The 134,788-nt window shown below is 36.7% G+C and overlaps 3 protein-coding genes and 1 long non-coding RNA gene across 7 annotated transcripts; 1 reads left to right on the top strand and 3 right to left on the bottom strand.

Annotated features, from left to right (window-relative positions):
- The first annotated feature begins 23,138 nt into the window (after window positions 1-23,138).
- Window positions 23,139-79,422, top strand: LOC129256835 (large ribosomal subunit protein bL9m-like). Of its 4 annotated transcripts, XM_064097542.1 has the most exons (9): window positions 23,139-23,264; window positions 24,046-24,080; window positions 53,329-53,431; window positions 65,994-66,153; window positions 69,651-69,775; window positions 70,163-70,216; window positions 72,190-72,294; window positions 72,774-72,857; window positions 75,999-79,422. In XM_064097542.1, exons 3-9 carry the CDS (start codon window positions 53,333-53,335, stop codon window positions 76,098-76,100), a joined length of 729 nt encoding a protein of 242 aa, XP_063953612.1. In that variant the 5' UTR covers window positions 23,139-23,264; window positions 24,046-24,080; window positions 53,329-53,332; the 3' UTR covers window positions 76,101-79,422. The 4 variants fall into 4 exon arrangements, with proteins under 4 accessions (XP_063953612.1, XP_063953610.1, XP_063953611.1 ...); XM_064097540.1 differs by lacking the exons at window positions 23,139-23,264; window positions 24,046-24,080 and adding an exon at window positions 43,773-43,948; XM_064097541.1 differs by lacking the exons at window positions 23,139-23,264; window positions 24,046-24,080 and adding an exon at window positions 44,357-44,433.
- On the bottom strand, window positions 59,707-64,664 carry LOC135153772 (uncharacterized). The gene is made up of 5 exons (XR_010293278.1): window positions 64,560-64,664; window positions 62,470-62,572; window positions 61,570-61,704; window positions 60,455-60,561; window positions 59,707-59,951 (listed from the first exon to the last, which is right to left on the bottom strand). It is a non-coding gene; the product is annotated as an uncharacterized LOC135153772 (long non-coding RNA).
- A 4,602-nt stretch (window positions 79,423-84,024) lies between the features above and the next one.
- LOC129255428 (metaxin-2-like) lies at window positions 84,025-93,836 on the bottom strand. The gene is made up of 6 exons (XM_054893781.2): window positions 93,764-93,836; window positions 93,215-93,334; window positions 91,716-91,792; window positions 88,014-88,274; window positions 87,294-87,370; window positions 84,025-86,162 (listed from the first exon to the last, which is right to left on the bottom strand). The coding sequence occupies exons 2-6, from the start codon at window positions 93,273-93,275 to the stop codon at window positions 85,997-85,999; spliced, it is 642 nt and encodes a 213-aa protein (XP_054749756.2). The 5' UTR covers window positions 93,276-93,334; window positions 93,764-93,836; the 3' UTR covers window positions 84,025-85,996.
- A 17,965-nt stretch (window positions 93,837-111,801) lies between these two features.
- Window positions 111,802-131,812, bottom strand: LOC129255425 (coatomer subunit zeta-1-like). Its single transcript, XM_054893777.2, has 5 exons — window positions 131,757-131,812; window positions 130,383-130,460; window positions 124,176-124,266; window positions 121,916-121,936; window positions 111,802-114,376 (listed from the first exon to the last, which is right to left on the bottom strand). Exons 1-5 carry the CDS (start codon window positions 131,810-131,812, stop codon window positions 114,329-114,331), a joined length of 294 nt encoding a protein of 97 aa, XP_054749752.2. The 3' UTR covers window positions 111,802-114,328.
- Between the last annotated feature and the right edge of the window lie 2,976 nt (window positions 131,813-134,788).

Raw genomic sequence — 134,788 nt, 5'->3', positions numbered from 1 at the left:
TTATCTAAATGAAATTGATGTAGATAATCTGCAAGAATATGTAACTCCAGCTGATTTTGTAAGTGACCACGGTCCTCTACATGCAGAAGCTTATTACACTCCTTCTGAATTCAATAATTTTTTGTCAAATACTTACTTTTCTGAAACAGTTGCTAGCAAGTTATCTTGCATTCATGTCAACTGTAGAAGCTTATGTCGTAACTTTGATAATTTGTCTTTATTTATTAGTTCTCTTTCAATCCAACCGTCTGTAATTGGTATATCAGAAACATGGATTAATGATCAGTCAACTCTACCTATGTATAATCTTGATAATTATGAATTCATTAATAATAGCAGGAAGACTAGACGTGGTGGAGGTGTTGGTATTTTTATTCGATCCGACATTAGTTTTAAACGTCGATGTGATCTTGATGTAAATAATGATTTCACCGAAAGTATTTTTATTGAAATTTGTAATCATAAATATTCTGTATTGCTTGGTGTTATTTATAGGCCTCCCGGTTACCAAACAGATCATTTTTTTTCATTTCTCATAAATTTGTTTGAATTGTAAATAGAGGAAAAAATGTTTTATATATAATTGGTGACTTTAACATTAATTTACTGAATGTTGGTTAAGTACAGAGTGTAACTGATTTTGTTGATTTACTCATGCCTCACTCTATGATTCCTCTTATAAAATATCCAACTCGTGTCACTCCGCATTCTGTTTCTGTAATAGACAACATTATAACTAACGACACTTGCTCTATACGTTCAGGAATACTTATTTCTGATATTTCAGATCATTTCAGGGAGGGAGGGAGGGAGGGAGGGAAAAGTGAAAAGAAAAGGGAATTTTAGAACATAAAAAGGGAATACATAAGGAAGGTGGGAAAAAGAAGGAAAGTTAGAAGACATGTGAGAAAGAACAAATCATTCGGAATGAGTGGCTGCAGACGGGGGGGGGGGGGGGGGATTGGGAAACTTGCCCCCAAAAAATCACCACCAATAAAAAAGAATAAAGGAAAAGAAAGAAAACGAAAGATAGAAGAGCGAAATATGATATTTTATGTCAAAATCTATTACAAAATTTGATATTTTTTGCTCGGTTGCTTTGCTCCCTGGCAAATTTGTGATAAATTTGGCCCGATATGCCGCAATATCTAGCCCTTCAAAAATGTTAGCTCGTTACGCCACTAAGTGCTAATAATACATTGGCATGAGAAAGGGAAATTAAAAGACATTGAAATGGCAAGGGCAAAATGGCAGGAAAGGGAAAGAGACATCCAAAGCCACTTTCCAGGCCGAGGTATTGCGATTTTGCTCTTTTTTATGTGCTTTTTATATAAAAAATATTTAAGAAATTGAAAATGGAACGCTTCACGCTTTTCACCAGAAAAGGCCCTGGTGAGTAGCGGTATGAGTTTCGGCTAACATTATTCGCGTTATGATGCGATGTTAACCAACAACTCTAAAATCTATTGCTTAAACACGTTCGTAGTGCGAGGTTAGTATGGCACACTCACACGTATTGCGAGGTTAGTATTACTATTACTAACCTCGCACCATGAACCGCGTTTGGCAGTGGATTTCTAACTAGTGGGTCGCGCGTGCTGGGATCAGAATTCTGAAGTTCTGGGGCCTGTTGCATGACGAGATGAGCGATACGTAGAAACGTCCTAGGACCATTCTTCCGAGATAGGAGGATTGGCGACAAATCAGCGCTTTCCGTTTCACGAATGCAATTTTGTCTTTCAAGTCCGCGACATCGTTTGATATCGATAGTATCGGAAAAATATTTAGTCTTCATCGTCACCTGAACCTTTTATTTCGGAATGATGACTTTTCATAAAATCATATATTTCAATAAAAGGGAATCAAATAATGTTTTATTTATTACTGATTGAAGAATTGATGTACATGTATGGAGCGTACTTTATGAGGTAAAAAGAGAAATAACTCTCAAGATTCACAAACATAACTGTTTAAAATCAAAATTTTCATTATTTCCCTTATTTAGAACACGGTGTCCTTTTAGAGACACCTTTCATTGATATTTCAACGAAAGAGACCCTTGTCCGACATAAAAATTGATTTAACTAAGTAATTTCGACATTTTATTAGTTCAATATACTGATTTTTTATAGAATACATATACATAATGATGATTTTGCAAATTATGCGTTAATATGTTATCTGTTGAGGTAATAATAGGGTTTGAATGGAATAAACAAAATCAACAGTGTCTGATTGTATGAGACTAAAAAGGAAAATATGAGAGGCTGCCTGTGAAAAATCTAACTTATTTATTTTATTTGTCAGATATAACGCAAGAAATACAAATGTGAGTATAACCATAACTCAGTTGCATCATGAGTAACCGAAGACAAGGAAAATATGAAAATTGCTGCAAACATGCATGTCCAAGTGGATAAAGTAGTGCTTTGCAATAACAATTAAAACATAGAAAAAGGTGTGCAATCCACAATGGAAAAAATACTTTTTACAGAAATAATGCTAAATATTACAATGATCATAAACGTTGGTCATCTTTAAAGTTGATCACTTATAAGAATATAAGGTTTAAGAATATAAAAAATATATATGTTCAACATTTCAAAGTTGAGGAGTAGAGACTACATTATTGCTTTAACAATACATAGGGGCCGAAAGGGGCCTATCCTACGATTTAAAATACGCCTCTTCGTATGGACTTTCCATAATTTTTTTTCATGAACTAGCTTTTGTAATAATTGTGATGGTTTCGTAAGCCATAATCTGTATCTTAAATTCAATTAGCTATTTTGTTACTGCAAATTTTTTGTTTTGTTTCACTGTTTCACATCTCAAGTTAGCCCAAATCCGACAATTAATTTTCATTGATTAAAATTAATAATAATTTCTTTTAAAGAAATTTGTTTTCATGTTGTTTGATTATCTATAATGAGAAAGCATGAGGGGTCAGAGAGATGGTGCCGCCCATTTCGATATTTAAAAAAAAGTAATGGAAATGGTATGGGGATAGCTAGGACGGAGAATAAAAGAAAACATGTTAAAAAAATTATTTGGGCCTACATTACCCCCGGACATAATGCCCGGAGAAGTTAAAATGACATCTGTTTTTGGTCGTCTTGCCGTGCAAAAAGACGACCTGAAATTGATGACAACTAGCCCCCATATAAAAAATAACTTGGCACCATCCCAGATAAAATGCATCAGTGTGCAACCCCAAAAAATGTTTAAAGGTGATATGTCAGTGTGGCTTGCCGTAAACGCATTTTCTCTCAATGCCGACGGTGGCGGGCGGTGTGCAAAGAAGATCATGCCTACGTAGGACATGTCTGGAGGCACTCACACTAATACGAGGTTAGTATATATACTAACCTCGTACAAGGGACCGTGTTTGACCCTGGATTTCGAAGTAGTCGGCAAACATCGCTTCATTGCTGAAGTAATATTTGCCGAAACTCCTTCTCGCTACGCACCGGGGCTCTTTCCGGTAAGTAGCAATACATAAAAAAATTATACATATGATTATGAAGTAATTTCATTACAAAAAGAGCAAATTTCGCTTACCTCGGCCTAGCAAGTGACTTCGTTTGTCTCTTCTACGGAAATACAAGGAAGCCCGGTGGTGGCGCTAATAAATTTCACAACCTTGATTCAACTCCTCGGTAATTTTATAACTGTGTCTAAATTCTTTGAATGCGCAATTCTTATGATTAATTTACTAATTATGGGCACCAATAAATAAAATACCTTCAAAAACATAATTCAAGATTACTATTGGCGACGATAACACTTTTTTGCAATTAATTTAGAACGATGACTAATAAAAAAAAATTTAAAAAGTACACATGCCTGGAACAAAACCAGCAGTACAAGCTTTAACGAACGTCAATAATACGGCACTATACCAAAGTCTATACAATGAAAAGATTGGACACTTCACGGACTTCGCGTAATGCCTTGCGTCGATTTGCGTGTAAAATAGTGTAGGTGCCTAGTCGTTCCCTTGTCGTGTCTTTGATATGAATATAAATCGCGCGCCCTCTTCAGGCGAAAAGTGATATCCACGCTGACCAATTATTATCTCCGTGAAATCTTCACTAAAGATCAAGAAAATATACATATTTTTAAAAAGAAACTTCAAGGAGAAGTCACGGAAGGATCTAAATGATTCGGTAAGTGTCATAGCAGAATGTGAAATACCAGATTATGCGTGATATTTTATGTGGGCAAAAGCCCAGTATATTTTGGATGTGTTGTGTGTGTCGCGTGCATATGACTGATATTCCTTCGCACGCGAGACGATATGAACCCATGGGTGGTCTGGAGGCACCCAAGGGTTCATTACATGCCGCCGCGCACAGAAAATTCAAGCAATAGAAGTTGTGTGTTGTGGACCCAAGAAGTGAGATCCCAGCATGCGCGACCCACTAGTTAGAAATCCACTGCCAAACGCGGTTCGTGGTGCGAGGTTAATATACTAATACTAACCTCGCAATACGTGTGAGTGGTCTGGAGGTGTCTTTCCAAGAGGACCGTTGGCCGTTCTTCGTATCGCCCAAATCGGCTTTGTGAAACAGTTGAGCGATATCTCGTTCTTACGTAGAATGGTTCTACGAAAGACCCTTTCATGCAACAGGCCCCTGGTGTCCACAACACACAACTTCTATGGCTTGATTTTTCTGTGCGCGGCGGCATGTAATGAACCCTTGGCTTGGGTGAGTATGGCATACAACCTCGCAATTAACCCAGAGAGCTCCCGCCCGTGCAGCGGGCGGGAGCCCAGAAGCTTACCGTGTATTTGACCATATTCACCGGACTAGGGTGATTTATGGTCTAAATATTTCTCCAAATGAATTGTGAAAACAGAAAGTATACAATTACCACGATTATATGGATGAAGGTCTAACGAGTGGCAGTTTCCTGACATCTGGGCACAGACTGGAACCTCAAAAAATAGAAAAGTTCTCTCCTCTACCCCAGTCTCAATCGGCCATTTTGTTACGATTTTTAACAAAAATGGCCGATCGAAACGGGGGTAGAAGGAGAGAACTTTTCGTTTTTTTGAGGTTCCAGTCTGTGCCCAGATGTCAGGAAACTGCCACTCGTTTAGACCAAAAGCTTCAGTCTCTGTATTTTGGTTGTTCCGCTGAACTGCGTTGGCTCACTCACCATACATAGACTGAAGCGGAGGGGGCCCCTACCTACAGCCAACGTATAGTGAACTAGCGTTTTATAGATCGCGATTTAAAACTTTTTTTAGGCAAAATTGACATTTTCATGGTTTCCATTATCAGTGTAATATAGATAACTTAAGCTAATTGCATACCTTGGGCCGGAGTTATTGAAAAAAATCCTCTGGATGATTGAGAAATCTGTCATCTAAGACATTTTCACCTGACCTGACGGTTTTTCTTGCAAGTTGCCATCTTGAATGACGTCATTATCGTTATTAACTTTTTCATGTCTCGATTTATCGCGATTATAACTAGTATCGTTTATCTTCGTGTAGTGTATCGTATCGTATTATTTTATTCGTATATTGCCATGTATAACGTTAGGTGTGCTGATTGCTGGTGGTAATTTTATTTGATTCATTAATTCATTTTAGTAATTATGGCTGACTACTGGTGTTGTAATTGTGACCGTAATTTGAATAATCATCCTAATAAAAGAAGATCTTTGAATGCAAAATTGGATCACCGTGATTACACCACTGCTGACGCTGTCGAATCATTGGGAATTAAAGTGACACCAGATCAAAAATCAAAAAAATTCATTTGCGACAGATGTTGCAGAATAATTTCAAAATTATCTGAAAGCAATTCAAATGTAATTGAAAATAAATCCAAATTAAAGAAAATTAGTAGAATCAATGTTAACCTGGGGAGGAAAGTGAAAGTGACCAGCTATGCTTCGCCATTTCTTCGGAAGAAACGAAGAAGACTGAGCCTATATTTTGGTGAAAAATTCCTGCGCTTCCACAGAGATTCCAAGTTATGACAGCCCCTCCCCCATATTCACGAAAGTGTATATTTAAAGGATGTTTGATTCGTTTAAGGTCCATAGTTATCATCATATTTAAAAGTCATTGGAATCTTATATTAAAAAATTGAATTATTATAAACATATTCCCATTACGCAGTGGATATAAATTAACCTCTGCAATAAGCTAAACGTAGTGATTGTCAAGGCCAAATTAGATTAAGCGCGGGGCAGAGCGGCCGAGTGAGAAATTTTTCATCTTTAAAATGGAAAAACTTGGCCAATTTAAGCACCTTGACTGCATTTAAAGATAAATCCACATACTAAAAGTTATTGACCATTTGATAATTAAAGAATATTTTTTTTCTGTGTTGAAAAGTGTGGGGGGAGGGGATGCATACCCCCACCCCCCTCTGGATTTACGCTCGTGTCATGAAGAGTAGACATATCTCACCAATCAGTGGAGTGACTACGGGGGACATGGGGGCACCCCCCCCCCCCTCGGCTGGCAAAAATATTTAAAAAACGGGAAAAGGAGAAAAAGAGGGAGAAGGGAAGAGAAACGTAGCTTTTGAGATATGTACATGGATATGGATTCCTAAAATAGGCCTATTGTCCTTAAAATGTCCCTGTTTGGGGTCAATAAATACAAACATTTCAGCAGTTTTGCATTGTTTAGCGAGACGGGCACGTATCATAATTACAAAAAAATGCTTGTGTCCCTTTTTAGGTCTGAATATCAAAGATTTTCAGCTCGCGCTTGGCGCTCGCATTATTTTTTATCAGTAATATACATATCCGTTTAATGGCACTGCCCTTAAAATGCCTCTATTATTATACTCATTTTTTTTTGCTGGTCCCCCCATGCCGTGACACACGGTACGCCACTGTATGGCCAATGCACTAATGTCAACGTAAGCACGGACTGGAAATGTTTTATATTTAGACCTTAAATGCGGCAAATGTAGTAGTCATTAAAAAAAATCAATGTCACTACATACAATAATTTTGAAAAATCCGAATACAAGGAAATATATTTGGTGTATATTTATGGACTTGGAAACGGGATGATTTAGAACCATTTAATCTCCTTAAACAGGATTATTTATCTCATCAAACAGACAACGCAAGCACCAGTATAGGACTAACATTTAAGCAAATTATGTTTCATAAATAGTTCTGAAATAAAAATACACGTAATATAATTTCATATATTATAACATACTTTGTATTTTTCTCTCTGTGTTTTTCTTTCTTTCACTGCGCCTCGGGCACCCTGCCGAGTGGATTTGGCGCATTACACATCCATTATTATTATCATTATAACATAGGTCGACAATAATTCTTCTTTAACCCCACTTTCTTTCTTCCTTTCTCTTTCTCTCCTTTTTTTTCTTGCCAGCCGATTGGGTGGATCTGAATTGGCGTTCACTCTGTGTAGCATTAATTGGTCTGATTGTCTTTAAAGTTTTGCGTTTTTAGAATAGTTAGACCTAAAGGTCCTACATGAGAGTATAAAGGTCAATATGGATCTAATATTACGAGTCGTCTTAAACAAGCAGTATAGCCTCTATTGTGGTGATAATAGCGACGCAAAGGAGACACTCCCCTTTCCTTCAAATTTGAATGGTTCGATGATAAAGCCTATAATTGGAGCCCTCAAATAACACTTTGAATAGATAGCTATTGCAGAATTTTAACATCATTTCTTAGAGTTTGTTCCCCCTTTTTTTTTTTGGGGGGGGGGGTGTTTGAAGGTTTCTTAATCAGACATCTAAATATGATAGGTATAAAGATGTTGGAAATGTCTTTTCAAAATTGACTCATATCCCCCTGAGACGACAATCATAGCAACTCTGTACAGAGATTTGAACGTATAGGCCTATACGAGAAGATCCAGGACTTGACTGTGTGGATTGCAATAATCGACGTTATACTTAATTTCAGTCAGTGTTCACATAGAAAAGATTTAAAAACATTGAAATAAACAAATGCATTCAATGTGGCCAGTCATCAGAATAGCCCAACACAAAATAAATAGTGTAAAATGAAAGAAGAATAGAAAGAATAAGGTGTAAATAAACGTAATAAATTGTGTATTTGATTTAACTGGGACTGTATGTCTGGTCAGTTGGAGTAGTGGTCTATGGGAACTTCTAACCTATAAAAATATTTTCTGTTAAAATCATTTTTTCACTCATTTTATGTTCAGTGTTAGACTAGTATGCAGATATAGCATCATATAAGTGTTTTAGTGCCATTTGATATTCAATTGAAACGATTATGTAGTATAAATAGGCCATATGTTTATACTGCTTGAATTTAAGTGATCCACAAACCTAGATCTGGGTCTAAACGATGAAAGCTGCATTTTGAATGTCAAAGTTAATACTACGGTAGTTATCATTTTCCCAATATTTTATAATAAAGTAGGCCTATTAAAAAATTAATAACCTTTGATTTCCATATCGGAAAGACGGTGAAAATCGCCGACTTTCCATGTCCAGTGGGGAGCTGGACCCACAGGTCTCTCCCGTCCTCCAAACACTGTAGCGCTTCCCGCTGGTCAGGCTTGAGAGTGAAGTGTTCCCCGAATATCCCCTTGGCTACAGCATCCATCATGCAGGCCTTTCGTTTATGCTGCTTGAACTAAAGTGATCGTTTGATTGTCGTCTGCTACTTGTGATCGTAGCGGTTTCGCTCGCATAAGGAGCAGATCGTATAATATCGAAAGCAATATCGATATCACATTCGTGATTGTTGACGCCCTCTCCGTTCGTTTGTAAATATTTCACAGTTTGGCTGCCATATTGACTATTTTGATCGTGTTCAACCCAATTAAACATCGGTAAAGTATAATTTTTCATGCCTTTTAATCTATATCGTTTAAAATATTGTCTTCACTAAATATCATGGTTTAAAAGTTTGATGGCTATACATCCTTAGATTGTAAATTCGATGTGTAAAATTACATCAAACTTTGGACTGTGAATTGACAAAAGGGTGGGAATGAGAAAACATGCGAGCCCACACGTATACCCTACCGTCGGTTAATGGGGATTACAGTAAAATGTCAGAAATTGTTGAATAAATCCCCAGAAACGACGGTTATTCCTGTCTACCACTCGTTAGACCTTCATCCATATAATCGTGGTATACTTTCTGTTTTCACAATTCATTTGGAGAAATATTTAGACCATAAATCACCCTAGTCCGGTGAATATGGTCAAATACACAGTAAGCTTCTGGGCTCCCGCCCGCTGCGCGGGCGGGAGCTCTCGAGTCTGGGTTACCTCGCAATAAGTGTGAGTGGATTAGAACTTACATACTACACCAACATATATTAGTATGCATGGGACTGCCTATTCATCTACGAAGTCAACGCCCCCTTTTGGAAGAGATTTTGTTACATTACACAAAATAAAAATACCAAATCGAATAACAAAACTGTTCCAGTATTACTCAAATATGATTCAATTTACCATGTTGCTTGATAGACCCAGGAATCGTGGTGAAAATCACTTTGAAGAATGGGAGAAACGGTGTGAGAAACGTTATGGGTTGAGACTATATTGGCGTCGATCCGGCAGGTCATTAATATTCATGAGCTTGGAGATCTCGTTCAACCGATGACGTTGCTCATTAATATTAATATTACGGTAACACATTGGGAATCGCGGGTGCGCCTCACCACTTACCACTTACCACTTACAACCTATCAAGTGCAGTTATACTGGCGTAAATCCAGCAAAATCCGGCAGTTTTTTATGGAAATAACCAAAATAATGACAATGAACCCAAATTAAAGTGTTGGTTTGTCCAACTTGATGGAAAAGACAGCATGGAGCTAGTAAAGCAGAAACCATTCATGGAAAAAGATTCACAACTTGTATTTTCAATTCCCCCATCATCATGATCATGTCAATGTGCATAAAACTGGCGTCGATTCAGCATCTTTGGCGCTAATCCGGCAGTTTTTATAGAATTAACCAAAATAATGACAATGAACCCAAATCAAAGTGTTGGTTTGTCCAACTTGATGGAAAAGACAGCATGGAACTAGTAAAGCAGAAACCATTCATGGAAAAAGATTCACAACTTGTATTTTCAATTCCCCCGGCCATCATCATGATCATGTCAATGTGCATAAAACTGGCGTCGATTCAGCATCTTTGGCGCTAATCCGGCAGTTTTTATGGAATTAACCAAAATAATGACAATAAACCAAATCAAAGTGTTGGTTTGTCCAACTTGATTGAAAAGACAGCATGGAGCTAATAAAGCAGAAATCAGTAATGGAAAAAGAGTCACAACTTGTATTTTCAATTCCCCATTCATATCGATGTACATAAAACTGGCGTCGATTCAGCATCTCGGGCGCAAACCCGGCAGTTTTTATGGAATTAACCAAAATAATGACAATGAACCCAAATAAAAGTGTTGGTTCGTCCAACTTGATTGAAAGACAGCATGGAGCTAGTAAAGCAGAAATCATTAATGGAAAAAGATTCACAACTCTTATTTTCAATTCCCCTTTCATTATCGATGTGCATTAAACTGGCGTAATTCCAGTTTCTACTGGGATAAAGAAAAAAAATCAAATTACAAGGTTCAAATCGGATCTCTGAAAAAATATTTTTACTAAACAGCAGTTATTTCATAAACAAAAATTAGATAATGTAATAGTTTCATCAGTATCATTGAGTTCTAAATTGTTTTTGTCTCACCTGCATAGCAGAGTGAGACTATGGGCGCCGCTTTTCCGACGGCGTCAACACCAAATCTTAACCAAAGGTTAAGTTTTTACAATGACATCATTACTTAGAATGTATGTGGACCTAGTTCATGACACTTGGACATAAGGTTTATCAAGTATTACTGAACATCCTGCCTGAGTTTCAAGTCACATGACCAAGGTCAAAGGTCATTTAGGGTCAATTAACTTTGGCCAAGTTGGGGGTATCTGTTGAATTACCATCATAACTTTGAAAGTTTATGGATCTGATTCATGAAACTTAGATATATGAGTAAAGTATCACTGAACATCCCGTGCGAGTTTAAGGTCACATGATCAAGGTCATTTAAGGTCAATGAACTTTGGCAAAGTTGGGGGTATATGTTGAATTACCATCATAACTTTGAAAGTTTATTGGTCTTGTTCATAAAACTTGGATATATGAGTAAATAATCAAGTATCACTGAACATCCCGTGCGAGTTTAAGGTCACATGACCAATGTCAAAGTTGGTGGTAATTATTAAATTGCTGTCACAACTTTCAAAGTTTATGGATATAGTTTATGAATTGTAGACATAGGGGTAATCTAGTATCACTGACAAGTTTTAGGTTACATGATTAAGGTCAAATGTCATTTAGGGTCAATGAGCATAGTATTATATCATTATATGAATGGTGTTTTTTGTAAATAATTATTTCATAGTTTTCAAAGTCAGCACTGGTACTATATTGAATTGTGTAATGTAGGTGAGACTGCCAGAGGTGCTATCACTTGTTATGTAAGGTAGATTCCCTCATATTAGAGTAATAAAGCTAAACATATATTCTGCCCTAATAGATATGTAACCGAATGTACTTACATTTTACAAACTTTTTTGGAATACCGGTACCTTAAATTTATTACAGAAGGGAGAAATAAGTGTGAAAACTGAGCTAAAATATTATCTTGTGTTTCATGAAGATGCAAGTGATTATTAGATAAATTATGTTAAACTCTCAAGATGATGAAGAATTAAATGAATAAATGAAACATGATGTTGAATCACTGTTTCAGGTGTGTAAATACAATATATGTTTTCATTGTGTTAGTTCTGTGTTTTTAATTGTTGACAAACTCAAATTGTGTTTTGCTCCACCCCCACCCCAAAGTGTCTCAGTGATATGCATCCTGTAGTGGTGGATGAATATGTGATATGGTATTGTGAGTGTATGTGATGTGTTTTGGACCAAGTAATTTTGTTCACGCTTAGCACTGCAGTGTTAGCTTCAAATTAACAAAATTTCCACATGTTTTCTTTTCCTCTTTATTTCTCTCTCCTTCCTCTTATTACTTCTTATTATCTTTCTTCCTCTTTCATTGTATTTCTTTTTTCCCTTCTAGTCAAGCTTTCTTTTCATTTCATTTATTGGTTTTTGCAACATTTTTCATAACAAAATTCTGGACAAGAAAATACATATCTGAATTTCGACATCAAGATAGTGAACAATACCTTTTGTACATAAATCATCAAATATATCATACATAAATGAAAAAAAAATTAAGTGGTATTTTCTGTTACACAATAAATAGGATGGTTGCAAGGGTCGTAATTGCAAAAGCAAAGCTTGAAAACCAGTGGCGTACCTAGCATATTTCGTCAGGGGGGCAAGAATGAGCAAAGGGGGGGGGTAGTAGGCATGGACGTATAGGCATAATTTTTCAAGGGGGGCTGATAATCATTGCCCAAATATCAACTTCACAGTTTTTAATTTTCGAGCGAGCGAACATTTTTTTTTCCAATAATTATTTAGCCTTTTTACATGATATGAAACTTGCAGAAATTATACATTCGGTCATAGAATTACCAATACACGAGGATATTTGGGCACCTCGCAGTCCCTGTTGCCCTGCATTTTGCAGCCCACCCCCATACACGTTTGGATGTGTAGGTCTGGAAGTGGCACTGAAGATGGGAAAGGTTACCCAGGGGGTGCCCAATAAAACAGTTGGGATCTTGCTACTACTGATATTTCCTATCGGGCGATTGCACTTTATTGTCGAAATTATTTCTTTTTTTTATATCATTCCAGAAATGAAATGTATTGGATCGTGATCGATAAATTTCTAATCATGTTTATAAAAGGAAAATGAAACCCTTGAAACATATAGCTTATGCAAAAACAGAAAAATCAAAGAAACAAATAAACGAAAGTTTGAGAAAAATTTGAATTAATAATAAGAAAGTTATGAGTATTTGAAGTTTAGATCATTATTGTAATGTAGATCCTCCCATTGGCAATGCGACAAAGATGTGTGATGTCACATGTGAACAACTTTCCCATTACTTTTCTATATATTTCACTTAAAATGCCTCTTTTATCACATCTATCAGTACATCATGTATTCTTTCTATATGAGGGCATGTAATACAGATTTTCAAAGAATGCATTTTGGATAAAGAGTATGTATCACACTAACAAAGAGCAAAAATAGACATTTTCAGGGTATTTTATAGTCCATCAAAGGGAAAGTTGTTCACATGTGACATCACAAATATTGGTCGCATTGCCAATAGGAGGATCTCCATAGCATTAGTGATCACAATATTCAAATGCTCATAACTTTCTCATTATTTGTCTGATTTTTCTCAAACTTGCTTTGATCTTATTCTTTGAATTTTCTGTTTCCACAAAAGCCAACTTGTTCCAAAGATTTCATTCCCCTTTAAAATACTTCTTTAATTCCTCTTTTGAAGGTTTTTACATTATGTTCCCAATTCTGCTCATTTGGAGACGTTATAAAAGAGGTATTTGACATTGAACTCAGTTGTGTTCATGTATTGATTTGCATTTGTTTTATTTCCATACATTCACTCATAAAAAAATAAATATGAACGTGAAAATATATGCGACAGTAACATGATACATCACTAGATCACTCACTCACTAGCAGGAATGTCAGAAGGTTGAGGGAATTGAAATTGGAAAATATAGATAGGCGGGCGAAGGGATCGGGTACACAGGATAGGAAGGGGGTACTGTAATAACTAGAGGCAGCGGCGTAACAGGGGTCGGTGGCCAGGGGGGGGGGGGGACAAGAGCCAAAAAATTCCCGGTCATATCATGGTATGAACAGGCGTAATGGTGTAATGAGGCGACTATTTTGAGAAGGCCAGATATTGTGTATCGTGGAAAATTTATCTTTAAAAAAAGCTGCGAGCGAGCGAAGCGAGCGAGCAAAAATTTTGCCCTTTTTAATACCAAAATCCAATTTTGTGATAGATTTTGACATGATATCCAGATAATAATATATTTTACTCTTTTCTCTTTAGATTCCTTTTTTTGTGGTCTGTACGCCACTGTGAACAGGATTCTTTTGCGGCAGTAGCGTGAAGAGGAACAAAAAAAAATGTGAGGGGCACAGTATAGCACATGTGCTAAAAAGCTGCTTTGTATAAGTAACGAGCGAGCGAAGCGAGCGAGAAAAAGTCATCTATTCATGAGAATCGAACTTTGAGCTATTTTTTGACATTATATGTTCAGTAATTTAAATCATATCCTACACTTTTCCTTTGCTTTTCTTTCCTCTTTTTTTTTCTTGTCTGTAGAACTTTTTAGGGCCATGGCCCAACCCTTCCATACGCAGTGCTGTGCGGTTGGGGTCCGGGGCGGAGCCCCCGGAACTTCTTGATATCAAAGCCATTTAAACCTCGCAGATTGCCGCTCTTTTGAAATCGCGGGCATATACATATAGCTTTTACACAACACATTTATTTAACCCAGTTGCGTTTTGAACCAAATATTTTGAGGGGCAAAACATAGCAATGTGGGAAAAATATATAAAAAGTCGCCAGTGTGCAAAGCGAGCTGGAAAAAAATTGCCCATTGAAATTAAATTCTAATTATGTGATAGATTTTTCCATTATATTCATTTCCCGCTATTGTTTGCCATTTTGACATCTTTTAATTTATTTCCCACCGTGCTACTGCATTACATAGGCGTATTTCGGAATGATTTGTTCTTTCTCAGATGTTCTTTCGTATATTTTCCCGCTTTCCTTCTTTTTCCTTTAAAAAAAAAAAATTCTTTGTTTCTTTTCACTGTTCCCTTTACCTTTCCCTTTCCCCCTTTCCTTTTTTCCTTTCCTTCCCCTTTCCCTTTCTTTCTCCCTCCTTTTTTTTTCTTCCCGTTTTTATTTTATTTTCCCGGTGAAATCCGCCAGGGGGGGGCAACTTGCCCCCCTACCCCCCGCCTGTTACGCCACTGACTAGAGGAATGTGTTAACAGGGGTATAGCTAGGCCTTTACCGACATATATCAGTACCGATTACTGACGTCCGACGACCAATACTCATTTATATCCAACCCATGGGCAGATCCAGGATTTTCAAGGAGAAAATTTGTTTACAAAAAAATTGACAAGCCCCACCCCCCAAAAACACTTCACTTTCACTTGCACGTGCCTAACAACTTACACTAAAATTATATAAAAATAATAAATGCGAGCGCGAAGCGCGAGCTGAAATTTTCTAAAAATTTAGACCAAAAACAATCCATTTGTGTACTTAACTATATGAATAGGATGAGTATCTTCCTTAATAAATTAATAAATTATGCGAGCGCAAAGCACGAGCTACAAATTTTGATATTCCTAACTGGACACTAGACATTCTAAGCAATTTTACAAGATGGGTATCTAAACAGTCGTGCGGGCACAAAGCGCCAGCTAAAACTTTTGATATTCCGACTTAAGAACTGGATATTCTAAGCACTTTTAGTAACCATGAACAAATCGGTTTCTAACTGAATAATTAATTGATGCGAGCGCCAAGGGCGAGCTGAAAATTTGAGATATTCCCCCCTGAAAAGTGAACGTTCTAAGCACCTTTTTTAAGTATGAACAAGATGGTAGTTAAAAACAATTAATTGTGCATGTGAGCGCGAAGCGCCAGCTGAAAACTTTTGATATTTCGACCTGAAAACTTTACATTCTAAGCACTTCATTTAATTATGGACAGGATGGAACTTTATGCGAGTGCGGAGATCGAGCGGCAATTTTTTGATATTCCAACCTAAGAATTTGATATTCTAAGCAATATTTGTAACCGTGAACAAATTGGTTTCTAATTATATATTTTTGATATGTTTTATGTTTTATATTCCGACCTGAAAACCGGACATTCTAACCACTTAATTTATCTATGAACAGGATGGATATACCTAAATAGTTATATGTGAGCACGAAACGCGAGCTTAAATTTTTGATATTCCGGCCTAACTTGAGAACTGGATATTATAAGCACTTTTTGTAACCGTGAACAAATTGGTTTTCAACTAATCAATTGACGCGAGCGCGAAGTGCGAGCTGAACATTTTTGATATTTCAACCTGCAACTAAACATTTATCTTAGGTACCCAACCAAAAAATTGATGCGAGCGCAGCGCGTAGCAGGAGCGAAATTTTTATTGTTATAATATACCTAAAAGTTGTTCTCTTTTCCTGTCCCTGGTCAGCCCAGTCCATCCTCTCTCTATGGGTACAGAGAGCTATAAAAGTCTCATTGCGTAAAAATCACAATTTACCGATAAAAGTGTACAGTTTAATTTACATTTACCGACAAAGATGGTGGAACTAAAAAACCAAATCAGTTGGAACAGCCTCGAGTGCCCGACAGTTTATCATTTTTCCCGACAGTCTGCAGTCCAATTTTTGTTTTTCCCTTTTTCTTAAACTCTTTCTTCTTTTTCCCTTCCCCCTTTTTTCTCTCTTTCCTTTTTCCTCTTTTCTTTTTTCTTTCCACCTTTTCGCTTCCTTTTTTTTGTTTGTGACTCGTCAGGGGGGGCAGTCTGCCCCCTTCACCCCTTAGGTACGCTAGTGTTGAAAACGTACGTAACAGCCCTGGAAAATAGCCAAAATAATTAATATCTATTGTCGTAAGACGTGCAAGTGCACTCTTCTACTTCTTCGCTGTCCTCAACTCCTGCATGGCTTTCATGCCCCCTTCGTCTTAAAGTTGGAATGACGTTCATTGTTATTTTGCGGGAAAATGTTAGATTTTATTTTTTTCTTGTATGGGTTGTGATATTTTAAGAAAAATGTTAACCTTGTTAATTTGCAATCAGGTTGGACAAACCAACTCTTTGATTTGGGTTCATTGTCATTATTTTGGTTAATTCCATAAAAACTGCCGGATTAGCGCCAAAGATGCTGAATCGATGCCAATTTTATGCACATTGACATGATCATGATGATGGGGGAATTGAAAATACAAGTTGTGAATCTTTTTCCATAAATGATTTCTGCTTTACTAGCTCCATGCTGTCTTTTCAATCAAGTTGGATAAACCAACACTTTGATTTGGGTTCATTGTCATTATTTTGGTTAATTCCATAAAAACTGCCGGATTTGCGCCCAAGATGCTGAATCGACGCCAGTTTTATGCACATTGATATGAATGGGGAATTGAAAATACAAGTTGTGAATCTTTTTCCATGAATGATTTCTGCTTTACTAGCTCCATGCTGTCAAGTTGGACAAACCAACACTTTGATTTGGGTTCCTTGTCATTATTTTGGTTAATTCCATAAAAACTGCCGGATTAGCGCCAAAGATGTTAAATTGACGCCAGTTTTTATGCACATTGATATGAATGGGGAATTGAAAATACAAGTTGTGAATCTTTTTCCATAAATGATTTCTGCTTTACTAGCTCCATGCTGTCTTTTCCATCAAGTTGGATAAACCAACACTTTGATTTGGGTTCATTGTCATTATTTTGGTTAATTCCATAAAAACTGCCGGATTTGCGCCAAATTAGATGCTGAATCGACGCCAGTTTTATGCACATTGACATGATCATGATGATGGGGGAATTGAAAATACAAGTTGTGAATCTTTTTCCATAAATGGTTTCTGCTTTACTAGCGCCATGCTGTCTTTTCCATTAAGTTGGACAAACCAACACTTTGATTTGGGTTCATCGTCATTATTTTGGTTAATTCCATAAAAACTGCCGGGTTAGCGCCAAAGATGCTGAATCGACGCCAGTTTTATGGACATTGACATGATGATAGTGGGGGAATTGAAAATACAAGTTGTCAATCTTTTTCCATAAATGATTTCTGCTTTACTAGCTCCATGCTGTCAAGTTGGACAAACCAACACTTTGATTTGGGTTCATTGTCATTATTTTGGTTAATTCCATAAAAACTGTCGGATTTGCGCCCAAGATGCTGAATCGACGCCAGTTTTATGCACATTGATATGAATGGGGAATTGAAAATACAAGTTGTGAATCTTTTTCAATAAATGATTTCTGCTTTACTAGCGCCATGCTGTCTTTTCCATTAAGTTGGACAAACCAACACTTTGATTTGGGTTCATCGTCATTATTTTGGTTAATTCCATAAAAACTGCCGGATTAGCGCCAAAGATGCTGAATCGACGCCAGTTTTATGCACATTGACATGATCATGATGATGGGGGAATTAAAAATACAAGTTGTGAATCTTTTTCCATGAATGGTTTCTGCTTTACTAGCGCCATGCTGTCTTTTCCATTAAGTTGGACAAACCAACACTTTGATTTGGGTTCATCGTCATTATTTTGGTTAATTCCATAAAAACTGCCGGATTAGCGCCAAAGATGCTGAATCGACGCCAGTTTTATGGACATTGACATGATGATAATGGGGGAATTGAAAATACAAGTTGTCAATCTTTTTCCATAAATGATTTCTGCTTTACTAGCTCCATGCTGTCAAGTTGGATAAACCAACACTTTGATTTGGGTTCATTGTCATTATTTTGGTTAATTCCATAAAAACTGCCGGGTTTGCGCCAAAGATGCTGAATCGACGCCAGTTTTATGCACATTGATATGAATGGGGAATTGAAAATACAAGTTGTGAATCTTTTTCCATAAATGATTTCTGCTTTACTAGCTCCATGCTGTCTTTTCCATCAAGTTGGATAAACCAACACTTTGATTTGGGTTCATTTTCATTATTTTGGTCAATTCCATAAAAACTGCCGGATTTGCGCCCTAGATGCTGAATCGACGCCAGTTTTATGCACATTGATATGAATGGGGGAATTGAAAATACAAGTTGTGAATCTTTTTCCATAAATGATTTCTGCTTTACTAGCGCCATGCTGTCTTTTCCATTAAGTTGGACAAACCAACACTTTGATTTGGGTTCATCGTCATTATTTTGGTTAATTCCATAAAAACTGCCCGGCGGATTAGCGCCAAATTAGATGCTGAATCGACGCCAGTTTTATGCACATTGTTATGAATGGGGAATTGAAAATACAAGTTGTGAATCTTTTTCCATAAATGATTTCTGCTTTACTAGCTCCATGCTGTCTTTTCCATCAAGTTGGATAAACCAACACTTTGATTTGGGTTCATTGTCATTATTTTGGTTAATTCCATAAAAACTGTCGGATTTGCGCCCAAGATGCTGAATCGACGCCAGTTTTATGCACATTGATATGAATGGGGAATTGAAAATACAAGTTGTGAATCTTTTTCAATAAATGATTTCTGCTTTACTAGCGCCATGCTGTCTTTTCCATTAAGTTGGACAAACCAACACTTTGATTTGGGTTCATCGTCATTATTTTGGTTAATTCCATAAAAACTGCCGGATTAGCGCCAAAGATGCTGAATCGACGCCAGTTTTATGGACATTGACATGATGATGATGGGGGAATTGAAAATACAAGTTGTGAATCTTTTTCCATAAATGATTTCTGCTTTACTAGCTCCATGCTGTCTTTTCAATCAAGTTGGATAAACCAACACTTTGATTTGGGTTCATTGTCATTATTTTGGTTAATTCCATAAAAACTGCCGGATTTGCGCCCAAGATGCTGAATCGACGCCAGTTTTATGCACATTGATATGAATGGGGAATTGAAAATACAAGTTGTGAATCTTTTTCCATAAATGATTTCTGCTTTACTAGCTCCATGCTGTCTTTTCCATTAAGTTGGACAAACCAACACTTTGATTTGGGTTCATCGTCATTATTTTGGTTAATTCCATAAAAACTGCCGGATTTGCGCCCAAGATGCTGAATCGACGCCAGTTTTATGCACATTGATATGAATGGGGAATTGAAAATACAAGTTGTGAATCTTTTTCCATGAATGATTTCTGCTTTACTAGCTCCATGCTGTCAAGTTGGACAAACCAACACTTTGATTTGGGTTCCTTGTCATTATTTTGGTTAATTCCATAAAAACTGCCGGATTAGCGCCAAAGATGTTAAATCGACGCCAGTTTTTATGCACATTGATATGAATGGGGAATTGAAAATACAAGTTGTGAATCTTTTTCCATAAATGATTTCTGCTTTACTAGCTCCATGCTGTCTTTTCCATCAAGTTGGATAAACCAACACTTTGATTTGGGTTCATTGTCATTATTTTGGTTAATTCCATAAAAACTGCCGGAATAGCGCCAAAGATGCTGAATCGACGCCAGTTTTATGGACATTGACATGATGATGATGGGGGAATTGAAAATACAAGTTGTGAATCTTTTTCCATAAATGATTTCTGCTTTACTAGCTCCATGCTGTCAAGTTGGACAAACCAACACTTTGATTTGGGTTCATTGTCATTATTTTGGTTAATTCCATAAAAACTGCCGGGTTTGCGCCAAAGATGCTGAATCGACGCCAGTTTTATGCACATTGATATGAATGGGGAATTGAAAATACAAGTTGTGAATCTTTTTCCATAAATGATTTCTGCTTTACTAGCGCCATGCTGTCTTTTCCATTAAGTTGAACAAACCAACACTTTGATTTGGGTTCATCGTCATTATTTTTGTTAATTCCATAAAAACTGCCCGGCGGATTAGCGCCAAATTAGATGCTGAATCGACGCCAGTTTTATGCACATTGTTATGAATGGGGAATTGAAAATACAAGTTGTGAATCTTTTTCCATAAATGATTTCTGCTTTACTAGCTCCATGCTGTCTTTTCCATCAAGTTGGATAAACCAACACTTTGATTTGGGTTCATTGTCATTATTTTGGTTAATTCCATAAAAACTGTCGGATTTGCGCCCAAGATGCTGAATCGACGCCAGTTTTATGCACATTGATATGAATGGGGAATTGAAAATACAAGTTGTGAATCTTTTTCAATAAATGATTTCTGCTTTACTAGCGCCATGCTGTCTTTTCCATTAAGTTGGACAAACCAACACTTTGATTTGGGTTCATCGTCATTATTTTGGTTAATTCCATAAAAACTGCCGGGTTTGCGCCAAAGATGCTGAATCGACGCCAGTTTTATGCACATTGATATGAATGGGGAATTGAAAATACAAGTTGTGAATCTTTTTCCATGAATGGTTTCTGCTTTACTAGCTCCATGCTGTCTTTTCCATCAAGTTGGACAAACCAACACTTTGATTTGGGTTCATTGTCATTATTTTGGTTATTTCCATAAAAACTGCCGGATTTTGCTGGATTTACGCCAGTATAACTGCACTTGATAGGGTTAAGTTGTAAGTGGTGAGGCGCACCCGCGATGTGTTACCGTAATATTAATATTAATGAGCAACGTCATCGGTCGAACAAGATCTCTAAGCTCATGAATATTAATGACCTGCCGGATCGACGCCAATTTAGGGAATCCAACCCAAATAAAAACTTGTTTTTATAAGAAAAAGAAAAATCAGACAAGTTGATAGGTGAAAGTTTGAACAATATTGGACAAACAACAAGAAAGTTATGAATTTTTAAAAGTTGTAAATATTGGCAATCACTATACCCATGGAGACTTCAAATTGGCCGCATATGGGATGTCATAGTGATGTAAGGCAAGGACTACTCTTCCATGTACTCCAATACATATTACGGCTAAAATGTCATTTTCCCCAAAAGTTTTATTTCAAATTATATTTTTCTTTCATGAGGACATAAAACAATATACTACCTGGATTATAATTAGATTACTGCCCCAGGGGAATGGGTACTTAGGAGAAAACCACAAATCCCTGATAATGAAATACATATGGCTTATGGGAAAGTTGTCCTTGCCCCTTGTCATAATTTACTTACCCAGTTGCCAATTTGAAATCTACATACTATTTAGTGATCTCAATTTTAAAGCAGCCATTATTTTCTTATTGCTTGTCCGATTTCTTTCAAACTTTCGCCATTCTGTTTAATTTATTTTTCTCCTTTCCAACACAACATTTTATGGCCAAGGCTGGATTCCCCTTTAAAGTCAGCCGACAGTAACACTAACAGACAAAGACGTCCCAGAAAGAAAAAAAGATATATAAGCTGCACATTCCGGATTCCATACAAGTGTGAGAAAACAATAAATGCCTATATCATACAAAGTCCAAAATGAAGAAATCATTATCTATTATACTTTGAGATTGAAAAAGAGAAGAAAAGTGGAATATAAACTGATGAAGGTATGTTTGGCACCACTGTACTGTATGTTGATTTAGCTGTGAATTGGGGAATACTATATGCATATATATATACATGTACACTCTAAATTACAGGGATTTAAAATAAGTCTAGATGGATTGTAGTTAGGGACCAATCGATTTCTGGATTTTGTTTTAATCCTAAAGACTTAAATTTAAATCTCAAATGATTTAAATTCAAATTAAATTTAAATCTTTCGGGATTTAAAAAAGGAATCTGAAGGATTCAATTAAATCCGGAATTCGATTGGTCCCTAACTACAGTCCATGTGGACTAATTTTAAATCCCTGTAATTTAGAGTGTAAATATTATTGGTATATAGTATGTTCAACCATGGAGCTATTATACATAGCTCCTTGGTTCAACGATTAGGACTGATAATAGATCTACTTCAAGACTCTCCAAACTATCACGGATTGATCACGGATTTATCAGATTTTAGGAAGGGGTATACCCAGTTGTTGTGTGTCCGGATGGTTGTGTGTCCGGACGATCAATTTTAGAAAGTCATTTGGAAAAAATTACAAGCGAAGTGTCATCAATTTTTAGTACAAACTGTAATGAAATATTATAGAGAACAAAATATAAGATGATTACAACTATTGAATTCATATTTTTAGTGTAATCTTAAGACAAAAAAGAAGGCTTCAAAAATATAAAGTGTCCGGACACCCGATCCCCCATCCTACTAGTGAATGGGGTCACCACAGCGGAATGCACTGAAATTTCTGTCGAGAATGTATTGTAGAAACATGGATTATGCGGGAAAATACTTTTGTAGTAAAGTTTGAAATTTTATTTTTATGAAATGTTGAAGAAGAATTCAAGTGGTCGAGTTGTCCGATTCAGAGCCAACCCTGGACAACTCGACCGGGACGAGTTGTCCAGGGCAGCGGGTCGGGCTGTCCAGGGTCGGGCTGTCCGGTGGTCGGGCTGTCCCGGAACCATCTCGTCGTGCGCGCGCATTCAACAGTCCCCAGCCGGCCAGGCCGCGCCAGGGACGGACCCTTCGCTCAGCTCCACAACCACAGTTACATAGCCTCAATCATGACATATGCCTAGGTCTAGGACTGGTCTACTCGCAGTTTGAATAAAAAACAGGTAAGTTTCGTTATTTTGAAACCTTAATCTAGAGAAATTGGGCGGCTCTCCAAGTACAAGTGGCCTTTATCCTACTTTGCTTTTACGTGTATGAAGAATTCGGGAAATGTCGATTTCAGTGTATCAGGCGGTACCCTTACTGCATATCACGTTCGTGCAATCGCCGTTAAGCGTTGGCTACTGCATGCAAGTGCAAGATCGGGCGCCCGCGCTCTTTCACCGGCTAACGCTCGATCGCCATTCATCCATACACTAATTCCCGTTGATTACCATTGATAAAAACCTCTGTCAAATCTTTCCCAGTTTCTATTGATTAGCGGTGGATGTTTTTTCCATTAATTAAATATTGGGAATCATATATACGGTTTCAGAATATTTTTGTCACTTTTATTTTATTCACAATTTCAGTCCAAACTCTGGTTATTTTTTGTCTACCCACGTTGTTTGCGTAGCCGTAGGCCCACGTATAGCGATGCGCGTAATGGATGGAGTGATGTTGGGTAGATCATCATCCGTTAAAGTACAGTCCACCAGGTTGGTGAAACACAATACTAAGGCAAGCCTAGGCTAGGCAAAGAGATATGGCCTAATAGGCGAGATAAGAGAGAGAAGGAAGGGGCTATGCACTCATTCAATGAACAAGGTTATGATATTATAACCTTGTTCTCAGTTATATCTCCATGACAAGACAATAGACATGTGTGGCAAAATAAGGATGGCAATGTTTGGCTTAGTTTCTCTTTTTCTTTGGGACTAATGCTTGATTTTTTTACACTGACAGTTTCCATTACACCTATACGTCATAAAACTTGGCCCGTAAGTAAATTTGATTCTTTCAATTATTTTTTTCTAAAAAAAAGGAGTAGGCCTACGTCCCTTGCATTGCATGAGTTGTGACTCGTCAGGGGGGGGGGGGGGGGCAGTCTGCCCCCCCCCATTAGGTACGCTAGTGAATCTATTCGTTGATCAAAATTATTGAGTGATCAGCAAATCACCTCTTTAAGATATTGATGCCTATTTTCTGGAACCCTGCCTCTGAAAGGCCTGTGCTGACTTAGCCTAGAATCTAGAGGACTCCGTGATGTGAATTTTTTTTAAAGGACAAGTCCACCCCAACAAAAACTTGATTTGAATAAAAAGAGAAAAATTCAACAAGCATAACACTGAAAATTTCATCAAAATCGGATGTAAAATAAAAAAGTTATGGCATTTTAAAGTTTCGCTTATGTTCAACAAAATAGTGGAATCGTGGAATTCCATTATTTTAATATTTTGTGCTTCAGGCAAGGAGGTCCTAATCGTCAAATTCTGAAAAATTGAAAAATTGTATAATTCAAACAATAAAAAACAAAAGAAATAGTGAGTGAGTGACATCATCGACTCTCTCATTTGGATGTAACTGGCTCGTTCATATAACTATTTTGTTGAAAATAAGCGAAACTTTGAAATGTCATAACTTTCTTATTTTACATTCGATTTTGATGAAATTTTCAGCATTGTGCTTGTCTGATTTTTCTCTATTAATTCAAATCAACATTGTTCTGAGGTGGACTTGACCTTTAAAGACATCATACAATCCCATATATTTTGATTTTTTTCTTTCTCTCTTGTTATGTTTTACATTTTGTTTATTTTGTATACTGTGCATGCATCCTTCTTTCAATTTGAATTGTATGTTGTACGTTTTAATGAGAATTTAAAATAAATAAATGAAATGAAAATATATGCAAATCTCATTATCATCCAACAACCATTTTCATTATTGATGCCTATATCAATATTAATTTGTAATATTTTTGAACGGAGATTATGGAATCATGAAATATGATTAAAATTCATATGTTTGTTTATAGATTACTATGTTATCTTTCATCTTTTTTGCATTCTGTAAGATTCAATCATCGAGTATATAAATCTCTGCGGGATAAGTATAGGCCTATAATCACAAAGAATTGAATTGCTCATTATATAGGACGCATAAAGTCGCCGCGAATCTTGCTTGTCTGATTGTTTTCTTGGCATCCAAGAGGCGTTTTTTTTTCTAAAGACGTCTCGTTCTTTATCTTAATTGTTTTTACTTAAGAATTAATTAATAATAATGGTGACACTAAATCAGCTTATCTATATACTTCTACTACTGTACCACTGAAGAATTGATGCAGAAATCCAATTTTGTGATATATTTTGTCATAACATCCCAATAAAAGTTAGGGCTTTATCATGCACCTTTTCAATTTTTTCTATAACAAGTGCGTCGCAAGGAGGTGGTGGGGTGGCCTTCCCCATCCTAACGCCCCCCCCCAGGACAGTATACACGGTGAGAGCGAAGGGGAAAGCAATGGCGAAAAAGATAGCTTTGCGGGATTTTCTTTCTCATTTTCTTTCTCTCTCTAAATATTTGCTTCCGCGCAAGTTTGCGAGGAAATTATGATAATATTGTTTTTCTCCTTTATTTACCTTTCTATACTACCCCGTTTTCCCATCTCGGCTTAATGCTAGTGTGTTTCGTGGCGGCATCAAGTTTTAAAAAATAATATTTGGGAACGGAACTAGTATTAAGATTCTATGTCAAAGTAATATTTTTCTTTAAATTGTATACCAACTTTCCCGATCCTTAGGTAAGGGCGGTAAACTTTATAAAAACAATGCTGTCAATTACATACCCACAAAGGCTACTTCTTTCGCTTTTCAGCTCTTTACTTATTTATTTAGGGCCGCGGACGGCCTTATCCTGAGCATTTAAAAGGGGCAGTTATAAAAATTGTGCCGTACAATATATATGTGAAAAAAAGAAAGTACAATATTACTAGATGGAAGTTCATATGTCATCAATCTCCTTTCGCCTATTTTGCGCCATTAATTTGATATTTTGCATGTCATTTAAGTTTCTAATCATTCAAGTACACTGTTATAAATGATTGAAAAAAAAACGCTGTTTACGACATGAATCACACAATTGTTTAAACAGTTTAAACAAGTGTTTAAATTCTTAAACAACGCAGTTTAAATTCAAATATTTGATAATCAAAGCATGATTTTTAGGACTTTAAACACTTGTTTAAAATGTTTGAACTATATACTGCGCAATTCACACAATAAACAACGTTGTTAAAATTATTTTTGACAGTGTAAGCGCTTCGTATAAATGAGTTCAATTAGTGGCGGAACCATGATTTTCAAGGGGGGGGGGGCACATTTTTTCCAATGAAAACTTTGACGAGCAAAAAAAAGAAGAAAAGTTTTTCAACCAAAAATTAAGAAAATTTCGTCCCTGAAAAAATTGACTCGCCAAAAAAAAAAAGAAATAAATTTTTGTTAACAAAAAAAAAAAAAGAATAATTCGGCCCCGAAAAAAAATGACAAGAAAAAAAAAAAGATCTTCACTTTCAAAGGGGAGGGGGCACAGTTCGGTTTTAACACCATTTTTTACATCACAAATTTTCATTTTGCTTCTCAAGGGGAGGGGGGAGCACGAGCCGGCTTTGGCCTCCCCCTGGATCCAGCAGTGAATTCCATGTTTTTAATTTGAATTTGACAAGCAAAAAAAAAAAAAAGGTCTTTAACATAGAATTGGAGGTCGTTTTGTATTAATTTTCTTTAGAGGGGGGGGGGGGGGGGAGGCGGGTGACTAAAAAAACCTATGCTACTGCCATGAGGTGAATTAAACAACAAATGGTAATTAGAGATTATCAAAGCGGCAGATTCTTTTTTTTTTTATTATAATTATTCTTTACAATATCTTGATATTTCTTTTTAAAGGAGGCAACATTGTTTTTAAGTATTTCCTTTCGTTTTAAAATCATATTCAATCCTTCCTCGTTGTTATAACAAGTGAAAAAGATGTATAAAATTTATAAAATCATAATTCGTATTTAAGAAAATCGTAAATTGATTTTTCTTAATGTAAAATTAGAATCTGTAAATATTTCTTTAATATTTCGTAATCACAAAGGGAATAATCATAATACAGACTAAAAATTTCTACATGATCTAGAAATCTCTTAATATAATTATAAAACACAATCATACTGTTGATAAATTTTATTTTGTTCAGGAAGTTATATAAAAAAACACACACACACACCAAGAGAACACAGTCATGCTTTACCCCCCCCCCCATAAACAAAGCATAAACAAGATGAAAAGGAGAGAGATATAACAAATTACAAAATTAAAAAAAATATATTATAGAAACACAGAATGCAACAAAATAAAAATATCTATGAAATAAATTATTTTTTCATAAATACAGATTTTTTTAAAATGAAAATGAAAATATGGTATTTAATTATATGCCTATGGTATAAATAACGATTTAATTGAATCGAGGCGACTTGCCGAAAGTTTTGACTTTACATGCATATTCATTAAACTGTGTTGTAAAGACAGTGATGTCATCTTAGACTTATAAATATTCATATGCGCATGCGCAGAAACTTTTTTTCACGTTCTTCAAACATGGCGATCTCGCGATTGGAACAAAAGTCCGAAAATTGATGCTCTTTTGAAGGATTTCATGGAATTATATTCATTATTCTTATTTCAAAGGTAAGCTGATTTAGGAACAGTTTGTTTAGGTAAGATTGATATTACTCATTAGATTTTTAATTCATTATGATCATCGGTTTTCTAATGCCAAACATCGCGAAGTTTTGTACTCCGGTGATAATGAATGGTAGCATTCAGGACCTCGACACTGTCTTAAGACGTGTCGAGGTCCCCGGGGCAAGGGACTAGGGTGATTTATGGTCTAAATATTTCTCCAAATGAATTGTGAAAACAGAAATTATGCACTTACCACGATTATATGGATGAAGGTCTAACGAGTGGCAGTTTCCTGACATCTGGGCACAAACTGGAACCTCAAAAAAACGACAAGTTCTCTCCTTCTACCCCAGTCTCGATCGGCCATTTTGTTACAATTCATAACAAAAATGGCCGATCGAGACGGGGGTAGAAGGAGAGAACTTTTCGTTTTTTGAGGTTCCAGTCTGTGCCCAGATGTCAGGAAACTGCCACTCGTTAGACCTTCATCCATATAATCGTGGTAAGTGCATAATTTCTGTTTTCACAATTCATTTAAAGAAATATTTAGACCATAAATCACCCTAGTCCCGTGAGTATGGTAAAATACATGGTAAGCTCCTGGGCTCCGGCCCGCTGCGCGGGCCGGAGCTCCCTGGGTTAATGTGACTTGTGACTGTGAGGTTTGTATGTACGTATGCTAATAAATAGTAATACTTAGTCTTAGACAGGAATAACCGTCGTTTCTGGGGATTTATTCAACAATTTCTGACATTTTACTATCATCCCCATTCACCATGTATGGGTGAGTGGAGCCGATGCAGTTCAGCGGAACAACCAAAATACAGAGACTGAAGCTTTTGGTCTAGCTCACTCACACAACATGCGAGGTTAGTATACTAACCTCGCACAACGCATGTGATTTCATAGTGCATTTTGACGTTTTCATTCATCACACGAATGTGAGGGACTAAACTGCGCCAAACCTTTCAATATTTGTCCACTTTGTTAATCTTGATCGTATGATTTAAGTTCATTTTAAAAAGGAATTTTAAATTATTTATAAAAGTGTTTTTATCGCTTACCTCCAAATCTCAACCAGTTTACTTCGCTCGGTCCGTCCTTAGTCATCCTTCATACTGCGGTGGAAATTACGCAAACAACAATCGAAATGCGAATTTTTCCTCTCAAACATTCTCGATTCAAGTCGTCGGCGCATAAAAGGAAATTGTACCAAAAATCAACAGGTTGTATCTCATGTATATACTTAAAGAGTGTCCTATTTGGTCAAAGTCGTGAGAATTGAAATATTGTATAATTCGAACAATAAAAGTGAAATAGTGAGTGACATTATTGACTCTCTCATTTAGATATCAATGAATTGTGCATGTAACTGTTTTGTGATAAATAAGCAAAACTTTAATATGTCATAACTTTCTTATTTTACATCCGATTTTGATGAAGTTTTCAGCGATAGTCTTGTTTCATAATTCTCTATTTATTCAAACATTTTTTCTGGGGTGCACTTGAACTTAAAGAGATTTTCCAATGAAAACAAAATGTTTTCTGTTAAAGCATAAAACCAGTGGCGTACCTAGGATTTTCCACAGGGGGGGGGGCAAAATCGGCCGCCAAAAAAATTGACAAGCAAAAAAAAAAAAAAAAGGTCTTCAATCAAAAATAAAGGTTTTCGTAACAGAAAAGAAATTGACAAGCAAAAAAACAAGAAAAAAAGGTCTTCAATAAAAAATAAACGTTTTCGTACCAGAAAAAAAATTGACAAGCAAAAAAACAAAAAAAGAAGGTCTTCAATCAAAAATAAACATTTTCGTACCAGAAAAAAAAAATTGACAAGCAAAAAACCAAAAAAAAAAGGTCTTCAATCAAAAATAAACGTTTTCGTACCAGAAAATAAATTGACAAGCAAAAAAAAAAAAAAAAAAAAAAAAGGTCTTCAAGCTCGTCAGGGGGGGGGGCGATAAAGGTCTTAAAGCTCGTCAATAATAGAGTATACCGCTTGACAGCCAAAAAAAAAAAAAAAGAAAGAGGAAAATAATGCTGAGCGTCTAAAATGCAGCTAGCAGTACAAGCTCCAGAACACACACAGAACCGTAAACAAACGTCTTGTGAATAATATCGCGCGCCCTCTTTAGGCAAAAGTTTACATCCACGATGATCCTGCGGCATCTACGTGAAGATCACGAGAAAATGCTTTTTTTTTCTTTAAAAAACAGCAAAGAGAAGTCAACAAACGATCCATATGGTTCGGTAAGTGTCATAGCACAATTAGAAACTGTAGGTAATCTGTAATGGCATAGTTATTTTATTAAAAAGGGTGTGAAAGATTCGCGTGCACCATGTGCATATGAATCCTTCGCACGCGAGATGCATTGAACCCATGAGTGGGTCTAGCTAATATACTATACTAACCTCGCACAACCAACGCAACGCAGGGCTGCCAACTTTTGAGAAGAGTTTGGAGTGAGACATTGCGAGGGAGGGTCAGGGAGCTAAGTGACCGAGGGCGCGGAGCGCCCGAGGGGGGGATTGTGTGGAAGGGGGGTGTCCTCCGTTCCACGGTAGGGAGCTTTTACAATTTTGGCAGGGCATTGCAGTGACACTTGATCGCTCGTTGTGCCTCGCACAAAAACCCCGCTTCATAGTAAAATTTTGATGCACCAGCTCTCACACGCCGGATACAGTAAGCCAATAGCAACTCAATATCTTGTCTTTGCGCGGCAAACCGAAACCAATTTGCATTGATAGTGTAGCTTTGCGCTTGTGTGGTTAAAAACTTTGAAACTTTTGCCTGGCCGGGTTATGATGTTATTGAATATCCGATATATATATATATATATATAAAATGAAAATGAAAATATGGTATTTAATTATATGCCTATGGTATAAATAACGATTTAATTGAATCGAGGCGACTTGCCGAAAGTTTTGACTTTACATGCATATTCATTAAACTGTGTTGTAAAGACAGTGATGTCATCTTAGACTTATAAATATTCATATGCGCATGCGCAGAAACTTTTTTTCACGTTCTTCAAACATGGCGATCTCGCGATTGGAACAAAAGTCCGAAAATTGATGCTCTTTTGAAGGATTTCATGGAATTATATTCATTATTCTTATTTCAAAGGTAAGCTGATTTAGGAACAGTTTGTTTAGGTAAGATTGATATTACTCATTAGATTTTTAATTCATTATGATCATCGGTTTTCTAATGCCAAACATCGCGAAGTTTTGTACTCCGGTGATAATGAATGGTAGCATTCAGGACCTCGACACTGTCTTAAGACGTGTCGAGGTCCCCGGGGCAAGGGACTAGGGTGATTTATGGTCTAAATATTTCTCCAAATGAATTGTGAAAACAGAAATTATGCACTTACCACGATTATATGGATGAAGGTCTAACGAGTGGCAGTTTCCTGACATCTGGGCACAAACTGGAACCTCAAAAAAACGACAAGTTCTCTCCTTCTACCCCAGTCTCGATCGGCCATTTTGTTACAATTCATAACAAAAATGGCCGATCGAGACGGGGGTAGAAGGAGAGAACTTTTCGTTTTTTGAGGTTCCAGTCTGTGCCCAGATGTCAGGAAACTGCCACTCGTTAGACCTTCATCCATATAATCGTGGTAAGTGCATAATTTCTGTTTTCACAATTCATTTAAAGAAATATTTAGACCATAAATCACCCTAGTCCCGTGAGTATGGTAAAATACATGGTAAGCTCCTGGGCTCCGGCCCGCTGCGCGGGCCGGAGCTCCCTGGGTTAATGTGACTTGTGACTGTGAGGTTTGTATGTACGTATGCTAATAAATAGTAATACTTAGTCTTAGACAGGAATAACCGTCGTTTCTGGGGATTTATTCAACAATTTCTGACATTTTACTATCATCCCCATTCACCATGTATGGGTGAGTGGAGCCGATGCAGTTCAGCGGAACAACCAAAATACAGAGACTGAAGCTTTTGGTCTAGCTCACTCACACAACATGCGAGGTTAGTATACTAACCTCGCACAACGCATGTGATTTCATAGTGCATTTTGACGTTTTCATTCATCACACGAATGTGAGGGACTAAACTGCGCCAAACCTTTCAATATTTGTCCACTTTGTTAATCTTGATCGTATGATTTAAGTTCATTTTAAAAAGGAATTTTAAATTATTTATAAAAGTGTTTTTATCGCTTACCTCCAAATCTCAACCAGTTTACTTCGCTCGGTCCGTCCTTAGTCATCCTTCATACTGCGGTGGAAATTACGCAAACAACAATCGAAATGCGAATTTTTCCTCTCAAACATTCTCGATTCAAGTCGTCGGCGCATAAAAGGAAATTGTACCAAAAATCAACAGGTTGTATCTCATGTATATACTTAAAGAGTGTCCTATTTGGTCAAAGTCGTGAGAATTGAAATATTGTATAATTCGAACAATAAAAGTGAAATAGTGAGTGACATTATTGACTCTCTCATTTAGATATCAATGAATTGTGCATGTAACTGTTTTGTGATAAATAAGCAAAACTTTAATATGTCATAACTTTCTTATTTTACATCCGATTTTGATGAAGTTTTCAGCGATAGTCTTGTTTCATAATTCTCTATTTATTCAAACATTTTTTCTGGGGTGCACTTGAACTTAAAGAGATTTTCCAATGAAAACAAAATGTTTTCTGTTAAAGCATAAAACCAGTGGCGTACCTAGGATTTTCCACAGGGGGGGGGGCAAAATCGGCCGCCAAAAAAATTGACAAGCAAAAAAAAAAAAAAAAGGTCTTCAATCAAAAATAAAGGTTTTCGTAACAGAAAAGAAATTGACAAGCAAAAAAACAAGAAAAAAAGGTCTTCAATAAAAAATAAACGTTTTCGTACCAGAAAAAAAATTGACAAGCAAAAAAACAAAAAAAGAAGGTCTTCAATCAAAAATAAACATTTTCGTACCAGAAAAAAAAAATTGACAAGCAAAAAACCAAAAAAAAAAAGGTCTTCAATCAAAAATAAACGTTTTCGTACCAGAAAATAAATTGACAAGCAAAAAAAAAAAAAAAAAAAAAAAAGGTCTTCAAGCTCGTCAGGGGGGGGGGCGATAAAGGTCTTAAAGCTCGTCAATAATAGAGTATACCGCTTGACAGCCAAAAAAAAAAAAAAAGAAAGAGGAAAATAATGCTGAGCGTCTAAAATGCAGCTAGCAGTACAAGCTCCAGAACACACACAGAACCGTAAACAAACGTCTTGTGAATAATATCGCGCGCCCTCTTTAGGCAAAAGTTTACATCCACGATGATCCTGCGGCATCTACGTGAAGATCACGAGAAAATGCTTTTTTTTTCTTTAAAAAACAGCAAAGAGAAGTCAACAAACGATCCATATGGTTCGGTAAGTGTCATAGCACAATTAGAAACTGTAGGTAATCTGTAATGGCATAGTTATTTTATTAAAAAGGGTGTGAAAGATTCGCGTGCACCATGTGCATATGAATCCTTCGCACGCGAGATGCATTGAACCCATGAGTGGGTCTAGCTAATATACTATACTAACCTCGCACAACCAACGCAACGCAGGGCTGCCAACTTTTGAGAAGAGTTTGGAGTGAGACATTGCGAGGGAGGGTCAGGGAGCTAAGTGACCGAGGGCGCGGAGCGCCCGAGGGGGGGATTGTGTGGAAGGGGGGTGTCCTCCGTTCCACGGTAGGGAGCTTTTACAATTTTGGCAGGGCATTGCAGTGACACTTGATCGCTCGTTGTGCCTCGCACAAAAACCCCGCTTCATAGTAAAATTTTGATGCACCAGCTCTCACACGCCGGATACAGTAAGCCAATAGCAACTCAATATCTTGTCTTTGCGCGGCAAACCGAAACCAATTTGCATTGATAGTGTAGCTTTGCGCTTGTGTGGTTAAAAACTTTGAAACTTTTGCCTGGCCGGGTTATGATGTTATTGAATATCCGATATAGGCTAATAAACTTTTTTCTTCTCTATTTTCGGGGTTCAGCGTGAGAATTCCTATGATCAGCATGAGAGCGTGAGAATCGGATGAATTGTGTGAGACTCACGCAGATTGCGTGAGAGTTTTACGCAATGGATTTTAGAGTTGTCGGTTCACATCGTTTCATAACGCAAATAATGTTGGCCGAAACTCAATCCGCTACTCACCAGGGCTTTTTCTGGTGAAAAGCGTTCTACTTTCAACTTTACAAATATTTTTCTATATAAAAACCACATAAAAAAGAGCAAAATCGCTTACCTCGGCCTGAAAAGTTGCTTCGCATGTCTCTTTCACGGAAATAAAAGGAAGGTCGTTGGTGGCGCTAATACAATTCACAATCTTAATTCAGCTTCTCTATATTTTTAAAAGTAGATTCTTGAACATTATATGTGATCGGCCATACCGAAATGAGAGAGAAGTCGCAAATCAAAATACCTAGAAATTCGACGAACTAATAAAAAATTCGAAATTTTGAAGATTTTTTTTTTTTTCATTTTCTGATTCTTCCATGTTTCATGATTACTCTGTGAAAAAAATGAGTGAATTTGATGACGGGAAAGTGATAAAAAAAGAGTTTTCTGCGAGTGTTTTTTTCGGTCAGTTCGAAATTTTCTGATACTTGGCACGCTCGACTTGATCGAATTTCGCTTCATACTAAGCTCCGCCCCTAGCAACGTACGCCATTGTTGATTGGCTATTCATTTAAACTAGAGTACAGCTGGCATACCTGCCAACCATTCCGATTTTGGCGGAATTATACCGATTTTTATACTTCCATTCCGAATTCCGAATTTTAAAACCAAAATTCCGATTTTTGGGTTAATCAATATAGTGTTGAAATTATTGAAACGGCTGTATGATGCGACTAACGCATGCACGGCTCATATCAAGATGCGACTAACGCATAAACAACTGGAGCGCACGGCTACGCAAATGCGCTAGTTTTGCACAGAGCTAGAGAGCGACGTTAAACGGCGCGCAAACACTGCTAAGTGCGCAGTTCCATTGTAAATGCATGTGAAAATAACGAGCGTACACACTACGACCGCACTTAGCGTTGACTTCCGGAAAAAAATGGCGGCTGACATCGGCTCGCGAAAGTGCCAGTTTTTAGTGAGGACATGTTTTCATAATCCACGAACATCGGAAAAACCGTGAAAAATACACTTTTTTAGACCCCTTATTTCCTAACTACGATGTTAAAAATTACCGGTGGTGATATTTTTGACGCGAAATATGGTGATTTAGGTAAGAAAATTTCACCTTTTATTTGAGGTTTTGCCCATGTCGCCGGAAGATTTTGTAGTGAGGGAGTGAGTTAGTGAATGTGCAGTGTATGTCTAGTGTGTTTGGTGATTTCAGTGGTATATTTCTGAGCTTCTGCGCTGCCTGCATGCTGCAGCTGCTGCCGAACGGCTGCACACCATACCCCCGCGCCGCCCGGCCAGCCGCGCACTGACGCTACTCTAAGTTAGATCTATCCCAACGCAATTTTAACATTGATCTGTACTTTATTTTTTGAATAGTTGTCAAATTTTTGAGGAAGAAAAGAGATTATCAAATTTTGATCTCAAGTTGAGCCTTCGGAGCCGAACGCCAAATCTACTTGCTTCGCTTGCCTAAGCTCCCGGCGCCCGCCGTGTTGCTGCGCCTCAGCCTCCCCGTCTTAGCTCACCGGCGCACCGCAAGTGCGCATTGCGGGTCGGGCGCATTTTTGTCATGGCTGAAAATCGAAAATCTGCTCTCTTATACCAACAAGCACTTATCCAATTTAGGTTTTGTCCTTAGTCAGTAACCCCTTTGCGGTGAAATAACATGAATATGATTGTCAATGTTTGGCTTATTTTCTCTTGATATAGGCTGGATAAATGTTTGATTTTTTGGCACGTCAGTTTTTCATACAGTAAGTTAGGCCCAACTTAGATCTAAATTCATCATAAAAATAGGCCTATGCCTTGGCCCATAACTCAATTGAATTATTGAAATTAATTTTTTCTAATTAAAAAGAGAATCTGTGGAGATGAAGATCTGCATCAATCTCACTTTCCACCAATAGAGGGCTCTCAAAAATATATTCAAAATTAAAGTTTTTGAGAGCTCTGGTGAACATGAAATATTCATAGATTTAAATGAAAACAAATCACACCTGCATGAAACTGGGTGTTTTTTGTCACAAAAGTGATATTTAAAGACCTTCTTTTAATTGACAAATGATATTAAATTACATAAAGGTAGATTATGAGGGTATATTTGCTTTAAAAAGTGTAGGGAAATGCGCTACTCTTACATGCTGAAAATGCAAAGAGCCCCTAGGCCTACCGTTAAAACGGGCCGGACACCCACTCGGTGCCCTCGTAGTATTGATACTGATTTTTTATTATCAAAGGTTGGCAGGTATGAGCTGGCGGCGTCCGACCGGCCGCTCGATCGGTTCAATGAGCTTCAAAAGAAAGATCAAAAGCATCGCTTTCAATACGTATTCTGAAATTGAAAAGGGGGCTTCTTGACAAAAGTTTACAAACGGGATTCAACTTCTAAAGGGTTATTTTTGTGATAATGGTAGTTGGTACCTGGCGGGGGCGTTAGCGATAGATTAATAGGCCTACCTGATTTAGAGCGTATAGCTTGTCTATAATCGCGCAAAAAGTCATGCGTAAACGCAAAATTCATAACACGGTTTGTTGGCGAAGATTTATTTCATGAAACATAAAATGGACATGTTGAAGATTCTCTTTATTATTTGCAAGTGATCGGGATGTTTCGAATAGAAAACTTTATTTTCAAAAGAAATGGTTTAAAATCCATAAAAGTATTGTATGTTCGCGAATGTGGGTTAATGGATCTGCAGTATCATTAACAAAAGAAAAAAAGTTTATCATGAAAGCTTGGTGGGCTTCATTATTTCCAATTATTTTTGCCTTCAATTTTTTATCATGTTTGAATGAACGATAGAGAAAGAAATAACTGTCAGAAATAACAGGAAGTTAGAGACAGTAGAATAATTATCAACTTCGACAAGGCGCGGATCCAGGGGGGCACGTCCCCCCCTTGAGAAGAAAAATTAAAAATTTGTAATGTCAAAATGCCATTGAAGCCGAGATATACCCCGGGATGTACCCCCCTTTTGAAATTGAAGACCTATTCTTGTTTTTGCTTGTCAATTTTTTGGCGGGTACGAAATATCCTTAATTTATGCTTGAAAACCTTTTTTGGGAAAATCCTGGATCCGCCCCTGACTTTGACCAATGAAATATGGCCTGAAAGGACCATGCAGTAGGCCTGCATTTTTTATTTTTTGATAATGGTATACGGGTCTTACGATATTGATTGAAAATATTAGTCATTTAAAATACACCTATTGAAATTAACATTAACCTACAAGTCATTGTCATGTTGTCCCCTTCGACTTTGTCCAGATCTATTCTCTCTTTCCCTCTCTGTTATTCTCTTACCTTCAGTTCTTCTTTCGTCTTTCTTGTGTTTTATTTCTTCCTTTCTTCCCCTCTCCCCCTTTTCATTTGCTCTTCTCATTCAGGCCATTCGGTCTCTTCTTTCTAAATCTCCCTCTTGTTCTTCCTCAACCCCTTTCACTTCTTTAATTCTAATTCGTTAATTCCTCTTTTGTTTTCCGTTCTTGTTCCCTTTCGATCTTCTCTTTTTTCTATGTCGATTATTTTCTCCTCCTTTCCTTCTTCTCTCTCCCCTTTGTTCACCCTTTACATTTTTCAACATTTTCCCCCTTTTCGTTTCTATTTTTGCCCCGCCTGCATAGCAGAGCGAGACTATAGGCGCCGCTTTTCCGACGGCGGCGGCGGCGGCGTCAACATCAAATCTTAACCTAAGGTTAAGTTTTTTAAATGACATCATAACTTAGAAAGTATATGGACCTAGTTCATGAAACTTGGACATAAGGTTAATCAAGTATTACTGAACATCCTGCCTGAATTTCAGGTCACATGACCAAGGTCAAAGGTCATTTAGGGTCAATGAACTTAGACCATGTTGGGAAAATTATTTTCAAAATCTTAACCGAAGGTTAAGTTTTAGAAATGACATCATAACTTAGAAAGTATATGGACCTAGTTCATGAAACTTGGGCATAAGGTTAATCAAGTATTAGTGAACATCCTGCTCGAGTTTCAGGTCACGTGACCAAGGTCAAAGGTCATTTAGGGTCAATGAACTTTGGTCAAGTTGGGGGTATTTGTTGAATTACTATCATAACTTTGAAAATTTATGGATCTAGTCCATGAAACTTGGACATAAGGTTAATAAAGTATTAGTGAACATCCTGCCTGATTTTCAGGTCACATGACCAAGGTCAAAGGTCATTTAGGGTCAATGAACTTTGGCCAAGTTGGGGGTATTTGTTGAATTACCATCATAACTTTGAAAATTTATGGATTTAGTTCATGAATCTTAGACATTAGGTTAATCAAGTACCACTGAATATCCTGTGCGAGTTTCAGGTCACATGACCATGGTCAATGGTCATTTAAGGTCAATGAACTTTGGCCGTGTTGGGGGTATATGTTAAATTACCATCCTAGCTCTGAAAGTTTATGGATCTAGTTCATAAAACTTGGACAAAAGAGTAATCAAGTATCACTGAACATCCTGTACGAGTTTCAGGTCACATGACCATGGTCAAAGGTCATTGAACTTTGGCCGTGTTGGGGGTATTTGTTGAATTACCATCCTAACTGTGAAAGTTTATGGATCTAGTTCATAAAACTTGGGATATAAGAGTAATCAAGCATCACTGAACATCCCCTGTGAGTTTCAGGTCACAAAACCAAGTCAAAGGTCAGTTAAGGTCAATAAACTTAGGCCATGTTGGGGTAATTGTTGAAGTGCCATCATGACTTTGAAAGTTTATGGATAGAGTGAATGAAATGTGGACATGGGTGTAGTTGACAGTCTTAAGTCTCCGTTCAAATGTCATTTATGGTCAATGAACGTGGTATTATGTCATTATATGAATGATGTTTTTGTGAATGATTATTTTATAGTAGTTTTCAAATTTAGCACTGCTGCTATATTAGATTGCGTAATGCAGGCGAGACTGCCAGAGGCGTTCCACTTGTTATAATTCTGTTTTCGTTCTTCTCACCCTTCGATCTTCTCTCTTTTTGCCGGTTTTCTTTCTTCTTTCCTTCTTTGTTTTCTCCCTCCCTCACCCACCGCCTTATTCCTCTTCTTTTTTATTTCGTTCCTCTTTAATATATTTCTGTTTTCCTTCTTCCTCTCACCTGCTCATCCCCACAATCTTATTTCTCCCCCTCCATTTCTTTTTCTCCTACCTCGTCGATCTGCTCTAATTTTTTGACCTCATTTCTTCCCCTTTTCCTTTTCCTTTCTCTCTCTTGCTCATCCCAACGTCTTATTCCTCTTCCTTTTCTCTCTTATTTTTTGTTGTTCTATATTATTCCTTGTTCTCCCATTCGATCTTCTATTTTTTTTATCACAGCCGTTCTTTATTCTTCCTTGCCACACCCACCGTCTTTTCCTCCATGCCCCTTTTCTTCTTGTTCTTATCTTTGTTTTATCCTCTTTATGTTTCGGTTTATCGTTCTTTCCCAGTTTGATCTTCTCTTTTGTGTGTGTTAGCAAGTGCCATTTTTCGTATGCCAATTTTTACCCCCAAATGCCATCACGAACGTGTTTTGTACGTGCAGCGCCTTTCACACCCGAGAAGGACCCGTTTTATGCCATTAGAAGGGGCCCCTTTGATTTCTTATACGGTGCCCTTTCTCTTATCAGTGCCCCTTTTTACCCAAGAAAATGCCCCTTACCAACATGTTCTGTGCCCCTTTCACCTGGGAAGGACCATCAGTTTAGTCACGGTGTTAACGAGTGCCCCTTTGAAACAAGAAATAAAGCAATATACTTCTGAAGGAAAAAAGAATAATCATACGTGCATTAAGTTTCATCAGTCAGTTGAGTGGGTAGATGCGTACAGATGGGGGGACTCTTGCCTCCCCCCAAAAAAAGCACAACCAAGAAAAAAGAAAGAAAATATAAGAGAAGGAAAGATAGATAATGATATTATTTCTGAATAGGCCTATAATTTATGTCAAAATCTAACACAAAATTTGATTTTCGTTACAAAAATGTTCATTTTTGCTCGCTCGAAGCTTCGATACTGCAGCCAATTCAAAAATTTTTGCTCACCACACTACTATAGATTAGTCTTTCTTTTTTAAAGATATAGTGCCCTTTTAACGAGAAGGTACCATTTTTCCCAGTGCCCCCCTTCAAATTCGCTCCACCGCGCCCCTGAAGTAAAGTGCTTCAAAGAGCTTGTGATTATGATTTTTAATCTATATAAAATTAAAAGCAATTAACGGGCCGTGGCAGAGAAATGAAAACCTAGGCTCCCCCTTCCCTTTCATTCCCGCCCGTGCTTCAAAGAGATTTTAATAATTGTCTTTTAATTATATTTATCAAAGAGTTACTAACCGTCAAACGGGATGCGAAATCTGAGTTATAAGGTTGGTCAAGATTGGTGATAACGTAATAATGGCGAAATGAAAGCCAAGCACAAGAACTGTTCAAACAAAGGAGATCAGCGCTTTGTAACTTTGGAAAATTATCATTATTATCTAAAGTTCACAATCCATCGTAGTTTGGGCGGCCAGGACCCCGTAACACAAAGGCTAATGATCAATTGTTAATACGAAAGAACAATTGGTTCGTACCGTAATCACCTTTACAGTACAAACAGACCGCGCCGGCGCTCGTCGGGCGACCGCCGGGTCTACCGTAGTCTAGGTTTTGTTACTCGCAACGTCCGGGCTTTTGTTATTTCAAAACGTGTGAAGTGTCGATCAACTCAGAAATGGCGTGTTCAGTGCGATGTCGAAAGTCGAGACTGCATTTAAAGACGAATTATTGTAGCTTTTTAATCAGTTCTCGCACTGTTATCATCGTATACATACAATTATTCGTCTTCAAAAAACAAACAATGGCGGATCCAGGGGGGGGGCAGAGGGAGCGCACACCCCCCCCTTAATATTTGGCGCCGCTCAAAAAAAAAAAAAAAAAGTAAAAGAAAGAAAAGGCGCCGCTTAAAAAATAAAAATAAAGGAAAGAAAAGAAAAGAGCATTTGACAGGGTCAGACTTTACCCCTTTTTCAAAATTTTCTTTTATGGCGCCGGTGAAGTGCTTATGTGCGCCGCTCGGCAGTACGCCCCCCCCCCCCCCATTCGCCAAAAGCTGGATCCGCCTATGAAAAAGTAAGAAAAACATACAAAGGGAAAACGGAAGGAAAGCGGGAAAGGAAGGAAAGAAGAACATGTGAGAAAGAACAAATCATTCCAAATACTATGCTAGCGTGATTAGTAACAAAGGGAAATAAACAACAAAGATGACAAAATAGCAAACAACAGCGGGAAATTAAGGTAGAATGGAATGAGTCAAAAGTTCTATTGGAAAATTAAGAAAACGGACAAGAAAATACAGAGAACTATATAAAACACAACCGGGCTTTTATTTCGTTTTATTTTTTTATTTTGAATTTATTATTATTATGTTTTTCTCTCAGTTTTATGGGGTTCTCTCTCCTCCAAATTTAATCATTCAATCTTACAAAGACCTGTTGCACAAGGCATAAATTGCATGTTCTAATTTTTTATCTGTTACTGTGTTAGAATAAAATATTGGTTGTGCTTGATATCGATCCGAATCAGCATTCATGTTGGAGGTGCCGTGGCCGAGTGGTCTAAGGTGCCTGGCTATACATGGAGAGTCCGGGATCGATCCCCGCGGCTACGACACCTTTGCTCTTATATCCTTCATTCAGATAAATGGAAATGCTTGACACATTATTTGTAACTAGGTGTGCACTTGTTTGTTTAAAAAAATAAAAAGCGTATCTCCCCTAATCTAACCTCTGTTGGAAATAATTATAACGGGACTTTACTCAGGGTATCTCCTCGCTCTTTTTGTTGTAGAATTAAGACGTTTATGTCAAGGTTTTTTCTGCACCAATTTTAGAATCATTATAAACGTTTTTCTATTGCCTTTTTTCATTAATATACCTTTATGTATTTTGTACTAATTTCAAATCATTCCAATGCTGTAAATTATACCCCCCCCCCCAAATGATCGGTAATAGACGATATTGAATTATTCGCGTTTTTGTTCTCACTGTCTCAATCTAACATTAGCGTTAATAAAACATGAGCACACAAGCCATTAGTAAAGGTGAGGTACAAATTATTTTGAAGGCCCATCGTACCATTATTTTTTACAAGGGATAGTTTTTTGTCTCACCTGCATAGCAGAGTGAGACTATAGGCGCCGCTTTTCCGACGGCGGCGGCGGCGTCAACACCAAATCTTAACCTGAGGTTAAGTTTTTGAAATGACAGCATAACTTAGAAAGTATATGGACCTAGTTGATGAAACTTGGCCATAAGGTTAATCAAGTATTACTGAACATCCTGCCTGAGTTTCATGTCACATGACCAAGGTCAAAGGTCATTTAGGGTCAATGAACTTAGACCATGTTGGGGGAATCAACATCAAAATCTTAACCTAAAGTTAAGTTTTTGAAATGTCATCATAACTTTGAAAGTTTATGGATCTGATTCATGAAACTTGGACATAATAGTAATCAAGTATTACTGAACATCCTGTGCAAGTTTCAGGTCACATGATCAAGGTCAAAGGTCATTTAGGGTCAATGAACTTTGGCCAAATTGGGGTATTTGTTGAATTACAGCCATAAATTTGAAAGTGTGTTGGTCTAGTTCATAAAACTTGGACATAAGAGTAATCAAGTATCACTGAACATCCTGTGCGAGTTTCAGGTCACATGATCAAGGTCAAAGGTCATGTAAGGTCAAAGAACTTTGGCCACGTTGGGGGTATTTGTTGAATTGCCATCATATCTCTATAAGTGTATTGGTCTAGTTCATAAAACGTGGAAATACGAGTAACCAAGTATCACTGAACATCTTGTGCGAGTTATAGTAGTTTTCAAAATCAGCACTGCTGCTATATTGAATCGCGTGATGCAGGTGAGACGGCCAGAGGCATTCCACTTGTTTTTTTTTAACATGCGGTTCAAGTTCAGGTCATAATGACTCGCTTGATAGATTACATGTCAAGAGTCCGGGTGAGAGTAAACGCCATCGAAATTCAAACAAGCCGATGGCACAATTGGAATACTCCCTCCTCCGTGGTTTTAGGTCCAACCTTTTATATCATGGCATTCTTTTTCTTTCACGAAGATTATTATAAAACCCCGGTTTAACCACTGATGTGTAGAAGATAATTGATTGACATGAAACGTTGTTTCGTCTTGCAGTCGCGCGTGACTTGCAAGTTGACTATTGTTCTCAAAGCAGCCTCCTCATTGGTTAACCGTTTTGCCTTTTTTGGCAAGCGGTTACTAGGGCATTTCGGTTAGCTCGGTGGTGGCAAAACAGATTTTTTCATGGAGCAGGGTCAAAACGGAAGTCAAACTTCGAAGGCGTTTTTCTCTTGATTTTTATTTTCAAGAGCCCAATTCTTCTTGCATTCTAAGGCTAATATCTCTACTAATATTTACTCTTAAGGGTCAAGTGATATATCAAATTAAAGGTAAAGAAACGGGCAATAATAATCACTAAAGAAATTGGATTTGGAACATTCCGACTTGTCTCTCATTTCGGTGTGTCGAGTCACATATGCACATTTCCCATGATTGTTTGATAAAATATAGACACCAATAAATGCAATAACTTAAGAAACATACTTTTTATATTTTTGCTGACGATAATACTTTTTCAAAAACATTCAAAGCGATGACAAAAAAAAAAAAAAAAAAAATTCTACGTACCTTGAACAAAGCCCGCAGTGCTACCGTTCGTTTGTCAATAAACGTTCCACCAAAGTCTTTACAGTAAAAAGATTGGACACTTTGCCGACTTCGCGTAACGCTTTGCATCGATTTACGTGTAAAATAGTTTTTGTGCCTAGTCTTTCCCTTGTAGTGTCTTTGATATGAAAATAAATCGCACGCCCTCTTTAGCTAATTAGACGAAAAATTTGGGAGATGGAAGGCAAGCGATGTCCGTATTTTGTCAACGAGATGAAAAATCAACGCTTAAATGACGCTATTTGAGGGATATTCATCATACTAGGGGGAATTGACTTCACATTGTTCGGTAAGTTTCGTAGTAGTACTTGATTTGATTAAATTTCTTCTTAAGCTCGCGGGAGTTAGTTGCAATTTTGCATGCGCCGTGCCTTCAATTTTCCTGTACGCGGCGGCAGTAATGCTCCCATGGGTGGGTGTGGAGATCACTCCTAGTACCAATGAATGAAGCCACTCCAAACATTATTAACAACATGTATGGACCTCATAGGCGACAATACCGAAATTCCGGGTTGGACATTGCTGTTTTGATTTGCAACCCAGGACTTTGGTAAATGTATGCCTTAATACAAGTTGGATGCATGAGATATGACTTTCATAAGGTCGAAACAAATATCTCATATTGATATAATTTTAAATTAAAATGGATTAATGTTAAACTTACAAGTTACATTTTAGCCCCTTTTTGTTGATTTTTAGGTGAGTGTTCCACACACTCTGCGACAACTGATCAACTCCGGCTCCGAAGTGATACGCGTACTGTTCAGCTGATCGGTTGGTAATCTTTTTGTCAGACGTTCATAATGTATATTACAGAATATCAATCTTCTGTATTGTCTTGATTTCAGAGCATCAGTATTAAGTCATTTTAGGATGGAATCAGCGGCGAATCCAGGGCAGGGGGGGGGTGAACATTTCCGGTCCGTGCCCCCTTGTGAGATTCATAGCCAATATTTTTTATGTAAATATGTCGCTCATATGAAGTTCTGTGGCCCCTTCTCTCGCTTATGAGAATCACAGCAATAGTAATGGGGATATGTCGTTCATTTTCCTTTCTTTTTGTTTCCATTTGTTTCCGTAACGAGCAAAAAATTCAAGGATTATAGATGGCATATCAGGTGAAATTTATAAAAAGTAGTTGCGAGCGAGCAAGATGAGTAAAAGTTTCGACATTTTTTGTTAAAAAATCAAATTTGATGATATCCTTCCCTTCTCTCTTTCATTTCTTTTTCCTATTTTTTTTTTTCATGAAAAAAATTTGGGGGGCAAGTGCCTCCCCCCCCCCCCATTTGAGTGCCACTGGTTGTCATGCCACTAAAATTGGATTTCAACTTAATTTTTTTTAATACTTGGAATTTTCATATGAGTAATTTAGGGACAAGAAAAAAAATATTGCAGATTATTTCCAAGTATTTTTACCTATAACTCCCCAACTCTGCACGTTGAATGGTGCCAACGGTCACCCACCAAAGTCCAGCCCGACGGCAAGTGCGCAAGCCCGTGCGCAAGTGACAGCGTTGGCTTATGTACAACCGAAGTCATGACTAAATTTTGACAATGAACATCACCTAATTAATCACTCTCTCGCAATATTTCCCAGTTTTTTTAATATAGTTGATCGTTTGGGCCGTTAATAAATTACATTTCCAATGTTATAATGACAAACAATATTGATGAAATGTGGCATTGTGTAGAAAAAAATAATTTATAAGCATGAAATCAACCAAATATGTGATAAAACATACAGCACAGCGTTCAGGACTTGTGAGTGATACGGTGCGCGGGAAGTTTTCGCCCCTACGCATTCAGCGAAAATGTTTACCAATTAGGCACCGTGTAAATGTTAAATCTGCTGCACTCGATCAGAGACTTGAATGTCCCTTTTTTACGTTTTTGAAAATATATCATGTGGGTCAATCCACGTCAAATCAACCAATTTTTAGACAATTTGTCACCTGACCCCCATCGATTTCTTTAAAGGAGAAATATATTGATTATGAATATGGCCTTATTATATATCAGTGGAAAGGTCATGATGTGGGGATTATCATTTGGTCATTGAAAAATAACGAAAGTAATACATAAGGTGGATATCGCCAACTAAAAAGCGCTAAAATGCCTCTCCGAAAATACGCCTCCCAGCGGTCTCTGAATTGACTCGAATTTGATGACGTGTATGAGTGTACGAGAGACGTGATTAGCTCTCCCACGTCAAGCTCCATTGCATGCAAAACCTGTTGCGAGGGTACGTTTTCTCCACACTGTCACTGAATACTTCGATCACGAAATGAAAGAAAACCCAGAAGTTTATCTAGATTTTGGATTTTCAAATTGATGATTTTGAAGATGAAGAGAATGGTGATGAAGTTTCTAGCTCTAGTGACGTGGATGGAGGTAAATTAGGGGAATTACGCCTATGATGATGAGTCGGACAATTCAACTTGCATGACGATTCGCTACCAACTCATGCAGCTGCTAGTGCTAGACCTACAAAAAATTGGCCTAAACATGCAAGTCGATTTCTTGTAGGGCGCCCTCAAAGTTGGATTTTTCTTAGTCTTAGTCTTCAAGTATGCATAATATTGAGTTCTAAGCTAATTGAATTTGGAGGTTATGAGCCTCCAAACATGCACCCAAAAACATTTAGTTCGGGGGCTCAGGGAGTTTATTCAGCTGATCGGGTACATAAGGTTTGATTTGATGGTCCCAACATGTTGGCATGATATCAGTGGTCAAGAAAATGTGTTGCTGCCGGGTCATATCCTGTAGGGAAGGCCCAGAGGACCCCATTTTTGTCGGCCATCTTGGATTTTTCATGAAAATCAACTATTTTCATATTTTGCACAAACAATGGAAAAATATTAAATAAATATGCATTTCGCAATGATTTAGATAGTAGAAATCGATTGCAATCGTTTTCTGGCCAGTCCGGTTAATATTTTTTGAAAAATATAAGAATTTATGCCAAAATTTCCATGTTTTTAAGTAAAAAATTTGCCTGTGCATTGATATCTTTCTGTTTTGTAATTAAAGGCGAATGAAACTCTTGGAGCAAGTTAGCTTTTGTGAAAGCAGAAAAATCAACGAATAAGATCAACAAAAGTTTGAGTAAAATAGGACTAGCAATAGAAGAGTTATGAGCATTTGAATGTCGAGATCACTAATGCTTTGGAGATCCTCCCATTGGCAATGCGACCAAGATCTATGATGTCACAGATGAACAACTCTCCCCTTTTGGACACTGAAAATATACCCCAAAACATCTCTTTTTGCTCATTCTAATCATATGACAAACGATTCATCAATGATATAATGTTGTGAAACCTCTGTACTTGTCCTCTCATAAAGAGAACACCTCACCTTGTGATAGACTCTATAAAAGTGAGAATATAAGTGAAATGAGTACTAGAGTAATGAGGGAGTTGTACGTGTGTGACATCACAGATCTTGGTCGCATTGCCAATTGGAGGATCTACATGGCATTAGTGATCTCAATATTCAAATGCTCATAACTTTCTTATTATTCATTCAATCTTCCTCAAACTTTCAACAATATGTTTCTTTGATTTTTCTCTTTGATATGGATTCAGCTGGTTTCAAGGGTTTCATTCTCCTTTAATATCAACAACTAATGCAAAATATTAGCATTCAACACGAAAGAGGATATATCAATGAGAACATTGATTTGCTTTATGACAGTATTAATGTCCTAACTTGCGTAATTATAGGGAAAATACCTCAAAATGTATTCCCCGATATTGTGATAAATGACACCAAAAAGCACCCTCCGTCACTAGTTATACCGACTACAATGCGCTTGCTGGCATGCCTTTGTTGGTGTGACTAGCACGCATAAATGCATGTAATGAGCGTCGCAATATAATACAAAAGTGTATATTACATATATGGGTATGAGGGCAAAAGGCGTTTTTTACATATTACAGCAACTTTTTATATTAATGAAACCTCTTGGAAAAGTTAGAGGAGGCATTGCTCTGCATGTCGCAAGCAATTACATTCGGGCACCTTAAAACATAGTTCAGCAAGAGCCTGTCGAAGGTACCCCATTCCTATTGGAAGCTTGACTATTAAAATATCTCGCCTTCTGAAATTACCCACCCCTTTTCTATATTTTACCTTTTAATAGAAAATCTGCGAATTTGGAGCCCACATTGAGGCACAAAGATGTTTCTCCTAAATAGCAAAACACTTTCATTGTCTTAAAACCACTTGGATGCAAAAAAAATAGTTTTTTCTCTGGCTGCTACATTATAACGAAGTGCTGGCACATCGAAGCCTTACCCCCTCAGGGCAGGCTAAAGTCACCCAACCCCTATTTCGTTTATTGCCCATTTCTAGGAAAATTCGCCATTTTGGAGTCCCATTGAGACCAATGGCGTTTCTGCTTTGCAGAAAGTCACTTTTATTGTTTTGTAACTCCTGGGAGACAAAAATGTATGATTTTCTCCATCAGCTTCACTTGAAGACGTGCTCGCACACAGAAGCCTACCCCGTCAGAGGCTGTAGAATCCCCCCCCCCCCCACACCCTTTTGTCTATTTTCCCACTTTATTGAATAATTCGCAGTTTTTTACCCCCTCGTTCAGGCAAAATAGCATTCCTGCTATATAATGAAGCCAATTTAAGCTTAAAGATGAAAGAATAGGCTTTCTTCTATCAGCTACATGCAGAAAACGTGCTGGCACATCGAAGCTACTCAATTCAGGGGCTGCTGAAGTCACCCCACCTTTTTGCCTATTTTCCCTCTTGGAAAATTCGCAGTGTTTAGCCCCATTGATGCAAAAAGGTATTTCTGCTATGAAGTAAAACCACTTTTTTTTAAACTCCCCTGGGCTTGGGGATGAAAGAGTAGACTTTTTATATAAAGAAGTGCTGGCACATCGACGCCTACCCTCTTCAGGGGCTGCCGAATATTAAGTCAACCCATCCTGTTTGTCCATTTTGTCTAATTATTAGAAAATTCGTCATTTTGGAGTCACCATTGAGGCAAAGGGCGTTTCTGATATAATAGTAAAGTCATTTTTATTTTTTAAATCACCTGGAAATTAAAAAGAAGGCTTTTTTGTTTTGTTTTATCAGCTACATATAAAAAGGTGCTGGCACATCGACGCCTACCCTCTTCAGTGGCTCCAAATTGGCAGATTTTCCCATAGATTGGCAAAATACGGAAAGGGAGCGTGTGACTTCAGCAGCCCCCTGAGGGGTAGGCTTCGATGTGCCAGCACTTCGTTATATGTAGCAGATAGAAAAAATACTACTTTTTCGCATCCAAGTGGTTTTAAGACAATGAAAGTGGTTTGCTATATAGGAGAAACATCTGTGTGCCTTAATGTGGGCTCCAAATTCACAGATTTTCTAATAAAAAGGTAAAATACAGAAAAGGGGTGGGCAATTTCAGGAGACTCTGACGGGGGTAGGCTTTGCTGTACCAACACCTCCTTATATGTAACTGATAGAGGAAAGGCAACTCTTTTGTCTCCATGTGGTTTTAAGACAATGAAAATGGATTGCTTTTTAGCAGAAACACCCTTTAGCCTCAGTGGGGGTTCCAAATTTGCAGATTTTTCCATAAATTTGCAAAATACGGAAAAAGGGGATGGTGTCTTCGGCAACCCACTGACGGGGGTGGCTTAGATTTTCCAGCAATTCTTTATATGTAGCAGATAGAAAAAAGTCTACTCTTTTGTCTCCAAGTGGTTTAAAACAATAAAAGTGGCTTCACTACATAGTAGAAACACTTTTTTTCATCAATGTGGCTCCAAAATGACGAATTTTCCAAAAAATGGGCAAAATACGAAAAAGGGGCTGGGTGACTCGGGGCAGCCCCCTGAGAGGGAAGGCTTTGCTGTGCCCTCATTTCTTTAAATGTAGCTGATAGAGAAAAGCCTACTCTTCCGTCTCCAAGTAATTTCAAGAAAATGAAAGTTGTTTTTTACCTTTAGAACCGAAGCATCATTTTGCAACATTGAGGGCCTCAAAAGGCAAGATATTTTAATAGTCAAGCTTCGGATAAGGGTGGGGTACCTTCGACAGGCTCTTGCAGAGCTATGTTTTAAGGTGCCCGAATGTAATTGCTCGCGACATGCAGAGCAATGCCTCCTGTAACTTTTCCAAGAGGTTTCATTAATATAAAAAGTTGCTGTAATATGTAAAAAACGCCTTTTGCCCTCATACCCATATATGTAATATACACTTTTCTATCACGACGCTCATTACATGCATTTATGCGTGCTAGTCACACCAAAGATACTACAGGGGAAGATCGGACAGTACATAGACCGGCCCGCGTAATGAAACGCTCGGGAAGAGCGCCCTACAGTGTTGAGTAAGTAACGACCTTTTTTACCTTTGAGTATCGCGAGATGGTTGTGTACAAAACATGAAAGAAATTGTGAAGGGTTGAAGGAATAGACGATTTTTACATTTTGAAATTTTTTTTCTTCAATTATTTCCCCCTTAAATTTGAGATGAATATATTTGCAGAGGTTTCTTGGTAATAAAACGTGGAATTATTCCCATGCGTCACCCTTGAACCCTCTCCAAACTCCCCTCTCTCATTTCTCCCATATGTTTTATACACAGTTGCGTGCCGATATGCGAAGGTTTACTTACTCAACGCTGTTGGGCGCCCTTCCCCATAAGCATTTATCGAGCGTTTCAAAAAATCGTCAAAGTGTCCGATCTTCCCCTTGTAGTATCTTTGCTCACGCCAACAAAGGCGAGGCAAGACCGATTGAGTCTATTGTACTATAGGCATGCCAGCGAGTGCATTGTAGTCGGTATCACTAGTGTGACTAGTGACGGAGGTTGGTTTTTGGTGTCATTTTATCGCACTATCGGGGAATACATTTGAAGGTATTTTCCCTATATCTAAGCAAGTTAAGACATTAATACTGTCATGAAGCATATCAATGTTCTCGTTAATATACATCCTCTTTCGTGTTGAATGCTAATATTTTGCATTAGTTGTTGATACTAATGACAAAACAGAAAGAAATCAATGCACATGCAAAGTTTTGCCTAAAAACATGGAAATTTTGGCATAAATTCTTATATTTTTCAAAAAATATAAACCGGACTGGCCAGAAAACGATTGCAATCGATTTCTACTATCTAAATCATTGTGAAATGCGTATTTATTTAATATTTTTCCACTGTTTGTGCAAAAATATGAAAATAATTGATTTTCATGAAAAATCCAAGAGGGCCGACAAAAATGGGGTCCTCTGGGCCTTCTGTACAGGATATGACCCGGCAGCAACACACTTTCTTGACCACTGATATCATGCCAACATGTTGGGACCATCAAACCTTATGTACCCGATCAGCTGAATAAACTCCCTGAGCCCCCGGACTAATTGACTTGAACGCTTAACACCATTTTTGGCGACCTTGTGCGCAATAACAGCTGGTCAGATCCGTGCCATGATATACTGCCCATGTTAAGACTATAAAGTTCTTCAAATTTACATAAAATTAGAACACTGCTTTATCAAACTTGGCTCCAGCAGTCAATCAAAAATAGCTAATTTTATTTAAAAGTGATTGTTTGACCATGCATTGGTTGCTAAGGGAGGCCGTAACTTAGTAACCGTTTGAGCTTGGGGCAAAATATTTCTGAATTTTCCGTCAGACGTTTGGGGGCACATTTGGTGCGAGTTCAAAGAAAGCCTCAACTGGTTTCAATTACTAGTCACAGGTCCAATTGGTATCTATTAGACCTTCGGATTAGAAAAAAAATGATATGGGGATTGATAAAAGGTCTTCATGTTACCATGTGTTTTTTCAAATTTCCACATTTCAATTTGATCGACCGCCCTTTTAAAAATGGACTGAACCTTGATAAAGCTGCTTCTCTCCAATCAAGCTAGGTCTACATACTGTTTAAACTTATTTAGTGAAATTACATTAAAGTGTAAATATATATTATATATGAAATTTGCATCGAAATAAAGCACATCATGATATCATACTATAAAACACCTTTTTTCAGAAATTACAGTCTACATTAATATAGAGTGCATTCAACTTTAAAAAAGAATATACAAATACATAAACAGTGTTGCAATAAAAAAGTTTTTTATTTAAAAAAAAACAAAAAAATTTTTTTTATTATTTCAAAACAATATTTTTTCCAATGAAAGATGTAATTTTTTGTTAATCAATTATACTCTACAGTATGACGTAAGTGCTTGATGTTTTAAATGCATTTTGGAGTAAGTAAAGTGATGACTACAATTTTTTGACGGAATTTCCAACAGAAAAATTAATATTTCCCCAAAATTAATAAATCATGGAAATTGAATGCTTAAAAAAAAAGAACACTAAAGTAAGCTGACATTTTATAAGTTTATCCCTCATACATGTACATGTAGTCCCGGGGTATTTTAAGTCTTGTCAATCTAGGTGGTAGGGCTGATAAAAATTTGCACAATGGTAGAAAATGACATAATAATGGGGCTTCAAAGCTTAATGTCATTAAATCAATATGCTTTATTTCCTTTGAATGAATTATGACATTATTAGTGCATGAAATACAAATTTTGGTTTAAATCTATAAATAAAGCCTTTTAACTGCTTACCCGGTATTTTTGAAAATTGAGGAATTCTAATCAAATGCATAAATATTTGAAGAAAAATATCAGTGTAAAGATGTTCACAATGTTTTTTAATTTTTTAGAGAATCCACATTGGATTTATACATGAAATCACGTTTTTGAGCAATTTGGGGTCTGACATGCACTTGTCGTGTATCATCATATACCTCATACCCATGCATGCATCCCAAAAATGTCTTGGAATGATATGGCATGGCCCTGTTGTGTTATGGATTTATCATTGACATATTTTAGGGGGTCATTAAGGTCCCTGTCCCGACTGTTAGGGTATAATGTTTGCTAGCTGATTATCTTGTACTGTATAGATTACTTTTCTTTACAAAGCGCTTTTGTTTGTACCTCAAGAGTATGATGTAAGTTTTACATTCTATTTGTAAAATGTGATGCTTGTGCAACACTTCCATTTTATTCAATTAGGCCTACTACTATTACGGTATTTGAGCTTATTTTGAATATTTTAGTGTTTCTTTCCCTGTCCAAAAAGTGAGCACAACACTCAGATATGTTTGTTAAAATGATATTCTTATGGATTGATGTGCACAATTGAAAAGGGAGGAAAGGAATATGACAAAACGATGGGGAAGGGGAGAATAAAGGGGGAAACAGAAAGAGGAGAAAAAGAGTGATGTTGAAAAAGAGTTTTAGTTAGTTACAAGAAAATATTACACCTCTAAGTCTAAAGTATGAAAAAAAGTGTTCATCTAAAATCAAATCAATGCGAATTTACAAGACATAAGTCTATGTGGTGTTTTAAAACATAAAAAAAAAAAAAAAAACAGGTGTTTTAATACATGTATTAAAACATGTTTTAAAACGCGCCAACCCTGCACATAAACAAAGAGCTTTAAAAAAAAAGGTGTGTTTTCAATGACCTATGAGAATGGGAGAGTTTCTTATAATGCTAGAAGAGGAATTCCAGGTTTAGAGCCAGCAACTGAAATGGACCTACATGTAATAGTATTTAAAATGAAATGGCAAAACCTGTCAATGTTTTTATAATTTTTCTTTGCCTTTCTTTTTCTTCCTCCCAGTGTCATGTTTTCTTCAATCTGTCAGTCATTATTGACTCGATCCAGTCAGTTTATGGTGTCTGGTTTTAGGGGCACAGCAGCAATACAATGGCAGCAACTAAGAGTAAGTTTTTTTTAAATAAATTTTTATGCGCCCGTCATACAGGACGTATTATGGTATCACGCTCCATGTCCATCCGTCTGTCCGTCAGTTAACTTTTCCTTGTAAATACGATAACTTCTGTTTAACTTGACCTAGGCTCATATAATTTGGTGTGTATGATACTAGCATGGATCCAAGGAAGCCTTTTGATTTTGAGGTCAAATGGTCAAAGGTCAAGGTCACAGTGACATTTTTTCATCTTACCCTTCTGCAGTCCTTGTAAACGCGATAAATTCAGTTTAATTTAACCTAGGCTCATATAGTTTGGTGTGTATGATAATAGCATGGATCCCAGGAAGCTTGATTTTGAGGTCAAAAGGTCAAAGATCAAGATCACAGTGACATGTTTTCATCTTACCCTTCTGAAGTCCTTGTAAACACGATAACTTCAGTTTATCTTAACCTAGTCTCATATTATTTGGTGTGTATGATGCTAGCATTGATCCCAGGAAGCCTATTGATTTTGAGGTCGAAAGGTCAAGATCACAGTGACTTATTTTTCATCTTACCCTTCTGAAGTCCTTGTTAACGCGATAACTTCAGTTTAAAGGTCAGGTCCACCCCAGAAAAATGTTGATTTGAATCAATAGAGAAAAATCAAACAAGAATAACGTTGAAAATTTCATCAAAATCGGATGTAACAGAAGAAAGTTAAGACATTTTAAAGTTTCTTTTATTTTTCAAAAAACAGTTAAATGCACAACTCAGCAACATGCAAATGAGAGAGTCGATGATGTCCCCCACTCACTATTTCTTTTTTTTTTTTTTTTTTTTTTTACAATATTTCAATTTTTACAGATTTACAATAAGGACCAGATTTACTGAACCATAAAACTTTAAAATGTCATAACTTTCCTATTTTACATCCGATTTTGATGAAATTTTCAGTGCTATACGGTTTTTTTTCTCTCTATTTGTTCAAATCAAATTTTTGTTGGGGTGGACTTGTCCTTTAACTTAATCTAGGCTCATATAATTTGGTGTGTATGATAATAGCATGGATCCAGGAAGCTTATTGATTTTGAGGTCAAACAGTCAAAGGTCAAGATTACAGTGACATGTTTTCATCTTACGTTTTGAAGTCCTTGTTAACGCGATAACTTTAATTTGACTTAAAGAAAAATGCCAGTAGTTGCAGTAAACACTGAATTCATGAGAAAGTCTGTAAACCAGGCTTAATTGTCAGTATATCATCGAGGATCTAGATCTGGTACAGTTACATAAACTGAACTTTGTGAAATCTTGAAATCTACGCTGAAAAATGTTCACACTGAAGATCACCAACACAGATAAGCGCACGTGGGACAGTGTATTATGATTGCCTTGAATGTCGGCCCGAAGCTTGACCCGAATCCTGTGCTTATTTGCTGATTTCTCAGCCATTACACAATTTCTTCCAGAATTCTTTGGCACATATGTTTTATTTATACAAACAGACACTTTGGTGGTCATTTCATTGGATACGAACTCATTTTGATATCGTTACCACAACTGGCATTTACCTTTAACCTAGGCTCATATAATTTTGGGTGTATCGTAACTAGCATAGATCCCAGGAATTCTATTGATTTTGAGGTCAGAAGGTCAAAGGTAAAGTCGCCACTTTCCGCTTTTCTTGCTTGACCAATAACTCCATTTTCCGTGTTACAGGTGGGCGTATTATGTGCTCGCCTCTTGTTAAACAATGATAAGATTTTTGTAAATGATTTGACCTTCATGTACTGACTACAGAAGGGAGACACCATTTCAATGGCAAATAATTGGATAGAGGGGTCTATTGATGTAAAATATCTATTTCTTTGGGGCTGTGGATGATTTTGAATCATTGATAATATCTCTCTGTAGTGAAATAAAAATTGATGGCTCTTTTCTATATAGCTGTATTTTCGCTGGGGGATTAATAGAGTTGTCTGGATTATTGCGGTTGAAATGTTTGTATTTTTGAATAATTTGAATTGTAGATTAACCAAATTGTTATATTTACACATTATTGTGCTCTTCTCCCAGGGTGTTCAATGCAACTAGGTTTATTGAATATACACTACTCAAAAAAAGTTAAGGACCACTTTTTAAAACGTACATAAAGATTTTATACAAGGTGTTTTATTTCTGGAAATACCTCAGTACAACTGTCCTAAATGTCCTTAAACACGCTGTAATCAATTTCACGCATGGGTGGTTTCAGTTGTTGTACAATGTCTCTCGCATCACTGCACATCCTGAAAAGTGGGCCCTGAGGGGTATCAGCTACCGACATGAAGTGGTAAAAACGAATGTCTGAGTGTCTTTCAGGCAGTTCAGTAACGAGTGTGACCACCTCCTGCAGCAATAACGGCTTCACAGCGCTGTCTCATGGAGCTGATGAGGCGATTGATGTCTCTGACGTCCAGTGCATCCCATGCAGCCTCCAGAGCCACACCCAGCTGCTGCAGTCCAAGTGGATGGGCTTCGAGCTGCTCGAGACTCCTCCCCATCATGTCCCAGACGTGCTCTATCGGGTTTAAGTCCGGGGACCTCGCTGGCCACTCCATACGCTCAATCCCCTGGCCCTCAAGGAACTCGGTCACCACCCTAGCTCGGTGGGCACGGGCATTGTCATCCATGAAAATGATGTTTTGTCCCACATTTTCTGCAAATGGCACCACTATAGGTTCAAGGACCTCATCCCTGTACCTCACTCCTGTCATTGCTCCCCCTGGGACCACGTAGAGACGAGTACGGTTGGCGTAGGTGATGCCTCCCCACACCATGACGCTGCCTCCCCCATAACGGTCATGTTCTGCAATACAGGGGTCTGCAAATCTCTCTCCAGGGCCCCGTTGCATAAAACTTTTGCCGGAGTTTTTTACGGCAAAAAATCAGGAAACTACGGCAAAAAAAAAATTGCCGGAGTTTTCCATTGCATAAAACTTTGCCGGAGTTTTTTACGGCAAAACTTTTAAAAAACTCCGGCAAATCAAGTGGGTTTTTGCCGTAGCTCCTGTACCAACGGCAAAGTCCTAAAAACTCCGGCAAAACTATTTCAAGGCAGCTGCTCAGGATCTGTCCCAAGTACCATATACAGTATTCACCTGTCTACGGCTTCAAGAATAATTAGAAGGGTGACATAAGCCTTGTATAGGCTACGCAATAAGGTAATTACAGAAAATTTCATATAATGTAGTAAAAATAGGGCCTAGGAAGATCTAGATTCTAAGTGAAGTGGGGGGAATAATACTAGTTGGTGGTTTCATTTTTTTTAATTTATCAACCCTGTGACAGCTCAATAATAAAAATCTTCTAAGATAGAATCTAGTTCTAGTTTAAGTAAATCTATATGATTATAGTGTTTTTGAAAAGTTATGCTGTGAATAGAGCGATGCAGTTGGACTAAACACTTTAAATTACTCAAAACATAAGGCTTTAAAGTTGAACTTGAACTTAGGCAGTCTGCTCTTTTTCTTTGCTACCGTGAATATCGCCAGAGCCTCCGGCTGGCGAGTTGGCCGCTGGTTCAACCTCTATGCGATATGCAACGATGTGTTGTTGGAGTACCTCCTAAGCCGCCTCAATTTTTGCTGTTTTTTACCATTTAACCATCTTTGTAAATCCAAATATGTACAAGTTCTACGAGACATACCAAGAAATACTACCCTAAATCAACTGAAATACTCAGAAGTATGAGCTAACTTTATTTTAACGATTGAACAGACTTGTACTGCAAGTTCAATTTTACGAGGAAAACTTGAATAGCAGTCGATACGGCCCAGTCCCGCACTTGCAAAAATAAGTTGGAACTTCAAAGTAAGATTAGGACGCGCTCATTGGACATCTTAATTTCTCACCTTTGCCAGTCTCATTTTTCTTTAACAGGTCATAAAAACTGGGTGATGATTGAGAAGGAGGGGCATGCCGGAGGAGGTCTATCTTTCACTAAAAACAGACCTAACTTATATTTTTCTTTCCCGTCGCTCGGCTTGCTCCAGTCCAAGACAGACGACGATCGAGCACGTAAACAAATGAAAAGGGGAAATGAAATATCCGACTGATATATTTATCAAAACTTACACTATATAATACAGTGACCCGAAATTTGTGTGGATTCCTTTTTAATTTCACACTTGTGTCTACATGTATATGATAGAAGGCTGGGAACAAAATGTAATAAAGTAAGAAAAACTAGCCATCATCGAAAGTTCCTGAACGGGGACAACTGAGAGATGTTTTATTTTTTTCTTTGTGGTTGCTTTATAAAACCCAGGAATAAAACTCAATTAATGATAACCTCCATGATGGGATGAAACTGTCCCCAAACATCTAACATACAATAAGAGAGAGAGAAAGAGAGATAGCAAGAGGGGGATTATTCTGGAAGAGGGGGGGGGGGTAAACAGCCTAGGTCTACACATTGTATTTACATTGGATGAAAGTATGTATATCCAAATTATTTGACAAGGAACAAATAATTAAATTCATGCAATTCAATCACACCACCCCCTCCTCAATGCCATTATTCAAAACATTATAATATTGTTAGAAAAAGTGGAGGAAAACATTTTGTATCACATTTGTCCATAATATTTCAAAAAGGTTCTTTTTTGTTGTTGTTGCTTTCTTGGCAATGTTAAAAATATTTCCAAAATATCCAAATTAGCAATTTCATAAAACATAGATCCATAGTGTTGAAGGTGTGGCAATTATATGGGTGGGGGGGGGGGGGGGGGGGGGCGAACAAGACTTGATGTTTTTCTTGGTAATATTTTATGTAACAATCAAGAATATTTTCCTTTATGGGCCAAGAGGGATGGTGCAATTGTATTTTTATAGTCGGACGCCGACCTAAGGGTTAAATCATTTTATTTCTACTGTCAATTAAAATATCAGTCACACAAATCAGACATCTCTTTCTTAATAATTCTCCTTTCTTTCTTTTTCTTCCTCTTCTCTCTCCCTTTCTCCTTTTTAAACAATTTAATTCTGAATTATATATTTAAAATAATTTAATTTGCAATTGAGAATGGGGAAGACTTATCACTTATTAAGAACAGTTTTCTTCTCTCAATTAAATTACGGTCACACAACTCGGATGTCTCTTTCTTAATACTTTCTTTTTTCTATCTTTTCTCTCGCAATTTATCCTCTTTTAAACAATTTATTTCTCATAGAATTATACATTTAAAACAATTTTATTTGCAAGCGAGAATAGGGAAAAACTTATCACTTATTAAGAACAGTTTTCTTTTTTCAATTAAATTACAGTCACGCAACTCAGACGTCTCTTTCTTAATACTTTCTTTCTTTTTCTATCTCTTCTCTCGCAATTTATCCTCTTTTAAACAATTCATTTCTCATTGAATTATACATTTCAAATAATTTTATTCGCAATCACTTATTAAGAACAGTCAGAGTGACAGTCAAAAGAACTTGTTATGAACCATTATAATACTTTTAATTTAATTGAAAATAATTTTTATCAAGTCATATTTTAATTTCAATGCAGTATCCCATACCCTTATATGCGTATTGAAAGATGTGATTGAATGTTGACAAGGTCCCTTTTCTTTTAAATCAACATAACAGTACCCTTGGAAAATGTTTTGCAGATGGCGTAAGATTGGAACTATGGCTAATGACACCAGTGTGAGATCCACAAACAATGCTGACAGATCATATAACAGACTTGCAATATGAACATGTATAAATAAACTTTAAAACTGTTCTTGCACAGGGATTCCCATCAAGATTTCAAAACCTAAATTTTTATGTTGCATTGCAAGGCATTTGTTCAAATTCTACCGCAGTATTGAATGAATAACATTATCTTCTATCTACTGAGATGAGAATAAAGTTCAAGTTTAACTTTCTCAATCCTGAAGAATGTAGTCTTTGTCACTTTTTGTTCAAAATTATGAGGCAATGACATCAACAACTTATGCCTAGGTCACATTCGCCGGTGGCATTATGGCGAGTCGAAATCAACCATTTTACTCATCCTTGTACCAGCTTCATGTAGGTGGTTCGTATAGTAATACATAAAACGACTGATTTTGACTTGCCGTAAGGCCACCAAATGTGACCAAGGTATAACTCATTTTCATATTACTTGCTAAAATATATGCTTTTGGAAATTTCCAAAGTTCAAGGTGATTTACTTCATTTTCTAAAAACAATATTCAACAGGTTTCCAGTTTAAAAAAAAATGGAGAGGAAGTTGCATTGTTCAATGTTACTACTGATTTCCATTAACAAACTGCTGCATTCTGAGCGTCTCCTGCTGAACTTGCTGCAGATCCATGCTCCTGGTACTTGGTGTGCTGGTCATAACAGGAAGAGCACCTTCTCTTCTCTTATGCTGGGTGTCATCTTGGTGTCCTAAAAATCAACTAGACCCCATCTACCCTGGATGTCAATGGTGCCCTGGGAACAGCTTGAGGTTCCGCCTCAACCTCCTTTTCCTCCTCTGGCTTCCCCATGTCCAGAAGCAGGCTGCCTTATGTGAAAGCTGCACATCAAGAAAATAATTTTTGACTTAACTTTAATTACATCTTCAAACCATTCCGCATTGATTTTTTTTTTATTGACTTACTATGATTCAACATTTTTATTTCATTTTGGAAATCTTAAATCATTTACCAACTCTGAACGAAAATCCCTCAATCTGGCAATAGTAGTTGAAGCTACTTACTATTCCTTGCAGAAATTTTCATGAGGAAAGAAGAACTATCCCCGTTAAAATTCAGATTTAATTAATTCAAAATGAATGATAGGAATTCTATGGGTTAGTGATAATTATTCTAGCTTTTAAAAAATCTGAATTTTTCATTGTAAACCAGTTTACCTATTTCTATAGGGAGAACCATCTTGTACAAATTTCAATCGAAATTATGCTCCTTTCTCGAGAAAATGAATGAAAGAATATAGCAAAATTAATACAATGATCCTTAGGTATATATATTTTCAACTTTGTTGTGCCTTTGTGTGATAAATCTTTTATGTAAAACTAACCAGTTGCTCAGATGCCCCAGTCTCTGTCTCCTGGCCATGGACCCAATGCTTGGCCTTGTCCCTCATGGCTGCCAGCACAATCTCCATATTTGGCTTCACTTTACCACCTAAAGATTTAACAAAGTGCAGTAATGCCACAATTATAAATGTTCTCCATGCAAACAGGGATCACAGCAGAAGGATCTTTAAAAAAAACTATGAAGGGTGATTTTGACTCGCCTCACCCCAGGCGCAGATCCAGGAATTTCCAAAAGGAGGGGCACTTTTGTCCAGAAAATGTTGACAACCCCAAAAAAAATGGTCATCACTTGCATATATACACAGTACTTTCAACAATTTTTTTGGGGGTGTACCCCCCCAGATCTGTGCCTACCCCCCCCCCCCCACAAACACAGGGGATCTAGGCCAAAGAAGAATCTGTCAATAACAAATTTTGAAGTCACTACACACAGAACTGTTCAGTTATGAAGTTTTCCACAAATGCAACAATTTAATTACTGAATGACTGAAATAGACAAAGAATAATACTTGTTTTTTAATTAGTATTTAGCCGTGACACCAATCCATCCTTAACCCGTCGAGGATCATGGGGGTACATTTGTAAGTTTCGAAATTTATGCATCCGCCATTGCAACATCAAAAGATAAAAATATTAAACACACAAATTTGCCAACGATCTCTGGTGAATTTTTACATTTGACCTAACCTGATCATTGTCACTCCCAAATATATATTTGCCAAGTTGAAGTTGAACCATCAAAGGGTTCTTTATTTATCACAGGAACTATGTATATTCAGGTGAACAAGGCATGCCACCTTTGACCTTGATACCCTCAAAATAATTAAAGTATAATCAATCCTACATGCATTCTTGGACAAGTTTGAAATCAAACAGTTCTTTACTTATCAGAATAATTTAAGAAAGACAGGATGGCCAGACAACCCCAAAACCTGTCCTCGGACCCACCTCCGATGGGTGGATGTAAAAAAATTCTAGATATTTTGGATTAGTTGCATGACAATTACAACAAAATAAAATTTAAGAGATAGTGATCTTTAATTCTTCTTGATGCATATAAAATATATTCTTAACTCTTATAAATAAAAATACATACCAGTCTTTGTCTGATTCCTAGCATAATCATTCACTCTTTTGTTAGATCACTCCAAGACCGCCTCAGGTTTGAGGCAGTCCGACCTGGGCAGCCAATAGCATCTCCACACAGGCTCTCTGTCTGGTTTCTGCAAACCTTTATTTAAAATGCAAACACAAACAAATCATAAAATAGGTATATGCTATATATTAATTGAAAAGACACTCTGCACTTTGTCAAGAATGTCTAAATTTATTTGACAAAAATCTCATTTCATGGCATATAATTAATATTATTTATCTACTTTGTAAGTTATCAAAATTTAAAATTGCAATCTATTAATGTAACTAGAGTTCAAATCAGGAATTTATAAGAAAGATGTGTTGTACTCTTTCAGTTTTATTCCATGAAAATCTAAATCAAAACTTGTAATTGTAAGAAAATAAGATTTCATCATTTCCAATGGACATATCAAAGAAAAAAAAATCAAAATCAATAATAATTTTCAAAGAATTGCAAGAGGTAATTAAATGAACTTAACTATTATTGATTCAGGTCTACACAATCACTAGCATAGCCAGGTGAGATTAGGTACATTTTCTATTTTTTTTTTTTTGGGGGGGGAGGGGGGTTGTATAAATTTAATAATCAACATGAGGATTCTTACTCATTTCAAATATGCCTGAAACAAATTTTTTTCTTTCTATTCAAGAAGACGAAACCTTTTTTAAAAATTGTATTTTATAACTACTTTATGTTCGACATTATCAGGCAGTAATGACTTCTTCTTCATGAATATTCTTTTCACTTTGAGAAACTTTGCATCGAGATTACCAACATAAAATATAAGCCTGTCTATAAATACTTAAAATGGTAGCAATTAGAATTTTGGCTAATTTGAAATTAAGCTGTATATCTTACCCTTTTACATGGTGATTGCTAACCAACAGCCTTGTGTGGTTTCTTCTCAAAAAGTCACACATGCACTTGAGTTGCTCCAGTGTATATACCTCAACTATTTAAGCTGTTAGATATTGAATGAGAAAATAAATAATCCTATTAGAGAGTCACAAATTAAGACTAGATAAAGTCACACAAATATTTGCATTGAGATTACTTTCAGTATAAATTATCAAATGAATATATACTACTGTAATATGTTTGTGCCGGTGAATTAAACCATTACTAGGATAGGACATTTTGATGGTTGATTCCAATTGTTGGACTTATTACAGTGATTCAAACTTAACAGAAAAAAATTAGCTCAGTACAAACTGGAAAAAAATATTTGGATTGATCATTGAAATTCCCTTTCAGATGATAAATAACCTAAAGGGATTTGTTCATTTCTTCAACATAATTTAGATATGCAAATTTATATGAACTTAGAATATCCAAATTCCAAAACTGCAATTTTTTAATCATTTTTTATTTTCTATCTTAAACAAATAATCAATGATGTTATATGCAATTGAGACCAAAATCAAAATTCTAGCCCCTTAAAAAACATAGTAATGCATGTTAAATACTAACAATACAACAATCCCATAGTCTCCATTCATCCCCAAAATAACATTATATATATGATTTGTTTCTCTGCAAGAATTTTTTTATGAAGGATTTTCAAGATTTTTACTTTAGTGGTCATCAGATCATTAATTTCAATTAATTCAATTAATTGAAATAAATTGCAGTGTTGGATTATAACAAGCTTTAAATTGAGACCAATTTTTAATCTCTAGCCACTGTATAGATTCACGTTCACTGGCGTACATTTTTTTTTGGGGGGGAGAGACTATGGACCCTCTAAAATTTTCAAAAACAAAATAAAGGGGATAACAAAAATTTCGATTTTTTTTTTTTTTTTTTTTTTTTTTTTGTATTAAAAAAAAATGTAAAATTTTTGGATTGCTCAGTTTTTATCAAAAAGATTTGCCCCCTACGCCATTGTCAGTGTCAGGCCCCCTCAAAATTTTTGGCACATTACGCTAAGTACTGTTCATGATCATGATGTCGCAATTTCATGTGGGGTCACCTATAGCAGATCCATGGAAAGGGGGTCAATTGTTACGACTGCCTCCCCCCCCTATTTTATTTCAAATTTTTAAGGGAGAAATTAAAGCCACCATTCAGAGTTGTCAAAAATTTTGGATCGCAGCACTGCACTGTAGGCCCTAGTGCCAATTCGCGCCCTGTAGTACTGTACTAACATGACTAAGTAAAGACACAGGCTCTAGATCTGCACCTGGTACAAGAGAGTCTATGCGCCAACCATTAATCTAGCTCTAGCTCTAGACTAGAGCTACGCACCTTTTTTAAGGGCCTACGTAATACTAATAATAGAACATGTACCTCACTCAGCCTCAGGGGCTTCATGGTGGAGACCTCAAACTGACTGACTGAAGTCTCAACTTCTTCAGAAAAAGTTAACTTAGATCAAGAATGTTGATTCTATGCCTAAAGTTAGATCTGAAAATTCGATCTAACTGTTGTTGTAGGTCTAGAATCTAACCAACTTCAATTCAACTTGTCTGACTTGGTATTTGGTAACGACCGACAGTGACGGTGGTCCAAAGTTTGCAACTTTGGCTTTGCATTCAATTCAATTCTAACATGAAAAATTGATTTGAACAACATGAAATTTTTATTTACTGATACTAATCATAATGTAGAATGTGTGATCATAGCAAGAGAAATACGATAAATAAGCTTTCCAAACGTGTCGATGCAGTTGGTGGTTTCAGCTGTTGGCGCACCAAGTGCGACCAGCGCGGTCACATCACCATGCCGAAGCTCCGGCGGCAATAGACATGGCCGAGACGCAGACCCCGCAGGCGCTTGCGACACAAAAATGGAACGATTCAAACGTGTTAAAAAATCGTGAATCTCACTTTCACGGTGTGAGCACGGATTCAAAACAATACACAGATATTTTTGCAACTAATTAATCGACCTATAATGATAAAAATAGCAAGTATCAACACATTTCATTAAAAAAATATCAAGCTTACCGTTCTATGGAGTCTCCATGATTTTTTCAGCAGCCGCAGATACCGATCGCGATATCGGCTGATATCGGCGTTCATCCTCGTTCAAGTTTATTCAGTCTTAAAAAACTCTGGCAACTTAAAAAACTCTGGCAAAAGTTTGCCAGAGTTTTTTTGCCATGAAATTTTGACCGAATTTGAAACTCTGGCAAAAAACTAAGGTTTTTGCCATATAAAAACTATGGCAAAAATAAGTCTGGCAAAAGTTTTATGCAACGGCCCCCTGGTCGCCTCCAGACTCTCGAACGTCCATCATTGTGGTCAAGGGAAAATCTGCTCTCATCTGTGAACAGAACTCTACGCCATTGCTGTCTGGTCCATCTGACATGCTCCCGGGCCCAGTTGAGACGAATTCTTCTGTGAGCAGGGGTGAGTGGGACACACTGAGCTGGCCGTCTGGCATGCATATTGGCTCTGTGAAGTCGGTTACGGATTGTTTGAGTTGAAACAATCACTCCAGTTGCTGCAGCGAAGTCATTGTTGAGGCGGCGTGCACTGTGAAAGCGGTTGCGGAGGCTGAGATTCGTCAAGTAGCGATCATCTCTAGGGGTTGTCGAAACTGGTCGGCCACTGCGGGGTCTCTCGGAGTATAGCCCTGTCTCTCGGTGTCTTTGATTTGCTCTGCTAATGACACTGTGTGACACGCCCATCATTCTGGCTACTCTTCGCTGACTGAGGCCAGCTTCCAGCATCCCTAGGGCTCTGGCTACATCTGTTTCACTTAGGTGGTGTCTTGGCATTGCTGTTGTAGGCAAGTTGTTAATTGTACAGACTAAAGACGGAAAATGCTTTGGAAGACACTTGTCTTATGGCCCACTGCAATGATGCCAGAGACATCATGAAAGAACTGCATGTGTGAAATTGATGTCATTGTGTTTGATGGCATTCTGGACAGCTGTATCTTGGCATTGCTATTGTCAGCAAGTTGTTGATTGTAGAGACTAAAGACAGAAAATGCTTTGGAAGCCACTTTTGTACGGGCACATTGCAATGATGCAAGAGACATGAAAGAACTGCATGTGTGAAATTGATTTCATTGTGTTTGATGGCATCCTGGACAGCTGTATCTTGGCATTGCTGTTGTCAGCAATTTGTTGATTGTAGAGACTAAAGACAGAAAATGCATTTGAATCCACATTTGTACCACTTCACAATGGGCCCACTTTTCAGGATATGCAATAATGCGAGAGACATCATGCAACAACTGAAACCACCCATGTGTGAAATTGTTACAGGGTGTTTGAGGAGATTCAAGACAGCCATATTCGGGTATTTCTAGAAATACAACACCCGGTTTGAAAATTGTATACACACATTAAAAAGTGGTCCTTAACTTTTTTTGAGTAGTGTATGTTACCGGTATTCATGTGTATATGACTTGTATGGATTTTTTTTCAGACTGTAGTTATAGTGCGCCGTCTTTTTCCACCACCTATTCCTAAACTTGGTAAGAAATACACCAGACCGAAGAAGAGCCATAAGGTTTACATCTTAGAAGAGGATACAACACATCGACCAAGGCAAAAGCTTAAACTTATTCTCAAAGATGATGTACCAAGTAAGTTACAGGAAATAATGATTTTTAAAATATATATTGAATTGAATTGAATAGTTTACACATTAAAAAGATAAAAATATACAAAGCATAACAAAGAACATTATCAAGAAAATGCAAGCAAACAATTTTATTTAAAAAAAAATTGCAATGGAAATGTGAAGAGATCATGAAAAGTTTTGAGAAAAAAATTCCCATGATCCCAATTAACATGAACATAAGACTTACATAATAAATACATTCAGAGATTTTTAAAATTGGTTAGAGATTGATTTTAAAAGAATTGGGAAAAGAAGCAAACAAAAATAAATGTATAGATCTGTATTCGTTTAGAAGTAAATAGTCCTTAAACTTCCATAAATTTAAGAGAGTTGAATGAGTTCAATTTGTTTTTTATATTACCTGGTATGTTATTTCAGAGAAGTGGCCCTCTACATGTTTCAATTGATCTAGAAAAGGAGGTATAACCATGATTGACACAATAATCTTATCTGCTTCATGTATCATGAATATGAATGCTTTTGTGTCTTATAAAGCTTGAATCAAATACATGAAAATAGCCAATTGTAGTTGTAGAGTTATAAAACATTAAGAATATGAAGTTTTTTGAAAAAATATAAAAACAGGTTCAAGGATGCAACTATTAGCAAGTATGTGTGATGCAAGTCATGTTCCAGCTGTGCATTATGGATGCATCATTTTCACCTCTTACTGTACACTTGAAACTGAGTTGCCATGAAATATGCTATCTTTCAAGGAGAATGGTATTATTGAACAGATTTTGATGTGCTCACTCAGATACACTTTATACTCTCTACAATGTATGCTTGTGATGTATTAAAGAACAGATATGGGGTCTTTGCTATCAGAGGAAATTTTGAGGAATTTCATCAAAGTCTTAAGGCTTGGTCCCACTGCACTTACGGATGCAGAGGAGCTGTAAAAGGGAAAAGAATCTTGCCATCCATTTGAAAATGTTATGTATCCGTTGTGTACTCTTTGCATACATGTTTCATACGCTCTATAATATCCATTGAGCATCCATCCACTGTGATTTAATTGTTCGGCCATTTTGTCCATTGTCTGGAGCGGGTGGAGCCACCACAAAATTTTGCTTGTCCACTGTATCCATTATGAATACGTTTTGTGTCCGTCGGCCAGTGGGACCAGGCCTTTACTAACCAACATGTCTAAATTGAATATTGCACATGTTTGATATTAGTGGGGTCTGCATGGCAAGCAGCAGGTAGTTTTGTTATTGCAGCATCTTTCATTGTTGTTATTGAATTACATCCTTTTTTCTTATTAACACCCGGTTACTTGTTGGAATTTTTATACGCCCGTCCTATGGGATGTATTATGGTATTACGCTCGGTGTCCATCCGTCTGTCCGTTAACTTTTCCTTGTAAACGCGTTTAGTTTAATTTAACCTAGGCTCATATAATTTGGTGTGTATGATACTAGCATGGATCCCAGGAAGCCTATTGATTTTGAGGTCAAAAGGTCGAGGTCACAGTGACATATTTTCATCTTAATACCCTTCTGCAGTCCTTTTAAACGCGATAACTTCAGTTTAAGTTAATCTAGGCTCATACAATTTGGTGTGTATGATACAATCATGGATCCCAGGAAGCTTTTTGATTTTGAGGTCAAGAGGTCAAGGTCACACTGTCATGTTTTCATCTTACCCTTCTGCAGTCCTTGTAATTGCTATAACTTCAGTTTAGCTTTTTTTAAACCTAGGCTCATGTAATTTGGTGTGTATTTTACTAGCATGGATCCCAGGAAGCCAATCGATTTTGAGGTCCATAGGTCAAGGTCACACTGACATGTTTTTATCTTACCCTTCTGAAGTCCTTGTTAACGCGATAACTTTAGTTGAACTTAGGCTCATATAATTTGGTGTGTATTATGCTTGGGCATCAGAGCCGAGTAATCGAGTCTACCCGATTCTTGTCACCAGAGCCGAGGAGTCGACCCGGGGGGGGGGGGGGCACTCGACCAAAAAAGGAGTAGGTATGTACCGCTGGCGAGACAAAAAACGGGGCCTTGGAGCAGGCTTATTGTAAAAGGAGGGTCCTCAGAACGGGCTTCGGAACTACAAATGTTTGTGAAAACGGGGGTCCTTGGAACGGTTCGCCTGCATGTGAGTGCGTATGCATCCCTATGGGACTTGCATGCAGCTAGCCCGGCGGCACAGACGCCGGGTGTGCTAGCGCAGAGGCGATGGACGGACAGAGCTCTGCGGCCGCTTTTCACCAAAATTGCGGCTCATTGTAGCAGATCAATGCGACCGGAACGGCGTAACGGAAAATATGCAAAGCTTTGGAGCGGATTTCTTTCTTTTTTTCTCGATAAGAAGAAAATGCTATGCTTTGGAGCGGCTTTCTTTGTTCTTTTTCTTAATAAGACAAACATGCTATGCCTTGGAACAGAAATTTGAGTGTAAAAATGGGGGTCCCCTCCGCGGCACATACCCACTATGCATTATATACTGAGTGCCCCCCCCCCCCCCCCCCAGTCGACCCCCATTCTTTCAAGGCTCAACTCTCGAGCCTGAGGGATCTACTCTACAAAAGAACCGATTCTGTTTTATAACAACCCATAAAAGCCCTGTTGAAGGGAATTCCAGACTTAGTTTATAATTGCAGGCTTAAATCATTGTATGGAAATCTAATACACAAGTTAGTTATAATGTGCAGTTTAGCCAGACCATGGCTCTCTAGACCTATTATTGTCATGTAGGGGATGTGCAAGCAGACTAATCCAAACAGAACATGTCTGGCTTTTCCTATCTACTGACCTCATAATTGCCCCCTCCAAGATACACACTTTCAAGGTCTCAATAACAAACAAGAAACCCAAAAAAGTTGATTTGAAAAAGAGAAAGAGGGATGGAGAGAGAGTGAGAGAGAAAGAGAGGAGGATATCTTGCTAGTGTACACAGTAGCTCCATTCACTTTATGGACATGAAAAGAGCTCGGTATGTATCTCGCAATTCACTAGTATGTAAGTGATGAGTGGAGTCGACTCCTCTCAGAACCGAAGCCTTAGGTCAGAGCCGGAGTCGGTTCTGGGAAAGGTGGGAATCGCCCAAGCCTAGTGTGTATGATACTTGCATACATCCCAGGAATTCTGTTAATTTTGAGGTCAGAAGGTTAAAGGTGAAGTTGCCACCTTCCACTTTTCTTGCTTGACCAATAACTCAATTTTCTGCGTTACAGGCGGGCGTATGATGTGCTCGCATTAGCGACACTTTTGTTCTTGTTGCTAGAACGATAAGACAGACCATTTCCAGGATTGCCTCTGTTGTCTCGATTTCTACAGAGTGCCTCTCAGACTCAGAGGTTGCCCAATTCTTTTACAATGAACAAAGGAGAAATTGATGGAAAAATTAAATTAGCTCTTCTTCTTCTTCAGTAAATCTGTTGTCTCATTTTGATATCCACTACCCTTTGTTGTAACCTGATTGCTTTCTAATTCCATCTTCCCATTGCAGAGCTAGGTAACCGAGGAGAAGTGGTAATGGTTGACAAGAGAATAGGTAGAAACAAATTAATACCATCAGGTGCTGCAGTCTATGCTTCCCCAGAAAACATTCAAGAATTTGCAATGACAATGAAGGCAAGTTAAATACAAAAACAAAACCTCACCAAGTAATGAATGTCTTTCAATTCTTGTTGTTATGTTGTGATACAAGTTATATATTCTAATTATGTATGAGCACATGTTTGGATTACATGTATGAAATAGGTTGTAAGAGATATAAGAACTTTATACATAAACAATATTAGCGGTCATGGTTGGGTGATTAAGAACTTTGTTATTTGCGGGTTTTTAAGGTTATCAATTTATCTGTTATTTCATTGAAATGTCTTTCATCTTATAGTGGAAACAAAGCTGTTGCAGTATTGAAATAAAAGCAGCGACATTTATTTTAGTGAAAATGAGAATGATGAAGTTTGATATTACATCAAGTAATTTTGTTTTTGCATTGTAAATTTGATATAGAAAGAGAAGGAAGAGTCAACAGATGAAGGAAGATTATCTCCAATGGCAATGAAGGTAATTAGGACATATAACGCATTCAAATCCCCATTTGCTAACGTTAGGGATAAGCAGACCCTTTCATTGGTGAAGATGCAATATGGAGCAAAAATTAATTCCTTTCTGTGATCAATTAGTTTGCTTCATTGCAAGTCTCCCATGAAATTAATTCAGGTAAACGAGTGCTTTGTCTTGTGGACTAAGGTGGTGTTGGATGTTCTAGATGCATTTTGGTCAAATTGGTACAAGACTTTACAATTACAAATGTGATTGTTTTGGTGTTAATGGAGATCCAAATAATTCAAAATACTAGACAAAGTGGTTTTTAAAAGAAAAGAATAGATAACTATGCATCAATTTTGCAAAATTAATGAATGTATTCATTCAGTATTGACGTGCAATAAATTATCTAGTACATGGATTCTTAAATGGTGGCGCGCGCGCCACTTGTGGCGCACCGAGCCTTCCGAAGTGGCATAGAAAAAGAAAAAGCATTAGAAAATAAAAGGTTGATCTACTATTAATCTGGAATTGAGGTTTGCTCATTTAATTACAAAGGGAAAATAAAAACTCAGCTCTTTTTTAAATCCAAATGCTATTTGATTTCCTCTGATTTTGTGTAATCTAGCATTCGATAGCCCCTATTATGGAGGATCTATTTATTTACGATTGGTACAAAGACTATGTACACAATATGTGAACATAGATTTGTGAACAGTGCTTTTAATAATAACAATAATAATCATAATTACGTTTTATTCACTCAGGGTAGCCATTTCGGTTAGGGAACTGCAGCGGGCCCTGCATTTCCATGTATGTTATTACTACCCTTCTCCAATCTATATGCTGAGCGCCAAGCAAGAAGGCAGAAGGTTCCATTCCTTTATATATTTTTTTTGTATGACTCTGTTGGGGATCGAATGGCCTCCCGTTCATGAGGCTGACGCTTTACCACTAATCAACATACCCGGTTTGCTTTTCAAACATGACCCTCATCAAGAACAAAATTTAATACAGAAACATAATAATTAACACTAATTTGAGCAAGTCAGGCTTATCATTTTTTTTAAATGAATTGTGTAGTTGGTATTTTTATAAATTATCTTCTGTTGATTGAGAACCCCTCTCGGCCATTTAAAAGGCTTTTTACTTAAAGGACATGTCCACCCCAACAAAAATTTGATGTGAATAAAAAGAGAAAAATCCAACAAGCATAACGCTGAAAATTTCATCAAAATCGGATGTAAAACAAGAAAGTTATGACATTTTAAAGTTTTGCTTAATTTCAGAAAACAATATGCATATCCTGGTGGGTATGCAAATGAAGAGACTGATGACGTCATCCACTCACTATTTCTTTTGTATTTTATTATATGAAATAGGGAATATTCTAATTTTCTCCTCATTGTCAAGCGAGACAACGATTAATTCCTCCCTGAACATGTGGAATGAGCATTATTTCATACTATATGATTCAGTCAAGTCGGTCCTTATTGTCAAATCTATAAAAAATGAAATATTGTAAAATTCAAACAATAAAAAACAGAAGAAATAGTGAGTGAGGGACATCATCGAATGTCTCACTCTCATTTGAGTTGTGCATATCACTGTTTTGTGAAAAATAAGCAAAACTTTAAAATGTTATAACTTTCTTTTTTTACATCCGATTTTTATGGAATTTTCAGCGTTTTGCTAGTTTGATTTTTCTCTATTTATTCAAATCAACATTTTTCTGGAATACTTGACCTTTAAGCTCTTCAGGTGGTCCTGCATCCCCCCCCCCCCATACCACAATATTTCGCTCTTCGCGTGTTGGATAGTGGAGCAGTCCAGATTCTCAACAAGAAATTTGGCGCTTCATCAAAATTAATTGAGAATGGCTGATCTAGTATATCAAGGGTTAATGCTACATACATGTTCATTAAAGATGACTGACATTCTGTGTTTATTCAGTTTTTTTTTTTTGTGTGTTGTGTATTTCTCATTTAAAGACAATCAAGCACCTACAGAAGAACATGTTAGAAGTTAGAATGCATGCAGACCCTGAATGGACAGAAGTTACTAAGGATCATGTGATTCATGCCTTCAGACATAGGGTAAGCATCCAACCTACTCCCTTGAATAAACATGTCAGACACGTGTAGGGCTTCACAAAATCTCTTGCCCAGGGCAGTGAAAATGATGTGCAAGCAAGCATTTCTTAAACTCACTTGCCTGACAGGACAAGTGATAAAAAAAACTTGTATAGGCCCACTGTGTTTATCACCAGCAAAACACCATGCCAGAGGGTAGACAAAGCAGATGCATAGGCCAGCATACCCAGATTTTGCCAACAGTTCCTTGTAACATTTCCTAATATGATAATGTGCTGTTGTTGGGTCATACTCAAGTGATATTCTAACGTCAAATATTTAAAATATAAAATAATGTTTTTTATGTGATCTTAGGATTGGGTCAATGTACCAGATATCTATAAGAGAAAAAAATTTATCTAGGATTTTAACTTGAGCTTTGTAGGTTTATCATTTACAGCTATTTAGGAAAACATGTAATTGTCTTGTTGTCATCCTTATAGCTTGGTGTTGTTGTGGCTGAACATGCTCTGAAACTCCCAGATGAAACCATAACCAAATGTGGCACATATCCATTGGAAGTTACTGTAAGTACTCTAAACACATGAGTTCTGGGGGGTGTTTCAAAAAAATCTAAGTGTGACTTAAGCCCATCTCACACTATGCGATCCGGTGCAACGCAATTTTTCAAGGAATCGCATTTTGCATTTGTTATGAAAGTTCCAAGAAGTAAAATTATTTCATTTAAATTTTGGCATATTGTTAGGAAAACAAAAATCATATGTTTACTTTGCGGCAAGCCCTATGGTCGGAGTAAAGTCCAAATCGGCTTCAAGTCGCAGCCAATGATGATGTGATTACGATTTGGAATTGAATTTGTTTTTATTCATTCAGGGAGGCTCTAAATGGACTTTATTTCGATTTCAGTAGTCCTACCACTATTCTGAGCTCTGATCCGTAATATTTTATTAGTTGGAATATCCATATATAATGTTATCACAATTAATATGAAATTCGGATCACAACGAATTGCATAGAGTGAGACAGGCTTTAGAGTCACACTTAATTCCCAGTTGCGTACGGTATAGAAGACATCACCACATTGGTCAGATTATGCGCACGGGACGCGCACTACTGCGTATCCATCAATCAGATTGTGTGTTGCATATCATGTGCACATCGGCATTTAAGTGCGACTTAGGGCATACCTCAATCTTTGTGAAATTACCCCCCCCCCCCCCCCGTTCTAGATTTAATAGCAGTATTTATACCCCCGCCAAACAAACTTTGAAGGGGGTATATAGGAATCAGCGTACGGGCGGGCGGTCGGTTGCAAATTGTGCACATTGAATTACTTCCTTAGTTCGTAACCAATTCTCATGCTACTTGGACCACATATTAGTATTGAGGTGAAGATGTGTAAGACACATTGTTTGTATGTGTCAAAAATTGTGTTGCCATGGTAACGGCATATTTTGGCAAAAATAAGGTAGAAATATTGCAGTTCAAACTACTTTCTCTGTTTTTATCCAATTCTCATGAAATTTGGCACACACATTGGTATTGATGTAAAGACATATTTTTTGTGTGTACTAGAAATCGTGTTGACATGGTAAAGACGTATTATATTGTAAAATTTGGGTAAAAATCTTGCAGATTTATTTACTTCATCATTTTTCAACCAATTTTCATGAAATTTAGCTCACACGTTGGTTTTGATGTAAAGAGTTGCGAGACACATATTTTGTGTGTGTCGGAAATAGTGTTGCCATGGTAACAGCATATCATATGCCCCACATTAGGTGAAAATCTTTTGGTTCGAACTACTTGATCAGTTTTCAACCAATAATCATGATATTCTGTTTGCTCACACATGCCACAGGTCTTGGGGTAAAGATGGGCAAGACATACCGGTGTGTTGGCTCAGTTGGTAGAGCGTCCGTCTCACAACCGGGAGGTTGGGGGTTCAAACCAAAAGACGTTAAAAGATGGGAGTTGCTGCTACCCTGTTTAGCGTTCAACGATTAAAGGGATAGAGCCTCGTCGATCTGGCGCTGCACAGCGGCTGCCGGGCCCACGATCAATTGGGCAAAGCAAATTTTTGGAGTATTTCCTTTCATGTCTATTTCGAACAATAAAATATGGATTTTCATCATTTTTCATTTTCATTTATTGTAACGGCATAGGGCGGGTGTATTATTCCTAAATAGACTGGGCTATTTTGACACCTAAGAAGACTGAGGGGGGGCTGATCTCGGCCGTCGATCGCGTGATTGCGACGAAAATTGGCACATGTGTTACCCATGGCATAATCTCCAAAACTATACGATCAAATTCTGCAAAAAATCTCATTGCTCATTAATTATGCTAATTTATGCATAAAATCAAGGTTTGCTCTAATTAAAGGTCAAGTCCAACCCAGGAAAATGCTGACTTAAATAAATAAAGAAAAATCAAACTAGCATAGTGCCGAAAATTTCATCAAAATCAGATGTAATATAAGAAAGTTATGACATTTTAAAGTTTCACTTTTTTTCACAAAACAGTGATATTCAGAACTAGGTGACTCAGTCGATGATGTCCATCACTCACTATTTCTTTGTTTTTTATTGTTTGAATTATACAATATCTCTTTTTTTTATAGATTTGACAATAAGGACCAACTTGACTGAACCATATACATGTAGTATTAAACAATGCTAATTCCACATGTTCAGGGAGGAATTAATCGTTTCATCACTTGACAATGAGGAGAAAATTAGAATATTTCATATAATAAAATACAAAAGAAATAGTGAGTGGATGATGTCATAGTCTCCTCATTTGCATACCAGCCAGGATGTGCATGTAACTGTTTTGTGAAATTAAGCGAAAGTTTAAAATGTCATAACTTTCTTATTTTACATCCGATTTTGATGAAATTTTCAGTGTTAAGCTTGTTGGATTTTTTTCCTTTTTATTCAAATCAACTCTTTGTTGGGGTGGACTTGTCCTTTAAGTAAATAATGCCCCTAACTAAATTTTGGTACACAGACTCTTAGAGGGATCTGATAAAATGTACTTTTAAAAAAATTCAACATCACCTTTATTTTATGTATTATTGTTTTTCAACTTTTTTTTTTTTTATTGTTTTTTCAATGAAAAATGTCGAGTAGTTTATTTTGACCATAAACAAGATGGAATTAATTTATCTTAATCAGTAAAAGGGAAAATAATAATGATACATTTATGAATTTTGGCTAAAAACGCTATTTGCATTGGATTTGTACACAAATTCACGTTTTTTAGCAATTTTGGGTCTGCATGCACTTACGAAATGTGGCGTAATTTCAGAACTGCGTATCCAAGGGTCACAATTTTGGTCTCAAAAGTTTCGTGAGACTTGAAAGGAAAAAGTCAGCGAGCGACACGATGAAAAAAATGTTGAGCGGCGGATTTATGACAAAAAATTTGAGGGGGGGGGGGCTGAATCAGCCCCCCCCCCCAGTCTTCTTAGGGTTAATCACCTTCAGTGATAGTTCTAGTTATTATTCAAATTCAATATTTCTTTGATGATATCATTGTGAAAAGACATGTTTTCAGTTTCATTTTCAGAGCTAGTTCTTAAGCAGTACTAGAAATGTTACATCAAAATTTCACAGCCTAGCTTCTCCTAGATGTTAAAAAGGATGCTGTTAATCTGCTGACAATATGTAAACATTGTATTATCATGTATCATTTCCTCACAGATCAATGGCATTGAAACAGTTCACATGGAGATGGAGGTTATCAACTTCTTGCCAAAGAGGAGAAGAACTCAAGAATCAGAGGGGAGTCAAGAAGATGCATGATATTGAATCAAGAAAAAAAACATTGTCCTTGAATCTGTGTTAACCATATGCAATCATTATACCTGACAAAGATCCTTGTTTGGGAAAGCCATATCCTTTTATATCCCTTGCTTCTCTCTTGGTCAGGGATAAGACCAAATAGCCTTCAAGCAAGCTATAAAATACCTGTTAAATGACCCTGATTAACACACAGCCTCAACCACAGCTAGGGGCCACACATGAGAAATTACATTAGAGAGGCTCTTCTGCCAGCTTGTACATGTATGCCCTCATTTCTATTCCCCTATTTTCCTTTTTTCCAAAGTAGATTCATTTTTTGTTCGAAATTACAAACGGGCGAGCATTGAATTGCTTAATACAAATATGTTTTTGAAATTCTTGTTAAAACTAGAAGAAATTAAATTCACTCAGAATGATCTACCACAGCCTGAAATCTGTGACATGCTCTTACCGTACATAACAGTTATTGTTGTCATTAAGCCCTGGTGGGTGTTTCATAAATCTGTTCGAAAGTTAAGAGTGACTTTAAGAATGACTAGTGAACCTTTCTTATGTGCTAAATAATCCCCAATAAGCACATAATGGTGAACATCATTTACCACAAGAAAGGATCACCAGTCGTTCTTAAAGTGGCTCTTAACTTACGAACAGCTTTATGAAATGGCCCCTAGGCTTGATCCTGAGGCTGGCCATGCGGGAATAGGAAGTTATTTAACAGGGGGATATGGTTGAGACTTCTGATTCTCTTATGTGGCAAGTTTTTAAATAGGGAATAATTATAACAGGGATTGGAGTTTGGTGGCATGGGTTTCTATAAAAGAAGCATTATTTGATGTGTTAAATCATGTTTCCCCTGTACTTGTGAGAGCATCATGAATTCAATCGATGGTCTTCTTGGCATAAAATACATCTTCCATGTAAATGTGGAAAGAGATTCAAGAATTACAAAATGTGTGTATAGTCTCCTAACTAATGTTGAAAGATGTTGTATGGAGAAAGTTGAGGCTGTAATCATATGGTCCTTGAAGTGTTTTATAAAGCTGTTTAGAATTTGCAAATTTTATTCAGGACTTATGAGTTCTCAACCACTTTGATTTCCATCAACCGAAATTGAAATCAAGTCTTGGTATTTTTACTCACAATTACACTTTTGAAATTAGAGTATGATGCATTATATATTGAAATAAGGCATTAAGGATGCCATTTTCAGGCAATAATATGAATTTCTAATTTTTCAATATATTTTCTTCCAAGGAAAGCACCAATTTTTGTGTACAAATAGCAGCATTCTAGATTGTCCTCCTGTTCATCATTCTAAAGCCGGGTTGACACTTGTACACATTGTGGTTCCCGCATTTTGTGCACAGGATGCACTCACGGGTGCCAATGCAGGGACTATGCTTGCCTACTTGCAATAAGGTGTGGGAGGTGCATGGCAGTCAGTGTGTGCCAAAATTTTCAACATGTTGAAAATGGGTTACGTTCGTTATTCCAAAGGTTAGTTAATCCAAAAACGAAATAAGCTTTGTTAGTCCAAAATGAAATAAGGTTCGTTCATGAGACTTATTATTTTATATTTGATTTGATACAAGACAATAAACCAAGAAAAACATGTTATGAAAGAAAAAAAATCTACTTGGTCCCATGTAGCTCGACCCTTCCGTCCACTATCTGAAGAGGGGAGGAAAAATGCTGTGATGTAAACAGGCACATTTAGGGACCAGGTCCGTTCATGAAGCTAATCCACTTAATCCTCGTCAAGGTTGCAACTGGGCTCGGGCCGGCCCCGGGCCACCGAGTTTTAGATGTAACAGGGTCTAATTGCCCTTTTTGGCTATCCCCCCACCCCCCAACAAAAATATGTTCCATTGTCCCTGCCTTTCCCATCCTCAAAACAATTGAACAGCAATGGTGTTTCCACCTCGGCTTCGCCACAGATTATTTCATTTATCGGATTAACGAACCTTACTTCATTTTTGGATTAACGAACCTTCGGAATAAAGAACCTTATTTCATTTTTGGACTTACGAACCTTAAGAATAATGCCACAAATGTTTGGATTAACGAAACCCTTTTTCACACCAGAACATTTGAATGTTTAAATTTGCGCTAGATACATTACAGAATACGGTGTCGAGAATATTTGCTGAAAGCATGTCTGGACAGTGGGGGAACATTGCGTGAATTATGTGCAAGCAACTATGTCGTGAATGTGTCGGGACAATGCGTGCACTGATAAAGGCAAGTCGTGCCACAAAATGTCCCGTACTGGCACGCATCAATGCGGGCACCACAATGCGTGCAAGTGTCAACCAGGCATAAGTGACATTTATGTATCATGAGGGAAAATGTTTTCTGTTTTTGGAGGGGAATGGGGGACAAGCAAATGATTGTCTTGGATTCATTACTGTGTATCAAAAATTGAAAAAATGAAACAGATAATTGAAAACAATCTATGATCTACTGCACTTTTTATTCATATGGGAACAGGAAACATTCATATTTGGTTTTGAAAGTAAACAGCATGGTATACAGACCACACTACATTTAGTAATGAAGAGCATCCTCCTAGAAAAATGAAACTGAGTATCATTGTTATAAATTAAAAGTGAATGACACATACATTATCTGTTAAGCTTTTTACATCCTCCTTTTTCATCTTATTCAAATTATAATATACTTTTCTGTTTAGACAAAGTAAAAGTATCAAAAGTGTAATTTCCTGGAAAAGTGCAAAATTTGTATGTAATTTAAATAGACACTGAAGCATTATCAGTGTTTTATCTATGAAATTTTGCCTGGAAGGACAAAAAATCAACGTTTTATACAAACACATTAAAACACAATTAAGGTTAATTTGTCTTTTTCTTCTTCTTGTCAAAGTTGGGCAGCATACTTTCTACATTATAGAGAGGGTACCAAAATATCAGATGGTAATTTTTCTAGGGCCATTTCATACGACACCTCGTATTAAAAATTCCCGGAGGAATAACAAAGCTACATTTGTTTAAAATAGTTTTTTTAACAATGTTTGATGCTATGGCAGGGAGTCAGTGAAAACTATTTGATTTTTATAAAATCATTGAATATAAGCATTACTTAACTCTTTCGGTATTATATATTTCTCTTTGAAATCAAGATATCACTGTACCTTCTCTTCTTCACTCTTGCTCATATATGTGCAATGAATTGATTAGAACTGTGGTTAACCGTTAAGTTCTGATCAAAGATCTTCAAAGCAGCACATTTATTTCATTGAAGTTGTACAGTGTATGTGAATTTCTTTCCAAAAAATAATAAATTTAACAAGGCAAAAGCAATTTTGTGTCTCGCCCACTTATGAAAATGACCAGAAATATCGTGATTTGCGAGGGCACGCAAGAGAATTATATCGAAACTTCAATGTGAAATGACTGGGATGGAATAACACTTGTCCTAAGAGCCTTGTACGTAAACTTTAATGTTGACCTGAAAATGACCTTTGACCTTACAATGTGATCTCCGACCGCAGCATAACATGCAGGTCGCCTAAGTACATCTACCATCCAAGTTTTGTTGAAAAGTAACTTACGGTTGCGGAGTTAGGTGTCATAAGAGAGTCTTGCATGTAAACTTTAACGTTGACCTCAAACTGACCTTTGACCTAACCATGTGACCTCCGACTGCAGCATAACATGCAGGTCCCCCAAGTCCATCTACCATCCAAGTTTGGATGAAATGCGACTTACGGTTGCGGAGTTAGGTGTCATAAGAGTCTTGCATGTAAACTTTAACGTTGACCTCAAACTGACCTTTGACCTAACCATGTGACCTCTGACTGCAGCATAACATGCAGGTCCCCCAAGTCCATCTACCATCCCAGTTTGGTTGGAAATCGACTTACGGTTGCGGAGTTAGGTGTCACAAGAGAGTCTTGCATGTAAACTTTAACGTTGACCTGAAATTGACCTTTGACCTTACCATGTGACCTCTGACTGCAGCATAACATGCAGGTCGCCTAAGTACATCTACCATCCAAGTTTTGTTGAAAAGTAACTTACGGTTGCGGAGTTAGGTGTCATAAGAGAGTCTTGCATGTAAACTTTAACGTTGACCTCAAACTGACCTTTGACCTAACCATGTGACCTCCGACTGCAGCATAACATGCAGGTCCCCCAAGTCCATCTACCATCCAAGTTTGGATGAAATGCGACTTACATGTACGGTTGCGGAGTTAGGTGTCATAAGAGAGTCTTGCATGTAAACTTTAACGTTGACCTCAAACTGACCTTTGACCTAACCATGTGACCTCCGACTGCAGCATAACATGCAGGTCCCCCAAGTCCATCTACCATCCCAGTTTGGTTGGAAATCGACTTACGGTTGTGGAGTTATGTGTCATTAGGTTTGTGACGGACGGACGACATTTGGATCCCTAAGTCTCGCCTTCTCCTCCGGTGGGCGAGACAATAAAAGGGAATATTAGAGAGGCAAGTGAGACAGACACCCTTATAAAGACAAGAGAGACACAGGAGGTTTGGAAAAAGTGACTAGACAAAAGATATCCATGTGTGCACTTCATTCATATCTAACTAATTGGGATACTGTTAAAAAACTTGTGTTCATGATATTAGTGATTGGGCAAGTAGTAATTCTTTGAAATTAAAGAGAAATTTGAGGTTGTTAGCCTTACCAGGCTGGGCTTTTTTGGGTGTTAACTGTCGGGGGGGGGGGGGGTCATTGCCCAACCCTCCCCCCCCCAAGATCTTGGCTGCCAATGGCGCGAACACTGGAAATTGGCATGATAGTAGTGTGGGATGCAATCTAAAAGGCTGTATGGTCAATTTTTCCAAAATAGTTTTTCTTAATGTGAATTAATTATGCTAACTTATGCATAAATCATACTTTTTGTTCTGATTCACTAAAAGAAGCTCTTAAATTGCTAATTGTTGGTTTTAATATTCTTAAAACCATTGCTAACAAATTACAAATGAAAAAAATCCTGGTTTAAAAATGAATTTTTTTCTTATGTGTTTCATTATTTTATTGATTTATGTATTTCAAACTTTTCTTTTTTGCCATATTTATAGCAGAACCTTTTTGAAGTATAATTAAGCAAAAATCAAGTACTTTAAGCATGAGAGTAAAAATAATCATATCTTTATGGATAAGAGAAAAAAAAATTCAGCGAGTGCTGCAGTTGAAAAAATGGTCGCGGAAAATGAGGGGAGTTGGTTAAATCCCCCCCCCCCCTCCCTCGCCGGGTTTATGGTTAATCAGCTCAAAAGCTCCATTAGGCCAGTCTTCCATCTCTGAAAATAATGTTGATATCATGCCGTCTATGTCACATAAAAAAATTTTGACTCCAAAATGTCTAGGTCTGCCCAGATCCCTGCCATGTGTAAATCTTTGGTGTATCAATTAGGGGGAGGCAGGGTAAGTTGAGCCACCACCCCCAGGCCGATAATGAATGAGTCAGACATTGTTTTCAATCTGAAACAAAGAATAATTTTTCAGAGGGAAAATACAAATTTCAGTAAAAATTTTTTTTTTAAAGTGTTAAAATAGATACATGCTTTTTACACATATCTTTGAATATAATAAAGGCATAAGAACAGTATTGTTAGTCCAGGTATGGATCTTCATTCTTGTCAGTCTTTTACATGATGGATGCATAAGAAATGTGTTGATGGGGAAATATCACATTAAGTTCGGGCTGGGGTAGGCTGAGCCAGCCAACATGGGGCAAGTTGAGCCATGGTAATTCTTATGGTAATGTATAGGACTATATTATAAAACAAGTGGAATGCCTCTGGCCGTCTCACCTGCATCACGCGATTCAATATAGCAGCAGTGCTGATTTTGAAAACTACTATAACTCGCACAAGATGTTCAGTGATACTTGGTTACTCTTATTTCCACGTTTTATGAACTAGACCAATACACTTATAGAGATATGATGGCAATTCAACAAATACCCCCAACGTGGCCAAAGTTCTTTGACCTTACATGACCTTTGACCTTGATCATGTGACCTGAAACTCGCACAGGATGTTCAGTGATACTTGATTACTATTATGTCCAAGTTTTATGAACTAGACCAACACACTTTCAAATTTATGGCTGTAATTCAACAAATACCCCAATTTGGCCAAAGTTCATTGACCCTAAATGACCTTTGACCTTGATCATGTGACCTGAAACTTGCACAGGATGTTCAGTAATACTTGATTACTATTATGTCCAAGTTTCATGAATCAGATCCATAAACTTTCAAAGTTATGATGGTAATTCAACAGATACCCCCAATTCGGCCAAAGTTCATTGACCCTAAATGACCTTTGACCTTGGTCATGTGACGTGAAACTCATGCAGGATGTTCAGTGATACTTGATTAACCTTATGTATAAGTTTCATGAACTAGGTCCATATATTTTCTAAGTTATGATGACATTTCAAAAACTTAACCTTAGGTTAAAGGAGAATGAAACTCTTGGAGCAAGTTAGCTTTTGTGAAAGCAGAAAAATCAAAGAATAAGATCAACAAAACTTTGAGTGAAATAGGACTAGCAATAAAAGAGTTATGAGCATTTGAATGTCGAGATCACTAATGCTATGGAGATCCTCCCATTGGCAATGCGACCAAGATCTGTGATGTCACACACGTACAACTCTCCCATTCGGACACTGAAAATATACCCCAAAACATCTCTTTTTGCTCATTCTAATCATATGACAAACGATTCATCAATGATATAATGTTGTGAAACCTCTGTACTTGTCATCTCATAAAGAAAACACCTAACCTTGTGATAGACTCTATAAAAGTGAGAATATAAGTGAAATAAGTACTAAAGTAATGAAGGAGTTGTACGTGTGTGATATCACAGATCTTGGTCGCATTGCCGATGGGAGGATCTACATGGCACTAGTGATCTCAATATTCAAATGCTCATAACTTTCTTATTATTCATTCAATCTTCCTCAAACTTTCAACAATATGTTTCTTTGATTTTTCTCTTTGATATGGATTCAGCTAGTTTCAAGGGTTTCATTCTCCTTTAAGATTTTGATGTTGATTCCCCCAACATGGTCTAAGTTCATTGACCCTAAATGACCTTTGACCTTTGTCATGTGACATGAAACTCAGGCAGGATGTTCAGTAATACTTGATTAACCTTATGGCCAAGTTTCATGAACTAGGTCCATATACTTTCTAAGTTATGCTGTCATTTCAAAAACTTAACCACAGGTTAAGATTTGGTGTTGACGCCGCCGCCGTCGCCGCCGCCGTCGGAAAAGCGGCGCCTATAGTCTCACTCTGCTATGCAGGTGAGACAAAAAACCTTGAAAAGCCATTGATATGCAAGCAGAAATGATCAAATTCATAAAACAGTTGTTTTACTTTTAGAGGATGTTAGGAGAGAATTAGCTCGTGAAGAAAAGTTCCAACATGAAAAAAAACAAAAAATGACTCAACTTACCCCGCCTTCCCCTACATAATTTAGGCATCATTTGTAACTATCTTACCCAATGGGCTACAACAAAAAATAGAACAAACTCTGTCACTGTCCCAACTCAACAAGATTGCCCCGCATTTTTCCTACACAACACAAAACAAGGATATTGCCCTATTTAACCCTGGTTATGAGCAAAATGAAAAATTGAATCACTGAATGACATTTGTCATTAGCACATCCCCCTATATTCTTCTCCCCCCCCTCTCTCTCTCTCTCCCTCCCCCCTCTCTCTCTCTCTCTCCCTCCCCCCCCCCCCCTCCATCCCTCTCTCTCTCCCTCCCCCCCCCTCCATCCCTCTATCTTTCTCTGATTCTTCTTAGCTTGGAGAATTCCACTAAAGGTGTGCAAACAACAAAGTTTCATATTTTCATTTTAAATGATTTTTTTTTATATCTAAGAAAAAAAATCAACTTCGCACAAGTCAATTTGATAAAAACATGCAATCTGCATATTGCATTCTCCACATTCATGATTTATTCATGTGGTTCAAATTCACAAGTCTTAAAACTATGGCCTAAACCCAGGTAGTGATAACTGGTTTACAGAATGATGACCTGTAATGTATGACTTGCACCTATGTGTGTATTAATTTCTTGTAACTAAGCAAGCCTAGATGAGACAGAAGTCTTAATGACAAAAGTTTAAAGAGTTTATTTACTCAAGCTAAGTCATAAATTCAATTGAGAAAATATAGAGAAATTATCAGACCTCTTCTGTGTGAAGCATTGAGATTCTGAAGTCTGCATAAGTCAAAGTGGTTTTTCAGATGAGATTTTGCAGAACGTGTTATTTCAAATTTGCCCTTTAAAGTCGAACGGATTTCAGTTATCCTAAAAGATTTGACTAAGGCTGAGTCACCTGTAATCTCGATGTGAAAATCACAAGGAACTATGTATTGCACAATTTTTCAATTGCCAAATTCAAAATAAGGAGAAACTGAAAAAAAAATCCTATACACTTGTATGCAATGTCAAAATGGGAATCTGGTCTTGCTTAGTTATAAAATTATAAGATGCATCAAGTGGCACATTTTGTAATATTTGCACATGAATATAAGACTATAAATTTATATCTGCATGCTATCTCAATAAAACTACAAGATTAACATGAGCTCTCCAACAGGTCTTTAGTTATTATATCTCCACCATGGGTTGAATAATTAAAATTCATTTTATATTTTCTGAAACAATGTGTATGGGTAAAATACATTAAAGGAGAATGAAACCCTTGAAACCAGCTGCATCCATATCAAAGAGAAAAATCAAAGAAACATATTGTTGAAAGTTTGAGGAAGATTGAATGAATAATAAGAAAGTTATGAGCATTTGAATATTGAGATCACTAATGCCATGTAGATCCTCACATTGGCAATGCGACCAAGATCTGTGATGTCACACACGTACAACTCCCTCATTACTTTAGTACTTATTTCACTTATATTCTCACTTTTATAGAGTCTATCACAAGGTGAGGTGTTCTTTTTATGAGAGGACAAGTACAGAGGTTTCACAACATTATATCATTGATGAATCGTTTGTCATATGATTAGAATGAGCAAAAAGAGATATTTTGGGGTATATTTTCAGTGTCCAAAAGGGGAGAGTTGTTCATCTGTGACATCATAGATCTTGGTCGCATTGCCAATGGGAAGATCTCCATAGCATTAGTGATCTCGAAATTCAAATGCTCATAACTCTTCTATTGCTAGTCCTATTTTACTCAAACTTTTGTTGATCTTATTCTTTGATTTTTCTGCTTTCACAAAAGCTAACTTGCTCCAAAAGTTTCATTCTCCTTTAATGAACTTATTATGGTATCCTTTACAGAGACAATCCTCACTCATGATTATGAATTCAACCAAGTGATTATATATGGATTCTGTCTGGAGGATAATGACATCATTTTGTGACAAGCTTCATTTAGTTCAATTAAAAATAATTTAAAGGTATTCAAGTTTAAAAATTATGATATGAGCATGGAATACAATACTACATGTATGTCCAACATTCCAAGTGGTTTTGCGATTCCATTTTTTATATATATCAAAATCTTTGTGTAGCAAAATGAAATGGGCATGCTTTGGTAAATGATGTAAACAATTTCCAAAAATCACAATAATTTGAATTTAATTTTCAAAATATTTCTGAAATCTTAAACCCGAAAGTACGAGTACATTTAGTTACACAGCAACACACTCTCCAAACTTTGCAAATCATGAATTTCCAATCATATTCTGTAGTAAACATTGACTTGGAGGATCTCTGTCCAAAAATGTGCAATACATAACATATAATTGTTAAGCATGCAATAAACTCTTGATTTATAATAAGTCCTTCTAATAGAGTGATGAATCGAATCACCACTGTAGCTTGATGGGGTCAAAGGTCATTGCTTGTATCATCTGCTTCTCTCCCTTTCAATGAAGTATCTTTCTCTAATACGATCACAGAAACGCACCAGGGTGGGATACTTGTTAACCATGTCTGCTAGACGTTGATCTTCTGCTTCCATTATCTGAAGGGTTTTGAGATGTCCATACACCAATGCATCCAGCTCGGTTGGTCTAAAGGATAAATACATGGAGTGAAAGTCTCATCAATCAATTCAAATGGTAATAGCAGTAGAAATCTATGCTAAACAGAGTGGAATTATATAAGAATAATGGAGAGGGAATTGATCCATTTCCCAGACATTGTTTTTTATGTCTGAGTAGAACATGATACACTTGATTATTTACAAGTGATTGTAAGTTTCTGTACATAGTTTGCCACAGACTTAAAATGATGCCTGATTGTTTACTTAAATTACAAGCGACTTATGCATGACTGGTGATTCCTCCTTGTGGCAAATGATACACACCAGATATTCACTGGTGTTGACCTAGTTCCTAAGAAAGGATCACAAGTAGTTTGTAAAGTCTTCCCCAACTTACAAACGGCTTTATGAAACACATTCATACTTGATGAAAATTAATATGTATATCATATATTGCTGATTAACTTTCAAATTGAATTTAACATTTTCATGAAGTAAATAGCTTTCATAAAAAGTGCAAATTCAGCAATACTAAATGAAAACCCTGATGCAAATAAATGATTTTTCATTCTCTTTCCCCCTTTCTAACAACATCATAGATCATCTATTTTAATATGACATCTGGCAAAGAACAAGTTTTAAAATGGAAATATGAATGAAAAGCAAATGGTTCATAAGGGCTTGTCACACTTATTCAGAATAAGCTGGAATGAATTTTAAAAATCAGGGAAAATTGGGGGGGGGGGTCAAATTTACCCAAATGGAGTTCAAATACAGTTTACCACACGACTCATCACACACTAGTCACACTAGAGGCGAAATGAACCGCAATGGAGTCAGATTGAAAAATTGGTGCTACATTCATGGATATATGAGCTGAATCCTAAAAATTCTGACTGTATTCAGGGGCCAATGCTTATGGCCGTCCCGAATGTTCATGTTCATGGTCATGTTCAACATTTCTGAGGTGCATTCAAGGTGGAAAAAATATTGTACATTGTTCAAAGTATATTCTTAATGCATTCTGGGTTAGAATACCTTCTAACCCACTTGAAACATATTGAAAGCATTGTGATCTGAATAGTGGGGGACTACACCACCAACAGTCTTTCCATTCCATCCGATTCTGCTTGATTCGGGATAGGTGCTTTATACAAACCTGTCTAGGAAGAAATATTGTTGTTCGCCAAGTTTGTCTGACAGAGCTTTGCAACAGAGGTTCACTTCATCATAAACCTAAAAATCGAAATGGACAAGATCAAATTTGACAAAAACAATTCATATTTTGGACACCAGACAAGAAAGTTACATTCCACATGAATGTTGCAAGGCAGTCAACACGATCCACCTTTGAAAAACAAAAATATGATGCTTCCAGAACAATTTGTAAGTACAAAGAGAGAGATTCATCCATTGAAAATAGCTTTGATTCAACCTGTAATATCAGCAGGTATAATTTACTTTTTACTTCCAGTAAAATTACAGGAAAATTGTAAGGGAAGCTAAGGCAATAAAAAGAGCAAAATGTAACAAACATAACCCTGAAAATTTCATCAAAAGTGGATGTAAAACAAGAAAGTATAGATGATATTTCAAAGTTTTGCTTATTTTTTACAAAACAGTTACATGCACAGCTCAGTGATATGGAACTGAGAGAGTCGATGATATCACTCACTATTTCTTTTGTTTTTTATTGTTTGAATTAGACAATAAGCTACTTCAAATTTTACCAATTGTTAAATTAATGACCCTCTTGTTTGAACCATAAAATGTTAAAACAACAGTAATTCCACATGTTCAGTGATAAATAAAACTTTGTTTGCAAATTTTAACTACATGTATCAGTAGAAATCTGAAGTAAATTATTTTGATAATGTACCTGATCCGGTAAGAAGTCATGCCAGCTGTTATGTGCCTTGAGATATGAGATAGCTTCTCTCTGTTTCAAGAATGGTAGAATAAGAGAAAGAGGCCATGGGAATGGAGACCCATACCTCTGTTTGGTTATCTCATCAGCAGTTTTCTTAACATTCCAGGCCAAGTATATCTCTGCGAGATACAATCTGTTGATAGAAAGTGCCATGTATGCCTTCATCTCGGATTTTTGACCTCCACTCAATTCCTCTGAAAGAGACAGTCCCTTTCCAAGAAAAAAAAAAACTTCATAATGAAGGATAATACTAACAATTACAAACCTCTGTAAAGCCTGGCTCACCCCTTTGTGCTCTATTGCATGATGCTGCATTTGCTGGAAAAGCAATATGCAGCCTAACGCAGCATTGTACGCAGCAAAAATATTCAGTTGCAATCACACTTATGCCTACGAGCTCATCAGAGTTCATACAGAGTTGCATGCAGCAAGGCTAAGCGATTCAAGCTAAAGGGAGGTAAATCAAGGTATATCGAGCAGTCACAGTGCGTTGGCCTATACATAAGCTGGTCGCTGTTGCTTGTCCTTGCTCGCATTTGCTCATTGCCACTCATCTTTGCTTTAATGAATTTTGATTGCGTTCAGTTGCAGATGTTTAAAAAAAATTAAAACTACCAAGCTAAAATGCAAGGCCTCCGACTCTGCGAATTAACCTCGTATTAGCTCTTTTCATTGCGCTATGTTGCTTTTGACTGCCCAAAACGCAAAGGCTGTGAGTCAAACTTCACTGTCTAACACATGAATTAATAGAATATCATTCTCGAAGTGATTAGCCATGTTTCTAGCTAATGCTGATGATTTTTTTTAATAACAAGCCTATTATTTTGTTGGTCAATCATAAATGTGACCAGACATGGCAAAACTAAAAAAATATAGCCAGAAATGAATTTTATATTAAATATCCCCATTGAAAGAGGATATTCTCAGCTTTAAATTAAAATGGCAACACCACTATAATCCTGCTATAAATGCATTCACATTAGAAGAGTTATCCCAACACAGTCTCGGATTACATTTCACGTATCCATTCACATCAGGCTCTCAATCCCGATATGACTGGAAACCATGGAATGATCTAGGTATACAGATAAGTGCCAGATGTCTGCTCACTAGATCCTCAATCAAAACTACTTTTTATTATCTTTCACTGTCTTGGGACAGTCCCCAGACCGTAGCAGTGTTACAGGCAAGTGTGAAGGCAGTATATGATGATCTTAACCCTCATTACAAAGAGAAGAAAAGTTCACTACCATAGAACAATACTATTGAGAAAAGAGGGATTAAAGTGTATTGGAGCACACTTACCCTAGTACTTTTGTGTAAAGCTGACAAAAGGATTAGAATACATTAAAGTTTACTGGAGTCCTTTGATAATCTCCAAAGTTGACATACTAGTTAAGAACATCCTGCTCATGATTACAAAGTAGTATTATTGCTAGTTCTTGACTAGTACATAGTTTATTGGAGTTTAAAATAAAGGGATTTTTTCAGGATGAAAAACAAATTTCAACATAACAACAAAAGTATTTATGGGTACAATTTTAATTTGTCAATACATCCTTTTATAGTTTCTTTGGATAATCCATTATACTACAGAGCATAGAAAAAGTAAACTCTTTCAAGAAATTCTAAACACTGAAATTTGATCATTCTGACCCCCCAAAAAACTCTTGATGTCCTCCTACTAAAAACCGAACCACACTGTGACTTTTTTTTTGTTGATTTTGCCATGCCTGGTAAAAAATATCCTTTCCTTTTCATTTCCATTATCATCATCAATGATAATTATTAGTTTCGATGATGAATCTCTAAAAGCCAGTAAGCTGTAATATTGCAATATCACAAAATAGATAGTCACCCGGCAGTTTATAAAATGACAATGGACAACTTTGCTATCCTCAAATTTCATTCATTCAGATTTGTTATTTTAATAATACCATAATCTTAACACTCTTGTGCATTTAACAACTAGAAATTTGATGTGTCCAAAGGACACAGATGCCCCCGCTTAACGCTATCAGAAATTCAAGATGCCCCCGCTTAACGCTATCAGAAATTCATTCAATATGATTGAATTTAATATCGTGCAGAAACCAATATGCATATATATAATGAACAAATTTAGACCTCTGAATGAACTCGCATACATAATGAGCTGTGACCTTTGACCTGCGGACTCCGAATTTGAACTTAGCCTGTATTTTGGTGTCATCTACCTACACACCAAAAAAATTTAAAATCCATTAAATATTTTTAGAGTTATTGCGTGGAAACCAACTCGCATATTTAATGAGCTGTGACCTTTGACCTGCGGACTCCGAATTCGAACTTAGCCTGTCTTTTGGTGTCATCTACCTACACACCAAAAATGTTAAAAATCCATTAAATATTTTTCTAGTTATCGTGCGGAAACCAAGTGGGGGGGACGGATAGACGGACGGACAGGGGCAGGGGCTTACTGCCCCCTCCGGACTTCGTCTGCTGGGGCATAAAAATTAGAACTAGTGATACAATTACTACATGATATCTCTTTAAAAAAAAATATCATGTAAGAGACCTGCAGACCGACTTGACAAGACTTGTAGAATGGTCTCATAAACGGCAATTACCATTCAACCAAGAAAAGTGCAAGGTCATTCATTATGGTAAAAAAAAATCCTTGCTTCAACTAATAAATGTCGGACATGAGCAAACCTAACCCTTCTGTTGAAGCAGAATCCTATCTAGGTGTAACCTAGCAGATGAATTTTTCGCAACATGTGAATGGTGTATGTGTCACTGCAAATTGCAAGCTTGGAATCATCAAGCATACTTTCTCCACCTGAATCAGCAAGTGTACTTTCTCCACTTTAGACAGAACTGGATTTATACATTTGTACAAATTAATCATAAGGCCTAGTCTTGAGTACTGCTCTACAGTGTGGCATCCAGTTTAAAAAAAAGATATTTCCAAAATAGAAAACGTACAATGTAGAGCAACATGTCAAATACATGTACATTCCATTCAAAATCTTTGTTATGAGAGGAGACTTAAAGAACTGAACTTGCCATCTCTTGCCTACAGACGTCACAGAGCGGACATGATTCAGGTGTATAAAATAATGCATGGCCATGATGACCTTGATACCTCACACTTTTTTTACCATCTATCAGGCAGTAAAACTTGTGGTCACAAATACAAAATTGCAAAGAATCAAGTCTCCTCTAGGCTTAGACACAGCTCTTTTTCACAGAGATGCATCAATGAATGGAACAACCTCCCCCAAAATGTAGTAGAGAGCCCATTTGTAAACGGCTTCAAATCCAATTTGCTGAAATAATGGAACTCGGAAAAGACAAATTTGACCCTTATGAAAGTTTTGCCTGTCCATGTTCAAATGCTGTACAGCGCCGTTAAAAAGTGTTCTGAATTCTTCATAAGAAGTCATAGAGAGGCGAACAAGTTATTAACTTTAAAAGCCTACATCCGAGGTATTATAACACATTGACAGTATAGTATATCAAACAAGGTACTAGCATGCTAACTTGATGGTGTCATATGCAGAGCTGCCAAGTAATACGCTTCACTATTGAAGACAAATAAAAATATCTTCTAAGCTGATTATGTTTTATGAAGTAAATAATTTATTGACATATAAAGCTACTGTTTACCTTTTTTGAAATGTATTCCACAATAGGGTCAAACTCTGATACAATATCAGCCCCAGCCTTGATGAAAGGAACAGCACCTGAGTTTATGAATAGGACAAAAAAAGTTTAAAAATTACATCAACATGACCAGGGATTTAAAGAATGTACATGTAGCATGATAATGTCACAATTTCATTAAGTATTCTCATTCATATTACAACAATAATAAATAAAATGAGTCAATCATTATCACCAAAACCAATCATCATATTTTCCTTCTTCCAACAAATTATTTGAGACAAGGGTTGATCCATGATTTTCCAAAAGGGGGGGGGGCACATTTTCCCTGAGGAAAAATTTGACAAGCCAAAACACACAAAAAAAGAAGGTTTTTGACCAAAAATTCAGGACATTTTCTTTATGAACTTTGTGACTAAACCAACTAATTTTTTTTTATAAATCCTGATATAGCAACACTGAATATGTTTAAGAAGAAAGGCTACAATTGCTAATTATTTCAAATTGATGAATATCACACTATTATACATCATAAACAATTGTTTTATCCGAAATCATTTGATATCACTTTGAGTAGTATTTCTTCATGCTTAGCAGACCTGCCAATCTCTGGGAATGAAAAATTGTATTCTGTGATAAAAAAAGTGTATATTTCCCCAAAAAAGTGTATTTCATAATAAAATGCGTGGCGCACTCGCTGATCGCGGCGCTCAAGCTGCATGCAAGCTAAAATGCGCACTGCTCTCGCAGATGAAAAAAAACATTTAAACATGTGTATATCTCACCCTGATTGAAAAAAAAAACAAGTTACCTGAAATTACATTGATCTAATAACCATATTTGTGTAAGTTTTATGAAATAGAGACATATAGAGATGATTTTTCTTAATAAAGTACGATTTTGTTTTAAGAAAAAATATATATATTTTTTAAAGAAAAAACGTACTGCCGTATTTTGGTTGCAAAAACGTACTAAATATGCCAAAAACGTACTGGTTGGCAGGTCTGGCTTAGACAAACTGAAGAAGTTGAGTACAAATATGACTTGCAACAGCATATTTAATGTGACAATTGTTTCGGCACGAGAGATTATTCTTCCTCTCTGTTGTGTAGAGGTATATGATGGCATGAATTTTAAGGTTATCCATCCATTTTAAAAGCAAAGTTATCATTACCCTAATAAAATTATATCACTTTTGTTGTGATTGTGAATGCTATAGATGAACACAAGACACTTTTTAAGAGAATGCAAACATACCCTTGTGCCAATTTAATGCATAAGCATTGAGTCTCAGAATAAACTGCATATTGGTTCAGTCATCAAAGGAAAAGAATTACATGTACCAGTACATGGCATACTACATAAATTTCGTATCAATCCATCAAATTTGACATATTAATGGTCACATGAGATAGAATCACAGGTATCGGGTACATGTAACATTGGTTTAACTATTGAACAAAAGAGGACAGAAATGATACATTCCATAATAGTTTGTTCACCTGAAGGAGACATTTGCTCTGCATTGCTTCGGAGTTTGATGCGGAATGGGATATCACACATCTTCAGAAATGCTTTTACTGCAAGGCATTGGGCCCTCTCTGGAAGAGTGATTTGGTCACCTGACAAAATCATAGATGAACAATACAAGTGAGTGAATGGTTAAGTATATTATTACTTCTTGTTTCGCCGAAGTGAATGATGCTTAGTTCAATCTAAAAATTTCATTTTCAAAGTACGAATTTTCACTAGGTTGAGGATGACATGTCTCCAACAATTTGTTTTCATTGAACTTGAAACTAATTATTGAAGAGTATATTCCATTCACGGTACACTTTATTTTTAATACCATATATTGATCAATGACCCTTGCAAAAAATATAAAAATAAAATGAGGTAAAGAGAAAAAGAGTGTAAGACAAAGAAAAAAGACACTTGGATAAAAGTATAAAAAAAATAGATAAAAGGGGAAATAAATAGAGAATATAGAGAAGGGGAGGACAGTTCATGATATGGGGCCTGGGAAAGACGAGACACTTTTTGAAGATTACCTTCATATGGCTGATATAACTCCACATTGTCAGGAATCTGTGGCTGGCCTCCAGCTCCAGTACCTGTACATTTAAACAATAAAAAATGCCATTTTAAGCAAAACAAATGAAGGGACAGGCGATGTGCATGCACAGGAATCGCAATGGCTTGTGTATTATGCTTGCACAGGGGGAAGGGGGGAAAAAAGGATATTAAGATGGGGAATTCCCCCCTTTTTTTTAGCTCCGTTGAGCAACACACATAAAAGTCACAAAATTGCGATTCGTAGACATGTTCATTGGTACCTGTTTGGTCATTTTATGCATTGAAGGGATCAAATGCCGATCTATTCATCATGTTTTTTTTCAGGGTAAATCAGCTTGAATCATAATTCTTTTCTACGGGCCAGGTAAAGGAATATCCATTAAACTGAGGTGGGTGCATAATAATCAATAATCATTTGGGGGTGTTTGTAATTTGTATTAAAGCTGATAATATATGTAAATTAGACCTAGAGATCTATTTTCTTGTTATCATTGCGCCTCTTTTTGCCCATCTAAAACATGAAAGGGGGAATAGTAATGAAGAAGGCTGAGGTAGCTCACCCTTTTCTCATAGCCATAGTTTGCTGTAATTAGTGTAGGGCAAACCGACCAACCACCGTTACTAGGCCTAACGTTAGGCTATGGCCATCAACGGACTCTATGTATTGACCGCGAAGACAGACAAAGTCTCACTCAGCAGAGCATATATCCTAACTTTAATAGACTGATTGGAAAGAGTTCCAAATGCACCCCCTACCCAAAATATCAAAAAATAGTCGGCATAATCGTGATATAGTCCCCAAATCCAAAAATGGGGATTATTAGAATCACACCTACCAGAACGCATGAAAATCACTTCCTTTCTCCAGAACACAGTCCCCAACTCTCGCACAGCTCGCGCTCGAGAACTTGCAAAATGATAACACACACTAATGAAACACACTTACACTTGGATTCACTCCCTATATATACTTGTGATACAGTCCCCACTCTACGGGAAATCAAGTTCACTTTGCACGCAGTGGGGATAGCTCCAACAGTATATTATACTCGTGATACCGTCCCCTCACAACATAAAATCGTGCTCGTTCGACAAGGGGATGGGGACAGTTTCCCAGTGCAACGTGACAAGGAAGACTCATTCAAAACCTTCGGGAATTATTATGATTATTGTCATCATATTATATTATCATTATTATCATTTTATCATTATTATTATATCATAATTATTGTTATTTAATCAGAATTATCATTATTGTTATTATTGTTATTTAATCATAATTATCATTATTATTGTTATTGTTTATTTTATTATTACTATTATCATCATACATCATTATTATTCTTTATCATTGTTGTTATTGTTATTGTTATTGTTATTATCCTTTATCATATTATTATTGTTTTATTATTATTATTATTTTTATTATCAATATTTTGTCATCATTATTAATATAATTATTTTTATAAATATCATCATATATCATCATTCTTTATTATTGTTGTTGTATTATTATGGTTATTATTCTTTATTATATTATTATTATCATCATCATTAATCGTTATTCTTTATCATTGTTGTTGTTATTATTATTGTTATTATCCCTTATTGTATTATTATTGCTGTTATTATTATTTTTTTTATTATATTATTATTACTATCATCATAATAAATATTATTCTTTATTGTTGTTGTTATTATTATCATCATAATAGTGATAATAGTACAATAAATTATTATATTATCATTATTATTCTTATCATTGGAAATGTGCCCCTTCCATCCAGTCCGTTCCTTGTATTTCAAATCACTGTAGACTCATTCATAACTTTTGGGTATTATCGTAATTATTATCATCATTATTGTCATTATGGTATTTATTTATTATTTACTTATTATTGTTATCCTTATTTTTTTTAAACATTATTTATCTTTTATTTATTATTTTTATAATAATTATTATTATTGTTATTATTCTCTATTATTACCATTATATTAACCTTTATCATAATTATTATCAACATCATTATTGTTATTAATCTTTATTATCATCATCCCCGTCATTATACTTTTGTTGTTATCATTACTTTACTTTTCATTTCCGTCACATATTTGTATTGATTACTTTAATGTTTTGGGGGTGACTCTTTCAATAATAACAACAACAATAATGAAAATGATGCCAATGATGATAATAATTATGATAATAATTAATACCCAAACGTTATTATGAGTGTACAGTGATTTAATTTGAAGGAATTAAATGAAATACAAGGAACAGAATGGATGGAAGGGGCAGATTTTCAATGATAAAGAATAATAATGATAATGATAATATAATAATTTATGATATTATCATCATTATTATAATAATAATAATAACAACGACAATAATAAAAAATAATAATGATATATGATGATGATAGTAATAATAAAGTGTAAGTGTGTTTCATTAGTGTGTGTTATCATTTTGCAAGTTCTCGAGCGCGAGCTGTGCGAGAGTTGGGGACTGTGTTCTGGAGAAAGGAAGTGATTTTCATGCGTTCTGGTAGGTGTGATTCTAATAATCCCCATTTTTGGATTTGGGGACTATATCACGATTATGCCAAATAGTCTAGACTTCTGGTTTGTTCACTTCATATTTCTCTATCGATTTTTGTTTTTGTTCCTTACCTTGCTTGGGATTCGAACTCACCTCGTTGTAACTGCAGCGAAGACCTCTTCCCGCTATGCTAGCGAGAAGCGCTGATACCTGAAGAGGTTTTTCTAGCGATATAAGCCCATAGTTCCGACTAGTCTAGACTCACAGACCCTTTACTGACTAAATAAACCGATGTCTATGGACAATTAACACACATACTCGATCCTGCTCGAAAATTTGACGGAATAAAGTAATATTTTGGTAGGCCTACATGTATGTATAAATCCACTCATCCATCATATATGTTCTACATGTGTATTAGGGCTAATGCTATTTAGGCCCTATATTATTTTGAACCTTCTCCATGATTTTATTTTCAATTTTAGTGGGGGTGCATAGATATAGTGAGTTCGATGGATTTTAAATCTGTTTGTACACGAAAACTAATGTTGCAAACTCATCGATAAAACTTTTTCAATTTCATCTTTTACTTTCCTAAATACATCTGTGTGTAGTAGAGACCCGGGGGGGGCACTCGACCAAAAAAGTGGTAGGGGTGTGCCGCGGGCGAGGCAAAAAACGGGGGCCTTGGAGCGGGCTTATTGTAAAAAGGAGGGTCCTCGGAGTGGGCTTCGGAACTACAAATATTTGTGAAAACGGGGCTCCTCGGAACGGATCTCCGTATCTCTGTGAGTGCGTATGCATCCCTATGGAACGGGCAATCGTGCATGACGCAGCTAGCGCGGCCTCCGCCGGGTGCGTTCGCGCTTAGGCGATGGTCGAAAAGCGCTCTACGGCCGCTTTTCACCAAAATTGCAGCTCCTTGTAGCAGATCAATGCGACCGGAACGGCGTAACGAAAAATATGCGAAGCTTTGGAACGGATTTCTTTCTTCTTTTTTCTCGATAAGAAGGAAATGCTATGCCTTGGAGCGGCTTTCTTTGTTCTTTTTCTCAAAAAGACAAAAATGCTATGCCTTGGAACGGAAATTTGAGTGTAAAATTGGGGTCCCCTCCGCGGCACATACCCACTATGCATTATATACTGAGTGCCCCCCCCCCCCCCCCCGGAGTAGAGAAGTCTCTTGTTCTTTTTATACCATTTATTTGACTGTAATCTCTGGAAAAGTATAACATTTGGAGTGTTGAAATCTGTTGACTTCAGAACACTACGCTATCGTGTATTCACTGGAGGCCGCCATTTTGACAAAATTTCTGACTGACCTCTGCACTCTGATACTACTTCCACGACATCAAACTTGCATAAGGCCATTGACGACGGTGATCATACCCTACGGGATATTTAAAGCTTTCATTTGATACCAAGATTGCCAGGGTTTAGAGCATTTTTCCTGGTGTTCAAAGTCAGAGAAAAATAAGTCTTAATTTTTGCATATATATGTTTTCGTTTTTTTCTTGATAAAAAACAAAAAAATTGTATGAATGAGGGGGAGAAACCTAGTGAAAATGCATATTTTCAGAAAGTTTGAAGTTTTCTGAATGTAATGGTATACAATGTTGCATTCATGCAATCGCATGGAATCACATAAGCTTGAAAATAACAAAGGCACACATGGAAAATTAGTAATCTTGTTGACATTGATGAGAATTATTGGATCTTGTTTTAACTCATAACATTCTGTAATTATAGATTTTGTAGTTTGTGTTTTACTTAGGAAATATGTTGCCTTGTGATATTGCTATTGTTGACATTCATTGTGAATTTGGTAAATGTGTCTGGCGAGTGGGGGCAATTGTTACAAAAATTATATTCAAACACATATATAGATATATATTATTTATATCATATCATTCATTTCAATGTTATTCAAGTTTATTGTGTCAATTTTTTTTTGTTAATTTCTTTGTTCCTTTGATAGAAATAATTGCATCTATAATCATTATGATTATTATTGTTATCATTATTATGAATATTATCATTATTATATTTATTGTTATTACTGCCATCGGTAGTATTACTATGATCGTTATGCAAATAAGATTATTACTACTTTTACTCTATCCTAACATTTGAAAGGGGTCACATCTTTTACCTTGTATGCCTTATTTATTTTCATCATGAATGCCTGCAACTTGATTTATAATTCAAATTATGCTTTTTTGTAAATTTCACCATATGTTTCAAACTTATTCTCTCTCTACCCTTTTTTACCCCTAACTTTGCTTTGATAAAACTTCTATTGGAACACAAACAAGTGTTGAGTCTGCCATCATGTCTTCCGCTTTAAAATCCTTGATAAATCCAAAAGTCCATTCAAACAGAACGGATAGACTGTACTATGTTGTTTCACAAACTTTCAAGGATTCTCATTAAAAAACAGCACTTCTCAGTGCAGTTGCTTCACAAAAGACTGCAAAAATAGATGAAAGGTATATTATGAGAGAATTTTTATTCTCACTGGACACATCAATGTCTGATCCAACATTTGAATACAAAGAGAGGGCAGTAGAAGATTGGCTAGAACATACAGGTTATTCTTTTGCAATCAAAATGTTACTTAAAAGATTCTCTGATGAACCTGCGACACCTGAGTACCAGGCATTGGGAGACATCATGCTGACCTACCAGTAGTAAAGATGAATGAAGAAAACTTGAAACAAAATGAGAAATAAAGAATTACTAGAACTCATAACTTCCAAATGTCAAACTGAATCATTGGAAATACTAATGGCATCACGTGCTATCCCAGCTCACCAAAACCCCTCAAAAACTGCATACAGGAAAAAGTTACAGAACTTCAAGAAAACATATAAGTTTCAAAACATCACCAGCAGTGCCCACATCAACAGCAGTGCAAAGAGAAGTAGTGTTACCCACAATACAGACAAGGTCCAGAACATTACCAAAGGCAATACCCTATTCACATCTAAACCAAGATAATCTGTTGTTAAAACAGATGTCCTCAATACATTTAAAGACATACTTGAAGATATTGAAGAAGTTTCCTTGAGTGCAAATGACACAACTAGAAGATTTTGCCGAATATATATTCTACCATGTCAGACAGAGCAAGTACCCAGCAGAAGTTCAATCATTTGTTAGAAGAATATCGCAAGGAAATTCTCCCACAGACTGTTGAAAATTATGACTTGCTTTCTGAGAATGAGAAGTTGTCTTTGGGAAAGTTATGTAACTTCTTTAGTGGTCTCCATGCACTTGTCCACTTGGCTGAGGTATCATCGGCATCCCATTGTGAAACTCAACAAGGGTTTTTTGGTAAAGAAGCACCTGTCTTTGACAAGTCATTTAGGAAATCAACAGAATCTGGCACAACCAGGCTCGTCCGAACAGTCTGCAAAGCGATATCTCGAGGTGGTGATGAGAAGTCTGGCTACCATGGTAGATTTTTGGAATACTCCAAGCCATGGTTGAAGAGTCAAGGTAGGGCTGTTATCGTTAAGAAAATGCTCTGGCGATATCACGCTAAAAATATTTTATCGACATCGATAACTATCGACAAAAGAATATATGCATTTTTAGTAGTATCTACTAATTATTTATAATCACGTATTAAATTTTAGTATTTGTGAAATAATATTTATTTATAAATTGTTCTTCAAAACGGCATCACTAACCGGATGTACGTCATAACGAAGCGGTTCAAGGGTCAGGCCTATTGTCTTTGCTTTGTTGACAAACGGATCGAGGGATCTACAGGAGATTGGTGTGGTAAGAAACGTCTCATTTTTACCATTTATAGTGAAATAATTTTTATCCCTTTATACGCATTAGGCGCAAGGTTCATAGATAAATAAAATTCACCCCTACAAACCGATTTCACCCTCTAACTATGGATTTCCTAGGGAAATCCATCCGGGTGGGTAATGGCACCAGATTTGTGCTGTAGACATGTGTCAAAAAAGTCAATGGGTGGATTTGCCTCAAATTTTCATTTTATATTTTGAGTGCACAATGTAGTGAAATGTAGCAACATCTTCACATTTTCTGGTAGCCAAGTTGATTATCTATCAATGTGACATGTTTCCATGGCAGCTCACAGAGGTTCAAACAGTCTAGGTCAGCATAAAGACTTAAAACTGCCCATTTTCAGCCACTACAGTATATAGCCTATGGGGATGGGCCACAATGTTGTATGCATTTCCAGACACATTTTATGAAGCATTTAAGCCTTATTTTTCACTATTTAGGAATATTTGGGGTAAGTTTTGAGCAATGTTTTTTACAATAATGCTGACAATTTTCGTTGTCCTACCTATCTAGGGAAAGAGTGTCAAGGCTCCATGTCTGTAGAAGTATATGTCAAAATATTAAAAAATATCAGACATGGGGTCCTCAAGGTTTTTGAATGATTTTAGATTCCTTATGAAAACAAGGCAAAAGCGATTTTGTGCTTCGCCCACTTATGAAAATAACCAGAAATATCGTGATTTGCGAGGGCACGCAAAAGAATTGTATCGAAACTTCATTGTGAAATGATTGGGAGAGAATAACACTTGTCCTAAGAGCCTTGTACGTAAACTTTAATGTTGACCTGAAAATGACCTTTGACCTTACAATGTGATCTCCGACTGCAGCATAACATGCAGGTCGCCTAAGTACATCTACCATTAAAGTTTGGTTGAAAAGTGACTTACGGTTGCGGAGTTAGGTGTCAGAGAGTCTTGCATGTAAACTTTAACGTTGACCTGAAAATGACCTTTGACCTTATCATGTGACCTCCGACTGCAGCATAACATGCAGGTCCCCCAAGTCCATCTACCATCCAAATTTGGTTGAAAAGCGACTTACGGTTGCAGAGTTAGGTGTCATAAGAGTCTTGCATGTAAACTTTAATGTTGACCTAAAAATGACCTTTGACCTTACCATGTGACCTCCGACTGCAGCATAACATGCAGGTCCTCAAAGTCCATCTACCATCCAAGTTTGGTTGAAAAGTGACCTACGGTTATGGAGTTAGGTGTCATAAGAGTCTTGCATGTAAACTTTAACGTTGACCTGAAAATGACCTTTGACCTTACCATGCATGTGACCTCCGACTGCAGCATAACATGCAGGTCCCCAAAGTCCATCTACCATCCAAGTTTGGTTGAAAAGTGACTTACGGTTGCGGAGTTTGGTGTCATAAGAGAGTCTTGCATGTAAACTTTAACGTTGACCTGAAAATGACCTTTGACCTTACCATGTGACCTCCGACTGCAGCATAACATGCAGGTCCCCCAAGTCCATATACCATCCAAGTTTGGTTGAAAAGCAACTTACAGTTGTGGAGTTATAATTACCGTATTCATGCCAGTATTCGGACAGCGGCTGATTTTGACGTCTCGCTTCTGATCGATATATACACAACAAAAAAAGTAAGTCCCCCCTAAATCAAATTGCTGTAACTTTTGAACGGAATTATTTTGAGATATGATATTCCGTAGGTGGTTTTCTACACTCATTAAGCAACTCCTGGGGAAAAATAAGATTGATCGGTTGAGTCATGCATGAGTAATTAAAGATTGAATTAAAAATGACCATTTTTGAAAGTCACGAGTCGTTTTTCAGATTGTGCAAATACAAAGTTGGGCAAATGTTGTCTTTAGGTGAATTTTATGGTGTTATGCTGTTTTTACTATCCATCATTTAGCCACTCCACACACAATTTTGATATCATATGTTCATGGTTGAGTGAGTACAATGTATTGCAGGGGCCGCGGAAGCAGGGGGGGGGCTGGACGGGGGGCTTCAGTCCCCCCACTTTTTTCCAAAAGCATGTACAAAAATGTAAAAATGACCATATGATTGTGATTTGTTGCATGGTCAGCCCCCCCCCCCTTTGAAAACCCTTCCCCAGCCCCTGTATTGTGACGCATCATAGGGGTTTATGGTAGTATCCTCTACAACTTGGTAAATCATGTTAAAATTTGAAAATGTTGGTGGCTTCCCCGATTAAAGGCCCCTCCCCCATTTTATAATTCTGGATCCACCACTGATTTGTCCATAAATTAAACTGATCATGAGAAATTGTTAGGAAAAGAATACATTTATGCAGTATAAAGAGTATTCATTCCTAAGTTTTCGAATGTGCTCGCTCAACCATGAAAATGTTTAAAGTTCGGAAAGTGTGTGGTGATAGAAAGGATGGATGATAAAAACAATAGCAATTAAAGTAACATTTGAAACCGAATTTGCCCCAAATATTCACTTTATTACCCTTTAAAATGAGTCTGTGACATTGAAAACACCAATTTTTCCCACTTTGATGCATGCTCACTCATCCATAAATAAACAAATCGATTTCATTTTTGCACAGAATTCTGCCCATAGGTTGATAAACATTACTGCCAAATGACATTGCTAAAGACAGCCTTGAAAAAAAGTTCCACCATATTGAATAAGGGGTTACTTATTCTTAAACATGTGCACCCATAATGTACACAAGTCTATGAGAGACGAAGTCAAAATTTTAACAAATATGAAATGAGGGTTTGTTTCATGGACGGTTTTTGTTACTTCTGCCAACAATTATTTCATGAAACTTCGTACATGGCTTCAGAGTAACACTCTCCAAAAGGCGCGCACACCAAAATAACCATTCGATACGACACAGAGTGGGGCCAAGGCCTTGAACTTTCTTCTCATTTGCATAATTTTCGAAAATTGTGTGCTCACTGATGCATCAAACATCGGGATTTTCATAAAAATCAAATCAAATGAACTATGCAAGGAGGTTTTTGACAGATATCCATAGTAACAAATTGCATTTTTTCCAATAACGTAAAAAAGAGCTAATCGCATTCCACATGTTCATTCAAGCGTGGATATTTAATTAAACGCCTTTGAATCATTGAAGCATGTTAATTGGTCATGAACATAACGAAAAAATTGAGAAAAGATCATTTTCAGTTCCGAAAATGAAACATTACTTGCCTATGATATTTGAAAATCTTATTTTTTGTTTTCAATAAATGTTCATTGAACCGTGAAACGATGAATATTGTTAAAGAAACTCTTCCAAAAATAACTGTCATCATATTCTATCATTTTTATTGATATAAATGTGTAAAAAATCCAATTATAGCAAATTTGGACTTGTGTTTATTCAACCGTGAAATTTAGCCAAAAAAGTTTTATCGTCTTTTAGAGAGTATGATGGTGGGCCCCAAGTCTGCGCACCTAACAATTTGAGTTAAGATTTAACATGAATTTCTTCTTATTTCACAAAATCTTTCAGGTAATAATATTCCTTATATTATTAAAAGTAAGTGTACCAAATTTCTCATTAAAAAATGAAAGAAACTATAGGATTTTCTTGAAAAAACCTTGGGCAGTCATTTTCAGATTGAGAAAAAAATGGTACCCCATGTCTGCGCACTCATTCACTTTGCACACGATTCGGGGATTTTGATGAGAAAGGCTGCATTTTGAGGCCGTCACATGAAATGCCCTAAATTCATTATTTTTCCACCATTTTGAGTCGGATTTTTTTATGAATACCTGTCTATGTATTGCATGATTGTGTAAAGTTTGTGCTCGTTGCGTATCTTCTTTTACTAGAATCGCGCAGATACGCGTGTGCGCAGACAAGGGGGACTGCGCAGACTTTGGGGAACTTGCCATACCGGTAGGATGGGGGGTCGGGTGTCCGGACAGTTTATATTTTGAGGCCTTCTTTTTTGTCTTTGGATTGCACTAAAAATATGAATTCGATAGTTGTAATCATCTTCTATTTTGTTCTCTATTATATTTCCTAACATTTTGTAATAAAAATTGATGAAACTTCACTTGTAATTTTTTCCAAATGACTTTCTAAATTGATCGTCCGGACACACAACCTGTCCGGACACACAACAACTGGGTATACCTTTTACAAGCCTTCTGACTATTTTTTATGATGAGAATGTGGAATAAGTTCCAATAAAATGGAATCAAAGTCATGATATTTGGCTTGTGACTTTTGAAAAGTGACATTTTTGCCTTCTGACGGTGCTCACTGAAGCATGACGTGAAATACGTCCATAACGTTTACTCAGAGGGTAGCTTATAAAATTACCTACACGCTCATGTAAAAATATATTAAAAACTCGCATTGGTTCGGAAATTATTGATGTTTGTTTAAGGGGGGACTTACTTTTTTTGTTGTGTATAGAATGAGCGCGTTAGTCAATTATACGCACACAAATGCGCGCTAGGCTGGAACGTAGAATTTTGCGCACAGTATGCCAGTTAGTCCCGTTTGGAACTCCCCGGCAAAATCCGAAATTTTACGCTCAAATATCCAATTCACTGACCTTTTTTCCCTTTGCTCCTAGATTAGCGCCGATGGCTAAAATTAACCGTCGTCGAAAATTCACATTTTCACACTTCTTGCTGATCATAGCTCTGCATTTTTGAAGGATTATTGGAAAGACGAGATGACGGCCTACCTTCGTTACACCGCTGCCATTGCAATAACATTCCTGACGTAAATTACGTCACCTTTTCCGCCAGCTGATCGTTTTCGGATTTTCCTTTAAGTTTTCGGACAGCTGGAATCGATAACTCAGCTCATGCACGTAGCATGCGTAGTCTAGATTCTAGAATTATTTATTATTTTTTTCATTCTCAGTTATAATTATAGTAAAAATCAACTACGATTATTGGACCTAGCTGTAGGAATATGTTGACACAAACTTTTCATGGAAAAATGGCATGTTTATTATACCAGTCTGCCTGATTCTAGAATATTTTTTCGCTAGATTTACTGAAGGATAATAATAAGAAGTCTCAAATCTAGGCAATTTATTTTCAGTTTTATCAATTGTTTTTAAATTGAGAAGAGCTAGATATTTTATTTGAATTTGTGCAATCGATGAGTCAGTATTCTAGAATGAAGCAATTTTTATCAACATGGGCCTGAATTTTGAAATGATAATGTTGGGGTGAATTCAAACTTTCATAAGAAATGTAATATTTGCCTCAACATTTTTGGGAAAAATATGAAAATATCGGAAATTAAATTATGCATTTTATTTTTCCTGCTGCAGTAGGAAATGAAATAAATGAATTTGAAAATAGTGATAAAGCTAGGCCTATATCCATCCCGCATTTTGATGATGGCATGCAGGTAGGTTATTTTTCGAATATTAACCTAGATCTTTTGTTATAATTTTCTAGTATCATGTAAATTAGCATTAATATATTCATCGTTCAATTATTGTCAATCATATTATATAATCCTTTTATTTTATTGGGGGGGGGGGCATGCATGCAATTTCGATTTTTTTTTTTTTTACTCCCCTATGACACCCTTCTTATAGGCTTATACACCCGGAAACAATCACTACCTTAATTGGCATTTTCTCGTTTTGTTTTGTGTTTGTCAGGATATTTCTTCTTCTCATGATGGAATTCCTCTCTTGACAGTGTAACTATGTTATGATTTTCTAATATCTTTTGGTTACAAGATAAAATTGAAGAAAAAAATTGTGATTGATTCCGAAGGGGTTGCCTATTCGTCGTAATTAATGTCACATAATCATGATTATATGATTTAAGTAGGTTGTGGGGCCAAGTAAAATATTTTTTTAACAATATCTTTTGGGGCGGGTTTGTGTGTGTGCCTTAATTTTTTAGTGATATTTTTAAATATACCATTATTGTTGATGATCTTTGTTCCATTTCTTTTCCCAGGTAAACGGAGAATAGAAGAATTTTCAAGATGCACAGGGCCTATACAGGATGCTATTAAAGGAAGTAGAATAGTGAGAATAAATTTAGTGACACTCACAGGATGACGAGTACCCTTTATCAGAATTTGATGATGAAAAAATGATGATAAGAAACCCCGATAGTGATGATAATTTTCGTATTTTCTCTTTCTTGGTATTTGCAAGGGAGTGAAAAAAAATTATATAAATGGAAGAAATGGAAAAGAAACGAGTAGAGTAGGCCTATATACGGAAAGGCAATTGAGGCTGAATATTAAAAGAAAAGAGAGAAGGGAGATTAGTCGAAAGATGAAAAGGGAATACTGCATGAAGGAGGGAAATGCAAGGAGTGGACATGCATATAAAAATAAAAGAGGGGGGAATGAGGTCGAAGAGAAATTGAGAAGAAAAAACACTCATAAAAAACGCAAGTGAGATATAAACTGGTGAAGAGGAAAAGGAGAAGAAAGTGAAAAAGAAAGAAAATTAGGTAACGAGTAGGGGAGAGAGAATTAAAAAATAAAATGGGAAAGGGGGAGGCTGGGAGATGAACATTTCTTACACCAATATCTTTGACGTTGTGCAGAATCCTGATAGGTGAAAATATTCAAAATGGAGATAGATGTAAAAATACATGTTGGACTTGTTGGTAGTAATTTTATACTTTGAAAACAAACAGAACAACTTTCTTTGAACAATATAGACACGATTATAGCCTGACATGGTACTCAGAACATTATTATGTATTTCCAATTTTTAATGACTTTCGACTAACCCAAGTATCAGCATCAGCACAATGATATTAATAACAAAACAATATTCTTGACTCAATTATATTATGCAGGTGACCCCCGATCCCACATCCTATAGATTTTGATAATGTTCCATATTCTCCTAGCTCTTCCATCGCTTCTTTAAAAAAATAATATTTTTCTTCATCTTCTTGTTTTTTTAATGGAGGTCTCAGTTTTAGTTCCCTTTCTTTTGCTTTTTTGTTATCTTCTACTTCCTCTTCTTTTTTTCTTCTTCCTCTTCTTTCTTCTTCTTCTTCGCCTTCTTCTTTTTCTTCTTCTTCAATCCTTTTCTTCTTTTTCTTTATCATTATTTTATTCGGCATTTCAACAAAAAAAAGTTTACAATTAATCAGTTTAAATGAGAATATAGGGCCTACAATGACAAAATGAACAGGGATGATTACAGTACAAGTCCAAGTTGCCTGGGAAAGAAATTACTATAGCCCGCAGGCTTTCCTCCCCGACCTGGACTTACATTATAAGGTAACATCCACAGGAATAAAACATATATATAAACTTTATATCAAACAGTAATAATCTTAAACACTAGTATTCTTAGTTAGAGAGGGGTCTGTTGCTACAAAATATATGAATAATAAATCAAAGTGTGTCCAATGACATTTTTTAAAACGAGAATAAATATGATATAAACAACTGATCAACTGAAAAGCAGATGCACATGTATTAAATACAGTTTTAGTGGGGATGGGCATAATCCAAACCATACATGCCCCCACCCTCACAAAAAAAAAACACAAGAGATAAATTTACCGCCTGATGGACATTTTTGTTCCATAACAGTATTGTAAATAATTAATTCACTATATCATACATTAAAAATAGTGGTAGTATATTAATATTTTGGCTTCATAACTTTAATATAAAGAATTAATTTAATTTGATTTGATTTATTTATTTCCTTTTCACAATTGTACATAACATGATGAACATAACATTACAAGGTCGAAAATACTACAAGACAAAATACAATATATATAGATATCATATCTAACATAATCATAGATTTAAGGAACACGATTCAGTAAATAAAGTTATCTCAAATGACATTTGTATTTTAAAGTAAAAGAAAAAAAGCAAAGCTTGTACAAGAGGCAAGCCCCTATCTTAGTTACATTACAAAATTACAACAAATAAATATTGGGTCGTAATAATAATTTAGTTTAGAAATAAATACAAACAATTTTGTGCACTTGACAAAACAAACTGATGGATCATGTGAGAAAATATTACGTTTTACAATATTATAAGAGGGGGGAGGTGAGGGGTAGAAGACAGGAGGGAGAGGAGTGCAGGGGCCGATTGCACGAAAGGGTCTTTCCAAGGACCGTCTTTCGTGTCGCCCATCTTTTATGATACGCCATGTGAAACGCATTTCAAATAAATTATCTGCAAATATATTTTATTTGTCCGTTCAAATAAACAAAATATTTGTTTATAAAATGATATGATATCTCATGAAATTGTATAAAATTTGATTCAAAAGCAAGCTTACGAATTTTATTTGTTTATCATAAATTTTAGAAACATCCCGCTTATAGCGCATTGATAGATGGGCGACACGAAAGACGGTCCTTGGAAAGACCCTTTCGTGCAATCGGCCCCAGTACACTAAGTAGAAAGAAAGAAGATAGAAGGCAGCAGGAGCAGGTACTTTGGCTAATTGCAATTTTAAGAGAAAAAAAATATAAAACAAATAATATACATGACTATATGTATATAATAAATTTATTTTATTTCAATCACTAAGAATAAAAATAAAAATAATAAAACGGTAAAAAAAAACACATGTCTACCATCCCTTATACCAACCATTTTAATCACTAAAATAAAAATCATTAACCATTTTAATCACTAAAAATAAAAATCTAAAAAACAAATATCTGCCTACCCCCCTTAACGATTTTAATCACTAAATTAAAATAAATTTGCAAACAAATTTAAACAACCTAGAAGCCCGCCTCGTCCTTTTATCATTCCAATCACAAAATGAAAATTAAAGATAAAAAGCAACACAGAATAAAGCAATGCTGTTATTGAATTCAATCTCTATAAGAATGAGATTTTTTTTAAATACGGAATTAACAAGCCATGTTTCTCCCCTTTTATCATTATTCACTAAGAATAAAAATTAAAAAAAAAATTAAAAAGAGCCCCCCCCTTTATAATTTCAATCACTATGAATAATTTATTCAATAAGAAATGAAATAAAAACAAACAATGAAGCCCCCTTTATAATTTGAATCAATAAGATCATAATTTAAATAAAAGCAAACAATTAATAAGCTCACCCACCCCTTTATTTAAATTAAAAACAAAGACCCCTCCATCGATCGTCGCACTTCATGAAAAAATAAAAGAATAGTATCGATAATGAGCGCGCGCGTTTTGCCAGCTGTCCGGAAATTGAAAGGTACTGTCCGAATACTGAAAGGGCGGAAGGGGTACGAAACGAGCGCTGTTACGCTTGACTCCGACGTCGGCAGGCCATGAAATGAACATTGAAATCAATGCAAGAATATTCTTTAGCACTTGGCAAGGTAAATTTATTGATCATTTACATTGAGACCACAAATTAAGTCATCAAAAACATTTTACCCATCCAAATACTGGCATGAATACGGTATGTGTCATTACTAGGTTTGTGACGGACAGACGACATTTGGATCCCTAAGTCTCGCCTTCCCCTCTGGTGGGAGAGACAACAAAAGTAGACGGTGAAAAGGGGTATTTTTTCATGAGGAATCTGCTCATCACATTTTTATTTGCCGCCAAGGTAATCCTTTTGCAGCAAATGTAAACAAAGGAAATTGGTCTCCCAAACTGGAGTGGAGATAGACCAAAAGCTTCGGTCTCTGTTATGTTGGTTCTTCAGCTGAACTCCGTTGGCTTCACTCACCAAATACAGAGACCGAAGTTCTACCGCGATCTGTACAGGGGACTCAATGGCCATATGTTTATGTACTTAAGATCGGATAAAACGGGGAAGTGAATTTGCGCGACAGCCGAGGTAAGTCACTGTTTTTGTTCCTTTTAACTTGATTTTTCTCCGTTTTGGGGCAATTAATGCCAAGAGGGAATATTAATTTGCATTTTGGTCGCGTTAATTTTCAAAATTTTTATTCATTAAAGACAAAAATTGAAGAGCCCCGACGGGGGGATTTCGCATTGCAAGTCCCCTAATGGTGGCTGCACGCTAGCGGGCCGTCTGTGTACGAGAATAAAAATAAAAAAAATGTTAAAAAACTCCTCGAAACAGACGGCTGCCAGCTGTCTAGAGTGGAGACTGTCTGTCAGCTGTCTCTGAAATTGGAATTTTGCCTTTTTGGATACCGAAATTCTTTACAAAAGTCTCTGAATAATATTGGAGATTATCTCTCTCATGGCCATGGGAGACATTTATTTAATCAATATATCAATATTACAATAATCAATAGGGCCTATAAATAATATAATTTTAATAATCAATATAATGATTGTGGGCATTAACGCCAACGGAAAGACAAGAAGACAAGACAAGACAGTCTCCCATATTGGCCGTGCACCTATACTGCCTAACACGACGAGAAATCTTAGCATTTAATTGTAGCAATGGGACTGTGGCTGCAGAACACAGAATGAAAGGCACACGACACACATGACACACACTGACACAGCCTCACATCACAGGGCCTACTCTACCTCAGGCTCCACTCACTCCACTTCACTACCGCTACACGGGCTCGCGCTCGACGTTCGGGTAGGTGTTACTGCAGGGTAGGTGGAGCGTAGTGTCGCGGTAGTGAAGTGGAGCCTGCACGAACATCGCTTCAGGTAGGCCTACGGTACTCATAAGTTAGTCATTCAAAAAAATACACAATGTTATCAGAGTAATATCCACTTTCCCTAAAACTCACCACTTCCAATGTTGTGGATTTCGGTTGCCTGCTGTACGAGAGTGGACATTTTACCAGAATTCGCCAGGGTGTAAAACGGAAACGCGCATATCGGATTGTCCGATGATTGACGGTATCTTCAAACAAGTAACTTCAAAGTGCAAATACCGTAAATCATGGGTCAATGAGCGACCAAAGCACCGTGACATGTTTAATTTCCAGGGTTGCTCCTCTCGTTTTATTTTTTTCTTTTAAAAGTAAAAAATAATTTTAAAAAAACTTGGCGGATTTCTTTTGAATCAATACTTTGTTTTGCGTTCAATATATTTTAATTTTTCAGGAGGCCAATAAGAGAGGGAGAGAAAACAGAAAATATTTAAAATATTATCAAGGTGGAAAGTTAAGCCCCTTTTTATTTTTAGCGCAATGTTACCCTTCTGCTGGAGACGTTAGGAAATTGCATTTGGTCTTCTTCCAAGTATAGTAGTAAACCTATAGAGTTAAGTTATGTGGTCCCTGAGCCTTCAATATTGTAAATAATCTTTGAGACTCATTGACAAGTTACCACAGTGGCGTAATGAGTAAAAATTTTTGAGATGTTCGATATGGCATTATAGCGTAAAATTAATAAGTTACCAGCAAAGCGAGCAAGCAAAAATTTTTACTACAAAACTCCATGCAAGTTTGTGATAGATTTTGACACAATACTGGTATTCAGAAAATAATATATTTTACCCTTATCCCTTTCCTTTTCTCTTTTTTTTTCTTGGTCGTTAATTTTTTTTGGGGGGGGTTGGGCAAGAGCCCCCCCCCCCCCCCAATCTGTACACCCATGAGTGACCACAAAAACATTGGGAAAATTATAGTCCTCAGGAACTGGCCTAGGCCTCATAAATTTTCAGAGAAATCCAACCCAAATATCAAAGGATTCTTTTTAAAAAGAGGAGCAGATAGGAGAGAGTTTGAACATATTCTTCTGAACAATATGAAAGTTGAAAAACTTCGACACAATGAGCCCATGGATATTTTGAATTGTTAACCTCTGTGATGCCATTATAATATAGGATCCAATTTGCTCTGATAACTAAGTAGAATGTCTCTTCTTTTTTTCAAAAATTTCAATCAGAATAATTAGTGCTACCTTTCTTTCGTGAGGACAAAACATGCTATTGATGTATATACATGTATTTTATTGCTCCTCAGCAAATTATGAGAATTTCATATCAAATCAATTCTAAATTTATCATGATGTATCCCACAAAAAATAAATTCAATGATACACCGAGTACTAGTAATGCATTGGTAATTTTTAAAATGTAGTTTCATTAATTCAATACCAGTTTCCCATTCCTTTTTCATTGATAATCACCTTACAGTTACCGGTCTAAAATTCAGGTACCTTAGACCATTTTGAATTTTGTTAAGCAACCTGTACTTTTTATTCCTTCCATTCCACTTAAAAAAAGGGAAATGCATAATGCCAATGTGAAAGATGCTGTGAGGGATTCATATTAAATGACACACATATTTCCTCAGATGCTTAAACACATTTTTTTTCATACAAAAGTCTTGCAAATGCAATTAATATGCTATACATTCAAAATGCATGTACTTTAATGAGAAATATCATTAATGAGAAATATCATTGGTTTCATAATTTTGACAGGACGAACATAACATAATGGATCATACCCCAAAAAATTATATCTAAAAATACTTCAAATATTCACTTTATGGACATTAAATCATTTAATGAATACATGAAATCATGCATAATTTGTTTCATATAGAAACAAATCAAATTATCAGATGGCCTCAATGTATTATAAATTACATCATTTATCCAAGGCTTCAGGATGTGTATAAGATCAGAATGTTTGTCCATAGTACTCTTTATGTTGACACAACATTTTAATTGTAAATTGTGATAACTTCTCAACAACTGATTTAAGCTTAACTAGCTAGCATGACTCCTTCAGTCATTTACAATGATGTCTGATATATGTAAATCTGTTCTGTCTGCAGCACTGTGTAGCATACACAAAATACACTCATGCTTGTTTGGACACAACTTCTGGAGCAGACATTCACATAATGATGCTTGAAATCAAATTATCTGAACTATTCACAATACAGAATTTACAATTTTTCCACGAATAAATATTGCAAATTCAATGGCTATGATATTCTATCATCAAGGCCAGTATGGTGTGCTGCTGGATCTCATTACCAAGCTTCTATAAGGTTTCAACAACAAATGTGGGAAAATGGTTTTTACTATATTAAAAACAGAACAGACCAATATGGTTGAAGATCTGATATTATTTTGACAAATCATTTTAAAAATAAACATAAATAGTTACATAAATTTAACAAATTATTTATCTATGTCTTCTTTAATCTCTTTTGACACAAATATTCACAAATAATTTGGGTAAAAAGCATATATGCATTCTCATATTTTTACATATATATGATTATTTTTTTGATTTTCCTTTAAAGGCAAATAGAAAATTCCATTGTTATGTGATTGGGCCTATACCTCACATACAAGTTTACAATATCTAAAACGAGAGAATAAAATAATACCAAAGTAATAAATTTTTTTGAAGATTTGACAACAAAATGGCAAAGAAATTAGAGTAAAACTGTGTCTGTCTTTTACTACTTTTGCTGGATACTAACTGGAATAAAGGTTGTATTTACATGCAGTCATTGTATACAGTTCCAAACTGAAGATAAATATATATTGACAATGTACATTCTAAAGGTAATGGAATGACTATTCATCCTGGTTTGTTTATCTAAGGCTTTTATATACAATATTAACTCCAGTATACAAAGATGGCAGAGTGTATTAACATTGCACACCTACATGCATCAATTATTACGGACCAAATAATTATACTCTGATATCATGCCGGTTTTAATGAATAGGTTAAAACTCATCAAGCAAAGCAGTACAAATTCCATTTGAATAATATTCAATAAATAACAAAATATGGAGTTTTTAAGTTTGCCAATTTCATGCAACAGTAAATGATGTATGCTAATTCGTAAACCTATGTCACAAACCTGGTTTTCCTTATGTTTTCCATCAAATTTTGAACCCTCTAATCACAGAATGTGATTCAACATACTTTTAAATTCTCGCTGGATGCATAAAGTGCTCATATGAGACAATGAACAATTTTTGTACACATCTCTGATGAAAGTGAATATTTGGGAATTTAAATTATAAAATACCTAATGAAAAAATGAATATTTGACATCACCATCTCACTCATTTCCATACAGCCTAATGTAGGCTCTGTATATCACTGTTCAATGAAATAATGCTTAAAACTAAAAATACTACACTTTGGCCATAATGATGAAATTCATACTGTTCTCCTAGTTCATATTTGAATATCTTTGTTCAAATCAGCATCATGTCAGAGTAAACTTGACTTGGGTTAACATCCTCCTATCTATATTTACATATGAATATTAGACTATACATCATGAATTTATCATGATGATACATTTTTACAAGAGATGGTGAAAAGATGGTTTGATGCTACTTTAATAATGACCACTTCAGTTGATCCTTGGCTGACTGTAGCACCTGAGAAAAGTGAAACAAAGAGAAAGGGGACAAAATTAAAACAATATTGTACCTGCATGAATAAATTATTTGTAAAACAATGATAAATTTACTTTTTAAAAATAAGTAAATCTATTGAACAATTAGAACACATACATTTACTCTGTTACAAGGTTTCACATCTTGAAATCATAACTTTTGCTTACATAATTTTATAATATATAAAAGAAAGATACTGTCAACTGATATTTCAAAATGTCAATAATGTCATCAATATTGTTTGTTTTTGCTCCATTATTTCTTGTAAATTATGAAAATACTTACGTTTATTTTCTTATTTACGAGATAACTGGATATACTCATTTGATTTGCTTGTTCATTACGATGAACCAAGCACGCCGAATATACAGTACACAATTTTCCTGCACGCGCGCTGCATCTCCCTATGAACGCACTATCCCAAGATCATCGCGCAATTTGGCGTCCATTTCCTCTCATGAGCCTGCACGCAAGACATGTTGCCACGCAAGGTGAGGGGTAGGTGGGAGGGTTCAAATGAGTATATCCAGTTATCTCGTAAATAAGAAAATAAACGTAAGTATTTTCATAATTTACTATCAATAACTGGGATATACTCATTTGATTTGCTAGACCAACACGGACTCAACGTGAAGGGAGGCATGTCTAGAATAAAAAGTGCGCAAAGAAGGGAGATTAAGACACAGGGGCCGCTGCCCTAAGAGCAGAGGAGGCAAATAAGGCCTCTCCCGAAGGAATGTCCTTTAGATAAAAGGATGTAAAAGAATTGGAAGAGCGCCAAAAGGCGGCTCTTAGAATGTCGTCCAAGGCGACGCCATTGAAGAGAGCCCAAGAAGTAGCAATACTACGAGTGTCATGGGCTCTCGGCCTAGTGTCTGAAAGGAGAGCATCATCATCAGCCGATTTGATCGCTTCAACGATCCAGCGGGAGATGGTGTCTCGTGACGCTGCCGCAAACGGCTCGCGCGACGTGACAAACAACTGGTCAGAGTTGCGAAGTGTCTTAGTTCTATCCAGGTACCATTTCAAGGCCCTGACCGGGCACCAGACTTTGTCCTCAGTAACCGAGGAAAGATCTGATAGGGGAGCTAGGAAGAACTCGATCGAACCAGAGGTGGCAGTCTGGTTCTTGGCAATAAAGGACGGTGTGGGAATCAAGCGGACTCCACGCCGTTCCCACCGGATGTGACCGGGGGAAGTAGTCAAAGCGTGAATAGAGCTGCGTCTTTGACCAGATGCTACAGCAATTAAGAAGGCAGTCTTGATAGACAAATCATGCAAGGAGCTCTTTGCTAGAGGCTCAAACGGAGGCTTAGCCAGAGCGTTAAGCACAGCCGGAAGACTCCAGGAAGGAGTCAGTCTTTTCTTCGGCGGTCGCTTTAAGAAAAACGCTCTCATCAGTCTAGAGAGTAGACTGGAATTTGAGACGTTAGAGCCATCTGGGAATCCGGAATGAAACGCAGCAATAGCCGACCGGAAACCCCTGATGGTGGAAAGCGAACGACCGATGTCGAAAAGGTGAACAAAGAAATCCGCGATCGCGGCAAGAGAGGCGTTGCGAGGGTCAACAGACCGCGCAGTGTACCAATCTGCAAATCGGCCCAGCCGAGAATTGTAAAGGTCAAGAGTCGAGTTTCTGCGACTCTGTATTACCAATTGAGAGGCACGATCAGAAAGGCCTAGAGCTTTCGCGTCTTGCCCGATAACAGCCATGCGGTTAAGTGGAGGACCGCTGGCCGAGGATGCGTGATCCCCGACAGAGGTTGAGATACTATGTCTGATCTCAGAGGAAGTGTGAGCGGGTCCCCCTCCAACAGTTCGAGGAGTTGCGGGAACCAGTGCCTCCTTGGCCAATTGGGGGCCACTAGAAGAAGCCAAGCTTGATCTTCCTTCACTTTCCTCAATACCTGCGGTATTAGGTGGAACGGAGGAAACGCATAACACCTCCGATCCCCCCAATGAATGGAGAATGCATCCAGGGAAGTTGCTTCTGTTTCGTTGACACGAGAGCAGAACATCGGCAGCTTCCGGTTGAGAGCCGTGGCAAACAAGTCTATTTCCAGGGGTCCCCAGTGGACTTGGATAGACTGAAATATCTCCGGGTGGAGCGACCATTCGGATGGTAGGCACCGGCCCCGGGACAGAAAATCGGCTATCAGGTTGTCGCTGCCTGGTATATACGAGGCAACTGGAACGATCTTCGCACGGTGGCACCACTCCCAGAGCTCCGCAGCTAGGGCGTTGAGAGAGCTTGATCGGGTGCCGCCTTGGCGATTGATGTACGCTGCAACTGACTTGTTGTCTGTGCGAATCAAGACCGTTCGATCGACTAACCTGTGTCGGAAATGCTGAAGGGAATTGATGACAGCCCTCATCTCCAACACATTGATATGAGGTAAGGTGCGTTGAGGTAACCAGACCCCCAAAACCATCTCCCCTGCACAATGGCCGCCCCATCCCGTAAGCGACGCATCTGTGAAAAACGCCTCGGTATCCTCCTTGGAGAAGGCAAAACCCTTTCCGAAGGCTACTGGCTTCCTTCCCTGGGCGGCAGGCACGCTAGCCTGTGCGGCCGCCCTTTCGTATGCAGCCTTAAAGTCATTAGTGAGCGGGAATACCCTGTGGGGTTTTCCGAGGCTGTGGGAAGAAGAGAGAGTCCAAATCTCCCTCTACCGGCTCGTCTGGAGGGTAGATATGTGGGAGATATTTATGGAGGATCTCTGTGGCGTCCTGAGCCCTACTGCCCGCCGGTTGGGGGGCTGGGCTACCCGGAGGATCGGGATTGAACTCGTCCTCTGATAGGGCTTGTTCCGCCTCTAGAGGGGGGGAACCGACCCAAGTCTCCTCGCCGGGCGGAGCCCCGAAGGTAGCAGGCGCCCGTGAAAAGCTCGGGCGGCGTGTGCCATGGTCGGACTCACGGGGAAGAAACCCCGAGGTCGGCCGAGCCTGAGAACTCACGGGCGTAGCCTGAGTGGGTTCAAGAGCCGGTGATTCGTTAGAATCGCTTGCGGTGTCTCGAGGTGTCGGATGGCCGGTGTCCGCTTGTGGAGCAGACGAGCCCGGGGGTAGCAACCCACAGTGGACAAAGGCGCTCTGGAGCAACATCATAAGTTGCGAGGCCTGGCCATCCGTAGAAGAGTTTGAAGCCGGGCCGCCCGATGGAACGGGGCTTACGGCCGCGGATTTCTTCTTCTTCTTCTTCTTCGGTGGCTCCGGTGGAGGCGCAGAAGAAGGGGCAGGAGGCTGTGCGGATTTTGATCTCTTCGTCATAGCTCTCCCACGGGGAGCGCTCGTTGACCGAGAAGAACGATCCGCAGAATCTGACGGAGTCAGGTTAAATCTAGAGTCCGACGGGGTCGGGCTATGCTGTCTCCTGCGACTAGGGGCTGATAGCCCTTTGCCGATGCTCCCTTGGGGAGTCTGAAACGGCATCGAGCCTAGTCTCTTGTGCCGGGCGGAGAGGCTGCTCTCCCCCCGGTCTTTAGGTGACCCGATAGCCGGTGGGTCCGGTAGCCCTAGAGGAGTCGTCGTTTTCTGAGCTAGTACGACGCTCCCCGAAAATGGTTCAGGCTCCGGCGCGGAGACCTGGGCTATCACTTTGCGGGCACGTGGTCGCGGATCCACGGTTCCACCCTTCTTAATTGGGGGACGTGGACGCGCATCCACGGCTCCACCCCCATGGGCACGTGGACTCGGATCCACGGTTCCACCCTTCTTAGAACCCACGAGGGAACTTTCTCCGTTTCCACTTTCTACATTACCGCTGATGGGGAATAAAACCCCAGTGTTGGACACCTGTTCAGCGGCCATTTTGAGCTCTTCTAGGGAGGAATCCGAGAAGCTCATGCTCATGTAGATGAAAATCTAATAGCAAGTAGAAAGAGAAAAAAAAAAAAGGGAAACAGAGAAGATGGGGGTAGGGGGGTTGAAAAAACCCCAACCCCAGAAGTCAAGGGACTTCAAAAAACGAACAGTGAGAATTACAATAATATAATATCTCTAACGGGTAAGTACACGCAGTACTATCCCAGTAAAAGGGAACAGTAATAATTAGAGAATTATTATGAGAAACTCCTCCCTATAAATATATAATTATAATTGTTCGTATAAGAAAACACAACAAGAAGACTGCTTCTGCAAAGTTCCTAAGGAAAAAGGGAAGAAGCACCTAAAGAAGAAAAACACAAAGTTTTTTTTTTTTTTTTTTGTGTGAACACCTGCTTAAAAAAAAAATTTTTTTTTTTTTTTTTGAAGGTGAAGGATGGGATCAGCTGAGAGAAAAAAACAAAGTTTTTTTTTTTTTTTTTTTTTTTTTTTTTTTGACAAGAGGTCGAAAAAAAATTATTTAAGTATCCGGAACCGGAAGCTGATCTGAAAAAAGGAAAGAAGAAACTGAAGCTTGCTTTCCTGAAAAAAGGAAGACCAGAACAAAATTAGCGAGGTGGAAAAGCTTTTAAATAATTAATTAATTAATTCAAGAATTAATAGAATCACAAGAACAAAGGATACAATAGTTGATTGAAACAAAGGAGACAATCAACTAACTTGAGACAAGAACAATAGTAGTTGAAACGAGAATAGAAAAACGACGCTCCTGAACGTCCGACAGAACCTATCTGTGGAAGAGAAATAAATTCAAGGAAATTCAAGACGGATGCGAAGAAGCGAGAAGTCAGAGAATTAAAATGAATTTATAAGGAAGAGGAGCATGAAACTCAACGCCCGCGACACGCAGGAAGGCGCGGAGCTGCGGGGTGGGGATGCGAAGCAACCCGCCTGCGAGAAAACGTATCTTATGTTTTAGACTCACAAGAAAGCAGAACAAAATACGTGAAAATAATATCACGGAGAGCTCCGCGCGATGGGATATGCTTAAAACAACCTTAAAAGGAAAAATAAGATTGAAATAAGGGATAAATGCACTCGTATAAAACCAAATTGTAAAACAAGTTTGCGTTTTTTTGAGAGTGTACTTAGCTTTACGTCTGCACTCGACGGCTGGCGAAAGTAAAAGAGGAAATGGACGCCAAATTGCGCGATGATCTTGGGATAGTGCGTTCATAGGGAGATGCAGCGCGCGCGCAGGAAAATTGTGTACTGTATATTCGGCGTGCTTGGTTCATCGTAATGAACAAGCAAATCAAATGAGTATATCCCAGTTATTGATAGTAAATTATAAATTTCTTAAGTTTACATCTGGTTATAGACGAATTGGATTTGGGTGCTGTTTTTAAGGTATTTCTATTTTTAATATTCTTGTTTGAAGCATTTTTATCATCATTTATCCCAAAATGTGATAATTGTCTTAAATAATAAACTAACTATAGAAGATATACATCCATTCCATTTACATACTGCCTCTTTGTTAGCATTTTGATACATCATGATAAATGTGGTAAATCAATCAATTCATCTGATTTTACAAAGGGCAGTAAGATTGCCACATACGTATAATTCTGTCATACGTCATTTAGAAAGATGAGAAAAATTAAATGTAAAAAAAAAAAAAAAAAAGGGACGTTGCAATGCCAAGAAAGAAAAGAACCATCTATCTGCATGTACATATTGATAAAGAAAATTTATGAACATATCCCACCAAAAAGATTATAGACAAGGCTCCAAGTTTACATTATATTACAAATTACAAACACTGTACTTCTATAACAAGAGATTCATTTCTTAGATTGAGTATACAAAATGCAAGTACACTTTGCTTGTGTATTAAACTAAAGATTTCAAAATGGATTATGAAACTTTTTTTTATAGATAATATCAAGTTAATATTTCACTTAAGATAAATTTCCAGGTGTTAAGCAAAAGGTTTGGGAAGGAAGTTAAGTGGAAATAGGGTTTTCTTTTAATACTACATTACATGCAAATTCTTAGTAGATCGGCTGCTTGCGTACGGGGCTTCTGACTCAGCATAAATGCGCGTATCATGGGAAAGGAATATTTAAACACCATGCAAAATAGCATGTGTAAGAGCGCCATCTAGTGTAAAATGATACAATCAACCCACACATATCAGCTTCCCATGCTTATATCCTAGACTAAATAAGGATAAAAATATTATTTTAGTAAATTTGGATAGTTTCTAGTTATTTTTGTTAAATCTTAAATTGTAGGTAATTAATTAGTAGCCTACTGAAATCAAATTAGAAATATAACCTAAGATATGATGCTTTTATATAGCATCTGGGAGACATTTTGAATTGTTTTACTTTTTATTCTTTAGACAAGTGGGATTGAATAGTTTGAACCATTCCAAATAGAAATAAAAAATATTTCATAAACAGACAAGTGAATAAATGAATAACTAAGAAATAATAATGTAGATGAATGCATAGTTTTACAATTGAATGACTAGATATATAAATGAATAAAACATACATCAATTAATAATCAAAATAAATAAATGCATCAATAAATGAATAAAAGTCGAATAAATGAATAAAGAAATAAACATGACAACCTGTTGGCACAACCCAAAATACACACATGAATTTTGAAGCTAGAAATTGCTAAATGAGTTTGCTTTGTGATCCCAATTATATAAAATCCATAAAAGATTTTCACAAAAACAAGTTAGTTCATAATGCAAACAGACCAAAGATAATAATTCTAGTTAGCAACTGTTATTAACAAGTGCAATGCTGTACAAAGATACAATATTAAGAAAAAATATATATATGTCGATATGTGTTCAACAATCTTGCTCTATCACTAAATTTTTAGAAAACAATGCAAGTAACATCAAATAAAACAATTTTGATAGCATTTGTTTCATTAAATATATTTATTTTTAATTCTACTTTATTTTTTCCTTCAACCTTCAAAACAAATAAATGCAATAAAATCTATGGATCCAATAAAATGGATTGTTAATTTTATTTGTCTTTGTATCATCATGCTACATGTGACATATCAATTGTGACACTGTTCAATTGTTTCTGGTCATGTAGAAGCAAGGTCATATCTCCTCCCTCCTCCTCCTTCCTTCCTCATTTCCTCCTCTTTTCCCCTCCTCCTCCTCCTCCTCCTCCTCCTCCTCCTCCTCCTCCTCCTCCTCCTCCTCCTCCTCCTCCTCCTCCTCCTCCTCCTCCTCCTCCTCCTCCTCCTCCTCCTCCTCCTCCTCCTCCTCCTTCTTCTTCTTCTTCTTCTTCTTCTTCTTCGTCTTCGTCTTCGTCTTCTTCTTCTTCTTCTTCGTCTTCGTCTTACTCTTCTTTTTTCTTCTCTCTTTCTCTCACATAATCAATAATACAAGTCAAATATATATATACAAATACAAATCAATTATAACTACACTAGGATGGATCTAAAGAAAAATTCATACCCAGCAGCAGGGCAAAAACCCAATGAAATAAGGCAACCATGCAAAATGTTAAAAAGGGGGAAATGGTGTATGAGAAATGTAAGTTCTTGGCATATTAGAAGTATTATGCAACATCGGCATGAGTTCAAGAAACCATCTCAGCAAGCAAAATGTAGCGAGCAACCAATCAGAATGGACCAATGACTTACATCCAACTTGCTGCTGATGACCTTTTATACCACAACAGAGGGAGGCACAAAACAAAAAAAATAAATGAAATAAAGGCAAAGGGATATGACATAGCACACACACAAAAATAAAAAATATCAACATGAAAACAAAATTCACAAGATACTTTTGACTTGAAAAATATAGTAGCACTGATTTTCAATCTAATGAGTACTTCTTTCCTTTTTTTCAAAATAATGAATATATTCCCGAACAAGAGTGTCGCTAAGGCGCACCCGTCTGTAATGCAAAAAATTGAGCTATTGGTAGCAAGAAAAGTGGAAGGTGGTGACTTCACCTTTGACCTTTTGACCTCAAAATCAATAGAACTGCTGGGATCTATGCTAGTATCATACGCACCAAATTATGTGAGCCTAGGTTAAATTAAGTGAAGTTATTGCATTTACAAGGACTGCAGAAAGGTAAGATGAAAACATGTCACTGTGATCTTGACCTTTGAGCTTTTGACCTCGAAATCAATAGGCTTCCTGGGATCCATGCTAGTATCATACACACCAAATTATATGAGCTTAGGTTAAGTTAAACTGAACTTATCACATTTAAGGACTGCAGAAGGGTAAGATGAAAATATGTCACTGTGACCTTGACCTTTTGACCTCAAAATCAATAGGGTTCCTGGGATCCATGCTAGTATCATACACACCACATTATATTAGCCTGGGTTAACTTTAACTGAAGTTAACGCGTTTACAAGGACTGCAGAAGGGTAAGATGAAAACATGTCAGTGTGACCTTGACCTTTTACCTCAAAATCAATAGGTTTCCTGGGATCCATGCTAGTATTAAATGCACCAAATTATATGAGCTTAGGTTAAGTTAATCTGAACTTATCATGTTTACAAGGACTGCAGAAGGATAAGATGAAAATATGTCACTGTGACCTTGACATTTGACCTCAAAATCAATAGGGTTCCTGGGATCCATGCTAGTATCATACACACCACATTATATCAGCCTGGGTTAAGTTTAACTGAAGTTGACGTATTTACAAGGACTGCATAAGGGTAAGATGAAAATATGTCACTGTGACCGTGACCTTTTGACCTCAAAATCAAAAGGCTTCCTGGGATCCATCATCCATGCTAGTATCATACACACCAGATAATATGAGCCTAGGTTAAGTCAAACTGAAGTTATCGCGTTTACAAGGAAAAGTTAACGGACGGACGGACACCGTGCGTGATACCATTATACGTCCCATCTAGGACGGGCGTATAAAATAGAATGATGTCATTCACATCATGGTGGTATGAACTGGTGGATCCGGGGGGGGGGGGGGGCACAGCTGGACTGTGCCCCCCCCCCCTTTTGAGAGCCATAATAAACATTTGTAATGTAAATATACTGTTTTTATGCAAGTGAGCCCCCTTTAGTTGAGGCCTTTTTTAAATGTTTTTTTGCTTGTCAAATTTTCATCAGGAACATGTGCCCCCCTCCCCCTTTGAAAATCCTGGATCTGCCCCTGGTGGTATGGTCCATGCAAAAATCCATAAATTGCAAATATGTCAAACAAGGTAGGCTATATGATCAAATCCTCCATTAATATTGGAGCTATAAGGTTTTCTTAATTACATTCAAGGCTTTAATTTCCACTTCATGCAATGAAAATGAATGACATTTTCATGATTTATAAATGATAAAATCAGAGTGATTGACTAAATTTGAGATTTTAAGATTTTATAGAAGTCTAAACAAGGCTTTCATTGGTACATCAAGCTACTACATTCAAGCACATTATAAGTGTTTCAATTTCATATTTCTAGATGTGTCTAGAATCAGTATCACACATATCACAATATTGAGTGATAATTAAATTTAAATTCAAAATGTTTACAGGAAAGATGTTTTCACTGAATTGTGAAATATATTAATAATTTGATCATTTATAACTAAAATATTTTCACATGTCCCAAGGAATAAACAATAACTTCAAATTGAAAATATCCCCTGTCTCATGATATATCACTGATGTGTGATTTAAAAAATCGGAACACTGTTACTTGAACAAAATCATATTTCTATACAAACTGCACTATTGATGACACAGTGTTCCATTTATAAATGTATTATCTGTTTTTTTATCAATGTCGTATGATACACAAGTGATACCATATACATGCACTGATTACAAGCAGAGTGATAATATGCTTAGAAACAAAAGACAAATGTAACAGGTTAGGTGATACATGTTATATTATTCATTATTATGTTTATTAATACCTGTGACATGGTCTGTTCAGTAATTGGTACATCATCCCCTCTCAGTGAAACTCTTTGTGCAACAGCATTTGGATCTGCTTCAAGAACAATCCTGAGAAATGAGAACAATCAGCAAAGAGAATTGGCGCATATACATTATGTAGAGTGCTTTAATAGTAGAAACCAAAAAAAGGGCTTTTTAATTTGCACTCATTAGAACTAAGAACAAGAGAGCTCAGATTCACTTTCAGAAAGTTATTAAATATCTTCATATTTGGATGTAACTGCCTGGTACAAGATCTAGGTTTGCTGTTATTTACTGAAGGCTAATCAGAGCTCTTCATATTTTTGCACCATTTTATTCTAGTCAACGTAAAGAAATACAGGCAGTACAGAATTATTTTAACAGTCAATTGAATTAATTGCAATATATAATTAGAAAGCTATTTTGTCATTTTACATCAAAGGGGTTGGTGGCATTCAACTGCTGTTATATATATCATCTTTATTCGCACATTAAAAAAATGGCACACTCACATACAGATAAATAGAGAGGAAAACACTCAAATTCTGCTGTTTTTCTTGTGAATTTGACAGATTTAAGTAGACATAAGTGCAAAATGCAAGAGATAATCAGCTTAAGCTTCAGACCAACAGTTAAAGGTAACAACATCCATTGTCATTAAACTTAAGGGAAAAGGAATTAAATGTCACATATCCTTTGTTTTAGGAGTAATCTGAAACAGATGCAGACTAGTTGACATCAATTGTCTCTGAGAATTGGAACAGCAAAATTTGTAACCCGAAACAGCATTCAGACACAAATTGATTCCAATCTCAAATAAATCATAAATACCAAACAAATCTTTCATTTTTTTGTTGCATGGAAGGAAACCCTTTTATTTAATCACATCCTGCCTAGACAATCCCCTCATTTCCATCAATGGTTTGAATTTCATTAGCTTTCTGTTTGCTTCTTTTTTATCTTTATACATCTCTATGTCTGATTGGATAGTTCTTCAGATTTTATTTTAAACTGATTTTGACCTGATTGTGGGCATGTTTAGGAGAAATGATAATTTAAAAAAAACCTTAAAAATTTGTGTGTTAAAATAGTTAAGAAGAAACATTTAATGCTGAATGTACAGTATGGTGTTGTGCTCCTCAATTCCAAGCCAACATCCAGGATATTTATGTCTCCTTGACCTTGTCCTTGGCTTCTGACATATAGTCCTTAGCCTTTGAGTCTGAAGTCCTTGGCCTTGGTCTCGAAAGAGGCAGGAAAAGGTTAGTAGCGACTGCACAGAAACGCTTTTAGTGGCAGAGTTATTAGCGCTAACATGTCACTAACCACTAACAATCAGCCACTAACCCCATGAGCAGAATGACCGCATAGATAGTGCTGTTAGGCACAAGTGTTGTCAGTGGGTTTAAGCCATAGAGTTAGACAAAGTCTATGACATACTGTAGTGATCAATGTTTGGATTGATACAGTGTGAGGGGCCTTAATCCCATAAGCTCAATGTATAATACCTATTAAACCGGGGATCGGCTACATTGATTCTTACTTTGTGATGAAATTGTACCACAGTGTTATTGACTGAATTCTGATTATTTCAAGATAATTCATAGGCTTATCCATGAAAAATGAACTTTGACCTTGGTCATGTGACCTGAAACTTGCACAGGATGTTTGCTGATATTTGATTGCTCTTATATTCAAGTTTCATTAACAAGATCTATGAACTTTCAAAGTTATGATGGCAATTCAACAAATACCCCAACATGGTCAAAGTTCGTTGACCCAAGATGACCTTTGACCTTGGTCATGTGACTTGAAACACACACCAGATATTTGGTATTATACCATTATCTTTATGTCCAAGTTTGATAAACTAAATCCATAAACATTCAAAGTTATGATGACATAAAAACCTTAACCTTGGTTAAGACTTTGATGTTGATTCCCCCAACATGGTCTAATTTCATTGACCCTAAATGACCTTTGACCTTGGTCATGTGACCTAAAACTCCAGAAGGATGTTCAGTAATACTTGATTACCCTTATGTCCAAGTTTCATCAACAATCAATATGCTTTGCATAGATACATGTACATGTCAAGTTGAAAAATTTTCCAGCTCACAGGAAAATAAGTAAAAAGGGAATGAGGTACAGTCAGACAGCAGGTCCCTATGCTAATGAGCAAATAGGCTAGATTCATCCAAATCATCTCGTGGCTGAATCCTCCTCCCTGCAAAATCTCGTGAAACATGAGATTCCTTTCTCTAAGAATCCTCAAATCAAATATCATTGCACCATCAGATAGAGTAAATGTTACTCTTTCTTATTGGTCATTTATTTTGTATAAGTGAATTTCAGGCCTGAAAATGTGCATCAATACTGAATTTTCTTCCTGTTTTCTTTTGCACATTGTGCAAAACTTCTTACTTTGAGCTTTGAAGATATCTTTGAAGATATCTGTATCACCACAAAGCTAAATTTCTGTACTTTCTCACAATGTCACTCTTGACATGCGGCACCTTTTAATCAGGTCAAGCACACATTTTTCCAACCAAGGTACAAGACAAGATTTCTAAAATTTTGGAATAGCATTCAATCTAGAGTTCTGATCGGCTGGATAAGGCTTCAAAACAACAAGCGCGGGTATTTTGATGAGATTACCACTGTGGGAGTGTGTGTGACCTTGCCGTGAACCCAGCACTGGAACCGTTGAGTGTGTGGTCTCTTTGACCAATCAGAGAGCAGTATTCTTGTTTTAGTCCTCTTCTCGTCTAATTTCCCTCTTTTTAGGTGGTCTGTCTATGACAGATCATCTCTTAATTTCGTCAGAATTTTCTTTCTTTCTTTCTTTCTTTATTTATTTTTCGCACCTATGTTTGTCGCCAAGTTTTCTCCGAATCGGCTGGATCAATTTTGCTGAATTTTTGTCATGTATAGAGTCCATCATAGAGACGGCATACGTAGCTTTTCAAGATCACCTGGTCATGATGACGTCATCTACACGCCATTTTGTAAAATTCTTAATTTGATCATATCTACATAACTGATAATCGATAGTCAATCATATTCACATCAAATAAACTTTAGGTCAAAGGTCGTCTGTCAATGTCATCAAAGGTCATGTAAAGGTCATGACACGCGCGTACGCGCGCGTCAAAGCTAAACAAATTCTCAAAATGGCCTATAAATTTTTTTGGGTACGTTTCAGGTCATTTTAAGCATTTCAAGATTTTGCGCGCACGCACGTATGTGTGCGCGTTTTCGTGCGTAACGGCGTTACGTAGCATAAATTCGCTGTTTTTTCTATGCGTATCTATTATTGATATAATTCTGATCAAATTGATACCTCGATCAGCTCTCTACGATCATTAATGAGGGAATGAGCACCCATTAAAGTTTGCAGCACATGTGCGTGCGAGCTCTTTCCATAGGCTCTATATGGGCAAAAACATGCCTATTAAAAATTCACTGTAGCTCTTCAGAACGAACGGGGACCCCCAATTTTTTTTTCATATTTCGATAGAATATGAATCATACATATGATTTCATGTCTCATTTGACCCTAACGTATATTATGACGTCATCAAAATGGCGTCGGAAGTCAAAATATCCATTTTGCGTGTTATGACGTCATTATAATTATGCAAATTTGGCTCTAACTCCGTGAATATTGATCAAATTTCGCCCAATTTTTGATATGTTGTAGCTTAGGTCTTACTCTTTCTGAATTATTACCTTTATTTTTCATTTTGATAAACGGGTCATCCTCAAAAATTGCAAATAATAAAGGCGTGTCATTTTTACTCATTTTGCGTGTAATCTCTATGGGACATGACTTTTTCTCAAAACTAGATTCTACATTCCTTTATTTCGTGAGTCATATCTCCATTTTTTCTTGTCAGTTATTCCTGAGCTTTTAGAATGTGGTAGCTGAGATTCTAAGCTTTCGGCAGTGTCGCCTTTATTTTTCGATCAGATGCCGGGATCATGCCCGTATTTCACTTGCAAAATTGGATTTGAGATTCTCTTATTTTCGTTACGTGTAAAGTCTATGGGAAATATTCTAGCTCAATCGGTTAGGCGTCAGACTTGCATCTCATTCAATCATGCGGGCAGGGGTTCGAGTCCGCGGGTTAACATGATTTTGTTTTACTTGCGCACGATCAATTATAAGAATTCTAATAAATAATAGTTAAAATATTGCAAAATAAAACAGATTATAATTACTTTTTTTATATCTAATCATATCCGTCTATCTATCCGCTGTCTATGTTAAAATATATATATCTGTCTGTCTATCTATCTGCCTACATGACATATCTATCTATCTCTCTGTCTAATATATATCTATCTGTTTGAATATGTCTCTCTCTCTCTCTCACTCTATCTATCTATCCATATGTCTGTCTGTCTATATTGTAGACCTACAGTATATCTATCTATCTGTCTATCTATCGATCTCTCTCTCTCTCTGTCTAATATATATATCTATCTGTTTAAATATGTCTATCTATCTATCCATCTATCTATCTATCTATCTATCTATCTATTTGTCTAATATATATCTATCTGTTTGAAAATGTCTATCTTTCTATATCAATCTATTTGTCTGTCTCTCGCTCTTTCTCTCTCTCTCTCTCTCTCTATCTATATATCTGTCTGTCTATCTATATCTATCTATCTATCTACCTACATGATATATTTATCTAACTATCTATCTTTCTTTCTATCTCTCTATCTGTATGTCTGTCTCTCTATCTATCTATTTTCTATCTAGCTATGTTCTATCTATCTATCGTATATCTATCTGTTTGAATTTGTCTATCTGTCTATCGATCCATTTATCTTTCAATTTAATATATATTTATGTGTTTCAATTATTATGTATGTTTATATATCTTTGTTATGTGTTTCTGTTTAAATATGTATGTCTATCTGACTGTCTATTTATCTTTCAATCTTATATCTACTCATTTGTTAAATAATTATGTATGTTTATCTACTAGTATTTGTCTGTCTACGACCGACCACCTAATTCTTCCGCATGACGAATTAAAATCTAGTTACTCTTATATTGTGACTGGAGTACCCTTTTACTATGATCTAGGTCTATTATAAAGCACTTGATATAATAAGAGATTTACATAGTGCTGACAAAAATATTCACTATCAGTATCAATGTCACTATTGGTGCCCATGGCACTGTTAGTGAGAAGTTCAAACATTAGCGCAAATGTTAGCTTCTGTGCACCCTTGTAATGTTAGTCTAACAGTGCTAGCTAGTGATTCCACTAACATTATGCTTCTGTGCGGTCAAATCCTCCCTAATAGTGCTGTTAGTGCTCTGTTAGCGCTGCCAGTACAGGATGAAGTAACATATTAAATAGAGATACTTTATATATTTGAAGGATGATGTCTGAGATAGGATGTGTGTGGGTGTGTGGGAGGGTGTGTTTGTGTATGTCAAATGATGGCTAGCCAAGTTTACTTTTCCCCTTTTTTAGTATATACCTTGTAATGTAAATCAATTCTAATGTGTTACCATATACGCGAAGGCCTATATGTTGGCCCCAACTCACAAGCAGCGCTTCTTAGGGGTCCACACTTTTCTATTGCATTTGTATGGGTTTTTTTTAATGATTGGTTAGATAAACTTGAACTAAACTAAGCTAATATATAATTGGTTGTAGCAGTTTGTCCAAGAGTTGCTTTAGACTTACAGTTATGCTTATTGTACATATAGTTTATGTTACACAGGCCCAAAGAAATAATTCAGAAAAAAAAGATAACAATAAAAAAATCTAGCAATCATTTATGGAAAATCATTTGTAGTGTTGTGATACTCAAGACCTGCATCAAGGACAATTTATTTATGTGGCATTTGAGGTCCGAAATACTTGGCCTTGTCCACAATACTGGTATAGAAGTAATTACAATTATTTCATACATACACTTATGTTTAACTGTCTAACTAGAAATGAATTAATCATGGATTGTATGGATTACTTTGCATGTGATTCACATTCATATAAATACAACTCTAACAATGAACCATAATTGACAGAACCAAAATATTTCCCATCCCTTGAAATAAATGTTCTGAAGTCAAACCTCTTGACGTGAAATAGCTACAAATTGAAAATGTCTTATACTCCATGATATCTACTGTTCTTTTTCATAAAATGTCAATACACTAAGATACCTACCCTTCGTCAATGATTTCATCTAGAGCAAGAAAAATGGAATCCAGGTGATCAAATAGAGCTTTCTTTTCCACATTTTTCCTGCAGAAAATAAAATAAATGAAAAAAGACAAGATTAGACAAGTGATGCGAATAGCGATTGCAAATGTTGCTTGAAAAAATATCATAAAGCTTTATAGTGAGATAAAGATATTTTACCTGCCTGAAAACTGAAACCATAAAATAAGAAAAAAATCATTTAAATGTAAACCTATACTTGATCAGAATTCAAGTATAGAAAGTATGTTTAAGAACAAAGATGAGAAAGTTTTGAATATTAAGTTTATCTCCTGGAAGTGAAGACTCAATGATTAAACATTTGCTCTTTTTGCTAGAATGTTAGAATTCATTACATTCCAAACACAAGTTGAATCTAGGGCAGGAAACATTGGTCCAACTGAATGTGCCTCTCTTGTACTTCGCTTGGATGATACTACGACATCATGAGAGGGCCATGTCAAATCTTGACATCATCCCTGGATGACAGGCTTAGGGATGCAATATGAAGAGGAATTAGACTGATCAATCAGCACATTATTTTTGTGAGGCATCTCGACTCTTCCTTCAGAAAACAGGATCTGTGCAATTGACTTTGTGACTAAATATTACCATCCTAAGGGGGAAAGGGAATTGGAAGCAGGAGATGAATGCATGCAAACTTCATGGTGTAGGTTTCCATGGTGCAGATGCATCCACACATCTCAATGTATCATAGCTATCATCTTTGTGATTGCATAACATAATAAACAGGCAAACAAATCAAAGCATAGACATAGAATTTGAAGGGTACACTCCTGCAGAAAATATAAAGTACAGCTCTTCATAATATGAGTTTATTAGTTTATCTTGAGGCGAATCACTTTTACATGCAATACTTTTTGCAGTAAAATCCTCATAATGAAAGTAAGTATCAACATAAATGTGTAAATCTGTGAACATCAAACATCATAGACTATTATTAAAATACGTTGAGAGTCATTTTACTCTAACACTGCAAACATTTCAAAATGACATTTGATCAACTTACTACAGATTCTTTTACTGAAGATTCAAATTATCATGGTAAATAAAATCACAAGATTCAAATATTTTAGAGGTCAGCACTCACATATCAAACTGTTTGTCTAAAGCTAGAAAAAATATCTTAAAGCATGAAAGAAATAACTTTGAAATATGAACACTACCTAGGAAATATTAGTCCGCTCTGAAAGGGTGATGAAAGAAAGGGAAGTGACATACAAGTCAATCAAAAGGGGATGGTAGTCCATCCCCTAGGGAGAAGGGGGATGGGAGGGGGAGAAAGGGGGAAGGAAGAAGATATTCATATTCCACTATTACTGGATGCAAATAAGATCTGCCTTGGAAATGAAGGGTAGGATGACAACATCCGTCATCCGATTTGGGACCAGACCAAAGCAGCGCAAACGGTATAGAGAGATCAAGACAGAGAAAGGAAGAGAACAAAGAGGAGAGGTGGTGGATTCATGAACATGTAAATCAACTTCCTTCGTTTGAAGATCAACTGTGCCCTAATCAATGAACACATCAATCGCTCAATTCATAGCCTTGCTCCTACAGGACAAGAAACAATTAAGCAGACCTGGACCAGATAAAAAAAATCAACATCTTGACTTGATTCTAAACTATTTCATAAATCACCAGTGACCAATCACTTTTCACAAACTTTAATTCAAGAAAGCTGATATCAAGTAACATAAAATTCTTTCTAGGGACAAACTCAATCTGCTGATTACTATCAAAGTGTCAATCTTTAAGAGAGGGAGGGAGATACATGTTCATCATTATAGTTTGGCAAAGACGCAAATATTTGAAGATTAGCACGGATACATGCACAAGAGATTGAAAGAAGACACTATTCTTTTTATTTCAATTATCACATGAGGCATATATACTTTATAAATATGTTTATTCATGTTATTATTCTTTGCTGCTGTTATATATTTTGTTTATTTAATGCTATTGTTTTAAGAGATGATGAGTCACCCTGTCTAAATATCATAAATAAATAAATGTATAAATGAACGAACAAACAAACAAATAAATAAATAGATATGATTGTTAATTTTTCCATCATCTTTCTATTCTTATTCTAAATTTAAAGAGTATCTGCTTTTTTGTTTTCCATTTTCCTGTAATTTGCCCATCCATTGAATGATTTGCATGTCTATAGTAACCATGCAACCAGAACACCCAACAGACTGTGATCAGGACTGCATCACCAAGGGTGACTCTAGCTTGAGATTGGTTCCAAGAGGTGTATCCAGGTGAAGCATGATGTAAGTTTTCCTCCTCTTGTTTGTCTCTAGAGATACTAAGTGATGACAAGGTGACATAATGTGACTGGTAGTTGGCATCTATATCTACTGATGAAGGATGAGCCAAGGGTGTGTGGGTAGGTTGATCAGGTTAAGGTAGAAAACTTGATAATACATCATATCCAAATAGAAAAATCGTGTCATCAAACTTTCCCATCATTATATATACCAAATACACATTTACGAGTCAAAATTTAAAATATATATCCAATTCTTCTGATAAAATGTTTATTCTTTCTTCAAGTATAAGAAATGGGAAAGGAAAAAAAATGAATATCAAAACAACTTTCATGCCAATCAAAGCTGCTCTCCTCAACCTTTTTTAGTTAAAAAAAAGTGAAAATCATAATGTAAAGGGTCAGTAAATGAGTAATGTGGGTTATTCCAAATTATGACTTGCCGTGTAACTGAAAATTTCCAAGCTCTTCTGATTATGACCAAAATCTTCACAATGTTAAATGACTCTCAGCCTTCTTAAATCACAAGATATTGTCTTCTAGAGCAATACCAGACCACAGATCTAAGGGTAAATTAACCAAAAACCAGGACAGCATCATCCAAGACTTGATACATCAGGAGCAAATCATAATGATGGTTTGAATAATGAAATCCAAATGCTGTGAATTATAAACAAATCAAAAGATAATTCAGCCTGGATACTCCAATGCTTCTCTTTAAAAAAAATCTATCACAGCTTTAATGTACAAGGTGAGAGGTCAATGTTCCTGGACATCATCATCCTAGAGGTAACTGTGCACAAGCAAGTGAGTCATAGAGTTACACAATGAAAGACCATCATCTACTACCTCTTCTGATTTACCAACAGGAAAGGGCAGCAGAAGGATACAAGAAAGAAAAGGAGGAGGATGACAAGACATTCTTTACTTTTACTCAGATCTTTGATTGTTATAATTGGTCATAAAACAGAGCATATCCTGTATAAGATGTTAAGACAAAGGTCAGCTATTGTTCTTTTTTACATGTCCAAAGAGACAACCTGTGAAAACCTCATCATCAAGGGATCTAAGAGATGGGTTTGGATAGATATATACCTTACACAGGTGGACTCTAGAGCTATCAATATTAAAGTGACAAATATTATACATAGATGACATTTTGTGTTGGACATGCCAAAAATTTCAAATATGGTACATCCTGTTTGGGCTAGAAGAAAAAAGGTCAAAATTATTCATCAGCATCTCTGAGGACTAAAAACTGGGTGCAACTGACCCAAATACCAATTAACCCATCTTTAATTTCCTTTTTATTTTACCCAAAATGAAAACCAAACAATGACAGCAACATTTGTGTAAAGTAACTAAGCGGAGACTGCACATGTGCATTCTCCATAGCATGGTACCAAATAGTATAAGAAATGTAGTTAAATAAACTATATAGGCTAATGTACACTGGAGAATGAGAGGTGATTATGGAGTCATTACGCATGTGAAAAAAGTTCAGCAACATTTTCAATATGCATACATGGACCACTCCCACTTATTTCACACAAACATCAACTATGAAATAAAAGAGACTTTTGTCCTAGTTTTGTGGACAAACTTGTGACATCATATTTTGCTTGAACTGTAATTGGTCAACTGCTCCTGCATCCGAGTCATTTTCCCCCTCATATTCTAGTTGCTCTGTTAAAAAATGTTGCTGAAATTAGGAGCTGAGCAATGCCACACCATGTCTCAACAAATCTTTGCTTTTGGAATCAAAAGTTTTGTTTAACTCATTCCATTAGCACAAGAGATCAAGTACAAAACAAGATGGGTACAGTTGTATGCTAGGTGCCAGATCAGCAAGGATATGTGGGAAAGAAATAGTGATTACAATTAGATATAACTGCATTATAGTCACACGTACCCTAGGATGAAGCTAGAACACAATCTTCATTATAATTCAATATTTAATCATGGAGTTAGAAAAATAAAAGGTCACGCTATTTCATCCAGGACGATCCATTTCCTCCATTTTAAATACCCATCATGGGTGACCTGTAGCATCTTGAGGGGCTAAGAAAGGAGAAGA

The sequence above is a fragment of the Lytechinus pictus genome, chromosome 3 (genome assembly GCF_037042905.1).
Source record: "Lytechinus pictus isolate F3 Inbred chromosome 3, Lp3.0, whole genome shotgun sequence".
NCBI classification, from domain to species: domain Eukaryota; kingdom Metazoa; phylum Echinodermata; class Echinoidea; order Temnopleuroida; family Toxopneustidae; genus Lytechinus; species Lytechinus pictus.
The sequence above is the reverse complement of the archived record's forward strand: the minus strand, read 5'-3'. Positions and strand labels throughout refer to the sequence as shown.

Bases quoted from the DNA above. Each gene is read 5' to 3' on its own strand.
- LOC129255425 (XM_054893777.2), bottom strand. From the start codon at position 131,812: ATGACGGATGTTGTCATCCTACCCTTCATTTCCAAGGCAGATCTTATT. The intron at 121,937-124,175 runs GTATTAATAAAC...GTGGTATAAAAG, and splicing joins CTGAACAGACCATGTCACAG to GTCATCAGCAGCAAGTTGGA. The intron at 114,377-121,915 runs GTAAGTCATTGG...CACTTTTCTCAG, and splicing joins TCATCAGCAGCAAGTTGGAT to GTGCTACAGTCAGCCAAGGA.
- LOC129255428 (XM_054893781.2), bottom strand. From the start codon at position 93,275: ATGTGTGATATCCCATTCCGCATCAAACTCCGAAGCAATGCAGAGCAA. The intron at 91,793-93,214 runs GTGAACAAACTA...TCATAAACTCAG, and splicing joins AGAGCAAATGTCTCCTTCAG to GTGCTGTTCCTTTCATCAAG. The intron at 88,275-91,715 runs GTAAACAGTAGC...TTTCTTGGAAAG, and splicing joins TGGAATACATTTCAAAAAAG to GGACTGTCTCTTTCAGAGGA.
- LOC129256835 (XM_064097539.1), top strand. The intron at 72,295-72,773 runs GTAAGCATCCAA...TCATCCTTATAG, and splicing joins TTCATGCCTTCAGACATAGG to CTTGGTGTTGTTGTGGCTGA. The intron at 72,858-75,998 runs GTAAGTACTCTA...ATTTCCTCACAG, and splicing joins CATATCCATTGGAAGTTACT to ATCAATGGCATTGAAACAGT.